The sequence below is a fragment of the Garra rufa genome, chromosome 22, assembly GCF_049309525.1.
Source record: "Garra rufa chromosome 22, GarRuf1.0, whole genome shotgun sequence".
Classification (NCBI taxonomy): domain Eukaryota; kingdom Metazoa; phylum Chordata; class Actinopteri; order Cypriniformes; family Cyprinidae; genus Garra; species Garra rufa.
The window spans coordinates 26,216,507-26,329,956 of NC_133382.1; the positions used below are offsets into that span (position 1 = coordinate 26,216,507).

At 37.6% G+C, this 113,450-nt stretch overlaps 3 protein-coding genes across 3 annotated transcripts in view; 2 read left to right on the top strand and 1 right to left on the bottom strand.

Annotated features, from left to right (window-relative positions):
- Window positions 1-4,738: 4,738 nt before the first annotated feature.
- Window positions 4,739-17,838, bottom strand: pdk2a (pyruvate dehydrogenase kinase 2a). The gene is made up of 11 exons (XM_073828219.1): window positions 17,624-17,838; window positions 16,451-16,592; window positions 15,808-15,879; window positions 13,322-13,506; window positions 13,152-13,241; window positions 11,297-11,374; window positions 11,025-11,101; window positions 10,836-10,934; window positions 8,583-8,693; window positions 8,053-8,166; window positions 4,739-6,079 (listed from the first exon to the last, which is right to left on the bottom strand). Exons 1-11 carry the CDS (start codon window positions 17,739-17,741, stop codon window positions 5,936-5,938), a joined length of 1,230 nt encoding a protein of 409 aa, XP_073684320.1. The 5' UTR covers window positions 17,742-17,838; the 3' UTR covers window positions 4,739-5,935.
- A 3,604-nt stretch (window positions 17,839-21,442) lies between these two features.
- LOC141298436 (TANK-binding kinase 1-binding protein 1-like) lies at window positions 21,443-82,639 on the top strand. The gene is made up of 10 exons (XM_073828958.1): window positions 21,443-21,634; window positions 53,496-53,737; window positions 60,407-60,532; window positions 63,463-63,567; window positions 64,179-64,323; window positions 67,261-67,460; window positions 69,151-69,212; window positions 75,824-75,939; window positions 79,009-79,799; window positions 80,274-82,639. Exons 2-10 carry the CDS (start codon window positions 53,513-53,515, stop codon window positions 80,403-80,405), a joined length of 1,902 nt encoding a protein of 633 aa, XP_073685059.1. The 5' UTR covers window positions 21,443-21,634; window positions 53,496-53,512; the 3' UTR covers window positions 80,406-82,639.
- Window positions 82,640-97,653: 15,014 nt separating this feature from the next.
- The window catches only part of tbx21 (T-box transcription factor 21), a 20,384-nt gene continuing 4,587 nt past the window's right edge, over window positions 97,654-113,450 (top strand). Inside the window, exon 1 of the mRNA XM_073827888.1 lies at window positions 97,654-97,666. Coding sequence (XP_073683989.1) covers window positions 97,654-97,666 — 13 coding nt within the window. The remainder of the gene's footprint in view (window positions 97,667-113,450) is intronic.

A 113,450-nucleotide genomic window follows, 5' to 3' on the forward strand; every position in this document is an offset into this window, starting at 1 on the left:
TCTAAATTGTAACATTAAAAGTCTAAATTGAGATAAAGTCGTTTTATGACAAAAAATATAAAAGTATAAGATAAAAATCCTTAATTATGATTAAAGTCTACATTATAAGATAAAAAGTCTAAATTATGATATAAAAAATCAAAGTTTTGGCAAAGTATGAGATAAAAGCCTTGATGCTTAAAGTCAAAATTCTAACATCAAAATTATGAAAAGTCTAAATGATGAGATAAAAAGTCATTATTATGACATAAAAGGTATGAAAGTATGAAATAAAGTCTTAATTATTAAATAAGTCAAAATTATAAGGTTAAAAAGTCAATATTACGACAAAAAATAAAAGATCATGAGCACAAAACATAATTAACAAACATTATGAGATAAAAATCAATAATTATGACAAAAAAATTGAAAAAGCAGAAAATGTGAATGTCAGTTGTAATTATTTTTTCCTTACTTATCTTTTTTTTGTCCTAATTATGATTTACCCAAGCATGTTAATTCATTCATTCATTTTGTGTGTGTGGGTGGCAGACAGGGGCTTCCATATTTAAGGATACCTAAAATATTATTATGAGGTTACTGTCCTAGTGATAAGCTGTTTTATCCCATTTTCTGTAAATTATTACTTTTTCTAAGTGTGGAAAAACACCATTCAAACAGGAATTATGGGCAGGAGCTGTTTTGATTGCTCAAAAATGAAAAGTAATTAGATAACGGAAAGGTTATCACATTAATTTAAAGTTTATCTAGGCCTGAAACTTTTCAGAGACTCCAGGACGTAAACAAGCTATCCATCTAACCTTATACGGAGTGGAGTACCACGTAACATGTGACTTATAGTGTGTGATATATTGTAAGAGGAGCACTTGTTTATCAAGCAGTTCTTGAGTAGGTTAATCCATCAAGAACACAGTCTCTATGGACACAAAATGTTCCTGAAGTTATTTTTACATTCAGCAGGAAGTAATTTTGTTCTATCACTGTAACTTAATTTACTAAGTTGCAGTTTATTGCTACGTTTATTGTTTCGTCCAGGCTTGTTGTCCCATTCATGCCTTTCATTGTTGCCCAATGACTTCACTTTCCATGCAACATTTTGACCTTAAGTGGGGTATGTTGTTTACTATGAAATGTAACCTTAGCCTTACTGGGCAAACGTTCAATGTGTAGTATCTTGATCCACACCTTTCAATTATCAATGTCCTCTATACAATCCAGCCTTGCTCTAAAAAATGTCAATAGAAAATTTCATTTGAAAATTTTCTCACCCTCAGGTCATCCAACATGTAGATCACGTTTCATGACAGATTTAAAGAAATTTAGAATTACATCACTTGCCCCTCATTGGACCCTTTGCAGTAAATGAGTGCTATCAGAACGAGAGTTCAATCAGCAGACAAAAACATCCCCATGATCCACAAAAAAATCCACATGACTCCAGTCCACCAATTAGCATCTTGAAAAGTGAAAAGCTCTGTATTTGTAAGATGTGATTTGACTTTAAACTGTCCATTTTGCCCAAAATACAAATTCATAACATCTAGTGCTGTCAAAATTATCATGTTAACGCAGACAAATAATTTTTCCAGATTAAAGGTTGGCCACCCCACTCACAAATGCTGCTTCTGTCACTTTTTTCTTGTCAGGAATTGTATTTAAATACAAAACATCTTTACAACCCCAACAAACAGGAGACTTTTCAGATGCGCACTTGTAACGTTACACTTTAAAGCTAACTCAGCTGTTCATGCCCATAATACTAGGCAGGTAATGGATCTCCATCCTCCAAATTTAGGCCAATTTTCAATAAGATTTAAAGGCACACAGATATGGAATAGATTTTCTCATGTGGCGAGACAATGCACCTCAATAGAGAGCTTTAAAAGAGTTTTAAGAGGTTTGCTGATGAACTAGCTTGTGCAATTAGTTGATTCTATATTTTTCAGTGTATTTTCATTTTACTGTGAAATGCTTGTTGTTTTATCACTAGTATTATCGTGACATATTTTTTGTTTGTTGTATGAGTTGTATTATATTGTGTTTTGCATTCTTTGGCTAAGTTTTATCTTTCTTTGGTGGAGGCTTTAGATAAGCCATACTGGCTTTTTGCCTTCTCCGGCACTTAATATGCATCAGTATGTCCTTGGTGTAGTATTTCTTTTTTGTGCAAATAAAGAATATTAATAAAAAAAAAAACTTCAAGGATTCATTTATATTCAATAGCGATGTAACTGTATTTTCTATATCGTGATATCGCGATAACAAAACTGTCTGGATATCGTGGTCACATGACCATATGAAAAAAAGTATATTTAAAGTATATTTAAAACTTCTTATTCTAACATAAAAGGTCTTTAGAGTTGTGTTCTGGACAATTATGCTGCCAAATGTGTCAAACGAACTAAAACCGAAAGCACAATATGGCTTAATCCAGATCAGATGGGTCTGCAGTCCCCCGGATCCAGTCCGTACCCAGCTTAGATCATGGATCACCACCTGGAGATGTCTTCAATAGCCGTGGAAGTCAACCAGATGAGCTCCAGAGACGGATCATCAATGAAGACCTCGCCAACCTAGACGGCCATCGGTGCCACACCACGGGATCCTGATGAGTTCTCTACAATCAGACATTGGTACAAACTGCTGGTTTCGTCTGGCCAGAGGAGAACTGGTCCCCCGACTGAGCCTGGTTTCTCCCAAGGTTTTTTTTTCTCCGTTTCTGTCACCTGTGGAGTTTTGTTTCCTTGCCAGCTGCCGCCTCTGGCTTGCTTAGTTGGGGACACTTTCCAGCGATATCGTATACTATATGAACAGAACTGGATGATATCACTGAATTCATTGAACTGCCTTTAACTGAAAATTGATTATTTACAATAATGCGTTACTTACACACTATTGTGCTGTTTAAATACTGTGCATCTGTATTGTTAAAAGCGCTATAGACCTTTTTCCTGAACACGGAAGTAAGTCCGGCTCTTAACTGAAAGAATGCTTTGCATTTCCGGTCTGCATTGTTTCTAGTCAAATTAGGGTATATTCCGAGCTAATAAACTAATGTTAAACCTATTCAAATGTTTTTAAAAAGCACATGGCTCCATAACGCCATCACTTGGCAATGTCGCAATGACCGTCATTTGTCAGTGCCTCACTTTAATGAGTGTGTAGATGACACGAAGCAGCGGACGTTAGCTACATTAAAAATAAAACACTGAAATAAGTACATTGCATAAGTATTCATACCCTTAACTCAGTACATAGTTGAAGCACCTCAAGTCTTTTTGGGTATGATGTGACAAGCTTTGCACATCTGCATTTGGCAATTATCTGCCATTCTTTGCCTCACCTTTTCACCTCTCAAGCTCTGTCAGCTTTGGCAGACATTTTCTAGAGTCCTAGTTGTTCCAATCGTCTTCCATTATGGATAATGGAGGCTACATGCTTCTGTGAACCTTCAATGCAGCAGATTTTTTTCTGAACTGTTCCCTGGATCATTGCCTTAACGCAAGTCTGTCACTGAGCTCTACAGGCAGTTATCTTGACCTCAGGACGTGGTTTTTGCTCTGATATGCATTTTCAGCTGTTAGACCTTTTCTTAGAGGTGTGTGCTTTTCTAAATCATTCTCATTCAAATGAATTTGCCACAGTTTAACTCCACTCGAAGTGTAGTAACATCTAGAAGCAATATGAATGCTCCTGAGCTAAATTTCGAGTGTCCCAGAAAAGGATATAAATACTTATGCAACGGGATCTTTTCAGTTTTTTATTTTTAATAAATTTGCATAAATGCTAAAAACCTATTTCTTGCTTTGCCATTATGGAGTAGGTAGTGTAGATTGATGTGGGGAAAAGTAATTTAAAGTAATTTAACATAAGGCAGCAACATAACAAACTGTGAAAAGATTGAAGGGGTATGAATAATTTCGCAAGGCACTGTAAAAAAAAAAAAAATTTGTTAAGAACATGGGTTGGAGCTCTTAATTTTGAACTCTCAAAGTGCATTCAATATAATAATTTTAGTTTAAAATGTACAAAATTTTCATTTTGTTTTTCCAAGTCTTTGTCTTTTCTTTTTTTTTTTTTAAACCTAATAAATATCGCATCATGGACTTCAATATCAAGATATTATCGCATTGTGAGATTTTGATATCGTTACATCCCTAATATTTAATTTGAAATTCAGTGTTAATTATTCGTGATTAATTTCAGAAAATTTTTATTAATTAGATATTTGTTTTTAAATCGATTGACAGCACTATTAACGTTTCCTAAAGTGAAAACGTCCATCTGTTGTCCAGTAAAATCCACCAACACATTTATTTAGAAATATTATGGACTGTTGTCACTTGTAAACAGTGCTTGATCTGTGCATACTTTCCTTCTCATTCTTTTTTTTACTGGAGAAATCAATATTATGGATTAAAGGACTCATATTTTAGCTGAGAGCAACAGTCTTAAGTTTTAACCATAGATAGAAACACAGCTTTTCACTTCTTAAGATGTTCATTGATGGACTGGAATTGTGAGAATTACTTGTGGATTATCAATGCTTTTGTTATCAGCTGTTCTGCACTCTCATTCCGACGGCACCCATTCACATCCATTGGTGAGCAAGTGATGTAATGGAAAAATACAAACTCATCTACATCTTGAATGGCCTGAGTGTGAGTAAATTTTCAGCAAATTTTAATTCTAAGTTAAACTATTCCTTTACCTCATAAATGACTACTTCAGTGCAAAATTTCCACAAAACTTGTGTTTATTTCCATTCTATACACATAATTTTCTTAAGATGAAAAACTTGTTACAAAAATAAAGTTTAGATTTTCAAGGGTAACACAACAAAAACAAAAATATAAATACACAAAATATGGTCCTTACATGTAAGGTTGTATGGTGCAAGTTCAAAGCAGAGGGTTGATTTAATACAGTAGGCATGCTCTCAAACGAGAAGGCTTAAAATGAGAAGCTCTGGTTGCATGCTATATAATATCACAGAGAACTAGTGGCCAAAGGCCCACAAAACTAAAAAGGGCAACAGCTGAGCAAAGGTCGTCAAGTTGACAAGCTAACTTCAGTCAAGGAGGTATCTAAAATGCTTCAGCATGTTTAAAAATAAACATGCACAAAACACTGTCTGAAATGCTCGGTGCATATAAGTTCTAAGTGTTTCAAGTTTAAATCAATAAGATTATTGGTACATTCTGGTTTTAAACACAATTACTTATATGATCCCCTTCTTTAGCTCTGGTGTAAGGAAACACCTAGGATCACATTGACATAATACAGTCAGAATCATGGCCTCCAATCTCTTTCTCTTTTGGCCATTCTGAATAGAAATACTTCAACAGTAGCAATCAAAGTCATTTAATTACAAGTGTTCCTTGATTTCAGCATTGCAACATGCTCTCCTAGTAGACTTTAACATAAATGATTCATTATGTGTTGCATATTGGTTTTTATCACCACATCTTGGCCCTTGATCTCTAAATTCATGTATTCTTGAGTTTCTTGGCACAAGCCGGTTGGTACGTGCTGGTTCCACCAGTCTAGATGGCCCTCTCCTCTAACACAGTGAGGATGACCTTCGTGAACTGTCCGTCTGGCTCACTTCACACTTAACAGTCTTCCAAAAAAGGAAGAGCAGTTCAGTGCAGATTTACTTGGCACTTTGTCCCACTTCATACAAGTTAGTATTGTTTAAGGTAACACTGTGACAAAGCCTAGTTTCTCAAACCAAAAAAAGTAATGATACAGTCATGGTGCAGAGGAAAACCAATCGCATGCGACATCTACAGTATTGCTGAGAGACTACGCGGCTTCACAGTGAGTGGTGAGTTGGGCCTCAGCCATGTGGACACTATGGCCATCTCCGTTCACTCATGTCAGTCGGTCATAGAACTGTCCTGTATCCTTCCTGGAAGCTTTATGCTTGCTTTCACTTGGCCAGTCTGAACACAGCCAAGTCCAGAGGCTCTCGACTGGGGACACACCAGTCATCTGCCCCCTGTGTGACTTCATAGTTTCGTCGAGCTGTCTTATTAAACACCGGGAGCCTCTCGACTGAGTCAGTGGATAAAGCCTGAGGGAGAAAACAGATGATGTAATCTGTTACAACACTTTGCAAAGTATCTCTCATATACAGCAAGCATTTTTAAATGTGAAAAATGTCTTCTGAAGGCTTTCAAGGAATGAACTTTAGTCAGGGTAGCAGTATATTTAAGTCTGACAGGAATGGAAACGAGGCTGTAAGGGGCAGAAGCGTTCAGTGGATTGTACTGTTGTTTAAAGCTATATGATTTCCGCTGGAAACGTGGTCACAATCATGTAAATCTAGTCATAAAAATCAAATTTTATTTTGATTGTATAATTACCAAATTTTGAATTAATAAATGCAAAGTACACTTTAATCAAAATGCAATATGGACTAGTGTCTCTGAATATTGACCTGCAAAAATGCTATATAAAAAACTGCATGTCTCTGAATGAATGGCGCAGACGTGCGGTTTTGTTTACTACACACATACCGAAGGGTGCTTTGTTTTTAGCCTCTGCAGCCTAAATATACGAGTACACAAACACATAAACAATCTCTAAAACTTCTCAGAGAGTCACTTTATAAGCATTTTACCGTTTCTTGTGATAAAAACCAAAACTTAAAGGTCTTCACAGCAATCAGTCAAAATAAAAGTTTAGTTTAACTTGAAGAAACTGGGACAGAAATGTATTACTACTACTAATAAAATTATTAAAACATTATTTTTTTTAAAGAATATTTACCAGAATTTATTGCCCAGAAAAATACATAAGCTACACAGTCTTTTGGGGGAAAAAATATATATAAATAAAATAATAATAAATTAATTATTAATTTACGGAAATATAGAATTCGGTAAAAATGAAACTGAATTCGAGAATTAAAAGAAACTTCATAGGGCTTTAAAAAATTATTTTTGTTAAACATTTAATAAATTGCTGTTAAATCCAGACAAATAATGGAATTTGGGAAAAAATAAAACAGATTTTATAGGGCCCTAGTTTTTTTGCAGCTGATGCATCCTCTTTCGGGAAAAAAAAAAAAAAAAAAAAAAGTCAGTAGACAAGAACTCGACAAAGCAGTGTTGAAAGATGTGAGTTATATATGATTGTAGACTTTCATACAGCACATGCCAGTGTAAAGACTGTAAGTTTATGCCTCTCTGCCTCGTTTTCATCTGTGTAAAGTTCAATATGACTAAGGTCTATACAGTCAAACCAAACTTATTAAAAATTATATCTTGTGTCTGAATATTTTTTTACTAGTGGGTGCAGGACACTACAGTTCATTTATATAAGTGAGGATAGCAAAATAAAGTAAACTGTGACATATTATACCCACAAATTCTTTTTACAGTGGACTACCAGTAAAATAAATAAACATTTGGGACCAAAAATTATTCAGACACTTTGACCTGACCATGTTTTGCTTAAGTATTTTTTCTTTAATTGCTAATGTGACCTTTTCACACTACAGACTGAACACAATTAAGCATTGCTTGGTAATTGGTTGACCTAAATTGGTGTTATATAATTTTGTACTTAAATTTAACAGCTGACAGCTATTCAACCTAATTCATTACATACCTTTCTATCAAAGTGACCTGACATTATCCAGATGAATTTGTCCTGACACAGTTTACCCGAGTTCTTGTCACATTTTATTACCATTTTCTAAACTACCGTGAATAACCTGTGATAGTGTGAGAAATGTTGAAGGTGTCTGAATACATTTTGGTTTGACTGTAGCTCCAAATCTGTAATAAGTGTTGTTCCAATCCTAAGATAAAACAACATTAGACCCCACTGATTTCCACTGCATGGACAAAATATATATATATATATATTTTTTTTTCTTATCTTATTTTTGTCCCACAAGAGAAAGTCAGGCAAGCAGGTTTGGAACAACCAAATGACTTAAATTATGACAGAATTTAAATTTTCTGAAGAAAAACAAAACCAGAAATTTAGATTTTCATTTTTAGGTGAAGTATCTCACGAAGTAGGGTTTAAATGTACCTTCAGGTGAATGACTGCATCAGTGCCATGGCCCTCCATAGAGTACAGCTGAAGATCACCCTGGAAGTACTTGGCATAGAGTCGAGAAATGGGCAACCCATAACCAAACCCAGCCTGTGGAGAAAAGGTGGCAAATATTATAAAGAGGCATTGTTATAACCATCATTGCGATACTATCGTAGTTTTTATTAACGTTGTTTTAATTTAAGTTAAAGTTTTAGTAATTTTGTGTTTTTGTCATTTTCATTAGTTTTTGTTTATGCCCATATAGATTTTATTTCTTATATTTTAGTTATTTTAATACATCAAAATAAGCAAAATGAAATTAAATAATGCCTTTTAGTAAAATAGTTGAACTAAACAAAAAAGCAAAAAACGTTTTTATATTTATTTCAGTTAATGCTTATTTTATTTTAAGTAACAAAAATGTTTTGTATGGTTTTAGGTAACTATAATAACCCTGTAAACTGGACACTTGCAATCCTATTTTGTATTTAATGTGCAATGCACATTAAGTGCATTCGTCTCACCAGGGGAGCCCTTTGTTTATCATCCATCTGGGGTTTTGGTGCCGTGGAGTACATGTAACTGAAGAGATTCTCCATCTTCCTGAAAGGAACTCCACCACCTTGGTCACTCATCTACAAAGAAAAAGACTACATTATTAGAATAAACTCAAACTAAAAGAGAATCAGAATATGAACAAGTGAAAAACAGACAAAAAAACTGGGTTAACTGTAAGCGGGCGAGATGCCAGACAGACACGCAGGCACTGGCCGTGACACTGACCCCTGACAACTGTCTGGTTAACATGTACAGGACTCAGATCATCATAGTCAAGGTAACCAAACAAGATCAGTCTGCTCTCATGTACTATGTTATGCAACAGCAGGTGTTTTACTGATGGGAAAAAGACCGATGGCTCTAGTTGCATAAGACTACAGTCGTGGCCAAATGTTTTGAGAATGACACAAATATTAGTTTTCACAAAGTTTGCTGCTAAACTGCTTTTAGATCTTTGTTTCAGTTGTTTCTGTGACGTACTGAAATATAATTACAAGCACTTCATACGTTTCAAAGGCTTTTATCGACAATTACATGACATTTATGCAAAGAGTCAGTATTTGCAGTGTTGGCCCTTCTTTTTCAGGACCTCTGCAATTCGACTGGGCATGCTCTCAATCAACTTCTGGGCCAAATCCTGACTGATAGCAACCCATTCTTTCATAATCACTTCTTGGAGTTTGTCAGAATTAGTGGGTTTTTGTTTGTCCACCCGCCTCTTGAGGATTGACCACAAGTTCTCAATGGGATTAAGATCTGGGGAGTTTCCCGGCCATGGACCCAAAATTTCAACATTTTGGTCCCCAAGCCACTTAGTTATCACTTTTGCCTTATGGCACGGTGCTCCATCGTGCTGGAAAATGCATTGTTCTTCACCAAACTGTTGTTGGATTGATGGAAGAAGTTGCTGTTGGAGGGAGTTTTGGTACCATTCTTTATTCATGGCTGTGTTTTTAGGCAAAATTGTGAGTGAGTCCACTCCCTTGGATGAGAAGCAGCCCCACACATGAATGGTCTCAGGATGCTTTACTGTTGGCATGACACAGGACTGATGGTAGCGCTCACCTTTTCTTCTCCAGACAAGCCTTTTTCCAGATGCCCCAAACAATCGGAAAGAAGCTTCATCGGAGAATATGACTTTGTCCCAGTCCTCAGCAGTCCATTCGCCATACTTTTTGCAGAAGATCAATCTGTCCCTGATGTTTTTTTTTTGGAGAGAAGTGGCTTCTTTGCTGCCCTTCTTGACACCAGGCCATCTTCCAAAAGTCTTGGCCTCACTGTGCGTGCAGATGCGCTCACACCTGCCTGCTGCCATTCCTGAGCAAGCTCTGCACTGGTGGCACTCCGATCCCGCAGCTGAATCCTCTTTAGGAGACGATCCTGGCGCTTGCTGGACTTTCTTGGACGCCCTGAAGCCTTCTTAACAAGAATTGAACCTCTTTCCTTGAAGTTCTTGATGATCCTATAAATTGTTGATTTAGGTGCAATCTTAGTAGCCACAATATCCTTGCCTGTGAAGCCATTTTTATGCAACGCAATGATGGCTGCATGCATTTCTTTGCAGGTCACCATGGTTAACAATGGAAGAACAATGATTTCAAGCATCACCCTCCTTTTAACATGTCAAGTTTGCCATTCTAACCCAATCAGCCTGACATAATGATCTCCAGCCTTGTGCTGGTCAACATTCTCACCTGAGTTAACAAGATGATTACTGAAATTATCTCAGCAGGTCCTTTAATGACAGCAATGAAATGCAGTGGAAAGTTTTTTTTCGGGATTAAGTTAATTTTCATGGCAAAGAAGGACTATGCAATTCATCTGATCACTTTTCATAACATTCTGGAGTATATGCAAATTGCTATTATAAAAACTTAAGCAGCAACTTTTCCAATTTCCAATATTTATGTAATTCTCAAAACTTTTGGCCACGACTGTAGAATCACTTTTTATGAGTTGAGGTAAAAAAAAAAAAAAAAGATAATTAAATTTAAAAAACAACAACAATAACATTTTCAGGGATACATCTCACCAGATTTTTTTAAATGTTTCAAAATGTAATAAACCAGGAAATTAAAATTAAAAACTCAGAATAAAACTTTGAGATAAAAATGTGCATATTTGCCTTGGAAATTTGGTTTACTCTAATAATTTGTTTACATCATACTGCAATAATGCTTCTGTGAACAAATCATTACAGTCGTTTAAATTAAAATCACCTTGATAGTGAGGTCCTCTCCTCCTATGGCCACCATAACTTGAATGGGTGGAAGATTACTGTCTTCTTTATGGTTCTCAATGGTTGCCCTCATTGCATTCTGGGAAAATAAGCATATTGTCATGACAACATTTAGCCTGCCTTAAACAGCATTGTTTCAGGACAGAATATGAGATGGGCTACAGCTCACCTTGAACAGTTCAAACAGCATATGGTACAGATGGGAAGGCACGTACACTATGTTAATAGGCTGGTTCTTGTTATCAGCTGTAAATAGGAGAACACAGTCACAGTGTCAATATTGTCAATAGCTGCTAAAACACATTATCACTGCTAAGCTCTTAACAATTATACATGGGACAAATAGAACCAATAGATGGAATAAATATAGTATCATGTATCTTAGCCTATATATTGTGATTTTTTACACTATCTAACATAATGATATTCATATGTTCTTACTGTTGAGTTCCTGAAGCACCAGGTCAGGTGAACTGAGGTAGTACTGATCACACAGCATCTTGGCACTTTCATATGCATCTGCATAAAAAAAAAAATGTGATGATGAAATATTTTTTAGAGTAATAAAAGAGTGTATATGTGTATATCTGCAGTGCCTTGCGAAAGTATTCATACCCCTTGCCTTATGTTAAACTGTTTTAAATTACTTTTTTCCACATCAGTCTACACTTTATACACCATAATGACAAAGCACAAAACAGGTTTGTAACAACTTTGTAAATTTGTTAGAAATAAAAAACTGAAATGATTCTATTGCATAAGTATTCATACCCTTATCTGGGACACTTGGAATTTAGCTCAGGAGCATTCATATCGCTTGTAGATGTTACTACACTCTGAGTGGAGTTAACCTATGCCAACTTCATTTGAATGACTATGATTTGGAAAGGCACACACCTCTCAATGAAAGGTCTAACAGCTGAAAATGCATATCAGAGCAAAAACCAAGCCCTGAGGTCAAAAGAACTGCCTGTAGAGCTCAGACACACGATTGCGTCAAGGCACAGATCTAGGGAAGAGTTCAGAAAAATAATCTGCTGCATTGAAGGTTCACAGAAGCATGTAGCCTCCATTATCCATAATGGAAGTTTGAAACTGTCATGACTCTGGGCTGTGGGTTCCCTCAGCCACCTGAGATTGTAGATTGTGAGAAACAAGATTCTCTGGTCTGATGAATCTTAATTCCAAGCATCATGTTTGAAGGAAACCAGAAACCAGAGTACCATCCCAACAGTAAAGTGTGCTGGTAGCAGCCTCATGCTGTGGGGCTGTTGAAGGAATGCTCAACACAGCAAAATATAGAGATAGCCTTAATGAAAACCTAGTCCAAGCATTTAGTACTTTAGACTGGGCAGAAGTTTCACCTTCCAACAGGACAATGATCCTAAGCACACAGCAAGAGTGGCTTATAGACAATTCTGTGAATGTCCCTGAGTGGCCCAGCCACAGCCTGGGCTTGAACCCAATCAAACATTTCTGGAGAAACCTAAAGATGTCTGTCAGCCCCATCCAAGCTGACAGAGCTTCAGAGGTGAAGAGGTGAGGAGAAGAATGGCAGATAATTGCCAAATGCAGATGTGCAAAACGTGTCACGTCATAACTAAAAAGACTTGAGGCTGTAAAGGTGCTTCAACTAAATGATGTTTTTATTAACAAAGTTCAGGAGGAGCACGTTCAGATAATTAACAATGAACGCGAGGAGCGCAATCAGCAATCAACCTAATTAACAGACGTGTATTTATACCGCAGCCTCACCTCTGTTCCTTGACAGATTTTTAGCATCCCTCCGCCACCCCTTCTCCACACTTACAACTATTTCTGTCCTAACGGGGGGGGGGGGGGGGGGTATTCTGAGTTCAGGCCAAAATTCCGAGCTCGGAGCCCTTCCATCGGACAGCTCGCCAAATACGCATAACCCATTCCCAGTTTATTATATGTAAGTGTGAACTCGTGAAGTACTGAATTAAGGGTATGAATACTTATGCAATATACTTATTTCTGTGTTTTATTTTAAATAAACTTGTAAAGTTGTTACTAATCGGTATGTGCTTTGTCATTATGGTGTATGGATTATAAATTCATGTGGGGGGAAAAAGTAATTTAAAGCAGATTAACATAAGGTTCAACATAAAGCGTGAAAAAAAATTATAGGGTATGAATACTTTCGCAATGCACAGTATATATATTGACTAAACAAATGGTTCACTGATTTTGAGTAGCACAATTGCAACAAACACCCACTATACATGTTTGTTCTTTGATCACAATGAAAGTAGATAGATTTTGCATAATATACCTTTAACAACTTCTGCCACCTGACAATGAGGGTCTATGCTGCCAATAGTATTGGGGTGAACTGGATTTGTGGCTCCATCAAATACAAGAGCTGAAAAACCCAATAAAACAACATTAATATAAGCAACTTAAGAAACGAGGATCATTATTTGGTCTGAATATTGTGCTTACTGTGCTGGTTGATGAGCATTCTGATTGATATCCGGCTTAAGTAGAAACGGTCCAGGAAATACTGAATATTCTGACTGGTGACTGGATCTTGACCAAATACTTCTTTATATTCAATCACACCTTGGGCCATAGTAGGTACAACATCATTGTGCCTGTTTCGGATGTTGACCAGAGCATTCACAAACCTGTGTGCATATTCAAGAGTGTTAAAATGTGCAGTGAACAATGAAGAACTTATCTGGGTCATATTTGACCCCAAAATCAAAGGGAAAGAACTAAAAAGAAAGAAACAACTTAAGAAGTAGTTTGACAATAAATCCTATTTGTATACAGTGGTGGCCAAAATTATTAGAACACTAGTATTTTCACCAGCTTAGGGTTAGGGTTAGGCTTTAAATCAGTTATTATGTTTTTCTGTAGTAAATACCAGTTTACATTTCCAAACATTTATTTTGCCATTAATTGTAATAATCCAGTGACAACAGCCAGTGCTCCACACAGAGATCTGATCTCATCATCATCCAGTCTGAGAATGACATGAAGAAACAGAACAAACTGAGACAGACTAAATGACAAGATGCTTCAAGGTTTCTTCTGGATTTATTCTGTCTCAGTTTCTGTTTCTTCATGTCATTCCAGACAGACTGGATGATGATGAGATCAGATCTCTGTTGTCACGTGTGAGTAATGATGGGTCTGGGTCCAAAATGCAGGAAAGTAATTTTAATGAAAATAACAAAACGAAACAAACAAAAAGCCAACACGGCACAAACTGAACGTGAACTTAAACACAAAATAACAAAATCAAGAGCACGATCAAAGTCCAGGGAATATCAAGAACACAAAATAACATAGAGGACAAAAGACAATGCAGACATGAAGCAGGAGTGAGATGTGAGTGTCTTTATACAATAGTCCAGATAGTGAACAGCTGTGAGTGAAATCAGTGTTAATGACAAAGACAGGTGAATGCAATCAAAGGTGCAGTGTGAACAGCGACCTCAGGAGGCTGAGGGGAGACCCACAGCCCTGATCATGACAGTACCCCCTCCCTAAGGAACGGCTCCCAGACGTTCCCAAAGTCTGGAGGGAGGAGGCACGGAGGAAGGCAACTCAGGGGGAGGGATGGCGGGCCAGGCCCGTGCAGCGGAGGAACGTGAGTGGACACTGCCGCCAGAGGAACGTGAGCTGGCCTCGCCGCCAGAGGAACGTGAGCTGGTCTCGCCGCCAGAGGAACGTGAGCTGGCCTCGCCACCAGTGGAACGTCCGCGGGCACAGCCGTCAGAGGAACGCGAGCTGGCCTCGCCGCTAGAGGAACATCAGCGGTCACCGCCGCGTCAGGAACAGAGAGAGCGGTCACCGCCGCGTCCGGAACAGAGAGAGCGGCCACCGCCGCGTCCGGAACAGAGAACGCGGTCACCGCCGCGTCAGGAACAGAGAGAGCGGTCACCACCGCGTCCGGAACAGAGAGAGCGGCCACCGCCGCGTCCGGAACAGAGAACGCGGTCACCGCCGCGTCAGGAACAGAGAGAGCGGTCACCGCCGCGTCAGGAGCAGTGAGAGCGGTCACCGCCGCGTCAGGAGCAGTGAGAGCGGTCACCGCCGCGTCAGGAACAGAGAGAGCGGTCACCGCCGCGTCAGGAGCAGTGAGAGCGGTCACCGCCGCGTCAGGAACAGAGAGAGCGGTCACCGCCGCGTCAGGAGCAGAGAGAGCGGTCACCGCCGCGTCCGGAGCAGAGAGAGCGGTCACCGCCGCGTCCGGAGCAGAGAGAGCGGTCAACGCCGCGTCCGGAGCAGAGAGAGCGGTCACCGCCGCGTCCGGAGCAGAGAGAGCGGTCACCTCCGCGTCAGGAGCAGAGAGAGCGGTCACCACCACCTCCTCTGCAAAGCAGGGGCGCTTCCGCGCCGTCTCGGCACTGCGGGTGTCCATCGCCGCCAGGCAGGCGTAGATGAACTCGAACCGAGCTGCCGACGCCGCCTCAAACGACATCCCCTGAGTGTCCGGAACCGAGCAGGTGGTTGCTGCCCCCTCAAAAAAAATTCTCCCCGCTGGACCCATCATCGATGTCTGCATTCTGTCACGTGTGAGTAATGATGGGTCTGGGTCCAAAATGCAGGAAAGTAATTTTAATGAAAATAACAAAACGAAACAAACAAAAAGCCAACACGGCACAAACTGAACGTGAACTTAAACACAAAATAACAAAATCAAGAGCACGATCAAAGTCCAGGGAATATCAAGAACACAAAATAACATAGAGGACAAAAGACAATGCAGACATGAAGCAGGAGTGAGATGTGAGTGTCTTTATACAATAGTCCAGATAGTGAACAGCTGTGAGTGAAATCAGTGTTAATGACAAAGACAGGTGAATGCAATCAAAGGTGCAGTGTGAACAGCGACCTCAGGAGGCTGAGGGGAGACCCACAGCCCTGATCATGACATCTGTGTGTTCATGAAATTTACCTATTTAATTTCTACTTACTCTTCTAATACACTTTGGTCATCTGGACTTTTCTCCAAGAATTCCAAGATATCCATTAAACTCTGTATATACCTTAGCAGACAAACGAAAGAAGCAGGATTGAATTTATGTAAAGAAATGTAATATTATAACAAAAATTAAACTATATTCTGTATTCATCTATAATATGTTAATCTAGTGTTTGTATTACACTAGTATTACACTAGTAAACAGATGCATTTACAAGAACACTGACCTAATATCTGTGGAAAAACAACCGTTAAACAGTTGCATATCATGCATATTAATGGAAGACTGTTTTGTTGTGCCTATGCTTAAGTTTCCAAGTTTCCACTCTTCCTAAAAGGCAACAAGGAGGGAAGTATGACGCGTTAAAACACGAGGTAGTGAAAGTAGGCCAAAGTTCACAACAAATTCCCTCCTTGAAGAAGTGTAGCTCCCACCCTGACACTGGATATAGGGCAAAGTTCACACGCTGAGCAAGTTCAGAGTTTGGCCAAGTCTCAAGTAGACCTCGGTGTTTACGTGTCATACTAAATATAAACACCACGTTTCTGACCAACTGATCGCATTTTAAACAATATGTCGTTGCTACAGCAAATCTGATCAGATTATAAATGCATTAACATGTTGTTTAACTCACCAGCTTTGAACCATTTGTACAGAAGGAGTGGCAATTAATCTTTTGGGGAGCAGGTTTATTTCTTTCATGATGTTTGACAGACGTACAGGCAGCTCTTGTCTCAGGAAAACAAAAGACGTTTTCTCACATGCATTGGTAGAACCTGGAGGAAAGCAACATGTAACATAAATAAATGGCAGCTTGGTAAACACACGAACGCGACATGTTATAAATATTGATTAGTATAATGGTATGGGTTTGGGACTAAAATGTATGCACGTTGCTCATAAATAATGCAATTAAACACATTCGAATACAGGTACAGTGATTGCAAACAAAGCCAACAGCGGTTAAAATGATGCAACACTTCACGCCTATGAACAGCAGGAAGATAATTCCGAGTCATTTCCCGCGAATCGGTTCTTTCGAACATTATTTTGTTTCTAAGAAAACCGATTGAACCACTGATTCATTACTTCGTCTCTGACCTGCTGTAATATATTATAAATGTTTAAATTAAGTGAAAGACATTGAAAAATGTCGGCTTTGTCGATTAAATTGTATTATTAAGAATGTTTAATGTAATTACTTGTGTCCTAGTTTTGTTAGTTGCAGCCCTTCAGCTCCTAAAACATTAAACAACACCAAAATGTATTTACATGAATTTTATTTCTTAATCTATTTATTAAAAACGACAAAATAACATACTAGAAAATTAGTTCCAGTAGGTTTTATTTATAGGATTTCTGCTATTTAGCTTTTTAAATAATTTGGTTGTCCTTGATTTACTACAAATTCTCCTACTATCCACTCAGTTTAAGTTTAAATTATAGATTTTTTAAAATTTATTTCGTTTAATAGTTCAGTAAGATTCGTAAACAACTTCCGACCGATTCTGTGAGCCGGTTCCCTGAAAAGATTCGAATCTAAGAACAATTTGTTCTCGAATCGGACATAGCTCTGGTAGAGCAATACCAAATATTTTTTGCATGCAGCAGATTTAAACAACACATGCAATGCAGCTACATAGTCATGCACGTGCTATAGTGCAAAATAATAAAATGAAGTTGCATTAGAATGGAACCGACCACACACGACCACGTTTATGGCCAATAAACATCGTTTATATGAAGCTATTCCTTATGCATACGATTGCATAAACGAACAATATAAAACAGTACAAAGAGCGCTCACCAAAATCCAGAAACTGTTTCATAGAAAGTGGAGAAGGTGAAAATTTGGAGAAGTGCTCAATGTGATGAGGAGCACTGGCCAAAGCAGCATTCTTCATAATAAACCTGACGAACTTCATTTTGGATTGAAACCGAAATATACCAGATATATCAGCAGAGATCCAGATTTTTCAATAGCCACGATGTTTATAATGAATGTTCTGAGACGTGGGCTATATGATAATCTCAGAGGCAGCTGTTCTTCCAAGAACACTCAACAGCCAATCAGAGCGCGAGGTTCCTATTACTAATACAGATCCGTCCTATAGCATGTAGAGGCGGGGCCATATGCTGCTCTTGGCCCTATAAAAATAAGCATTCAGTCAGAGGCGTAAACACGTGTGTGTTGACCACTGTGTGGTTCGCGACATCTGTTCATTAACACCAAATAAATATCCGAATGTCAAGTATTGAATTAATAATCTAAAACCTATTAATTTGACTTCACTATACAAAATCTCAAGTAAAATTGAAAACTTGAGTTTCAACTACACAAGTTACAACCTGTTGTAATAAATTAATAACATTTGCCAAGTCATTAAATTGAATTAGTCGACTTGAATCACATTAAATGAAGTTAAACCTTAGATAAATCTATGGAATTTTACCTCACTGATCTTTTTCAGGACACACGGGGACAAATCCATAATGTGCATAATTTCCCTGGCCAGATTCTTCTGTTGTTTAATGGTCAATTAGTGGTTCAGGACATTATGTTCTATGAAAGACAAACATGCCAAATCCATTCTTGCATAACAAGGACAGTCTCGATAACAGACAACTCAGTCATGCATATATCACTCTCTTCTTCCAGCCAGTAGTCATCTGAGTAATTCAGAGATGTGCTCATTTGTATAGGTTACGTGCTTAGATGTATGACAAATGTCTATACTTAAATGTCCATCTTAAAAAATTAATTAACTAAGATTAGTCAGCAGATTCCCATGTGCATTCAGTATAATTATAGGACTCTCATCAGATGATTTCTCACAATAGAGACCTAGATAAATCAATAAGTAGTGGCTCTTTCCATGATTAAATCATTACGAATAACGTTTCCCATATGTTCAAATATACATCTTCACGTTAGTGAACAACTGCTCCACCGTGTGGTCAGCGTTGGAGTTTTTTTTTTTTCAACCTTCCACCATCGTTAATATGGGACTAAATCTGTTATATATATAAAAAAAATGAGTGCTAAAACACTTTATGTGTTTATATTTTGTTCCTATAGTTTTGAAACATGGTTATGCTCTACTGTGTTAATTGAAAGGATCATTTGTTATTATTTACTTGCTGTAAACACTACTATCTAAACTCCAAAGTATTCTATGCAGAAGTGATTGTGCAGTCATTAAGACCTGAGGGAGGCCTGGGGAGATGAAAACATGCCCAGAGGAAATTTCCTTTGGTCAGACACGGGCCATTGATGTGCAGTTTTGTACCTTCCTTGAATAGAACAGCTTTGAGCCAAATGTCACAGGCGCTCTCAGGCCATTCCTTTTCAGCGTCTGTTTTCCTGCCAAGTATTTGACAACAGACAATCATAATAAATCCATTAAAATTGTTTATAAATCCAAAATAGCTAGAGAACGTCTATGATAATTCTAAAGATTTGAACTTTTTAAAAATTCCAAAAGTTTTTCCTTAAAAAAGTTACAATACTTTTAGCATGTACTCTCACTGACCCCTGCCATAATCCATGAATAAATGCAACAAATTCTCTGATAAGTTCTTTGCACCTTGCGGCCTGTTCTGTTTTTGGACTGACTCACACCAGAGTTATGTATGTGGTGCAGAAAAGTAGTAGTTAGGACAATTCTAAGGGCCCACGCCATTTAGGGGCCCCCAGAGATCTGCTTTTGTTTGGTGGGGGGGGCCCAACCTCATATTTTGTCATAGGGCCCAAATTTGTGAGCGGCGCCCCTGTGTATAACCACACTCTCAGTTTAGGTACTACTTAAAATGTTTTTTGGTGTAAATAAGGTACATAAATGTACCTTCTAGCTTTTATACCTCATGTTATTATCCTGGTGATAGATTTGTACCCTAAGAATGCGGAGGATATTTTGCTGGAGAGACATCAGATTTTAAAAGATGAAAATGTATTTTTATCACACACCAGCAGAGAAGCAACATCACATTCATGCTGTTATACAGAATATATGGCACAGTGAATCACAGTTATGACAGCTCATGCATGTGTGATATCATTTCTTCTGCATTTTTCAACAGTTTTCTTGTAGGCCTCAAAATGATTTTTTAACCTTTTTTGTGTGTGTAAAAAGGTTACAGCTCATGAATATAAGTATATTGGGGTTTAATTAGATAATGATAATGTTTAGGGGAAATAACAGGATAATATAATATCATAATGATTATTATTATTATTTTCACCCTTATTAAACTAAAACATATAAAATATAAAGCAATATATTAAATAATACATTTCCATATGAGAAACTAGCGCTTATAGATTTATATTATATAAATATAAAATTTTAAGATAATATACTTACCCTCTTGTCATCCAATTTGTTCATGTATTTCTTTCTTCAGTTGAAAAGAAATTATGTTTCTTTAAAAAAACATTTCAGGAATTATCTCTGTAGTGGACTTCAATGGTGCCCCCAAGTTTGAACTTCCAAAATGTAGCTTCCAAGGGCTCTAAACAATCCCAGCCAAGGAAGAAGGGTCTTATCTAGCAAAACGATCTGTCATTTTCGAAACAAACTGACAATTAATATACTTTTTAACCTCAAATGCTTGTCTTATCTAGGTCTGCGTGAACTCTTTTTTTTTCCTTCAATACAGTTAGGGTATGTCAAAAAACTCCTATCTCGTTTTTTCCCCAACTTCAAAATCGTCCTACATCGCTGCAGAAGTACCGACACAGTGTTTAAAAGGGAATGTGCAAAGAAGATGTGCAAAGAAGCAAACGAGATGGGAGTTTTTCGACCTACCCTAACTGTATTGACCCAGATTACACAGCCATTTGAGGTTAAAAAGTATATAAATAATTCCTGAAATGTTTTCCTCAAGAAACGTAATTTCTTTACGACTGAAGAAAGACAGACATTAACATCTTGAATGACAAAGGGGTGAGTAAATTATCTGTAAATTCTTGTTCCTAAAGTGAACTTCTCCTTTAATCGCCATTAATTGCATCCAAAATAAAAGTTTTGGTGTACATATTATATGTGTATGTACTGTGTTTATTTATTATGTGTATATATAAAGACACACACATACAGTATATATTTTGAAAATATTTGCATATAATATATTTAATAAATAAACTATATATTTATATATAATAAATATACACAGTACACACACATATATCGTGTACACAAAAACGTTATTTTGGATGCAATTAATCGTTGTCAAGCACTAAAAAATATATAGCTATAGCTATATGTGTGTATGTGCGCTTATGATTGTGTATATATTGCACATACATGTGTATACAAACACACACAGTATAATTTATAACTATATAAAATCACATGCATTACGATAAATAAGTAATATATTGTCACATTTTCCAGTATATGAAAAGCAGCAATTTCTTATGTATTATTCAATACATTGCAATTTATTATTCTGCATATTTTCAATATCTATTAAATAATTTAATAGCCTTTATTGATCGATAATAGATATAAATAAATACATTTTCTTTGTATGAGGGTGCCCACAGAGCACAGTAGTCTCTAGGACCCGAAACAACCAGGAAAGTAAAGCCCATCTAAGCAGGACATGAGGGTTATGTAGTGCTGTGTCGGTGATGTTTTATATTGAATCTTCAGCAGTGGCGCTCAAACTCTCTCTGATCCCTCACTGAGAGCATCTGAACCAACAACAGCAGCGGAGAGCAGCGGGCATCAGCCTCATAGAATTAACCAGCACTTCTGGGGTGCCTGGCCCTTCACTGAAGACATGTCAGCAGAGGACGGATCTATGACACACCGTGAGTGCTCTTTCCCCTTATTTTTAGTGGAATATGTGATTTGGTATGTATGGTTTGGAGTATTGCAGTGCGGGTTACATCATTACGGGCTCTACAGTGGCAAACAGCGCACAGCCATGTTTTACAGAGTGCTCTACAAATGTCCGTGTAAATACAACGCGAGGCGACAGGGGAAGCGTTGAATGTCCGATATGCATTAAGGTATTTTCATTAAGCTGTCTTTAGGAGCTCTTCGTTTGTCTATATGATATAAATAAGGCAGTTTTTGAAACAAAAGAAGGCGCTTGCGCTTTGACATCAGCATTGCTCAGCCGCTGCAAGTAGATCGTCAAATGCAACAAAAAACTGCGCTGGAATGGATTTGATTTTTAGAAAACCACAGCTGATTAGGATTAAATCACCATGGATGGAAATTATTGGCTATTTAATGTATTGTTTCAGATGAGATGCATAACCCGACTCAGTTATAGAATAGACTAAATAACCAGTCTATAGGGAGAAATAACAGTGGATGATGTGTCCCGTACACCACTATAAATAACTTTTTCCTTACTGTAGAGCGCCCATGCATTAAGGAAGATGTTTAAGATGACATTCCAACACTTGTTTTGTCATTTATCGAAGGAAAGATTAACCTTATGCTAAATTACAATTGGTATATGTCGGAAAATGTTGGAAAATATTAAACTTTAGCCAGATCATTGGCATCATCAGCAGGTTCGCTGTGTTGTGTAATGAGACAACAACAGTCCCTGCACAACCGCATTATAGTGAGCTGATGTGGGGAGTGATAGGTAGGCTAATCCCACTTAACGATGTAATTGTTTCAAACCACTGAATTGTTCAAGACTGGCAGTCTTTAATGCTTAAACGACTGTTGTTAAAGTGAAATACGGTTTTCTTTTAGTTTTCTGTTGGTCGTGTTTATTGTGGTTTAGCAGACGGTCATTTGTAATGATGCACTGGACAGCTCCAAGTGCTGAAACGGTTTTAAAGAGTGTGGTCGTTCAAACGTAGATAATAAATGTAAGATTTAACTTTAATAAACAGGAATGGCATGCACAGAACTGGTAGAGCTTTATTTTTAATGTGTACAAAAGTAATAGGATTCTAATTTATTTTCATTTTTGAATTATCTTTATTTAAATTTCAACAGACACATGCTGTAATGCCCTAGGCTGTAACAATATTAATTGTGAAAAATATATATTTGAGAGAAAGTTAGTACACGAGGGAAGGCATTTCTTATGATTATTGTCTAATTTTACTGAAAGGGTGAAATATTAATAGTACATAATCTAATGGCATACAGTAGCAGTCAAATGTTTTTTAACAGTAAGATTTTTAATTTCAGGCTCACTAAGCGTGCATGTATTCAATCTAAAGTACAGCAAAAACAGTGAATTTGTGAAATATTTTTACTATTTGAAATTTTTTGAGCATCATTACTCCAGTCTTCAGTGTCACATGATCCTTCATAAATTATTCTAATATTCTGTTTTGCTGCTCAAAAAACATTTATTATTATTATTATTATTATTATATTGAAAACAGCTGAGTAGATTTTTTACAGGTTTCTTTAATGAATACAAAGTTCAGAAGAACAGTATTTATCTTAAATCAAATTTCTTTTGTAACATTATAAATGTTGTTATCGTCATTTTGATCAATTTAAAGCATCCTTGCTAAATAAAAGTATTAATTTCTACAATTTATTTATCAGGAATAAATGACATTTTTTTATTATTTTAATACAGAAAACAGTTATTTTAAATAATACAAATATTTCAAATTTTTACTGTTTTTGCTGTACTTGGATCAAATAAATGCAGGCTTGGTGAGCAGAAGAGACTTCTTTGAAAAACATTAAAAATCTTATTGTTCAAAAACGTATGACAGTTCTAAACTGTAATACAGTCACCAAAATTTAATCTTGTAAAATCTGAAACATTATCACTGTATTTTTAAGTTCTGGAAACTAGCTGGCAGTTTAACAAAAACAAATGTACAATGTAGCCTCTGGTATTGTTTTAGTGTGGAGTGATGGTACAATCAAAAGATGCTGCCTGATGCACTGTTATGCAAGCTTTCAATGATTTCTGTAATAATAGAATCATTTTTTTATCATTTCTCTCCGATCTCTGCATAGGTCTGCTAAACTCATTTGCAATTTAACAAAACAAAACTACGCACACAGTGTTGAATATGCCAGAAAACAATGCTTCTGAACAAGCTTTGTTTTTGAAAAGCTTGATTTCCACTCCTGACAGGCATTGTGTTTTCGCAGTTGCATTGCGGGTTGAAAAGTGATGTAGGATGGCTGACTACATCATGTTTTAGAATTCCTTGAAAGGAAATATTAAAATAACTTAAAAACAAAAATAACTTTGGACTGCCCCATGTCTTTGCATTTCTGTTTGGACTCTTGACTTGATTATTGTGCACTTAATTAGCAGCACCGCCTTTTTTCCCGGTGGGAGACTGTCTGCAGGAGCTAATTTAAGGGTCTGACGTTGGGAGGTGAATCACGTTAGCCTTTCAGCTATTCCCAGTCACAAAGCACTTCTCATGTTGCTCATTGTTGCAACATGTAATTATGATTTATGCTGCTTTGAACTGGCTTTTGTCAGAGCTGTGAAAAGATACATTGTTTTGTTCTCTACACTCTGCATTTCCTTTATTTATTCACCTATAAGAAAATAGCCAATCAAGGAAAGGATCAGTTTGGCAAAGAAACAGTGATCGGCTGAATTTCTGAAGAGGGTCATTTGTAAGTGGCGAGAGACGAGCCTTGCCACCCGTGTCTCCTCTAGAAAGACTCTCAGACCGAAATGTGAAGTCCTTGACCTCTTCTTGATCATACAAGCAAGTGGCATAATTTAGTATTGAGCTAAATAACAACAAAAAGCTAGCTATAAGAACATTTCGAGCTGCATGTTTTAGACGAACTAGGAAATTTGTGGCTTTCATCTTGCATTCATTTTTAATCTTTTTTAATCTCATTGTCTTAAAGTGCAGTCACAGTCAGTCCCATAGGCAGGTCTTGATTGTCTTCTGATGTACTCCGTTGATAATAAAACAGCTTAACCTTGAGTGCTAACCAGACATGATTTGATCAAATCACTGCCATTTTAATGCGTTTTTGTCCCAGCTGACCATGACTAGCAATGAGTGACAGGACATTTTGTCATCTCTGTAGAGTGGAACATGGCCCTGGTTCTGGAAGTATTACTTATTTATTATTATGTATTTATTTTAAAAGTCTTCATTGAAAGGTTAGTTCAACTGAAAATGAAAATTCTGTCATTAATTGCTCACCCTCATGTCGTTCCAAACCTGTAAGCCCTTCACTAATCTTCAGAACACAAATTAAGATATTTTTTTTATGAAATCCGAGAGCTCTCTAACCCTGCATAGACAGCAACACAACTGAAATGTTCTCAGGTTCATAAAAGTAGCAAGGACATCTGTAAAATACTCCATGTGATATCAGGGGTTCGACCGTAATTTTACGTTTCTAGATCTAAGGACATTTCAGTTGTGTTGCTGTCTATGCAGGGTCAGAAAGCACTCAGATTTAATCAAAATATCAAACAAGGTCTTACGGAGTAATTAATGTCAGGATTTTTCATTTTTGGAAAAAGTAACACCTTAAAGCATTACAAGCCATGAACCAAACCAAACCAAGCCAGCTTTAATGAGGGAAAGAACTACAACCCATTGCAAATGACATAATCAAATGAAAAACAATGAAAAATTATTCATTTAAAGTTATTGATTGTATATATGGAAGGAATATATTTTAAGTTTATTGCAAAATATGCATAGATATATTCAAATATTTAAGTGTTTTGAGAATGTGAGACGTCATTTGTGGTGTTTCTCGGGAGTGAGCAGAGCTGAGAGCTCATTTGCCACAATTTGCTGGCTGTGACTCTCTCATTGGTGACATTTTCTTTATAGCATCATGGGTAATGTAGTTTTTTACCACTGTTAAACATGATTATTTTAAACCTAGGTTGAAATAGTATGAACTGATGACTTCAGCAAAAGCAAATACCATCAATTAGCAACCCCAGAGCTCACAGTAGGTCTGTCTTTAAAGGTTAATAGGTTATTATGAAAAATCAATTTCCCTGTGGAAAAAATTAATGCCAGTTTTTTTTACTTCTGGAACCTAACTGTTGCATTCTATATGTTGCATTCTCTTCTCCTTTACATTAAGGGATAAGTTCACTTCCGGAACAAAAATTTACAGATAATTTACTCCCTTGTCATCCAAGATGTTCATGTCTTTCTTTCTTCAGTCGCAAAGAAATTTAGTTTTTTGAGGAAAACATTTCAGGATTTCTCTCCATATAGTGGACTTCTATGGTGGCCTCGAGTTTAAACTTCCAAAATGCAGTTTAAATGCAGTTTCAAAGGGCTCTAAACAATCCCAGTCGAGGAAAAAGGGTCTTATCTAGCAAAACGATTGGTTATTTTCTAAAAAAAAAAAAAAAAAGACAATTTATATACTTTTTAACCTAAAAGTCTTGTCTAGCTTGTCTCTGCATGTACTCTGTATAATCTGGTTTAAGACAGTTAGGGTAGGCTGAAAAAATCCCACCTCATTTTCTCCTCGAATTTCAAAAGTGAACATATAAAATGCCCTTTACAAAAAAAAATCTAAAACAGAGATGTAGGACGATTTTTAAGTTGGAGGAGAAAATGAGATGGGAGTTTTTCAACATATCCTAACTGCCTTGAACTGAGTACATGCAGAGCTAGACAAGATTAGGGGAAAAAATATTTTGGGTTAAAAAATATATAAATTGTATTGTTTTTAGAAAATCACTTCGCTAGATAAGACCCTTTTTCCTCAGCTTGGATCATCTAAAGCCCTTTGAAGCTGCATTTAAACTGCATTTTGGAAGTTCAAACTCGCAGGCACCATAGAAGTCCACTATATGGAGAGAAATCCTAAACTGTTTTCCTCAAAAAACATAATTTTCTTACGACTGCAGAAAGAAAAGCCATGAACATCTTGGATGACAAGGGGGTGAGTAAATTATTTTTGGATCTGGAAGTGAACTTCTCCTTTAAAGGGATAGTTCTCCCAAAAATGAAAATTCTGTCATTAATTACTCACCCTCATGTTGTTCTAAACCTGTAAGATCTTTAGTAATCTTCAGAACACAAATGAAGGTATTTTTGATTAAATCCAAGAGCTTTCTGACCCTGCATAGACAGCAATGCAACTGACACATTCAGGGCCCAGAAAGTAGTCAAGATATCGTTAAAATAGTTAATGTGACAGAAAACAAAAATAACGAAATTCAAACAAATAACAAAATTTCGCCTCTTCCATGTCAGTCTTTGACTTATGTTCACGGGAATACCATGACACAAAGGAAACGGGCTGTTTCAAACCAAAGTTTTGAGACTGTCTTTGATACCCTGGCATTTTAAAGAAAAAGCTTTGCAGTGGTGTTGACTGATTAATTTGAACACGGCTTGTCTTTATGTATATTAAAACCACCAGACTGATTAAACATTAAATGCTTGATTTTTGAACATGAAACATCTTCTGATTGACTGTAAATGTGTCGCATCTCGTAGCAATTTTGAGTGAAATGTTGTGAGGAAAATAGCTTGTCGCTGGAAACTTGTCATGCTTTGGACTTGCAGTAATTGAAATTATTTTTATGTTATGAGTTTTGTGCTTCAAACAGGTTAATTAGTTGTCACTCACTTGACAAAAGAAATGCATTTTGATTGAAGTGATCACTTATAATTATGCTTTCAACCAAAAGGTGGTTCCGAGTCGTACCGAATTAAAGTGATTTCATTAAAAGTGGAGCGTTTCTCGTTTAAGATCTTTCCCAGTGGAATTCAGTTCACTGAGCCATGAACAATACAGAGCTAAGCACTTCGGCATGTGCACTTGTAATACACTTACAAAGTACTTCAGCACCCCGTGGACAGATAATCATGATTCATGGCCAAACTAGTATGATTTCATTACTTTCTGCAGTTTTTTCATACCTCCCATGCATAATTTAGAAAGACCTTTATGTAAGGTACTTGCAACCTCGCAAACTTTTGCTTGTGGGTTATAGCAACTCACAAAAAGCTCTCCATTAGGATGGAATATTCATGAAAGCCCGGGCAGGTCATCCAGACCGATGTGAGATCCGTCGAGATTAAAACTGAAATAGAATGAGTCGTTGAGTCCAAGGTGATGTGTTGCATTTTTTTTCTCCATCTTTTAGGCTTTTGACAGATCTCACAAAGCTGTCAGAGAATTCCCTACCTTCTTCCTGTTTTTTGTTCATGTTCCCTCTTTTTTTTAAATAGCCCGAGGTCCCTCAGTACAGAACAGATGGTAAAATGTTCCTTTTGATCTTCTTTTCAGGTTTCAGGAGTTTTTTGGCTGTCGCATGAATCACAAACATGCACTGGTTGTTTGAAGACACAGTCTGTTTATAAGTGCAGAGCATGATTTGGCAATAAGTATTCAGATGCTTTTTATAGTTATTGGGGCTTCTCTTGCTATTTTGATGGTCTGGCACTTTGCAAGATTCATAAACTGCTTGTAAATGACAAACTAAAAAGAAATGGCAAAATGTGAGAGTGTTTAAAGCCAGTTGACGGAAGTGTCACTAGGCTTATTGGGCTAGATCGTCATTGAACATACGTTTTTATGCCATACGAATGAAACGCTTAAATTGTTCTGATATATCGAACATTACTGTTAAAATAATCTTATGTACATATTTCACCAAGGTAAGTTTATCTATCTGGCTAAAAAGATGAGAATTGTTTGAAATGGCAAAAATAAGTGACCCCTGCTGATCTTTGAAGGTACTGCAGTAAAGAAGATGAACAAAAAATGTACTTTTTGAATGAGCCGTATTCACAAAATAATCTACAAGCAACAAGTTGCTCCAAATGCATAGATTTAGAAGCAACTCTTAAAAATTAGGGGTGTTTTAGGATTTAAATAAGTAATTTACTGTTTTTATTTTAATCTAAGGACTTTTACAACTTATAAAAAAGTCATTCACAATTTTTTTAAATCTAAGGACTTCTAAATCCCTAAGAAAACTCAGAAACGATACAAAGCGTGGCTGTTGTTTTCCATCAGCATTGAGAATACATCTTTGAATATCTCAAAGACATCAACCTTCTTTAAATGTATTGCCTGATTCAAAAAGGTGATTTCTTTTCTTTTTTTTAAGTTTTAAAGTTTTAAGTTTCAAGTTTTAAGCTTAATTAGTCCAGTTTGCCTTCTTTTGAATTTTATTTGGTGTTTCTGTAATATCCATGGCTATGTACCTACAGTATTTCTGAAAAATGGCCTCTGGTAAGCATGTTATGTCTGATAATATCACCGTTTATCAGTTAAAATTTAATATTATTTTGTTTAAATACATTAAAAATAAAATACTAAAAACTGACTAACAAGGCATTTCAAAAAGTATCAGTTTTTCAAATTTTACATTCAACAATGTTTTTATAATAATAGCAATTAAAATATATAAATTTTAATTCATTTCATTTTAAAAACAGGGAAATGAGCATGCACAATTAAATATTCAATTTGGCCAATACCGATAAAACAACTCACTTATATAGTATGAATATCTCATGCATCCCTCAACGTTAGTTGATGTTCCTTATGGAAAATGCAATAAATAGCATCTCTACCTTTTTTGTATATTGTGGATAATTGTACTTCTGTTGGCTGAGAGTCTGAGTGAGGTTGTCTGGGTCAGTCATACAAACAAAACCCTTGAAAAACCCTGTTAAATACCATCATTTTCCAGCATTTGGAAAGTATGTTTATAAATATATATGTGCATTATTGCTTTTTTTTTCTTATGTTGAACTGATTCTGAACTGTCCCTGTCAGGCCTGGCAGAAAAAGTGTTGTAGTCAAGAGTTAGACAGTTTTTTCTGCAGTTTGAAGGCTTTTGACAAAACTGATTGATTGCTGGATTGTCAAAGGCCCGGCTGCTTGGCAGGAAGCAGTTTTTTGTCATTTGTGAGTACCTCAACATATCAGAGTCAAGCACATGGAGCGATTTTTCAAAGATGACATCTCCATCCTGCCCCCATCCTTATGCCGTTCCAGTAGTTTGCATTCATCACCGTGTCACGATAATGCTGTGTCCACACACTCTGAATGCAGGTCAATAGCAAGGTTACAGTCATCTGATTGAAGCCTGACCAAATGTTCTGCCACCATGCAGTAGCTTTAAAGGTAGTAATTTATCACATAGGACGGTCAAAGGATATTCAGAGTACTTTAGAATGACCTCTGAATGTGGATGGGTGGACAGACAGATGCCCTTTGTATTCTCCCTTTCAAAACTTTGACGTCTGTGTGGATATTTTAACTCCCACTCTCTTTCCATTTCCTTCTCCTCGTTTTGTTATCTACGGTACCTGCCCATTTTGTCTTTTTCTGATAGGCCTCGTTTGTTGCGCTCTGTCATTTCCCCTCCACATTCCCACTGTGTATTTCTGATTATCTTACATAACTGGAATCAGAGGTGATGACCTTCATACTTCTTTATGCAGTACAGTCCCTCTCTGGGAATTGCTGGCCATAAGCAAGCCAAAGAAAACTGATGCCTACTGTTTGCTTTCTTATCTGAGTCTGGCTTAGGATGTTATAAATGACAACCACAGATAAAAACTAGATATTTATATTCAGGAAAAATACATATTTTCAGGGTTTTCTAGACATTTATAATTAGGCTGGTTTACGTTCAAATGACTGGCTGGTTTAAACAGCTTAACAGAATGGAACAAATCTGTAATATTGCAAAATATTTTTACAATATAAAATAAATTTTGTGTTGAAATATATATGTGACCCTGGACCACAAAACCAGTCATATAGGTAATTTTTTTGAAATTGAGATTTATACATCATCTGAAAATAATAAATAAGCTTTCTGTTGTTGATGTATATTGCAAGCTGTAGCTATATGCATATTGTAATATGTACATTTGCGATATTTCAATAATTCCAATATATTGCACTGCCCTACTAGACAGCCATCTTGACCCATCCCAGGCCTTTATGTGTGCTTTTGTGCTGCATCGCAGGAGGTATGGATTGTGTTGTTGCCTGCATGACCTTTAAAATGCATTCAGACAAGTTTCTACCCAATGCTTTTAAGTTTCAACAGTTCCTTTAGAAGCAGTAGCTAAGTGTTACGAAGTTGCTTAGCACTGTTGCCCTCAATAATGCCATGTTTTGGTTGTAATGTCGTACGTGCAAACCCAAGCTTCTGATTTTCCAATTATCAGCAAGAATGCCTGGCTAATGGGTTGCCTGTGTGAAAATGATATTGCTCTGTGAAGTGATGGCTTCAGAAGCCCACACAAAGCACAAGGCCTTACTACGGAGGCGTAACGTAATATATCCGTGTATCTATAAACGAGAAAGAGCGAGAAGAGTAGGTGGGGGAAAAAGAGGGAGGGCAGGTTTATGAGACACACATTAGGGTGAAAAATGAATCTAGGGAGGAAGTAACGAGATAAGAGGAGAGAGAAAATCGACAGACGTAAAATGAGGGTGGAAGAACGAGGAAAAGAAACGCGGGATGACAGCGACAGCACGTGTTTGCTAGACATCGCTCTGGAAATATTCTCATCGTGTTTCTCTCTCAAGGAAAACCAGGTTACCCACTTGCATTGCTCTTGCTGCAGGACTGCTATAATTCCCCCTGGTAGCCCTAAAAATAACAGAGTCCACTTTTCCACAGCGTTTCCTCTGTCTTTCTCACCACCCCTCTGGCGGTGCACATTGTTGACAGAGATGTTATCAGGGGAATGAAGGATATTGCAACCACCAGCACACAGAATGGCCACAAATAAACTCGCAGAGTTATTAGCAACCCAGGCTCATTGGAAAAAGGTGCATGTGGTGACATTTCTGCAAAATGATTACATTGCTTCTTGCACATTTCAAAATGAAACGTTCATGGAGTGACACTAAAAGCGTGTGCAGTTCCGTCCAAAACAGATGAATCTGGCAGTGTTTTATTATGTTGATTGTTGTATGTATCACAGTCCGGAAATGAAATGTCTGGTGAGTGGTGCTAAAAGGTTAATGCTTTATAGCATTCAAAGGCCAATTCATATTACACTGCCAGGAGCAGACCAGCTCTGACGATCACCTGAATACAGAACGTCATTATTTAAGCATTTCAAACGCCAATTCAACATGTTCAATTAGCAAAACCAAGCAGCAACCAATGCCAAAAGAAGCAGATGGAGTAAAACCCAGATCTGAAAAAACTTGACGAATGTGTCTGTTGCGTACAAAACGAAAGCAAGCGTAAAATAGAAATGCATTTGCTAAAGCAGCCATTTTAGATCATTTCTACAAGCTCTTTTATTGTGATTAGTGTTTATAGCATGTGCAATGCTGTATGAGCTGAACATCCGAGCAAGTTTACCACATCAGAAAAGTCATACATATGGAGCAGGTTATGTGATATAAATATCAAAATATATTAGTTTATAGTCATGCACTACGGTTAAAGCATATTGAGGTGTTGTGCAGTGTTGTGCAGATTATTGATTAAAAAAAGTTTTTATTAATCAATAATCTGCTCCCAATAATCATGTATGTAAAAAGGGATAAAAGTTGTTGGTGTTTTAATGCCTCTAGTGTTCATTTCAGCTGGAAACTGCAGTGGATTGTATGTGTAAAATGGAGGCGTGACAACGAGGATTCAAATGCAAAGCTTTATTTCAGAACGTATTCCAAAACAGTGGGTCGAAACACTAGCAAACAACAATGGCAGAGGCTAGGCACATAAGTAATCCATAAAACAGGCACAGGGTCAGGGCAGGCAGCAAACAATCACAAAAACAAGGTAACAGTCCAGGGTGAAAAAGTCAAAAGCAAGGAAACTACACTGTAAAAAGTTTTCACCAAATTCAACTTAAAAACCTAAGTTTAGCAGCTGCCTTAAAATTTAATTTCAAGTCATTTTAACTTGTTACAATAAAATGAGTTGATTTAACTTGAACTTTAATTTAACTTGAGTTGAAATGACTTAAGTTGATTTAACTTAAAATTTTAAGGCAGCTGCCAAACTTAAGTTTTTAAGTTGAAACTGGTGAAAACTTACAGTGTAGGAACACAGGAAAACACAGAAAAGCTAAACAAACATTCAATACTCATGCGTCTTTTAAAGTCCTCCTGATTGACAATGGGAAGAATCTGCAATTGGTTCCTATAGGCAAGGGTTTCTGGGAAATGCAGTTCGGGGTGGAGTAGTAAAGGAGTGAGATGGAGTGCCCTCTAGAGGAGTTCATGGGCACTCCAGCCAAAATGTAGAAAATGTAAAGATGCGATTTTCTGACCGATAAGATTAGGAACTACACTCCCATTCCGGTGTAATAGTCAAGGAAGTTTGCTGCCATAATATGGACACAGCAGGCGCAGTAATATCACGCAGCGCCTGAAATTAGTTCCCAGCTAGGTAACTTCCAACGAGGAATGCTCCTTGTGCATGCAGTTAGTCACGTTGTGCTACAATGTGCTGCGTGATATTACTGCGCCTGCTTCGGCCATGTTACGGCAGCAAACTTCATTGATTATTACACCGGAATGGGAGTGTAGTTCCTAATTTTAACGGCCTAGAAAATCGCATCTTTACATTTTCCGCTGGTCTTAGTACACAATATAACTGCAGAGAGTCAAGATTTAAATAGGACAAATATCGAAACTCGGTCATTTTTGAATGCGATGCTATTGGTCTATTAGGATTCAATGATCTATGCTAAGCTATGCTAAAAGTGATATAGTCAGAACAGGAGAATGGCTGAATTGTTATGAAGCAGACGGGACAAGAAGGTAAGTGTTATACAAATGGTGTTTTATTTATACAAGCAGCAGTGCCGGAGGTGAATGGTGAGTTCGTGAAGGTGAGCAAGACTTGAAGTGATGAATACTGAGCTGGATGGTAACGTGAAGAGAGTAACAGGTCCTTTCCGTTTTAGGTGGCGAGACTGGAGGATTCCAAGAACGAAAGCCAGAGGGGTTCAGAGAGTTCGTGGATCCACCACCCTCCGCTGACGCGGAAGTCAGCTTACGGCCACACACCGCTAATGACAGGATACTGAGAAGACACAGAGGACTGGCGCTTGGAAGACTGGAACGAGACAGAGATAAGGTAAGTACAATTGGGTAAGTAATCTCGATAGTGATACTCGCCAAGAGTTACTGGAAGTCCGCTTTCTCTGGAACGAGCCCGGACAATGAGTGGTGTGTGGAGAGTGTCTTTTATGTGTTGGTGATGATTACGTGCAGGTGTTCATTAATCAATACTCAGGTGACGGTGATCTGGGAGTGATTGTGGGTGCAGAACCTGACCAATCCGTGACACTACCCCCCTCCCCAGGGCCCGCTCCTGAGGGCCGAAGTCTCTTGCGCCGTGGTGGTCTACCTCGTCCTCGGGGTGCAGGGAACTCAGGATGACTAGCGTGGAACTCCTCAGTGAGCGTGGGATCTAGAATATCATCTCTTGGGACCCATGACCTCTCCTCTGGTCCATAACCCTCCCAGTCAACCAGGTACTCGAGTAGACCACCACGACGACGAGACCGGAGAATCTCCCGGACGGAGTAGACGGCTCCATCTTCCAGCATGAGGGGGGGAGGAGGTTCTTCTTCGTGGTCAGGTTCTGTGGAGAGAGTGAGAGGTGGATAAAATGGTTTCAGTAGTGAGACATGGAAGGTGGGGTGAATGCGATATTCAGGTGGGAGTTGAAGCCTGTAGGTGACGGGGTTGACCTGTTCCAGGATGTTGAAGGGACCAACAAACCTGGGACTTAATTTCTTGGAGGGCAGTCGCAGACGGATATCTCGAGTGGAAAGCCACACTTGATCGCCTGGCCTGAATTCTGGGGCTGGGGCCCTCCTCCGATCCGCGAAGGCTTTCTGTCTGCGTACTGCCCTCTGTAGGTGGTGATGTGCTTCGTCCCAGACCCTCTCGCTCTCCCGGAACCAGAGATCCACTGCGGGGACCTCAGATGGTTCACCATTCCAGGGAAATAGCGGTGGTTGGAATCCGAGAACGCACTGGAATGGTGTGAGGCCGGTGGACGGTTGCCGCAGTGAATTTTGGGCATACTCTGCCCAGCCCAGGAACTGGTTCCAGGAGTTCTGGTGGTTGTGGCAGAAGGTCCGGAGGAACCGCCCCACTTCCTGGATTTTCCTCTCCGTCTGGCCATTGGACTGCGGATGATAGCCAGAGGAGAGGCTGACGGTCACACCTAGGAGACGGAAGAAGGATTTCCATAGACGGGAGATAAACTGAGGACCGCGGTCCGATACAATATCCTCAGGTATTCCATACTGACGGAAGACGTGATTGAACAGGAGTTGGGCTGCTTCAAAGGCAGTGGGTAGTCCTTTCAGGGGCAGTAACTTGCAGAACTTGGAGAATCGATCCACGATAACAAAGATGCAGGTGTTTTCATCCGATGCTGGTAAGTCCGTCATAAAATCCACTCCCAGGTGTGACCAGGGGCGGTTCGGGATTGGCAAGGGATGGAGTTTACCTGCGGGCAAATGCCTGGGACTTTTGGACATGGCACACTCCTTGCACCCCTGGATGAACCGTTGCACATCCCTTGCCATCCCAGGCCACCAGAAGCGCTCGGATAGCAGCGAGAGGGTGTTGTTGGTCCCGGGATGTCCAGTGCCCAGGGAAGTGTGGATGGAGCGAATGAGATCTACCCGTTGTGTTCTAGGAATGTAACGTCGATCAGGAGGGCAGCCCGGCGGAGGGCGAGGAGCAGGAGTAGCGACACTAGGGGGAGCAGACCATTCGATGGGGTTGATGAAGATGTCTTGTGGGAGGATATTGCTGGGAGGTTCAGTGGAATCAGTGGAGTCGTGGATTCTAGACAGGGCATCTGCTCTTATATTTTTTGGACCGGGACGATAGGAGATGGAGAAGTGGAACCTTGAAAAGAACAGTGCCCACCTGGCCTGACGTGGGCACAGCCTTTTTGCATCACGGAGGTATTGGAGGTTTTTATGATCTGTGAGTACCAGGAAAGGATGATTGGCTCCCTCCAACCAGTGTCGCCACTCCTCCAGGGCGAGCTTGATGGCGAGAAGTTCCCGGTTGCCGATGTCATAGTTCTTCTCCGCCGGGCTGAACTTCCGGGAGAAGTAGGCACATGGATGGAGTAAACGTGGAGTTCCGTGATGTTGGGAGAGAACCGCTCCGACTCCCGAGGTTGATGCATCCACCTCCACCACGAAAGGAAGGTCTGGATCTGGATGGCGCAGAATAGGAGTCTGGGTGAAGGCGTCCTTGAGGGATTGGAAGGCTGCGGCGGCTTCGGGGTTCCAGGTAAGTTTAGTTGGTTTTCCTTTGAGTAGGTTGGTTAATGGAGTTGTGATGATACTATAACCTTGAATGAAACGGCGGTAGAAATTAGCAAAACCGAGGAATCTCTGGAGTTCTTTGACAGAAGAGGGTTTTGGCCAGGACATGACAGATGACACCTTCCTCTCGTCCATACGAATACCCTCACGGTCGATGATGTATCCCAGGAATTGAACGGATGGAAGGTGGAATGAACATTTTTCTGCTTTCAAGAAGAGTTGGTGTTCCCTGAGTTTCTGGAGGACCTCCGCAACGTGGTGGATGTGTTCAGTCTCACTCCGGGAGTAGATGAGGATATCGTCAATGTAGACAATTACTGACCGATGGAGAAACTCCCGGAGGACTTCATGCATGAAGTTTTGGAATACGGAAGGGGCGTTGACCAGGCCATAGGGCATGACGCAATACTCATAGTGGCCTGTAGGGGTCACGAAGGCCGTCTTCCACTCATCCCCCTTCCGTATTCTCACCAGATTGTAAGCGCTGCGGAGGTCCAATTTCGTGAAGATGGTGGCTGACCGGAGTTGTTCGAGGGCCGCTGGGACGAGAGGAAGGGGATATTTGAACTTGACTGTGGCTTGATTCAGGATGCGGTAGTCAATACACGGCCGCAGCCCTCCATCCTTTTTCGCCACGAAAAAGAAGCTGGATGCCGCGGGAGAAGTGGAGGGACGAATGTATCCTTGCTGGAGAGCCTCGTGAATATACTCCTCCATGGCCTTAGTCTCCGGAAGTGACAACGGGTAGATCCTTCCTCTGGGCAAAGGAGCATCAGGAATCAGGTCTATGGCGCAGTCCCATGGCCGATGGGGAGGTAGCTGGGAAGCTCTCTTGGGGCAGAAGACGTCCTGGAAAGAGGAGTAGGTATCCGGAACCTCGGTGGATCGTTGCTCCAAAGGGCTCTCGATGGATGTGGCGCAGACAGGAAAGGGTCTTGGTATAGGGCGTGGAGCTTCTGGAAAGCACTCTGGAAAACAGTCATGACCCCACCGGATTACCTCTCCATTGCCCCAAGAGATGATGGGATTGTGCTTCACCAGCCACGGGCGCCCCAAGATGATGTCCATGGTGGCCCCCTCCAGAACCAGAAGTTGGATGAGTTCTTGGTGAAGAGCTCCTATCTGAAGGTGGATGGATTGGCATTTACGATGGATACGGGGTCGTGCTGTGATGGAACGTGTTATGGGCTGAATCTGGTAGACGCTCGACGAAGCTTCGGTTCGGAGCTGTAACTGGCGACAGAGGCTCCCCGAGATGAAGTTCCCCGCTGACCCGGAGTCGATGAGAGCGTGGGCTATGACAGAAGATGTGGAGGTGGTTAACTGAACACATGTAGACAGAGGATACATCTTTTCAACTTCGGATTGGATGACACTCACCGCGGTAGGAACAGGACGAAGGGGGCATTTCATCCGAACATGCCCACTGGCTCCACAATAGAGACACAGACCCCGGGTCAGCCTTCTCTGTCGCTCAGCGGATGATAGTCTACCAGATTCAAGTATCATCGGCTCTGGTTCTGGAGGGCTGGCGGTCTCCACTGGGCGGAGGAGTGCATTAGGAGAGACATCGGAGAGAGTCTGATATGATTGCATGCGGTCAGAACATCTGATGGATTGCTGTATGAAACGCTCCAGACCCATAGCGTCATCCAACGCAGCTAGTTGGAGGCGAAGACGGGGTTCGAGCCCGAGACGATAGGTGGTCAGCAACGACCGCTCGTTCCATCCACTGGCAGCGGCTAGGGTTCGAAACCGTAAAGCATACTCATGAGTGGACATCGATCCTTGTGATAAGTGATAGAGCTGCTCACCCGCTGATACTTCCCCGTCTGTACGGTTGAACACTTCTTTGAAGTGATTGATGAATGCCTGGATGGAACGAGTGGTCGGCCCGCTTTGCTGCCACATCGATTCGGCCCACTTCAAAGCTGGTCCTGTGAGAAGAGAGGTGATAAACGCTATTTTAGACTGGTCTGTAGGATAGAGCGCTGGTTGCATAGTAAAGACAAGAGAACATTGCAGTAGAAATCCATTGCACTCCTCCGCCCCGCCAGCGTAGGGCGCTGGTCGGGCCATGGGACTGGATGGTGGTTCCGAAGAAGTGCATGGAGGTACGGGTGCCGGTGGTGCGGAAGGGGTGACAGATGGGGATGACAACAAAACCTTCCGCAGATTATCCACCAGTTCCTGGAATGGATCCTGAGCACTCATGCTGCTTACTGTTATGGTCCGGGCTTCTGTTATGAAGCAGACGGGACAAGAAGGTAAGTGTTATACAAATGGTGTTTTATTTATACAAGCAGCAGTGCCGGAGGTGAATGGTGAGTTCGTGAAGGTGAGCAAGACTTGAAGTGATGAATACTGAGCTGGATGGTAACGTGAAGAGAGTAACAGGTCCTTTCCGTTTTAGGTGGCGAGACTGGAGGATTCCAAGAACGAAAGCCAGAGGGGTTCAGAGAGTTCGTGGATCCACCACCCTCCGCTGACGCGGAAGTCAGCTTACGGCCACACACCGCTAATGACAGGATACTGAGAAGACACAGAGGACTGGCGCTTGGAAGACTGGAACGAGACAGAGATAAGGTAAGTACAATTGGGTAAGTAATCTCGATAGTGATACTCGCCAAGAGTTACTGGAAGTCCGCTTTCTCTGGAACGAGCCCGGACAATGAGTGGTGTGTGGAGAGTGTCTTTTATGTGTTGGTGATGATTACGTGCAGGTGTTCATTAATCAATACTCAGGTGACGGTGATCTGGGAGTGATTGTGGGTGCAGAACCTGACCAATCCGTGACATGAATGGATTTCAAAACGGTAAAAATCTACTTATTAACTCGGGGAGAGTTGGAGAATTAGCCTATTTCCAAAAAAAATGGAGTGTTACTTAAGAGTCATTAGCTATGTTTCCATCACTATGTTTTATGTGCATTTTGAAGTATCGCATCAGAAACAAGTGATGGAAACGTCACATTTTGCCACAATCCCTTAATTCGCAAAAAAGTTTTACGCTTACTTGAGGTGGTTTTTGACTTGTGTGAAAAAGGGTTAATGCAACTAATGGGAGATGGAAATGCATTTGCCGAATAAATTCCTCTGCACGCATTAAAAAATCATGAGACTTTGTGTTATGGGATGGCAAAACCTGAATAACCAGGCAGAAAGAATATTAGGAAACTAAGGAGTGATCGAAAAAGCACAGCTACATGAGTTTTTTTGGAACTGGAGCTTGAGTAAGTCTTAGCCTCAACCCACGTTCTGATGCATACTGCACACAAAACTGGGAAGCAAGTGGTAAGCTGTAGACTTTACACATTTTTTTCAGTTATTTTGTGTATTTTTTGTTTATTCCTTTTTTGATTGTGTGAAGTGTGAACTGTTCAATGAAGCATTGTGATGTACATCCAAGAGCGATATATTACTAATAAAATGTAGGGTGGGGACTTCCCTGTTAAAAAAAAAAACAGCATATGTTGGTTAAGTATGTTTTGAAGTATAGCAGCTAGTCATGAGCTGGTCCTAAGATGGTTAGCTCCTGCTTAGGACCAGCTTAAACCAGATCATGACCAACAAAGGACCAGCTTAAACCAGCTGCCATGCTTTAAAACATGCCTAACCAGTATATGCTGTTTTTTTCAACAGGTTTTAAATGCTAAATGACTGGAGATCCAGTTTAATTAAAGCAGATCCAGACATTTTAATAAAAAAAAAAAACATCGTTCACATAGTTCACATCTATTTTCATATCATGCCAACTTTAAATATTATAAATAATGCATGATTGCCTGAGGCTATGGCTATGCTAATGTTTTTGCCCGTTTTCTGTGACTAGCCTTCTATGCTTATGCTTGTTATGAACCCTTCGTCCTGACACTAACAGAACACACCTCTCTGAAATTTTCAAGCAATCTTGAAGACTTTAGGTATGTCCAAAATTGTATACTGTACTACATTTGACACACTAGGAACACACTTTGTGACCATTAAAAACATATGTTTTATATAGTATGAATGAGTTTGATGCATGCTGTCAGTCGCATTGCTTCAATGCCATACACAACCTCTTTCCATGGCCTCATGTGATATTAAAGTGTCTGTCAGATGTCAAATTCTGAAATCTCAGCAAAAGTAGCAGATCATCCAGGTAGGGTACAACAGAGTTAAAGGCGCCCCGTGTTATTATTTTCTTCAATATATCTTGAGACAAAGGTCTTCTTAATGATTTTCAGTTTTGTTTAAGATAATTAAAGCAACAGTTTTTAAATACTGAAAAAATTGTAAAATAATGCTATTTGGGGTGAAAAGCACCCCTGCTGTTGGGGCTAAAAGGCACAATATTTAACATGATAATTAATAGATGGCTGAGTTTTATATTTGTTGACATGACATTGTTAGATTCAGATGGCAAATATCATATATTATGTTGGGTGTCCATCTTAAAGATAATGACCATGTTTAGAATCAATTCAGTCATATTTAAAAACATGCTATTAATCATATCATATAATAAAATATAATTTGATGTTACTACAGTAAATCTATATTAAATTACTATGAAATCTCCTCCAGTGCTTTCAGAATCTTTACATTTATGAAAACAACAAAAATTATTTTGTTTCTGTATTTTAAAATGTTTTATTTTAACATATTTTAACATATTATAAACTTTGCTAAAATGATTGTATTGAACAAGTATCAACTTAGACGTTATTTAAAAAAAACATTATACAAACGTATATATTTTTCTGCAATCATACACTTTGGGCACAGTGAAATTTTTTTTATTAGGGTGTGCCTTTAGCCCCATTGTACCATACTTTTTGGTTACTGTTTTATGAATCCACCTTATTCTTGAATGCAAAAGTTCATTAGCCACTGTAGGGAAATAACGAGAAGAATAACAACGTGCAGTAAATGGTAAAACGGTTTCCATTACAAACCAGTGTGTTCATAATTAAGATAATACATAAAAAAATGGCAAAACACACTAATTTGCAATATCAAGGAGCAAAACAAGCTGTTTTGTACAGTTAAAAATAGTTAGACGTGAATGTGGACCGGAAGATAGACCCATACAATTTACAAATGGCTGCGCCCACTTATACGCAAAAAAAAGGTTGATACTGTAAGTGTTTTTTTTTCCCTAGTACTGTATATAGTAGTGAAGTAGGCATGTTTCAGACAAATCTGCCTCTAAATGCCACTTTAAAAAATTAATTGTGGTTGGTGTCTTTACATGTCAGCCAGCATTTTTATTTGTTTATTTGCTTTGTGCTCTTTAAGAATATGCAAGGTCTCAGTTGGTTTACATTTAATGAAAACTGCATAACAACAAACATTTCAGTATGTAACAGCTTGATTCGCCAAAGTGTTATTTTGCCATTTTCTTTTGATAAAATAGTGTCTGGTGTTGGCATATGCAGGTTACTATATATATCTATATATGCGTTTATGTATATGTGGGTGTTTGTTTATTTGCATGCACACGTGCGTGTATTGTGAAACGGCTGTCGCACTTATTTTTATGGCGTTTTCGGTGCGTGGGAATCAGAGTGCAACCATCATGATGCTGCCACTCACACTTCTCCAATCACTGTGTGAGTTTCATCTTCTTCACTCCTTGTTTCAGATATTCATATTTCTTGGAGTGTTGCACGACCAGCCATCCCCGGGCCCCCTCTTTCCACATTCCTCTCTCAGAGAAAAAATAAAAACGGCAGAGCAGATGCTGATCACCCCTTCTCTCCACATGCGTGCGTGTGACGTCAGAACCCGCCTGCCTGTCTCTGATTGTCTCGGAGGCATTCATTGTGATGTGTTCATCTCTGCAGGGTTCACTGGTGTGGGTGTGAGACTACAACATCCCTTTTGTAACACCCATTTTAAGGCTGTTTAATCAGAGCCTCGTTTCTTACCTCATGTACCTCTTTTTCTCTCCGTCTCTATACTCTGATTTCTAGTGTGAATGTTTTGGAGACATTCACTGGAAGTGGTAAATGTCCTTGCCAAGGACACTTCAGAGTTTTCATTTTGGTAATGCAGTAATACATCAACACATAGAGCGGAAAAACTGACACACACATATATGAAGAGAGTGCAATTCGCTAGAGCAAGCCAATGTTTTCCGATAATTCATTCCTCCGCATGCCCCTTCTCTTTGCTGAAGTTGCTATGTGACGGAACAATGAACTAGAACATCTAGTGAAAAGCGCTCAGGTTGCTGACTTCTATTATTGAATTTGTATCATCACAGAGACGCTATTAGGTGTGGAGTGGAGGCCGCTCATTTTATTTATGTGTGTCAGTACTGAATATATTACATTCGTTTTGAATAATGTATCCATGAGGTGCATGTGTTATCTGCATAACTTTCCATCGTCCACCGTCTTCATTTCTCACATCTTTTCCAGTCTTGTAGCTAAAGTCTAGATGGATGGATGGAATCAGCATTAACTAAGATTAATGAATGCTTTAGAAGTATTTTTATGTTAGTTTATCTTAATTATTGTAGTTAACTAATTTTAAGAAATGGAATTTAATTGTAAAGTGTTACCAAATAGTCTGTACTTGTAACATTTGTACTTTTTCCAAAACATTCAAACAAGGTTTTTCAAGCTAACATTCAAAGTTTGTCTTTGTTTACACTGCAAAAAATCAGTACGGAAATTTTAATACGTAAATTTTTACATTTTTTTTTAGGATGCAAGATCAAAATTATTGTAAATTAAAATTTTAGGTCATTTAATTCTATAAACATGACAGACAGGCAGACAAATAGTCTGTACTTTTATACTGGCATACAATGCCTTGCGAAAGAATTCATACCCCCTAATTTTTTCACGTTTTGTTATGTTGCTGTCTTGTGTTAAACTGTTTTAAATGGCTTTTTTTACACATCAATCTACACTCCATGCACCATAATGAATAGGAAAAACAGAATTTTCATAACTTCATAAATGTATTAAAAAAACTGAAATAAGTACATTGCATAAGTATTCATACCCTTTAATACTCAAGTCTTTTTGGGTATGATGCAACAAGATGTTAACATCAACATTTGGCAGTTATTTGCAATTCTTCGCCTCACCTCTTCACCTCTCAAGCCCTGTCAGCTTGGATGGGGTCTGGCAAATTTTACAAAAATGTTTGATTTGGTTCAAGCCCAGGCTCTGGTTGGGCCACTCAAGGACATTCACAGACTTGTCTATAAGCCATTCTTGCTGTGTGCTTAGGGTCATTTCCCTGTTGGAAGGTGAACCTTCTGCCCAGTCTAAGGCTCTGGACTAGGTTTTTATTAAGGCTATCTCAATATTTTGGTTCAGTGAGCTTTTCTTCTACTCTGACAAGTCCCTCAGTCCCTGATACTGAAAAACAGCCCCACAGCATGAGGCTGCTACCAGCACACTTTATTTTTGCGATGGAACTCTGCAGGTGATGAGCAGTGCCATGTTTCCTTCAAACATTCTGCTTGGAATTGAGGTTCCTCAGACCAGAGAACCTTGTTTCTCACAGTCAGAGGGTCCTTTAGATGCTTTTTAGAGAGGATTGAGTCTTGCCACACCACCATAAAGCCCAGATTGGTGGAGTGTTGAAGTGATGGGTTTCTTCCATCTGCATATATGATCATGGAGCTCATCTCGAGTGACCATCAGGTTCTTGGTAATCAGTCTAACCAAGGCCCTTCTCCATCAATTGCTCACTTTAGCCAGAAGGAAGGAAGAGTTATGGTTGTTTTAAACTTCTTCCATTAAGGGTAACGGAGACTACATGCTTCTGTGAAACTTCAATGTAGCAGAATTTTTTCTGAACTCTTCCCCAGATGGCTTGACGCAATCCTGTTTTTGAGCTCTACAGTCAGTTTATTTTACCTCAGGGCTTGGCTCTTCCTCTGATGTATTTTCAGCTGTTAGACCTTTTTACGTTTTAAGATGTGTGTGCCTTTCCAGATCATCCCCATTCAATTGAATTTGCCACTTAACTTCACTCGAAGTGTAGTAACATCTACAAGCAATATCAACTGTCCCAGATAAGGGTATGAATACTTATGCAGTGGAATCATTTAAGTTTTTTTTTTTTTGATAAATTTGCAAAGATGTTTTTTTTTTATGTTTTTTTTTTTTTTGCTTTGTCATTATAGTGTATGGAGTGTAGATTGATGTGAAAAAAATTAATTCAAAGCAGTTTAACATAAGGCAGCAACACAACAAAATGTGAAAAAAAATGAAGGGGTGTGAATACTTTCGCAAGGCACTGTAAATTCTGATCACAGAGTCTGTATTTTCAGTTATTTTCCTAGATTCCTTCATCTTGTGAGTGTACATGATTTTTCAAAAGCACTATTCTTGTCTTCGGGGTAAAACTTTTTAATGAGGAACAAATTACTGAGTGCTTCATTAGTGGCTTATGTAAAATTTCTTTTCGAGGTATTGCTGAACTTTTAATACCAGGGGATGGGTAGGTTTTTAGTTACATACCAAAGATGGAAGGAAGGTAGAGGCTAACTGTTAAAGAGGAAGAGCTGGAGGTAGAAAGATCAAGACGTCAGTCAATAGACAGAGTGTGAGCAAAAACTAAACCTGGGTATACGATGACGAGAAGCAGGATAGAAAAGAAAAAGGCGAGCTACTGTATATAGTGAGCTGTAAAATTTTGCTTAACCTTTTTTTTCTTTCTTCCCCACCATCCATCTTCAGTTCCACCTACAGATGCAGCACCCACACCTGCTGTGCCTCGCTTTCACACCGCTCACCTTCTTTATTCATTTCTCTGCCCTGAATGCATCACGCATGCATCCGTTTGTCTGTTTAAAAACTCAATTTAACAACTTAACTGGTTTACATTGTTTGCATACACTTTTTTTTTATGTGAGTCACATATACTGTATCATATATGTTTCTAAGTGAGATTTCCATATACTAGCATTAACATCAAAAAGCCTGTAGTTTGCAGTTGTTGAATCGATACCTTTCTTACTCCCACTGCGTGGTAAAAATACACGTGTACATGCTCTGATTTGCCCACGAGGCTCAACCACAGTCCCTCTGCAACACCCACTCAATTGTGTTGCTGCTCGTGCCAACTTGTGCCAGCCCAATCTTCACTCCAAATGGAGGCGTTTTGCTATCAACACGGTCAATACAGTAGCCCAATGCATAGTGAGTTATTTGCAGACAGCCAGTTTCTAACTTAGATGCACCAATTATATTAAGATTAAGATTCATTTCTGACTGTAAAAAAAGTAAGCCACTAAGTTACTAAAAACCGTGAGGAAAAACTAAATTATGACTAGGAGTTTTCTGAGATAGAGGGTCATAACATCACAAATGTAACTACCCTGCTGAAAAAAACAGCATATGCTGGTTAGGTAGGTTTTGGTGCTGGGATGCTGGTTTTAGCTGGTTAATGCTGGTCCTTTGCTGGTTTGTGCTAGCCATTTGCTGATTTATGCTGGTCCTTGACCAGCATAAACCAGCAAAGGACCAGCATTAACCAGCTAAAACCAGCATCCCAGCACCAAAACCTACCTAACCAGCATATGCTGTTTTTTTCAGCAGGGTAAGCTGGGCTCAACAATAAAAATGCCCCCAAAAATGCTGGCTCTATTGATTTAATGCACATTTGCGCAAATGTTTCGAAAGACTTTATCAAGCGTTTCCATTCAGGTTTCTTCTACACAAATTTGTAATTTGCATGAAAGGTGTTGAAGTACTGCATCTACCAGGGACCCGATTACCAGGAAAGTTTTTGTAAGCTTTTCTCTGCAAGCGTGTAAAAAAATGTGCCGCCATTGTGTTTTCGCAAATGATAACGGTGTACCAGTTGTAACACCATGGCAAAAGTTCGAGCAAAGCATTCTAACTGTTCTGTCTTTGGCTGTGCAAATGAGCACAGAACACAGTTTAGAGTCTCAGCCTCAGAGGAGACAAGAGAGCAGTGAATTTATTGATTTATTTACTGTATATTACATTGCTGCCACAAAGATCTAATATAAACATGTGGTTTCTTTCCCAGCTGTTTACCTTCATAAAAATAACCAACTTTTTTGTAACTCATTTGTGTTTTTAACATTAGTTTAGTACTCACATGCCATGCGACATCTATTTCTATTTCTACTTTCTATTAGAAGTTTAAACTAATATGGTTTAAAACGCATGATTTCAGTGTGCTAGACATGATAATGAAAACCAAACAGATGTTTTTTTGGCAGAGTATCGGAGTTATGAGCTGTAAAGGCACAGCCCTATTCTGGAAAAAGCGGGCGGTGAGCAGCAGCTCATTTGCATTTAACAGCATGTTTCTGCTTCCACTCAAAATAGGCATTTACAAAATGATATAATAAATGATCTGCGGGGTATTTTGAGATGAAACTTCACAGACACATTCTGGGGACACCTGAGACTTATATTACATCTTGTAAAAAGGGTCATAATAGGTCTCCTTTAAAATACTTTGATGGAAACCCATAATTTCTATGCTCGGTGACTTTATGTGGTCTTCCACTTTGTGGCTGAAATGCTTCCATTTTCCAATAATGCCATTTTACAGTTCCCTGTGGAATATCTAGCACGGATGAATTTTCAGAAACCGGCTTATTGCAAAGGTGGCATCCCAGTACCATGCTTAAATTCACTTTTTTTTCCACTGATGTTTGTAAATGCAGGCTGCATGGCTATTTTATACACTCGTGGTAATAGGTCTGATTGAAAACCCTGAATTTAAAAAATAAGAGCTGTGTCCCAATACTTTTATCCAGATTGTGCATTTACAGTTTAAGTCAAAAGTTTGCATACAAACTTTTGGGGATCAGACAAAATGCATGTTATTTTTTTATTTAATACTGACCTGAATAAGATATTTCACATAAAAAAAACGTTTATATATAGAGAAAATAACACGAGAAAATAACCCCATTCAAAAGTTTACATACACTTGATTCTTAATACCGTGTTGTGACCTGAATGATCCACAGCTGTTTTTTTGTTTAGTGATAGTTGTTCATGAGTCCCTTGTTTGTCCTGAACAGGTAAACCACCCGCTGTTCTTTAGAAAAATCAGGTCCCTCAAATTCATTCATATGCATTTTTGCATATTTGAACCTTTTCCAACAATGACTGTATGATTTTGAGATCGTTCTGAGGGACTCATATGCAACTATTACAGAAGGTTCAAACACTCACTGATGCTCTAGAAGGAAACACAACCCATTAAGAGCCGGGGGTGAAAACTTTAGGAAAATATGGGTACATTGAACTTATTTTGTCTTCTGGGAAACATGTAAGTGTCTTCTGTAGCTTCTGAAGTGCAGTACTAAATGAAAAAATATGATATTTAGGCAAAATAAGAAAAATGAACAAATTCTGTTCAAAAGTTTACACCCCTGGCTGTTATGCATCGAATTTTCTTCTGAAGCATGAGTGAGAGTTTAAACCTTCTGCAATAGTTGCATAAGAGTCCCTCTGTTGTCCTCAGTGTGAATGATGGAGATTTAAATTGGAGCTGGATCTCAAAATCATACAGCCATTGTTGGAAAGGGGTCAAATACACAAAAAGGCTGAAAAACTACATAATTTGTGGAACCTAAAGGATTTTTCTGAAGAACAGCAGGCAGTTTAACTGTTCAGGACATTTTCTCTTGTGGACTACATGTAAACATCTTTTATGTGAAATATCTTCTTCAGGTCAGTAGTAAATAAAAAAATAATTAACATTTTGCAGATTCTGAAAGGTGTAGGTAAACTTTTGACTTTAACTGTATATGAACCAAAAATATTAATTGTGGTGTAGCCAAATGTGATCTACTTTCTGGCCATTAATAGCTGTGTTTCATGGTTCCAGGGCTTTCTTTGGCACAAATATGGCACAAACAATGAAGAATGTTTAGTTTGGCACATACATTGTGTTTTGGGTGTTAAAATATGTGAATTTGCTCTTTTTACGTCAACCCATTTCTATATCAAATTATTTTTTCACGCTTGTGTTATGGCTGTTTCGCTCAGTAAAGTGTGGGATGCATAGATGTGTGTGTAGGCATATGTATTCTTGCTTGTGTGAAGACACACCTGTAGAACCGCAGTGGTCATTTTTTATATCGCGGGCAGTCACACTTCTCTTGCAGCCCTGCTAATCGTACGCCAAGTGAGGGGCCACAAACCGTGCCAGAAAGACACATACACACCCCACTGAAATAACAGGTGTGTGTGTGTTTGTTTGTGTGTGTGCGTTATGATATCTGCATTATAGCAGCCAGATTCCCCGTGACAAAATGGGCTCGAGTCCGATACGACTGTGTCCTGCTGTCTGTAATTGCATGCGGCTTGTGGTAAATGTTTAGGATGCCAGCCAATTTCATGAGCAAGTGGGACTGAAGGAAATTATGCAATAGCACTGTCTGCAGAAGAGCGTTTGATGCTGGCGTTTCGTAAATTCTGACAGATTATTAAATAACTCAAAGGTTGTATGTGCCAATCTTTCTTTCAACGAAATGTGCTGCCCACCACGTCATTAAGGCAAATGATGTTCATTTCAATCTCATAATGATTTGAGAGACATGGTGAAGAAATGTACACATCTTAACCCCAACAATTATGTATTTACATATAAATTCTGGTATTTATTAATTGCCATTACGTCTTGAATTGCAGTGGTGTGACATAATTCAGAACAGAGCTTTAATGAAATATTTTTTGTCATTTAATAATGACGAGCTGCGAATGAGTTGCTGAAAATATCTCCGTGTGAGAGAGAGAGAGTGTGTGTGTGTGTGTGTGTGTGTGTGTGTGTGTGTGTGTGTGTGTGTGTGTGTCCATGTCTGTGCCAGTGCCATCTAGGCCCCAGGTAACAAATGACTTCCTGTGGTAATTGCTCTAATGAAGCAGGGAGGAGAGCTGTGGAATTCTTAATAGGTGTGCGCAGAGTGTAAGTGTTCACAAAATTAGGTGCAGAGGAGAGCTAGACAATAGGTGAGATGGAGTGAGATGGGAAGATAAATGTGTGGTGAGCTAGCCATGGAAAGAGTGTCCCGTTTGGTTGTTTTCTCTTGTATCTTGCCAGGGTTTTGAGCCCTAACAAATTGTCAGAGCCGTGTTGTAATCCCTGTGCTTAAATGCTTGTTTTCACTGAGACTGGGATGACTGTATGTTTGTGTCAGCAGCACGCTTGTCAATAGGATGCAGGCGTGTGATGCACCTGTTTGTTTTAGAGGGGCACCAGTGGCAGGAATAAAATCATTTTAATAACATAGTAGTTTGTTTTATATGTGTAAGATGTGTTATTCCAGGGATAGTTTTAGCAAACAAAGAGACCCAGACTGAAATGCTGGTTGAGAAAATATATTATATTATATTATATTATATTATATTATATTATATTATATTATATTATATTATATTATATTATATTATATTATATTATATTATATTATATTATATAGCGCATCAGACTATACAGTTATTTAGTTGATTTGATTTGAGATGATTTGACATTATTTTTTACAGTCAATATAATTAATCAATAGCTTTTCATTAACTCACAAACCCTATTTTGGGAAACATTATATTATTCGGGGTTCCCAAACATTTTGGTCAGCCAATGTAAAATATATACATGAAGGGCCCACAAGTTTATATTTTAATAATTCAGTGACACATTTGCATGTTCACATTCTCTGATATTGATAGTAGTGGCAATAATAATTTTTAGTAGTAGTTTTAGTTTATTTTAACTAATTATAAAAATAAAGATATATTACTGTTGTAAATTACTGTAATTATTTAATATATTTGATTTGACATGATTTTATATTATTTTACAGTCAATATAAATAACTAATATCTTTTCATCAATTCAAGAACCCCAGTCTGTAAAATGATAGCTGATATTGAGAGCCAGTGAATGCTATTTTTCTTGTATAAAAAAAGAGCCGAACTGGCTTTTTTATAACAATTCACCCTTTTGAATTTCACCAGGACTGAACAGATTTACACATTTCTGGCCGCTGGGCTTTAGCCAAACATTTTTTAACTACGCTAATCATGCTACTTCATAATTAGAGTTATATATGTGCATGACCTTTCAAGATGTTTGCAATAGCATAGATGCCACATGAGATAAGTACATTGTGCTGCAGCAAAGAGAGATCCCTGGGTGAGAACACACTTGTATTAATGTAGTGGGTCGGAATGTCTCTAAAGTGATATTCTTCCACCTACACACATTCACACCTTCATCAGAACAGCAATCTCTCCCCCCATGGCCATGCTGCTTAGCCATGCCTGAGCAAATGTATCGGTGTGAGTGGGTGTTTTTCTGGATTACCCTGAAGGATGAAGAAAGAGAGAGAGAGAGTAGAATTGAGAGAACACCCAGGAAGAGGTCCAAGGCTTCTTTGTACGTTTTTTGAGCATTGATACGCAAGTGATCAAAAATAGCTCACTAAGTAAGGAGCATCTGACTCATTTTGTGTGCAGTAAAATCTCCTCACACCTCCATGCTGTATCAGATGGCCAACCTGATGCTGCACGCATATATCCATATCATCTTACGAAACACAGTTTACACTGAAGATTTTTCTGCTTACTCCATGTTATCTATCCATGTTTGTGTCCTGCAATGTTGTTGTTAAGGCAGTGCTATCTGTTGTGAATGAGTGTTGGCGAGACCAGCAAAGCGATTCGTCATGGTGTGGACAGTGGGCTCTGGGGACCGAAGGGCATGAAGGCAACACACAGGGGAGCAATAAAGCTACACCTCCACAAACATGGCTGTCTAACAGCATGCATTCAAGTGCACTTTTTATAGTGCACTTCTGTGGTTTTATTTTGATGCTAGAGCTTGATTTTCAAAATCAGGAGAACTCTGTATATCGGAACAGCTGTGATTCGACCATAGGTATATCACAGCGTGCTGATATACAGCCATCACACAGCTATGAGTGTTTGATATTGTGTTTATGCAACAGTTCGACGGATTGTGTAAATACATAAGAAACAAAAAATGAGTGTTTTTAAAAACCCTACTTCCTTCCGCCACAGATACAAATCTCAAGTTGACAGTTCAACAGTTGAGCCCAAGCTTTCTTTACTAATTCTAAAATGTCACTTTAGAAATAGTCATGAAGATATGCTGAGTTGCTTCACTGAAAGCATATTGTATTGCTGTATTAAAAGCTCACTGTATTATGTAGAGTATTATGAGAGAGAGAGATGGACAGCATTCATTCTTTAGCTCAATCTCATATTCACAAGAAAACATAGTTTGAATGTCCGCTGAGGAAGGCGATATCTTTGTCGTACTATCATTTCATCTGTTAAGGGTGGTTTTTGATGGTAACACTGCTCAGTGCATTTGTTAGCTGCGTCTTACAAGGTGTTGTTGAAAGTAAAATCACTTCCTTGTTTACAACCATGTTCCAGTCTCCTGTAACTAAAATCAATGTAACTAAAATCACCATCACGAACACATGCACACTGTTTACCAATACTAAATGCTATTATAAAATACTACAGTTATTTATATAAAATATTATTTATTGAATAATAATATTTAATAAACAACAGCCATCGTAAAAGTTGCAAGGCTATTCAGTCAAAAATACAAAGAAAACACTCTGATATACAGCTTTAAATGTACATAAAATATAACACGATAAGATTTTGCCCTCATCCAAAACTATTTGCTCTGGAACAAATAATACATTAATGAGACCAAAGATTTACCCAAAACTAATTATATGTCATGTTTAACTACTACAGAGACATCAGAGTTAGCGTCAAATTCCAGAAAATCTAGCCAAGGTATGGCTGCTTTTGGTGGGTTTATGAGTGCTGAACAGCTGCTGATGCCCTGCAGCTCACATCTCCAAAAATGTCTTTATAAACAAACCGCATATTTTCAGTCTAAACAAGTACTTTCTCACCTAAAAAAACTCTTACAACTACATTCTGTGACCCAAAAACAGTATTATTTATACAATTATAGTGGATTTGTGCATCCACCATCACACTAGCTGTGAGAAATACCACAAGTGGAGTAATACAAACGGTAAAACGTTTGGAATTCCGATATCACAAAATAATATATATATATAATGACATTTTGCCAAAACTATTTGGTCTGGAACAAATAATAGATTAATGGAACCAAATATTGCCTGTTAGATTTACCCTAAACAAATTATGTGCCATGTTTAACCACTATAGAGACATAAGAGCCAGTGGCCAGAAGATCTGGCTGAGGTAAGGCTGTTCTTGGCGGGTTCATGAGGGCTGAACGGCCGCTGATGCCCTGGAGCTCACATCTCCAAAATTGTTGCAGCCAATTTTCAAACAGACGTTATCTTTATTAACAAACCGCATATTTGAAGTCTAAACAAATACTTTTGCACCTATAAATTCTACATTCCATAACAGTATTATTTTTAAAATTTTGGGCGGAGTGATACAAACGGTAAAATGTTTGGAGTCCAATATCACTAGAATACCACACTCCTTTTAAGCCAACGAGATTCGAGGACCAGAAAGAATTGTTGTATATATATATATTCATGACCAATCAAGACCAATAAGGACCAATCACCATTTTAAGTATTTGCAATATTTGCTTAAGCTATGTATTGCATCATTAGCTTAGCAACATGCTAGCAAACTATTGCCATCAGTTATGAGTCATGTCTCCTGTGTGCTCTGTGAGGAACCCTATTTATATGACGCACAGTGTTACTGCCTATAGAGCGCTCCAAATCTGTCACTTATGAGGTTTCATTTCAGTTAGGATGCTGCCTTGGAAGAAGACAGCTAGGCAGCTCATTAGGTTTCGGAACACAGTTTCTATGTACCCTATCAATAAAAAATTTAAATGATAGCATATTTTTGAAGCGCATATTTTTCTCTCCAGCAAATTTAATGTCAACACAATGCTGTATTCAAAGAATTTGCTGACCCCGTAAGAGCTTGTTAGAAATGGCAGCTATACAGGTGATCTCAGGCGGTGTTGCTAGGCGGTGATGTCATTCTCTTAGCAGCACAGCGTGTACTTGAATCAGGTCATGCAGCTCCGCTCTTTCAAGTATCTCTAGCCTTTGTCTTCCTGAATAATTCATAATGTCTCATTGACTGTGGTCAGTCCACATTGTAACCAAAAACCAAACATGAGCAGAGAAGATAAAGGATGCGTGGGTTAAAAAAGAGAACTGGTGTTTGGTTTTTGTTTGGTGTGGTTTGGTGGTTTGTACAAATAGATAGTGGTGTGGATGTCAATACTAATGAGAAGAAACATAGTTGCGAAAGGAAACAATTATCCTGAGTGCGGTGAAGTGGAGCTCGTGCACGACAACAAAACCATTGAAGGAGTGAAAAATGATGTACAGGATGAAAGAGTGCATGTCTCAAAGCTGATTAACTTACGTTTGATTCACATTAACAACCTTCCTTTTTCTCTTTCGCATCTTACAGGTTGAGGATCAGGGATCATGGAGTCTCTCTTCGGGGGCCAGTTGGGCTTGCTGGGGGGTAATGAGGGTCTGAAAGAAGATGGCTGTGGGGTGGGCTGGACCAACTCTCCCTTATCAGAAGACATGTACTCTGCCTCCCACTTCGCCCTCATCAGCGCCTACCAGGACATTAAGACCCGACTGGCTGGCCTTGAGCGAGAAAATGCAGACATCAAAAGAAAACTCAAGATTTACGAGATAAAGGTACAAAACGCCCTAAAGATCCTTTAGCCTGTGATACTGTAACAGATAACAGCGGAGGTCACCTTAGATGTCGGTCAGCGGCGTAACTACCGGCAGTGTGGGAAGATCAGTTCACTGAAAAAAAAAAATTGGTGTAGCATTTACTTTTTCAGTCAGGAATTGCAGCAAATAGTAGCATATTTAATTGACCCTTGACTGGGAGTTTGATTGACAGGCGATTTGACCAATCAAATGCTGAATCTGCCACTTTATCTGATATTATCTGTCATTAATTACTCACCCTCAAGTCATTCCAAATCAGTAAGACCTTTGTTCATCTTCAGAACACTAATTAAGATATTTTTGATGAAATCCAAGAGTTTTCTGACCCTGCATAGACAGCAACACAACTACCAAGTTCAAGGCCCAGAAAGGTAGTAAGGACATTAAAATAGTCCATGTGACATCAGTGGTTTAACCTGAATTTTATGAAGCTACGAGAATACCTTTTGTTCACAAAAAAAAGCAAAAATAGCGACTTTATTCAACAATTTCTTCTCTTCTCTGTCAGTATTTGATGCACATTCACAAGAGTGTGTTTTTTTTTAAATAGAAAAACTGAAATATTGCTCCAGCAGTTCAACAACTTTGAATAAGTTTTTTACATGTACTATAGTACAATATGTAACCCTGGACCACAAAACCAGTCATAAGGGTACATTTTTATATTTAAAAAATGATGATTTATACATCATAAATAAGCTTCCCATTGATGTATGGTTTGTTTGGATGGACAATATTTGATCGAGATACAACTATTTGAAATTTAGAGTCTCGGAGTGCAAATAAATCTAAATATTGAGAAAATCGCCTTTAAGGTTGTCCCAATGAAGTTCTTAGCAATGCATATTACCAGTCAAAAATTAAGTTTTGATATATTTACGGTAGAAAATTTACAAAATATCTTCATTAAACATGATCTTCACTTAATATCCTAATGATTTTTGGCATCAAAGAAAAGTCAATAATTTTGACCCATACAATGTATTTTTGGCTATTGCTACAAATATACCTGTGCTACTTAAGATATCTTTATACAACCTTTATACTGTACGATATATCTTTATGTGTTCAATGATTAAAAAACTAAAAGTGTCTAACGTCTTTACAGTAGCTACTTTCTCTCATACATTCACGGAGGCCACATATTCTAAAACCATTAAATTATACATTGGGGTCCAAAGTCCACTTGTGCAATGCTATAAAATTCATCCGCAATTAGTTTATATAATTACACCACTTGATCTGCATAAACTCCACAAGTTTGTAAAGCCTGATGATCATGTTACACATCTTGATTTGAGAATGATTTACAAAGCATCTTGTGCTTCAGTGGAAGCACGAAGAACTTTTGATTAGCGGCCTAGAAATAGCGCAGAATCTAAAATTACTATTATGTAACTTTTCTTGTTTAAAACCACCAGCTTATTTCGAGGTTTAAATGAAAAACATCCCAGATTTTCAACGTGGTCTTGTTGATAAAACAGTCTGTTAAACATAATTAAGCTTATTAAAATATCAAAATGACTCATTTTCAAATGCCATGGCCTATCAAATTAACCTGTAGCTTTTACTATACCAATATAAGATTTTTTTTAGCAAGTGTCGTATATATGACATAATTATCCAGTTAAAAAATGAGGTGTAGACATCCTTGTTAGCCCCGAGTCCTTTCTCCTTACTTCCACATATCACATTAATGCAGAGACAGTGACACGGTCACAGACATACTATATAGGGCATTTAATTAGAGTAGAGCAGAGTGGACTCACACAGTAAGGAATAGTATGAATATCTAGCACACAGCAGAGAAATACACTGAAAAAGAGTATAAAGCAATAATTAAATGAACCACTTCCTATATCGAGCAACCCTAGTTTAATAGATCAGAAAGAGTAAGGCAAACTATGTTTCTGACAGGTCTTTATTATGTGGCGCTGAACCATTTTAAGAGAAAGTGTGACTCAAACATAAACATGAATCTGTAGATAAATTAATGCTATGATTAATCTGTTCAGCTAAATATAACTACAGTAAGTCAACAACTAAATCAAACTGATTAATATAGCCTGTCAGAAGAAAAGACACACTGAGAGTTGAGACAAATAACTATTGTTCGTACCATCTTACTCTATGTTTGATCTAATGAATGCAGCTTTACTGAGCATACTTTATAAAAAAAATATAAAAAAAATCTCACCAACCTCAAACGTTGAACAGTTTGTAGTCTTAGGGAGGGTGGAAATGGTGGAGGCCCATCAATTATTATTGCACCAATAGTTATGCCACTGATTCTGGTAAAGGCCAAATGTTTCATTTAACTATTATAGAGTTTCTTTGCAGTCTTTGTGTCAAAATGGTGATCTGTGAGTGTTCACCAGCTGAATACTGTCGTTAGGCAGCATTCATTAAGAGCTGTGCCTGCTTCATGTCTGCTTCATGAAAGAGCTTTATTTATAGCCCATCTGACATGTGAGTCAAGCTGTACATAAACAAGTATGCATGCTCTCTATAATTAACAAGTCACGCTCTCACATGAAAACACACAAAGCCACTTATACACACAATACAAAATGCTTCTGATGGTGTTTAGATAACCTGATTGTTAGGAAAGTAGATCACGTCTCTATCTAATCTTTAAACATGATTGAGTATCATTCATGTAAGATTAACATTTAAAATTGAGCAGATGGTAGCTTTTCTCTAAAATGATCAGTACTCAGAAATGTATGTTGGTATCATATCAGTTATCTGCCAATATTAGAAATATTTACATTTATTAAGATTAAGGCTAGTGTCGGACATGTTCATTCTCCTTTTCCCGTTTATACATTAGATTACTTTATTTGTCATCTAATGTTCAATGAAATATTTAAAAACAGTATTGTAATAACTCTGTTAAATGTCATCTTTAACAAATCTTAAAGGGAACCCCAGGTATTAAAGTGATAGTTCAGCCAAAAAAATAATAATTGATGTTTATCTGCTTTCCCCCAGAGCATCCAAGATGTAGGTGACTTTGTTTCTTCAGTAGAACACAAACTAAGATTTTTAACTCAAACTGTTGCAGTTTGTCAGTCATATAATGGCAGTCAATGGGACCCACGGCTTTGAGAGTCAACAGAACATACACAGACAAAAACAAATTAAACCCTGCAGCTCGTGATGATACATTGAGGTTTTAACACACCAAAAAATCGGTTTGTGCAAGAAACTGAACAGTATTTATATCATTTTTTTTTTACCTCTGATCCACCGCAATGTCCATATACGTCACTTATTGTTTACACAGTGCAAAGAGATTGTGGGTACGACGGCTACTCAAAATTACTTGTGCTTATACTTATACAGAACAGTTGGACATTGCGGTGGATCAGAGGTTAAAAAAATATATAAATATTGTTTATTTTCTTGCACAGATTGATTGTTTCGTGTGTTAAGACCTCAATGTATCGTCACTAGCCACAGGGTTTAATCTGTGTATGTTTTTTGACTCTCAAAGCTGTGGGGTGCCATTATTTTGATGACGTGGAATGGTTGCATACTGGCGCTAACTATTGCTATTTTTACCACAACTTTGAAAATAAAATACCGATACAATGCCACAAAAGTGCGGCTTTTGGTTGTAATTTTTAGTCGAAGGGCACCGAGAAAAGTGATAAGAAGAAGAAAAAAGAATGGGAAGATGCCTGTGGGCGAATAAAACGTCTTAAAGACCCGCGTCTTTGTTCTCTCTACTTTAGCCCTTATGAGCCCTTGAGCCCTTTGAGGCTTTTAGTAGACCATAACTACTAAAAGAGCTTACAAACGGAAACAAGAAACTCTAGATGTCATCCTGGCAGGATGTAAACATGCCTACGTTTGTCATGATGCCGCAACCACTAAAGGAGCTTCTCAGCATGGATTTCACTTGATATCCGGAGTGTTTAGACTCCTTGTGGGGAAAAATCAATAGTATGGCATTTGGTGTAAGCTTACACTTATATCTATTGCCACCTGTAAGCTTTTTCAGTAATAACTGTGGTCATCGTATCAGTATTTTATTTTCCGAGTTGTGTTGCGGTAAAAATAACAACAGGTAGCGCTAGTAGTTCACAGAATGCAACCATTTCAGGTCATCGAAATAATCTTTCATGGGTTTTCTTCTACATATTCTAGTAAGAGACATAATTTACCTATTAAACCATACAAGTCTTTATACCCAAGTTTCCCTTTAAAATGAGTATTGGATTGACATACAAAAAGTGCTTAACTGATTGCATGACTAATTACATAACTTGTAGCTGCCATATGGACATTACTTTGACACACTCATCTTTGCCTGACAGCAAAATACTTCTATTGTTGAAAACTGCATTTTCAGTAAAGCTGCTTTTGAACAATATGCATTGTGAAAAGTGCTGTACAAATAAACTTACAAAACTGCTGGTTCATTTGATGTAATCTTTGGGTACAGCTAGGTAGGTTGGGTAGCTGCCAGGTCTCTGGGGAGCTGCAGGTAGATGCTTCTCCAGATTGGATATCTTTAAAGCTTTTCGGTTTGGCCCTGCCCAAACATATGCATGTATATGCACCAGCGACGGCTAGCCTCTGAAGAGCAGCTGTTTTTGCAGAAGGCGAGAGAGAGAGCGCCTCCAGAGTTCTGCGTTCTGTGTGGCTCACTGTCTGGTAAAGGGCTAAACGTGGGGAACTAATGCACACAGCTCCTAAAGCTCGTAGGAGTATGAGTTCCTGCACATCAAAGCACACAGCATCTACTGATGCAAGTAGTGAGGTAGAAGATGATGTAGGAGCTGAACTTGGAGCCTACGAGAGCAGACCTCTATAAATGCAAAGGGCTGTTTGATAAGTGACTAATAATATCTTCAAATCACTTAGTCACCAACTTGCTTTTTATATATATTTTATGTATATATCCTGGCAGTTACCTAAAAAACAACTAATACTGATGTTTTTGAATTGTTAATCATATATTGGTGACTAACTAATCCCATCTGGAGGTCGTTCAAGGGCAAATACCTATTTTATAAGCACTTTTTCCTTTTCACTGTTGCCATACACTATCATTTAAAAATTTGAGGTTTGTAAGATTTTATTGCTTTTGGAAAATGCTCACCAAAGCTGCATTTGACCAAAAATACAGTAAAAACAGTGATACTGTGATTTTATTACTATTTAAAATAAATCTTAAAACATAATTTATTCCTGTGATGACAAAGCAGAATTTTCATGTCATTACTTCAGCCTTCAGTGTCACATGATCCTTCAGAAATCAATCTGTTATGCTGATTTGGTGCTTAAGAAACATTTTTATCATCAATTGTGGTTATATTTGTCTTGCTTTTGAAAATGTGACTTATTTGATAAATAGAAAGTTCAAAAGAACAGCCTTTATTTGAAATATGAATCTTTTGTAACATTATAATGCCTTTTATTGTCTTTTATTCAATATAATGTCTATTATGTCAATTTAATGCATCCTTGCTGAATAAAAGTTTTTTTTTTTTTTTTTTTTAAAGAAAAGACAAAAAACGTTCCCTGGAATTTTGAATGGTAGTTTTATTTTATTTTTATTTTATTTCAATTTTTTATAAAAATTTATATATAAAAAATATATATATTTTTATTTATTTTGAAGCACTCTTTAAAATGCAAAAAAAAAAAAAAAAGTCCTTTACTATACATTGCATCTTGATATGTGACCCTGGCCTGGACCACAAAACCAGTCTAAAGTAGCACGGGTATATTTGTAGCAAAATTATACTTTTTATGCCAAAATTCATTAGGATATTAAGTAAAGATCATGTTCCATTGAGATATTTTGTATATTTCCTACCGTAAATATATCAAAACTTAATTTGTTTTCATAATATGCATTGCTAAGAACTTCATTTGGTCAGCTTAAAGACATTTTCTTTTCAATATTTAGATTTATTTGCACCCTCAGATTCCAAATTTTCAAATAGTGGTATCTTGGCCAAATGTAGTCCTATCCTAACAAACCATGCATCAATGGAAAGCATTTTCATTCAGCTCAATTTCAACAAAATGAACCCTTATGACTGGTTTTGTGGTCCAGGATCACATACTGTATATATAACAATTTATAAAGCTTGATTCTGTTGCACTGTAAAAATGATTGTGAATGTTATGATTGCTGTACATTGAACAGGAAAATTGTTTCAGTTTTTTACTTCAAAATATTATATTTAATTCAGTGTGTTACTTGCCATTTCTTTGTAATTATTTGTGAAATGTAATAGCAATTGAAAACGGCAATCCTATACTATTTTTTTCCAGATTACAATTGCTAGAGATTTTTCACAAACATCTGTTTTAAAACGGCTTTCTGTACAACCTTAAATGTGCTGAATTTGGTGAATAATGTCTGGTCTATCTGTAGACCTTGTAGATTTGCATATTTGTGCTGGAAAGAATGACAATGACTTCATTTGAATACTCACAACGCAGTGTTAAACCAGTGCAGATAGTGCCCTGTTAAACCAGATTGCAGGTTGTTAGTAAATATGACATTTTGTGCTCCAAAAATGGCACAATGTTTATAATACCCATAAATGATTCTACCTCTTCTGACCCCTGTGTCACTTTTTCTTGTATGTGTGTGTGCAGTTCCCCATGATAAGCGAGTTTGGAGATGACAGAAACTCCTACTGCTCCTTTGAGCCCAAAGACACAGCACTGCTCCAGTCAGAAAATGGCAGTCTGCAACAGAGAGTCAACATGCTGACCCTCGAGGTGAGAGGACACACGCATATACTGTGTGCACAGTGCACACACCTCTTTCTGGACTGTATTTCATCTAATGTTCTGCTCATTTCGAACAACCCCTTGTTATATTATGACTTGGCTATATTGTGTTGTAAATCTGGATTAGACGTCACAAAATGGAAAGATTAAAGAGGTAATATGATTAGTTGAGAAATGAAAGACAACTTCAGATGCCCAGTCATTCATGACCAAAGGCGTTATGTAATCTAAACCACGAAGCGTTCGTTTTCGCGTGCCTAAAGCCTGCTCTCAATTGTCTCTCCCGACTGGCTGTGATGTGGAGTGTAAATGGGAAGATCATACTCTCTCTCTGCATCTCTCGGCTCATTGCCTGGCGAAGCGTCTCATTAATTAATGATGCTTGCTATGTGTTTCCATAGCCACCCAGCAGCCTTCCCTCCATCAAGGAGCCAGATTTCTCTTTGTCATCTGTTCTTTTCTCTCTCCCACACCTCCCTCGCTTTTGCTGACGTTTGGTACTTTGTGTGTACGTTCCTTATTCTTCCCCGCCCTCCTCGTTTGACTCAGGCCTTCCTTCTCGATTCGTGTCTTGTTGTGTTTTATTCTTCACTTTTTTTCCAACACCCAGAGCTTTGCAGTCATGAGTCTATTGCTGAGATCTGATGCAGCGCAATTGAAAGTAAATACCCTGTTCTGTAATTTTTTTTTTCTGAAAATAAGCTACTGTTATCTGTGGATCACCGCAGAGAGGTGCTTTATATGATAATTGAAGTAGACGCTTATGTGTGTCTGTATTAAAATGAAATTGCAGGGAACAACATGAGTGCATTTGTTTCACTTTATTATTATTTTTAGTTTTATATATCAGATAGAACACCGCCTGTGTCTATACATGTTTTTATTCTTTCTCACACCGTGTCCTGGTTTCCAGAGACAAGCAATTTGTCAAAGAACGAAACTTGTTCGCAACATGACCAGTTGACAAAACAGTCACTTGCCCTTTCGCCACTCAAGTATTACATTTTGTTGATCTTGTAATGTCTTTTTGCCTTGTAAATCTGATTTGTCACAAGGTTTTATTGAAACTGCAAAATTCTGGGTTCATACAAGGTGCTTAAATTACTTGAATTTGACTTTTTGAAATTTAAGGCCTGGAAAACCCTTGAAAGTAGTTATATCCTGGAAGAGGTATTTGAAAAGTGCTTGACTTATTGAAAGACAATGTATCTATGAAATAAGTGGGGGGGGGGGGGGGGGGGGGGGGGTTCACGCAAAATTCACGCAATTCAAAAAACATAAATTCAGATCATTCATAATTCAATATTAATTCATTAATTCATTTAATGTCAGAAAACAATCAAGCTAAGTAAGCACTATACTGGTAGTGTCGTGTAAACATTTGCTGAAGATGCGAAAAGAAGCTCCGGTTGATTCAAACTTGTGACTTTGATCATTCATTCCAGGCGAATCACTAGCAAAAACCAGGTCAAATTAAAAGAGCCATTTATTTTTTAATTTCGACATCGCTTGTAACGATTTTAAAAAGCACGTAGTGATGGGTGAAACAGAGTATTTTGAAATTGCAAATCAGTTAAACCATTGCATCGCAAAATGATTCACTATTTCAAAGCACTCCAATAGGATTGTGTATCACAAATCATTTGTTTCAGATCGGGACTTCACATCGCAAATATCACAAATCATTTGATTTAGATTGGAACAGGTTCGTTAATCATTTAGCGAATTGAATGATTCGACAGCAGGGTCCCAAATCTTTTGCTTCTGATCAGGATTTCGGAATAATTTCGCAAAAAAAGATTTTTTTTTTCTGTTTTTTCCCCGCAAACAGTAGAAAACATCAAACCAGCAATGCAGTACAGTTATAAAAACAAAAAAAGGAAAAAAGAAAGTAAGTATGCACAAATACAAATCCCTTAAGAAAATTAACAGTGGTTTTACTATATTAAATATGTAGTATACTTTGTAATACTTTAGTAGTAATACTTCACATGTGCTTCACTTTATTTTTGCCATTTTATTGAGTTTTTTTTTTTCTATTTCTCTTTTTTGAGAATTTGAAACAGAAGGCATTGTTTGATAAATGAAATATCTGATTGAAGTCCTTATAAATCAAAAAAGTAGTGCTTGAAAAGTCCTTGAAAGTCCTGGAATTTAATTTTACAGCATCTGTATGAACCCTGAAAAATGATAGCAAAAATTGAAGGGTTAGTTCACCTAAAAATGAAAGTTCTTTCATTCTGTAGTTCTGTAATTACTCACCCTCATGTCGTTCCAAATCTGTAAAACATTCATTCATCTCTGGAACACAAAATAAGATATTTTTGATGGCATCCAATAGCTTTCTGACCCTGTATAGACATTAATGGAACTACAGTAGCACATTCAAGGCCATGAAATGTAGTAAGGACATCATTAAACTAGCCAATTTCTTCAACAATTTCTTCTTTTCTATGTCAGTCTTTGACACGCATTCACAAGAGTACCATGATGCATGCATGTGGTGCTGCTGACACAAAAAAACAAGTTAATAAAGGAGTACGATTTAGGTCATGCGTCTAGAAGCAGACATCTGTCAGCAGAGCTGATATTTTTGGCCTACTGGAAAGATATAAAATCCATAACGGTAATAAACAAGACCGTAAAAAGAAATGTGACAAAAAAAACCTGACAAAATGGTAATGTTTTAATCGATTTTTATATTACACCTGCTTTATACCTAATGTTACAACAGCTTGTCATTATATAGCCCGAGGACATCCCAACTGTCATTGTAATTCAAGAGCGTATACACGCTAATGTAAAAATGCAAAAAATGTCAGTAAGAATGAAAGATTTTTAAATATCATAAGGTGTGTATAAAAGCTGTTAAGCCAAAGGAAATTCCTTTTAATGATACCAGTGTTTGTGTTCTCCAGCTTCAGAAGAGTAAAGAGCGAGAGGAGCAGCTTGAAGATGTCATTCAGGCCTATGAGAAAATCCACATGGAGAAGTCCAGTCTTCAACGAGACCTAGACAAGATGGTGAGAAATATTCATTTCACGACATCCATGCTAAGTTTGGCTGCTGAGCGGATGGGCAGTAGCGATAATTAGCCTCTCCATGTGCTTCAGGCTTTAATCCAACCAGGTGTCCACTTGATTAATCTTGTACTCTCGTACGTCCTAACGGGGCTGTGTGAATATAATTGGGCTCTTATATTACCCAGCCAAGCCCTCATATAAGTGGATGATGCTGGATATCTGTAATCATATACGCGCATTTGCATCCTCAGTTTTAAGCACGGGTCTCAGATGGATTTAGCTGGGACCAAAAGACTAAGTTTTTGAAAATTGCATGATGCAAGCGTTTGAGCATCTGTGCCGTTCGCCCCTCTGAAACACTCAGCCGGCTATCAGGTGTTACATCTACATGTTCTCATCTTTTATTGCTGACAAAAATTCCTCACGGACGCGAATGTCGGAAGAATCTGCATAGCGAAGTAATGGCCTCTTTGCCCTTGTATATCTTTTGATCAGTCTCTCATCGCCTGCCGTACTCGCTGTACTTTCTCTTGGTGTTTCATTTTTAATCTTTTATAATCTTATACTTTTGTGCCCGTCTCTTCTTTTCTCTTTCTTCTCTCTGGGCTCAGACGTCTATGGTGGAGAAACATGTTGAGCGGATCCACAGTTTAGAGGCGGCTCTGAGGCAGAGGGAGAGCTCACTACACAAACTCAACACACAGTTGCACAACAAAGACATGCAGTATCTGCAACTACACAGCCCTGACTCCCATAGTAAGTCTTGTTTTGTCTGTATGCATGCAGGTGGTAATTTATAAATCACTCAGTGGGCTAGGACCTGCGGATATGTGCCGCTACCACTGACTCATTCGGTATGCAGTAATTGTCACGTAGGTCACAATACAAGGACAAAGTGAACAAAAGTGAGTGCATTCGGACAGTATTGCATTTTGTATTAACTTACAGTTGTTTCACGTCCTGAACGACAAGAAAACTATTCAAAGTCTGTTCAGACTGAGATGAAATAAACACATCATATGACCATGGTTTAATTTCTGCTTTCAGAAATAGACCGAAATATATACAGTGCATTGTGAAAGCATTCTTTTTTTTCACATTTTGTTATGCTGCAGCCTTGTGTTAAACTGTTTTACATTACTTGTTTCCCACATCAGTCTACTCTCCATACACCATAATGAAAATCCCAAAAGAACTTTGCAACAACTTTGCAAATTTATTAGAAGTAAAAAACTGAAAGGATTCCATTGCATAAGTATTCACACCCTTTTCTGGGAAACTTGAAATTTAGCTTTGAGTGGAGTTAACCTGTGGCAAATTCATTAGAATGAGTATGATTTGGAAAGGCACACACTTCTCAAAAAAAAGTCTAACAGCTGAAAATCCATATAAAAAACCAAGCCCTGAGGTCAAAAGAGCTGCCTGTAGAGCTCAGGGACAGAATTGTGTCAAGGCACAGATCAAGTTCAGAGACAAGTTCAGAAAAATTTCTGCTGCATTGAATGCTCACAGAAGCATGTAGTCTTCATTACCCTTAAGGGAAGAAGTTTGGATCAACCAGGACTCTTCCTAGTGCTGGCCTCCTGGCCAAACTCAGCAATCAATGGAGAAGGGCCTTGGTTAGCCTGGTGACCAAGAAGCTGATGGTCACTCTAGTTGAGTTCCATGATCATATATGCAGATGAGAGAAATTTACAGAAGGACAAACATCACTGCAACACTCCACCAATCCAGTCTTTTTCCAGTCTCAATCCTCTCCTCAGTTAAGACACATGAAAACACACTTGGAATTTGCAACAGAGCACCTAAAGTACTCTCAGATTGTGAGAAACAAGATTCTCTGGTCTGATGAACCTCAGCGGCAGGGACTGAGGGACTGGAAAGATGGAAAGCTCAACACAGCAAAATATAGAGATAGCCTTAATAAAAACCTAGTCTAGAGCATTCAGAATCTCAGAATGGGCAGAAAGTTCACCTTCTAACAGCTCAATGATCCTAAGCACACAGCAAGTGTGTCTTATAAACAACTCTGTGAATGTCCTCAAGTGGCCCAGCCAGAGCCTGAGCTTGAACCCAATCAAACATTTCTGGAGAAACCTGAAAATATTTGCCTGCCCCGTCCAAGTTGACAGAGCTTCAGAGGTGAAGAAGTGAGGAAAAGAATGGCAGATAATTGCCAAATGCAGACGTTGCATCATACCAAAAAGTCTTAAGGCTGTAAAGGTGCTTCAACTAAGTACTGAGCTAAGGGTATGAATACTTATGCAATGTACTTATTTCAGTGTTTTATTTGTAATAAATTTGCAGAGTCACAAATCTGTTTTGTGCTTTGTAATTATAGTATATGGAGTGTTGATTGATGTGGGGAAAAAAGTAATTTAAAGCAGTTTAACATAAGGCTGCAACATAAAAATGTCGCAAGGCACTGCATATACACACACATCAGGTTATTTATTAGTATACAATCCTGTTCATTATTCGTCATTTTATGTGCCTGCTTCATTTGTATTCCACTCAACAACAGATTGTGTATTGGGGTCTTTGAAGTGTCCCTTTTCATTATATATGCATCACATTTTCTATCCAGTTTTCAATCTAGCCTAATTTTGTTTTTTCAAAGAGCACCTCTCCTATGAAGGACTTCAAACAGGGCCAAGCGTCGGTCCTCTCGTCCTTTCGGCCCTCTTTGTTTTTTCCCCTGATGACAGTGTTGTGTTGCATCTCTCTCATTTTACCCCATTTCCCACTTCCTTTCTCTCTTTCCTTTCACTGTCTCTGAGGCTCAGAAAAGACTCTCACCACAAAGAGACTATGTAACCAAGTGGAAAGCATATTTGCGAGAAGAAGGTCATACCTTTCCCCTGTGACCCCTTTCCGGGATCTAAAACGTTTCCAACTCAAAGGCGCTCAACAGGAGTCAAATAATCCCAGAGAACTCAAGCAAATTATGTATTTATGTAAATTACGCAACAGAGATGTTCTGTAACCCTGTCAGAAAATAATACAAGAATGATGTCAATTTTGTGTGCGCTCATGAATACAAATATTACATGCAAATATGAAGAAGAAGAAAAAAGAATACAAATCATTTCACTGCGGTTTCGGGTGCGAGATGTAGGCGTGCAGGGGTGTGTGTTTTCAGCTTGCTTATTGCTGAACTGTCACAATAGCTGCTGGCTCAAGGACGACTTTTCTATGAGCTGCTGAATCACCATGCCCACGCCGGGGGTGAGGAGCAGGACGCTCTGACAGGAAATAGTTCAGTCTTGCATTCTCCATCTTCAAGGTTTCAAAGCTACATGGAGTAAAGGACGTGTGTAGGGGGACTTTAGGTTGGATTCCAGCCCTGTTAACAATGTTGGCCCTGAGGCGGCCACCAAACCTCCTGTCCAGACATTTGTAAGTTGGCGCCGGTTTCTTCTGGCTGATGGAGGAGAGAATTACCCATTACATAACACACAGAAACACAAATGAGGTATTTGTTGGTTTGTTTTGAGTGACAGATGAGATCAGAGAGAGATCTGATGCTTCAAAGACATGCTGTTGGATCATTTGTCTGCAGCCTGAAACTTTATTAACTATAAAACGTAGTTAATTTAACCGTTTAATGTCCAATTCTGCTATCCTAGCTGGTCGGATGTTCATTTTTATTATTTGGCTTGTCTAATCATAATAACCATCCTATATCCTTAGTGCTAGACTGCCCCATGACCCTACAGAGCTCCCGAAGTCTGGACACCCTCTCTGACCTCAAACTGCAGCGCCTGGAGGCGGAGCTAGAGGGGGCGCGGCACGAGGCTCAGGGGGCGTGTCAGAGGGAGGAGGAGATAAAAGCTGAATGCGAGAGGTTACGGGAAGAGCTGAGAGAATTGCAAAGTAACCAGAGACAGAGGGTCAGTAACACAAACACACACATGTTTAAAGACTCACATTTGAACTACACATTGTCAAAATTGATTTTTGCCTGAAGTCAGATTTCTTAGACTCTGATATGTACTGTAACAAATAGTTTTGTCTGAACTATTCTCAGATTCAGTGAAAACTGAGTGTGAGAAGTAGTAAATCAATATTCTCACTTTGATGGCACAGTAACTGAATTTTGCTTTTGAATTTTGTCTCAAATCCAGCAGTGACATGAACTTTCTTGCCTTGCAGGCTTCAGATATAAGATTTCAAGCCATATATAGTACAATTTTTAAAGTTCAGCACCTGTAAGAGTTAGTTAGTTAGCTAGAAATTAATATTTTTTAGCAATGATGTGTTAAATTGCAGAAAAATATTAAGGAGGACAATTGTTTTATCTTTAATTGTCTTCTTGAGCACCAAATCAGCATTTAAAGGACAACTTTCAGAACAAAAATTTACAGATAAGGTACTCACCCCTTGTCATCCAAGATGTTCATGTCTTTCTTTCTTCAGTCGTAAAGAAATGGTGTTTTTTGAGGAAAACTTTTCAGGATTTCTCTCCATAATAATGGACTTCTATGGTGCCCATGAGTTTGAACTTCCAAAATGCATTTTAAATGCAGCTTCAAAGTGCTCTAAATGATCCCAGCCGAGGAAGAGGGGTCTTATCTAGTGAAACGATCAGTTATTTATTTTCCTTTCCTCGGCTGTGATCGTTTAGAGCCCTTTGAAGCTGCATTCTGGAAGTTCAAACTTGGGGGCACCATTATGTGGAGAGAAATCCTGAAATGTTTTCCTCAAAAAACATAATTTCCTTACGACTGTAGAAAGAAAGACATGAACATCTTGGATGACAAGAGGGTGAGTACATTATCTGTACATTTTTTGTTTTGAAAGTGAACTACTCCTTTAAGAATAATTTCTGAAGGATCTTGTGACACTGAAGACGGAAGTAATTGCTGCTGAAATTTAACTTTGCCATTACAGGAATAAATTAAAAAGTATAATATATTAAAATAAAAGACAGTTGTAATAATTTCATAATATTAAAGTTTTAACTGATTTTTTCAAACAAATGCAGCCTTGGTTAGCATAGGAGCCCTAGTAAATTATTATTATTAATATTAATTTATTAAAAATACATGCTAAGTGTACTTTAAATTGACATATCACTTAAGACTTACTGATATAAAATTATAATTTATAGTGAAATAATTATAAAGAAATAAAATTATAAATATTATAGTAGTTTTACTGCACAATGCACATTTGCTAATATTATGTCTAAAATGTGTTTTAATATAACTATTAATAAGGGTTGTATGATCTCTGTATAATATCAGTCTTTAAATGCGAGATATTTAAAGTGTACCTGAATTTAAGTGCATTAAGCACAAAATTAGTTGTTCCAGTTTAGCAGAGTTTAAGTATACCAGTTTTGTATAGCAAAAAAGTACAATGCAGGGTATTTGTGTTAAGCACATAAATATCTAAATGTACCTGTAGTGTGCTTAGCACAAAATAAATGTATTTCAACTACATTTCAGTAAATTTTTCACTAGGGAGGCATTTTAAACATATAAAACATATAATAATGTGTAGGTTCAAATATAGTTCAGATTGCACATTAGTAATATACAGAAAGTATGAAGCCTGACGTGTTGCTCTTTTGCACAGGAGGTGAGTTCCACATGTGGGCAGTGTGATGTGGAGTGGATAAAGAAAGTTGGAGATGAACAGTAAGTGTCTTTTCACTTTTTTAAAAGCCTACAGCTGTGCATATTAATATTTAAGTTACTGCTTTTGTAAATCTATTTGATTACATTTTGCTGCTATATGGTGTAGAAATGTGAGACATGGATATTTGCCAGTAGAGGGCAGTATAGCTATTGGCAAGCCTCCAGAAGCCACAGTCTGACAGAAGTGGTCTAAAGTGTTGTCTTCAACTGATGCTGAAGAGAATACAGGTGAACTGAAAGTAACCTGTCTTTAAGTGAAATGGGGATTCTTGGAAAGGAAGGTCGTAAGTAATGCCTACGTCTCTTTTGCACCTCAGTTTCACACTCTACTCCCCCTCTCAGTTTGAACTGCTGGTTCTTGTAAAAGTCGTGATTTAACAGAAAACGGCCAAAACCTTACTTGCAGTTACTCAGACATTCTTATGCTGGTAGTTTTTTTGGTGTTTTTGTCTGGTTTTCTGATGAAGGGATTTATTTGGAAAAAACTATTTTCGTTTTCATAGCACTGATTCTAAAAGAAAAGCGAAAAACAATCTGCGGATTGAAAAATTTCCACAGTGTTTACTTTAAATGAAACTGCCATTCTGAATTGTTTCATAGATTTGGATGTTATATTCTTTTTCTTAACAAGCAATGTACAGATTATGTCATTTTAATGGCAACTTTTTGATATTAACCAGGTACAGTTATTAACCAAGTATGTTGACCTAGTCATGACATTTCCATCAGCTACGTAAACATTTAGATGTGTTTTAAAATCTTTTTAAATCTTTCTATGAAAAAAAAAAATCCTTGGGTGGAAACCTATCTGTTATCCAAGTATGTTGACCTAGTCAGCCTCGATGTGTATAATCGTAATTTTAAATCATTTGAGTCATCAGAACTTGAGAAATTACATCGATACATGGCATTTCCATCAGCTATGTAAATATTTAGATGCGTTGAATCTTTCTATGCCAAAAAAAAAAAAACTCCTTGGAAAGAAACCCAACTAAAGCAGGTACAATTTTTAACCAACTATGTTGACCTAGTCAGCCTCAATGTGTAAAATGGTCATTTTAAATCATTTTTGAGTCATCAGTACTTGAGAAATGACATCGATACGTGACATTTTCATCAGCTATGTAAACATTTAGATGTCTTAAATCTTTCTATGGAAAAAAAAAACAAAAACAAAAAACTCCTTGGAAAGAAACCTAACTAAAGCAGGTACAATTTTTAACCAAGTATGTTGTCCTAGTCAGCCTCAATGTGTGAAGTCGTAATTTTAAATCATTGTTGAGTCATTGATACTTGAGAAATAGTATCGGTACATGACATTTCCATCAGCTATGTAAACATTCAAATGTGTTAAATCTTTCTATGCAAAAAAATAAATAAATAAATAAAACACCTTGGAAGGAAACCTAACTAAAGCAAGTACAATTTTTAAACAAATGTGTTGTCCTAGTCAGCGTTAATGTGTGAAGTCGTAATTTTAAATCATTGCTGAGTCATCCATACATGACATTTTCATCAGCTATGTAAACATTTAAATGTGTTTTTAAAGCTTTTTAAATCTTTCTATGAAAAAAAAAGAACCTAGCTAAAGCAGGTACAATTTTTAACCAAGTATGTTGACATGGTCAGCCTCAATGTGTAAAAATCGTCATTTTAAATCATTTGAGTCATCTGCACTTGAGAAGTTACATCGATACATGACATTTCCATCAGCTATGTAAATATTTAGATGCGTTGAATCTTTCTATGCAAAAAAAAAAAACCTCCTTGGAAGGAAACCCAGCTAAAGCAGTTACTTGTTAACCAAGTGTGTTGACCTAGTCAGCCTCAATGTGTAAAATCATCGTTTTATATCATTTGAGTCATCAGCACTTGAGAAAGCACATAGATACATGACATTTCCATCAGCTATGTAAATATTTAGATGCATTGAATCTTTCTATGCAAAAAAAAAAACTCTTTGGAAAGAAACCTAACTAAAGCAGGTACAATTTTTAACCAAGTATGTTGTCCTAGTCAGCATCAATGTGTGAAATCGTAATTTTAAATCATTGTTGAGTCATCGACACTTGAGAAATAGTATCGATACATGACATTTCCATCAGCTATGTGAACATTTAGATGCGTGAAATCTTTCTATGCAAAAAAAAAACTTCCTTGCAAGGAAACATAGCTAAAGCAGGTACTTGTTAACCAAGTATGTTGACCTAGTCAGCATCAATGGGTGAAATCGTAATTTTAAATCATTGTTGAGTCATCGACACTTGAGAAATTACATTGATACATGACATTTCTATAAGCTATGTAAACATTTATATGTGTTAAATCTTTCAATGCAAAAAAAGGTTTCCTTCCTGCAAGTTAAACTGTTTATGTGTGTAAAAAGGTGTTGTCCCAACATGTCAACCATAACCTACACACACATTATATATATATATATATATATATATATAAATATATGTGTGTGTGTGTGTGTGTGTGTGTGTGTGTGTGTGTGTGTGTGTGTGTGTGTGTGTGTGCAAAAGAGTCTTGAAATGTTAAAATAGCTATGTATTGACTGACTTTTAAAGAATTGTTTGGTTTCCCAACCATACTGATTTGAAGAGTTGAGAAGTATGTTTTGCAATTATTTTTATAATAACGCTCTCTGGAAAAGGGTACTTCTTTGTTTCTGATTACATAGTGCTTATTATCTGCAGCGTGGGCTGTGCTGATTTAGTTATTTGGCTGCTTTAGAGTGAAGTTTTGCTGAAAAATAGAAGAGAAATTCATATAGCCAACATTTGTTTACATAAAGAAGACGAATATTATAGACACTAGTTTGAGCGCAAAGGTCAGACATCGCTCAAGCAGCCCACCTATGCCTCCCACGCTAGATCATCATCAATATACAGATGAAAAACACACAAATATACACACACACACACACATAGCCACCCACTCATTTTTTTTTTTTTTTACATTTTCTTATTTGTGCACATTATAGTTCTCCAGATGCTCAACAAAAACATTTTTATCTTTTAAGAGATAGATAGATAGATAGACAGATAGACAGATAGACAGATAGACATGAAGGTGATACTACTCTTGTTTCATTTCATATTTCTTAATAGAAAGATGTTCACACATTCAGTGAACAGTCCAAAAGGTGATGCATTCATAGGCCGTGTCATAAGATTCATCCTGTAGATTTTGTGCATGCAAGTGTGTGTGTGTGAGTGTGTGTGAGAGAGCAAGCATGTGTGGAGGTGAGAAAAGAAGTGTCACACATCATCTAAATCTGCTGTAAATACCTCTTTGATAGATAGTGTCTATCAAATGAGGATGACACTTGGACAGTCAAGTTGTTGCTCAGGCGTTGATAATGATGAAGGAGAAAGATAACTCATTACTGTTGAGTACCATGGCTGCTTGAGTCTGACTGTGGATGCTCAGGAGCCCAGAGGGCCAAATGAAGGACACAATGAGCACAACGGTAAGAATATCTAATGCTATGTGCTATGTGCTTACTGGCCAGCAACAGAAGACAACTTAGCAGACATCTTAGCAGCAGTGAGCTGGCCTGTGGTTTCTTTTGAGTTGTGGTCTACGAATACAAAATATGGCTGAGCGTCCAGTACTTTGTCTATGTTGAGGTCAGTTTGTTCTTTGCTAGTCCCAATATAAGGCAAGATTATGCAACAGTGCTGCTGGTTCTCTCTTACTCAGCTAACGCAGATTTCTTTGGGCCATATGGAAATTTTCATGTGTGTGGGACTGAGAAAGTTGCAGAGAGCTAAGACTGAACTAACTGAGAGAGAAAATTGACTACATGTGACCTTGCACCAGACCGCTTTGGTAACGGATGACTCATTTAACTTGTCTTATTAAAATGAAGTGTACTACTTTATTAGCTTTGGTTCCGTCTTGTGTTTATGACCCTCTACATACGTTTTTTTTATGTTTAGTCATTACTGCCATTTGCAATTAATCAAAATGTGCAGTTTACATATTAGAGACGTTACATAGTCAAAATGATAGTTGGCTTTTCTTTTAAGTTGCAGTGAGCTGTTTTACATTTACTTAACAAATGGCACACGTTATGGTGTTGACTTGAAAAGCAAAATCAATTTTTCAGCATGATGTTTACACTGTACTTAAACCATATACTTATCTGTAGTTGTCATATTCGTGCGAATGCACGCATGTTAAAAAAGTGAGTGGTCACACGTGCCCACTGAAGTGTAAAACTGAAATGTCTCTTTTGATATATCTAACACCATCTCAAAAACTATGAGTCTTTTTATAATAAAGCGCCGAAGGTTTTTGTGAATTTGGTCTGCGCAAAATCAGATAAAGTGTATCTGATGACATGGTTTCTGTTTCTTTACATCAAAGTTAGCTGGCGTGTTTACCATAGAACTTACTTTTTGATGATTATCATAACTGTGTAAGACTTTAATTGTTGTGCATTTAAATTTTGTAACGTTTGAGTAAGCCAGATCAAATCAACACACTATCTGATCAAATCTGTTACAAATAAATTTGTGAGTTAAGTAAGAGATAATGTACTGTCATTCAGTCATTACTGCAATATGAACCATGCTGATTTATTTTATCATTGATAATGAAAGTTTAATATGAGGCTAGCAAGCATGTAAATGGAAGTTAAATACTTATTATGAGTTAAAGCTGAGAAGAAAGAGACATCAGAGTGCTGAGAGAGAACTGTAGAGACAATTTTTGTGATGACTGAGGCTTTTTAGAAATTTGGTTGCTATGGTGAGTGACTGCAGAGTCAGATGACTTGAAACTACACTGTTTTCTTCTCGGTGCCAGTCATGCGTTATGTTCTCACTGGTGAAGCAACACATCGCAGTTAAATAGTGTTACCAACTGTGTCATGAACATAATTGTCAACCATTGTTATGTGCTGAAGCATATCACCTTATTATTGCTTTTATATTCCACACAGCAATATAAAAAAGGAAATGGTGCTGATATTGTCATTGTCAGTGATAAAGTAATGTGTTAACATGTTAAATGTTGCAATTCCATCTTAGCTGATTAGCAAACAGTAACAGCATGATGTTAATTACACCTGGCACCTAGTTTCGTCAGCCCCTGTGCCAACATAATTTTTGCATAGAAAGAATATGACAATGATAAATGAGACTTAAAGGGATAGTACACCCAAAATGAAAATGAGCCCATTATTTACTCACCATCTAGGCATCCTAGGTGTATATGACTTTCTTTTTTCAGACGAATGCAAAGAGTTATATTAAAAATTATCCTGGCACTTCCAAGCTTTACAATGGCATAGGCGTGTGTTTCTCTTCATCAGTCCAAAACAAGTCCAATAAAGTGCATCCATCTATAATAAAAATTCCCTAACATGGCTCCAGGTGGTGAATAAAGGCCTACTGTAGTGAATCGATGCATTTTTGTAAAAAAAATATCCATATTTAAAACGTGAGAATCACTTTAATATAGCTTGCACCAACTGGTCATACATGGAAGCAGCTCTGGATGGGTAGCGTGCGATGTTGGCGTTGCGCATGCTCTGGTGAGTTTCGCCAAAGTCCCTTTAAGACAAGTCATTTCACTCGGCTGTCATCTTTGAAATGCCTCCCGGGCATGCAAGTGCAGCTCCTATTTCTTTGAATGGGGAAACATCAAATTCTCCAAAACTGTTCACCAAGCTTACGATTAAATTTCATATTTAAATCACCAATGAAATTGAACAAGAACTGCATTATAAATATTGTTCCTTATGCTCCAGTAGCGTTAAAAAGGGCTTGTTTTTCAGGCTAGATCAAAATCAAGATCAAAGTTACTTCTAATGGCTCTTTCATTAAAGAGGCGGGGCTTTGTGGCTATAACGCGCATTGCATTTTTTCCCTTTCAAAACTGTATGAGTGGGTATTCTGACATCTTGGGTATTCTATAGTCTTTGGTTTCGCACAAACCAGCATTTGTTTACAGGAGCAAAGGAAGCCAAGTTTCCTTACTTTGGCGAAGGAAAACCAGTCTTCTCTTGGTTTATATCGAAATCCTCCGACATGTTTCTTTACAAATCCTCATTTTGAACTTCTATTTTGTGAGCAGTCTCCATGGTGTGTTCGCGTTCGTCACTTCTGAGCGGCACATGCGCAACGCCGACATCTTACGTCATCCGCCTGGAGCTGCTTCCGTGTAGGTCCAGTTGGCGCACGCTAGATTAAAGTGATTATTATGTTTTTAAATTTTTCTTACAAAAATGCATTGATTTGCTACATGGCGCCTTTATTCATCCTCTGGAGCCATGTGAGGCACTTTTTATTATGGATGATTCGCTTTATTAGACTTGGTTTGGACCGATGAAGAGAAACTGATGAAGAGAAACACCTGCACAATATAACTGATTGTATTCGTCTGAAAGAGGAAAGTAATATACACCTAGGATGCCTTGAGGGTGAGTAAATAATGGGCTAATTTAAAATTTTGGGTGAACTTTTCTTTTAATTTAACCAGGTGAATTTAGTACTAGATTACAGGTGGTTATGGGACTTAAACGGTTTAGTTACTTGCCTCTGTTTCACTCTTTCCGATTCTCTTCTCATTCTCTTATTCTCCTGCTCTCTCTACAGAGTAAATCTGGCTTTGGCCTATACTGAACTGACAGAGGAGTTGGGCAAGTTACAGGCTTTGACCTCAAAACAGACAGAGATATTGCGGAAAGCCTCACAGGAGCCGGCAAGCCCAGGTACGAGGACAAGGGGGATCTCTTATATGTACTATATTACACTTTACAGACTCATGAACATACACTATAGACCAATTTGGAGTACAGTTATGTCACTTGAAGCTGCATGTGCATTGTGGTAGCAGAAAAACACTAGTAACAAGTAGAGTGAAATGGGTAAAATCCATGGAATAAGAGAAAACAAATGTATTGTGGTGTCTGGATGTTAAAACGGGAATGCAAATCATTTTTATAGAATACGGTCATCAAAGACACCATTTGAAGCTAAACGCAGACGTTTGAACGGACAGACTAATAGAAGAAACCTTCTATGATTATTCTACTTTTAAAGCATAAATTTGATTTAGACAATAGGTCTTCATAATATTCACATACGCAGTTCATAGGGGACATTATATTAGCCCTAGAGTTACAGCATTAAACCTATAACACTTTACATTTACCTATTTTTATCTCACAATTCTGACTTTTTTCTCGCAAATGCAATTTATATTCCATATTTTGGACTTTATAACTTTATAACAATTGCTAGTTTGTCAATTCTGAGAAAGAGAAAAGTCAGAAGTGTGGGATATAAACTTATCATTCTGAGCCCAGGGGAAAAAAAGAGAATGACGAGTTGAAATTTCTGAAAACACTGAATTGGTTTATGTCTAACAGTATGTAGACATCTTCTAATTACCATTTGTATAGTCGAAAGAGCTCAGTCACTTTTGTTAAATGTGGTATTGTCACAGGATTCAAGCAGTAAGATTATTTTAAGATTATAGTTTATGGAGTCTGCTGTAGAACGAATTAGGTAATTAGGTACCAAAAATTGGAAAAGCCCATTTCTAATGGCTTTAAAGTATGAAAATAGTATTACTTTATATTCTAATGGCTTAACTGCTGGACTCACTGCACTCAGTGAATGGGATTAATTGGAACATCCACTGCCAGCGCCCGACCTAGTGATGCTTATACTTTTGCCTTGCAGTGTAATGAAGACCTGGTTTAGGTAATAATCATATTTTCATACTTTAATGAACCTCCTTTTGTGGTAAAAACCAATTTGTCAAACTCATCAAAATTCCGCACAGTGGGTGTGTAAACAGACGCTTTTTTTCGCACTGCAGGCTTGTTTGCTGTCTTGTTAAATTCCACAAGGAATATTTTTGCTGACATGTTCTGATCACCTCTCACGTCGAGTGCCTCTTAAGAGTTTGAGAACATAAACAACTCCCCCCTTATCTTTTTAGCACCTCTGCTCTCAACCACACAACTCGTTTGATATAGGAAACCAGACCAAAAAGCAGAAGCGGAGATGGAGGGGGGGAAAAAAAACCTACTGATTCATAGATAGAAGGACTGATTTCTCTAAATAGCTGATTGCGATCTCACGATTGCAGGAAGCTCAGTATATGCACGTTAGACTTATTATTGAGAGACAAATGCATCTTCTGTACAAGATCTTGCCCGTTGCTAGTCAGAAAGCTGTGTACAAGTAGCCTACCACAGGTGCTGGGGTGAATGCACAGGAAAACAATATGAAAATATCTCAAAGAGGAAATGTGAGGGGAAAGAGGAAGTCATTACAGACGTCTATCTGTCCATTAGGGACTGTGCTCTTCAAACCGCCTTTTAAGATATTCTTCCGGTAATAAAATGAACTATGCTACCTTCAGTGAAACCAAATATTCAAACATTTTATATATCAATTTAGCCATATATATTTCACTTTATATATGTCATTGTCCATGTTCTTTTATGACTAACTCATGACTTAGTTCACTTGTGTGTAATTTTTGTGCAAATGTAAGTTGTAATATGTCGTGTTTATATGTATATTTCAATGCATGTTAATGTCTTGTGGTGGCATGTTTTTAATCAACAGTATTTTAAATGAAATTGTTCAAATATCGCCATGCTTAATTATAAAGAAAAATGTAGGGTGCGAGCCTGGTTCTATTTATCAGTTGCTGATTGGATTTTGAGATAGGTAAAAATGGAGGGAGATGAATGTGAGTTTACAGAGGCAGAGTTCATGCTGAGTAAATGAGGGAAAAGTCCAGCATACATCACCAGAGAGAAGTCTGTTGTCTGACCAGTAGCTTGAGTCATATTTTGATTAACATATACATATGAGCAATATATATCAGCAGTATATCAGCACGGCTGTGATTCGTCCATAAGTGATCACAGCATTCCCATATACAGCCATATTGCATGGTTACAAGAAAGATATTACATTTATACAACAGTTTGACGGCACGAGTGTATAAATACATAAGAAACAACAACAGCCGTAAAAAGCTGCTAGGCAGTTCAGTCAAAAGTACAAAGGATATACAGCATTACATTTACATAAAATATAACGTAATGAAAGTTTTCCCTTAGCCATTTCTGGAACAAATAATAATGATTAAGGAGACCAAAGACTGAATTATAATATAATTTATCGAATATGATCGAATAATTATATCTCATGCTTAACCACTATAGAGACATCCAAGTCAGTGACAAATTTCAGAAGAACTGGCGAGGTAAGGCTGCTCTCAGCGGGTTCTTGAGAGCTGAACGGCCACTGACGACTTGGAGCTAATTTTAAAATAGACATTATCTTTATAAACAAACTAGTTATTTGAAGACAAAACAAGTACATTCTCGTCTAAAAAAAACTCTTTCTTATTCTGTGACAACCTATTTGTATTATGTAATGTTTCTTTTGAAAGCTGTGTACATTTTCGGCCTTTATTTTAGAAAACAAAAAGGGTTCTATTTACAGAACGCAAAAACTTTGAAGCTCAATATCTCAAAAGTGCTCAGAATGCAGACAGAACCTGATAATTCCAAGGCAGCGAAATCGGCTGGAGTTCCGATATCACTAGAATATCACACTCCTCACAACCAATCAGATTTGAGGGCCAGAAAGAACTGTTGTGTAACTATGACTAATGTATGAGGCTGACTTGAAAGAGAAATATCATCAGTCATTTTGTTGACAAGATTAACACTGATCTCAAGCATTCATTCAGTGTGTCTGTTTAAACATGTCTCATATTGATTCTGCATATCCTGTTTATCTTCTAGTTCAGCGCCACTCTCCTGTCCCTCACCAGAGGCATTCACCTGTCCCACAGCGGCATTCCCCAATCCAACAGCGCCATTCCCCCATCCAGCAGCGTCATTCGCCTGTTCCCCAGCGGCGCTCCCCTGTGCTCCAACGTCTCTCTCCAGACATGCACCGTCGATCACCTCTGCCTGAAATCAGCGATGGCCCTGCATCCTATTCATGCAGGCCCACCTCCCACCACCTGAGGGCCAGTTTCCAGGGAAGACGCAGTTACTCTGAAGTAGCCGATCCGTCGGCTTATCAACGGCCCCCAAGGTTTACTCTGGACCCGGTGTCCACCCTGCCGAAACCTCGACCGTATGTCGACAGTTACCACAAGCAGCAGCAACAACAGCAGCAGCAACAACAACAACAGCAACATGGAGGAAGCCAGCACATGTTAGTTCAAAGACAGAGCTCTCAGTCCGGGGTTGGAGGCGATGGGGGATTGGGTGAACCTCCACGGCTGTCCAGGGAGCTGTCTTTCCACCACTCGGATGTGTCCCACTTGCATTTCGAGCCTCAGCCCAGCCCAGCACCTCTGCATTCATCCCCACAGCCTCCACAGTCCTCAGAGGATGAGGAGGAGTGGTCCTGCCCTCATCCCATCAGTCCTCCTCGAACACTGGGGGTGTCGAGCCCTTCGTCGAGCTCCAGAGGCCCTGCCTCGTGTTCCGCATTCCCCATTCCTTCCCGTCCCAACACCCTAAGCTGTCACCCACCTGGATACCTGCACGCAGAGCACGCCCAGTCTTGGCCGTCCATCAATGTGAGTAGCAAATCACATTCAGTGGCCAAAATAAAATAAGCTAGTGTAGGCAAATTGGAAAAAAATATGTCTGTGGTAACATTTCTGCAAAATTATGTTAATTGCTTCCAGCTCATTTTGTGACACTTTCAACAACTTTCACAGCTGGGTTTTTTTAGTGATAGTTGTTCATGAGTCCCTTGTTTGTCCTGAACAGTTAAACTGCCTGCTGTTCTTCAGAAAAACCCTTCAAGTCCCACAAATTCTTTGGTTTTTCAGCATTTTTATCTTTATTTATCATGCATTTTCTTGATTATCAGTCTTTACAGACTGTTTACATTGAAGGATAGCTACATTACAAACTGCAAAAAAAGATATTCTTTGAAAACCAATATAACCTGCTTTTTAAATTCAAGAAAATATGTTTCACTTTTATTATATCTGTGGATCTTAAACATTACGGCTGTCAAACATATATCACTGTGCTCTTTACAGCTGTGGATGGAGACGGAGGAGGAGGGTGACGTCAGGAGCTGCCCGCTGTGCCAGCTAATCTTCCCTGTTGGTTACCCTGATGATGCCTTGATCAAGCACATTGACTCGCACCTGGAGAACAGCAAGATCTGACACCCACAGCCACGCCATGACCTTCTGTTGTTCCACAGTTACATTCATTCTTTGCTCCCGGTATTTTTAGCTGGGTGCCTTCAGACAGAATGTAGGCAATGCACCTGTGGCCAGTCTCACAATTTGATAAGTGAAACAGAGACCTGTGATTACCTATGAAGCTCAAATGTGTCATGAACGCTTATATCTCTATATATTGCTTCTTTTCAACACTAACTTCTTGAAGAATGATAACTTTCTATTTTAAACACTGTTTATTAGCAATTACACACACCAAACTGACTGAGCATATTGCAATATTAAGGCTCTCATTTTAGCTTTTAACTACAGTTCCCATGATTATTTGCATTATTTACACTTTAATGTGGTCACAGAATGTGCTTTGTGGCCATTTTTTGGAGAACTGAGTAGTTATGAGGATATGAGGGAATATTACAAGGCCAATGGTTGCATCATTTGAATTTCAGCACTTTATATAAGCACTTAATATCCAGTTTACCTTTATCAATATAACTAACACTGAGGCAAAAAAGTAAAACCTTATAGATATACTTTATTTTTTAATACTCCAGGGTCTTACCCTTAAATATATCTTAGTTTGGCAGGACTTCCCTTTAACAAAACTCGATTCTTTGTAACTATCTGTAAATTCACAATCGCATCTATTTTGTTTGTCTTCCGAGGTGTTTGGCCTGTACAAATAGGGAAGATTTTTTCTTAAAGATTAAATAAAAAATACATAATGATTGCAGCTCTGTGCATTCAGTTTTAGCCAACCACTGACAAAACACCAGTTGCTGTTGTTTCTCAAGACAGTAAAACTGTGATTTCCATAGTACACTTAGACAGTGGATGTTTTTTTTTTATGTAATTACTTAAGAAAAATTGCTTTAACAAAGTATATTTGTTTTCCGATCACATCACAGAGCGCAATCCGTTTTATCAGTTCAAATGTTTTTTAATGTACTGTAAATGTATACCTGTATTTAAAGCCAATTATGTGTATTAACCTGTACATTCAGCTATATTATATAGATATGCATTTTTCAAGCTTGGATAAGAGCAAATGGATTGCTGAAGATAAAGAAAACTGCTGGAACTGCTAATTCAAGATTTGTAATGCTGTGATCTAAATGATACAGCACCCAGTTGAGTGTTTAATTATCTAAATGTTTAATTATCTTACTATTCCCTATTCTTCCAGGTGTACCTTATGCTATATGTTATAAAGTCTTCTTTCTTGCTACTTTCCCTGATTCTGCAGACTTTGTGGAAATGAGGGTACTGGATCTGTTACTAACCCAAATACAGAGGACCTAAAATGGGAAAGTAGCACAAAGAAGGCATCGTTGGTGCACATGTGCAAAATTACGAAGCCAAATATAGCAAAGTGCAAAAAAGCTGTACACTGTCTATGAAATAACTGGGTGGAGGTTTCGTTCCATTGGTAATTACTAATATTCTAAAAGAAATACATCCAAGATGTTGTAAATATATAAATCGTCTGTGATGTCGCAATTCAGTATATCATATAATACTAAAAAACAAGTTTGGATAAACTGAAATGCCATTAGTACAGCCAAAGACAGCTTGCTTGTTTTTCATTTCTTTTCACATGATGACCAAGTACCATTTAAGAATATTACACTGAAACATGGTGCAGCTGGAACATATGGAAAAACACTTTTAATGAATAGTGCGCAGACGTGGAAAGATTTCTGCATAATCACCCACAAGTTTCCATAAATAAATATATATAACTTGTCTTGCACCTTTGTCCACGAACAAAACTTCAGCCACTATTCACAAAGATTCGCTCAGGAGTTATTTAAAGAGCTATTGCTGTTACCTTGCTCCTCAAGACAGTGTTTTATTTCTCATGCAAAGGCAAATTAGCAAGCTGAATGCTTTTCTGGATGCTCTAAGTATATGGTCTCTCTTTTGCCCTGTAGTTTGGTGTGTGATTTCTTTGTGATATTCTTAAATAACTCAGGGGATAAAACTTTGTGAATATGGCTCCTTGACCATACACAACTAACCTCCACTGGGACAATGTGAGAACTTGCCAACTCTATTGAAGAGTCAAGAGGACACTAATGGAGTAGAGATATTTTGTCATACCAACAAGGTACTTTAAAGAAAGATAAAAATTGAACAAAGACACTGACAATGAATGCATATTGTGTCAAAAAATATTCTGTAAATATTATGAAATAAACTGGAACATGCACTGATTTGGTGTCTGTTTGTGGTGTCTCATGCACTACAGTGGTGGCCAAAAGTATTTGAACACTAGTATTTTCACTAGCTAAAAAATGGTTTCAAGTCAGTTATTTCTATCTTTTGCTGTAATGTATCAGTTTACATTTCCAAACATTCATTTTGCCATTAATTTTGATTTTTGTTTGCACAAGGAGTCTGACAACAGCCAGTGCTCCACACAGAGATCCGATCTCATCATCATCCAGTCCGTCTGAAATGACGTGAAGAAAGAGAACAAACTGAGACAGACTAAATCCAGAAGAACTGTGGCAACGTCTCCAAGATGCTTCAAGAAACCTACCTGCAAAGCTACAGTACTGTTAAAAGTACTGTCAAAAATGAGGATGCTGTCAAAAATAATGTCATAAATAGATTTTCTTTATCAATTAACCATCCTTTGCATTTAAAGCAGCTTTTGCCGCATAGGTGCACTTTTGGGTATCTAATTTTGTCACGCCATAATTCAGAAAAAAACTTTTTTTACCATTTTTGGGGGAATAAAATGTTGTATAAAAATCAAGTAAATCATATATGAAAAAATCCCTCTGGGTGTGTGTAAGTGCTACTGAAGTGAAGATTTATGGCTCAGTGTAGAAGAAAAAACTCATTCTAAGAAAAACGGCCTTTAAAAATATGCATTGTAATTGAAATCTATTGACACAAATAGATAAAGTGCTATAAAAGAAACACTTAACAGTGTTTTATGTATGTTTTCTTTCCACTAGTCTGAAAAAAAAAAACACTTTATGAAAAATCAAAAAGGCCAAAATCTCAAACTTGATAGGTGGATGAAAAAACAGCGTTTTTGCCTGCAGTGTCTCCCCTTAATACAATGACAGTCCAACATTTTAATGTGTGGCATACGGGAATGAATACATTTTGGGGCATAATAGATATTATTTTTGTCAAATTTGAATAATAAATATGTTATTATAGAAGATTATAACAAAACAGTACATGCATGGACCTTCAGATTTTTCTTTTTTAAATTTGATTTGACCAAAAGTATGTTTCATGACAAAATCTTGTAATAGATATCTTAGAAAGAATCTCTCTCTCTCTCTCTCTCTCTCTCTCTCTTTAATTCATTGAACTGATAGCAACAATAGAGATGATTTTGTCAAAGTGCTGTTTTAAAACTCTCATCTGTTTTCCTCTAATTCCCCCACCCCACTTCCGACCCTTTGTGTCATTTCTCTATCACATGCACACACTCTGTGAGTGAGAGATGCACTTCTCTCAAGTTCACAGGATGGCCCGCCCATCCGCTCAAAACCACATTCTCTCCGTGAAGAGCTCAGTACTCTCTCTTTCTCTCTTTTCTTTCTCTCTCTCTCTCTCTCTCTCTCTCTCTCTCTCTCTCTCTCTTTCTCTTCTTTCTTTTCTTTCTTGAAGACTCACACAAACACACATCACATAGGCAAATGCCTCCACCTCAAACGTTTCAGCAGATATGGGTCAAGTATAGGTTTTAGGGGTGTTCATTTAAAAAACTAAAGCACAAAGGGAAATTAAAGCCAAGTTGATTTATGTTTATAATAAATTTGAATTTATGGTCTAGCTTTGTATTAGGTGGCCTTAACTATGTACTTACATCAAAACATAAGTACATTGTATTGTGTTCATATTGTATTGCAAAATACTTGAGGTGGGATACGGGTAAGGTTAGGGACAGGTTTGGTGGTTTGGGTAGGTTTAAGAGTGGGTTAAGGTGTAAGTGTTGAGTCAACAGTGTAATTATGAATGTAATAACAGAAATAACTACAGATGTAATTACATGCAAGTATTTTAAAATATAAGTACAATATAAAAATGTATGTGGGTCAAAAAAGTGTTTAAGCATAAAAACAATAAGTGTAACACTGCTTTAAATTGTTGTTGTTTGTCCAAAAAAATATTTTTAAAGTTTTCTGTTGAATTCAATTGCATTTTTGCTTTTGTTTTTCTGAGCAAAAAATAAATGCCATACATGTTTCCCCTAATTTACAGAAGACCCACTAAAATGTCATTCAGTATAACAGTCTTGGCAGGCATATTTAAAACAAAAATCAATTTATGACACATTAAAAGATGAATTACCCTCACCCCAAATACTAGTTTTACATTTCTAAAATTTGCCACTATCCTAAGTTTTGCCCATTTGTCAGTAAGGCTTTTGTACTTTAAAACTTAATAAAATCTAATATGCTCCCTTATTCGTTTATATTTTTTAATATGTGCAAGTCAGAATAAGAATGTTTAAGAATTTTTACATAAATATTGTGTTACACTGAATGACAATGTAACATTATTTCGACCAAATTTTGACATTTTATTCTTATAAATGTATTTTAAACCTTAAAAGTAGACACTTTACTTACATTTAATGTGCTTTCTATGGACATAACATCACTATAGTGAATTTCTTTGGACGTTGACTTCTTAACGTATTTGACCCATGTACACAATAAGTGCGTTGTATCAAGTCCACCTTATATAAATTGGGACCAAATTTATGAACTATAATTATTTTCATAAATTTACAAACTACATTTTTTTCATTGCTTTCTAGGAAGTTGATAAGATTGTTCTAAAAAGTAAAGAATTTTGCCATTTTACGCTTAAAACTATATTTAACTGTTGAGAACATTGGAAGAAATATATATTAGCTAGGAACTTCAGTCGTTTTTCATCGTTTGTCTGAAGTTCATGAAAAAATAAAATAGAAACAACTTGATGGACCATGATAAGAGTTCAGCGTTAGTGGTTAACACAAATATTTATTTTCCGACGTGTTACTGCCGTCATCTTCACACTTTTGTGAAGGCCGTAAAAGGTCTTAAAAGTGAACAATTGGATATTTCCAAAAACGTTTTGTGAACGCAGATTGGTGCATTCATTAGTAACAGCATGGATTAAAAAAAATGTAAAATCAACATAAGCACACGTTAAAATGTGCTTTTTGAATGTTTAATTCCAAAACCACTGGCGTAAACAGTAAGTTGGCCCTATCGTTACTCCTGAGAAGACTTTCCACTAGAGGTTGGAAAACATCTGAGGTCATTTGCTCCTTTTCAGATTCAAAAGCATCGATAAAGTGCTTGAGTCACAGTCAGCATCTCAATTCATCTCAAATGTTTTCAGTGGTGTTCACATTTGGGCTTTTTGCTGACAAGTCAACCAGTAAAGTAGGAAAGGAGCACTAAAAAGTGTGCATGCTGCACGATTGATTGTATGCACATGCTAGTAATGGGTGCACTGAAACCTGTTGATTAAAAGGGTGTGTGTTTTATTTCTCGCTCATGATATTGATCTCAACTGAGAAATTATTTAATAAAAGAGACAAAAAAGAAGTGTAAATGTTACATTTGTAGGTTTAGGTTCAGGTTTTGGGCTCAAATATTGATATGCTTGCTTGATATCTAATTCTAGTGTGGTAAAAAAAAAGTGCATTGGTACATCTTTAAATCATATTTACCCCTAAATGCTACATATTAATAACTTAAATGTACATATTAGTACCTAAAACCTATATACTAGCTTTTGAAAGTGTACTGCCCCAGTTACAATTTTGTACCTTTTTCCGAGAGTGTACTGTTTTATCTCAGGACAAAAAAGTACAAAAGCTATCACTGAGGCAGCATTTCTTTGAAAGGTACTAAAACATACACTTTAGGTATAAATATGTGACCATGGACCACAAAACCAGTCATAAGGGTCAGTTTTTTTTTTTTAAATTGAGATGTATACATAATCTGAAAGCTGAATATGCCGAGATACAACTATTTGAAAATCTGGAATCTGAATGTGCAAAAAATCTAAATTTTGAGAAAATCGCCTTTAAAATTCCAAATGAAGTTCTTAGCAATAAATATTACTAATCAAAAATTATTGATATATTTACAGTAGGAAATTTACAAAATATCTTCATGGAACATAATATAATTATTTTTGACATAAACGGAATATTGATAATTTTGACCCATACAATGTATTTTTGGCTATTGCTACAAATATACCTGTGCTACTTAAGACTGGATTTGTGGTCCAGGGTCACATATGTACCTTTAAGGTATTAAAATGTACCCTTTAGTGGTAAATAATGTAAGATTTTGTACCTTTTTCTGAAAATGTTCTGTTTCGTCTCAGGACTTAACAGAAAAAAAGGTAAAGCTGTCACTGGGGCGGCATCTTTTTAGAAGGTATTAATACGTACACTTTAGGTACAAATATGTATCTTCGAGATACTAAAATGTAAAATGTAAAATTTTTGGTGTACTGTTTGTTTCATTTCAGGACTTCACCGAAAAAAGGTACAAAAGCCATCACTGGGGCGGCACCTTTTCAATACGTACACTTTAGGTATAAATATGTGACCCTGGACCACAAAACAAGTCATAAGGGTAAATTTGAAATAGATTTATACAAATGCTAAAAGCTAAATACATACACTTTCCATTGATGTATGGAATGTTGGTATAGGACAATATTTGGCCGAGATACCACTATTTGAAAATCTGGACTCTAAGGGTGCAAAAAAATTTTTTTTTGAGAAAATCGCTCTTAAAGATGTCCAAATGAAGGTCTCAGCAATGCGTATTACTAATCAAACATTAAGTTTTGGCATATTTACAGTATGAAATTGACAAAATAACTTCATGAAACATGATCTTTACTTAATATCCTAATGATTTTTGGCATAAAAGAAAAATCTATAATTTGGACCCATACAATGTATTGTTGGCTATTGCTACAGATATATCCCTCCTACTTACGGCTGGTTTTGTGGTCCAGGGTCACATATATACCTTTGAAGTACTAAAATGCACAGTTTAATGGTAAATAGGGTACAAAGGTGTACTTTTTTAAAGGTTACCAGTGGCAGATGTTGTACCTTTTTTCTGAGAGTGTTAAAAAAGCTCTTCTTTCGAGCTTTTTGAGGTCCTCTTTTAAAGCAAATGTTCAGTGCTGCTACTTACACTATACAATAGGCCTAAAAATAAAAGCATTTGAAAATACATAACTACAGCATTAAACTACAATATTCAGAGCTATAAAATATGTTGCATGGTTTGTGTTTTGCCTCAACCCCGGTCAAAAATAAACTGACTGCTTGCTGTCTAACAATATCAATGTGCGTTTATCTGTTTCCTTAATATCATGCAGTTTATCTAGCCAGTTTAAGATGGCAACATAATATCACATCTCACATTTAATCACGTTTGCTTCTGTATCCCTGTGTATCCCACATTTTCCACTAGATGGCCAGGAAGATCACAAGAACAAGCTCTTTCACCATCCATCTGCAACATAGATAACATTCAGTGTAGAGAATAACACAGAGATAGACAGACAGACAGACAGACAGATAGACATTTTATAATCCGGACTTCAATATGCACTGAAAATATCTTGCAGTTTTACCATTACCATCACAAACACACATGGCCCACCTGAAAAATACAATGCTTTGGATTTCCCCTGAAAGTGCCCATATATCCTGCATGTAAAACAAAATGAGTTTGATAGCACGCTAGAGGATCAAACAGAGCTGGGATCAAACAGCGGGAAGCAGAAGTGAATCTGTTTGCGCAATGAGCCAATCAGAGCAGAGCGAGGCATCGACACGGAGCATGAGGCTGTGACCTGCGTTTGAACTGCTGACCTGTGTAACTCACTCCTATTGATGACGGGACACGCACTACCACATTTACAACATAACGCTTCAGAAAGCACAGCGAGGCCTTGGGCGAGAGGGACGGAAAGGGGCAAGAGGGGGGAAAATGGGAAAGGGCAACAGGGTAGTGGTTGTCAGGATATAAGTTTATGTTGTAGATTTTACACTGAAATGAAGAAAGTTGAAATATGTAGTCCAGTGACAGAGAAATGAGACCTATGTGGTCAGAAATGTCAGCAAAAGTATAAAGGAAATGATAATGTGTGCCATTGGATGACGAGTCATCTGTTATTGATAAGCAAGTCAATTATTTTCAGGATGTTATTCATCCATGAGTGATGTTCCCTTGACCTCAATTACACAACTAAACACAACAGTGATTGTTTTTGGCCATTTCCTGATTTGCTCAGAATAAATGATGCAAAATATTCTGTGTACAGCTTGTATTGCATTTAATAATGCTTTGTTTTGTTTTTCGAAACAAGCGTCATTTTGCTTCTCAAGTAAATGCTTGATTTGTACTGGAAAACCAGACAAAAACAATGAATGCGAAAATCTCTGTTTGCAGTGTTACATATTGTGCAGCCGGAAATATTGCACAATGCACTTGTATGAAAGAAGCCTCCTCATGCTCGAACCTTTGCCCAGGTGACCCCGTTTTTCTGGCAACAATATGACCTCATCAAAGGGATTTTATATTGCAGTACACGTGCATCTTATTTGCAAAATCCGCAAAACACATTACAAGAAAAAACATTCTATTACCTTAATATGTCAACTGCACAATTTCTTAATCTAAATCGCTGGTTTCTAAAACAGATTAGAGGTCTAGTCCACAGATGAAATCAATATCTCTGGAAACCATAGTGTTTTCATTAGGCTTTGCGGTGACACCTTGCAAGCTCTGTGGTTTTTGCACAAACCCCCTTTCCTTGTAGAGAAGAGGTAGTGTGACCATGAGTACGTTTCCACTGACAGGAAGAGTGACTCACAGGCCCCAGTCATGACTGCTTTAAACAATATTACAAGCTAAAGCGATAAACATTTTGAATAAATCTGGCCATTTAATATAATTTTTCTTTCATTTCAAAAACTTTTAGCATCAGCTATCAGGTGTCTTTGTATGTTGGCTTCATTTGCTCTTGTGACTGGTATCGCGGCGATATCTGTCAGGATGCATTTGAGCTTCGTTTTTGGCGGACATGTAGCGCAACTTAGCAGCGCTCATCATTAGCTGTTGCCGCATGGCAAACGGGTGGCGCAGCCCTTTTTTTCCATGCGGCAGTATCACAGCTCCGATCTGTCACCCTTTGCTCGCCTTAATGTGTGAAAGTAAGACGTGTTGCGCCTATTAGCACTTTCTGGCAAGGCTGGCATGCTGATCTGTCCTCCCTGGGGAGTCAGGCAATATGGTGGCCCGCACTCTGGGCCTGCCAGACAGGGCGCCCACTGTCACTCCACATCAGCTTGACATCAACTGCCCAGTCAGGCGGCTATAAACACACACACACGCATACAAACAAACATAAAAATCAAAACGGGATTTCTAATGATATATACATGGGGTTACACTTGTGTATTTTATATTTTTACATAAAAGCATGCATTATGTTACATAGCTATTTTTTTTGTTTGTTTTTATCATCAAATACAATTTTTCCCCAAACCACAAATTATGTGAATATATATGATATTTAATAGATATTTTAAAGGAATAGTTCACCCAAAAATGAAAATTCTGCCATTAATTACTTACCCTCATGTCATTCTAAACCTGTACGTCCTTCGTCCATCTTCAGAACACAAATTAAGATATTTTTGATGAAGTCCAAGAGATTTCTGACCCTGCATAGACAGTTCAAGGGCCAGAAAGGTAGTAAGGACTTCAATAAAATAGTAACATCAGTGGTTCAACTTTATGTTATGATACGAGAATACATTCTGTGTGCAAAGAACAGAACGTAGAATGTTCTGACGTAGAACCCGGATGCACTGGGCCTTGTTAACAAGCAGAGGAAGACACACACTGTACATAAAACAGTCTTCGTAAACATGTCGGAAGGCATCGACAGAGAAGATGACTTGCAAATTTTGCCCAGCCTTACTTATTCAAACCAGAATATACAGACAATGAACTAAGAGAGATGAATGTTCAACAGCAAAACACCGGCTCCTGCGTCAGCAGCACCACAAGTTTGCGTTGTGGTATTCTCGTGAATGCGTGGTAGAGACTGACATAAAATAAAGTTAAAGTTCAAACACTGATGTCACATGGACTATTTTAACAATGTCCTTACTACTTTTCTGGGTCTTGAACGTGTCAATTGCATTGCTGTCTATGCAGGATCAGAAAGCTCTCGGATTTCATTAAAAATATCTTAATTTGTGTTTCAGAAATGAACCATGGTCTTATGGGTTTGAAACGACACAAGGGTGAGTAATTAATGACAGAATTTTCATTTTTAGGTGAACTACCCTTTGAAATATGTCTTAAACAATATGTTTAAGATCATTTACATTCACATGAGATGAATAACTGCTACTTTAGTCTACATGGAATTGGGCGCTTTGTGGTTTGAGATCACATGACCAGCAAAACACTGCTCAGATACATGTTTGTAACACCCTATTAGTGAACACCTTCATTTGTTGAATAAATTAATCATGCCTGACTACTAAACAGATGATTTCTATTAAAAAAAAAAATGCATTACAATTCATCCACACCTCTAGGTGTCAGTAGTTGTAGTTTTTTTTAACATTAGAAATTCAACATACGGACATCACAACTATATATCTCGAAATAATCTTTTGTTTTAAAAAAAAAAAAAAATAAATAAATAACAAATGTAAAAAAAAATTATCTACTCTACCTTCTTGTTTTGAAGTTTATTCATTGAATTTAGTCAAGAGGTCAAAAGGATGTGATCCCATGCAAATTCCAGCTCTTGTAGCCACAAATTAAGAATTGATTCCCATTACTTATTAACTTGTGGCCATGTTTTATAATTCTGTTCCTTAAGTTTAGTTAAATCGTGGCCATGTTGTACTAATTCACTCTGTAGTTTTAATTTAGTTAAATGACCCTGCTGAAAAAAACAGCAAATATGCTGGTTAGGTAGGTTTTGGTGCTGGGATGCTGGTTTATGCTGGTCATGTTGCTGGTCAAGAACCAGCATAAACCAGCAAAGGACCAGCATAAACCAGCAAATGGCCAGCATAAACCAGCAAAGGACCAGCAAAGGACCAGCATACACCAGCAAAGGACCAGCATAAACCAGCTAAAACCAGCATCTCAGCACCAAAACCTACCTAACCAGCATATGCTGGTTTTTTCAGCAGGGGACCATGATTTAACTAAAACAAAAGTACAAATTTATCCAACATGGCCACAATTCAAATAAACACAGCCTTGAGTTAGAGATAGTTCACCAAAAAATTAAAATTCTGTCATTAATTACTCACCCTCATGTTGTTCCAAACCTGTAAGACCTTCGTTCATCTTCAGAACACTAATTAAGATATTTTTGATGAAATCTGAGAGCTTTCTGACCCTGCATAGACAGCACGATCAAGGCCTAGAAAGGTAGTAAAGAAACTGTTCAAATAGTCCATGTGACTTCAGTGGTTCAACTCTAATTTTATGAAGCTAGAGAAAACTTTTTGGGAGCAAAGAAACCAAAAATAACAACTTTATTCAACAATTTCTTCTCTTCTGTGTCAGTCTCCACCACAGATGAACGAAGGTCTTATGGGTTTGGAACGACATGAGGGTGAGTGGTTAATAACAGAATTTTTATTTTTGGGTGAACTAACCCTTTAATAGGTAATGCATAACCCACAAATCCATCTACTCCAAATCAGAGTTCATGGTGTTTGAATCAGTGGTGTGAAAAGGTTAAGTACCTGCCAGTGAGGTTAGCGACCCTGATCTCAGCATGCCAGACCTGATGGTGAACTACTACTGAGCAGAAACACTCCACGGATCTCCTGTAACATTAGTGGAAAGGTCAAGAGTGGAAAAACGTCAAATAACATCATCTTCCAACACCATTTGACCTAACGCATCGGGAGTCACTTTTAAAGGCCACAAATATTTTGCATTCGCTGTCAGCGCCGCACATCCGATTCACAGGTTGGTTTATTAATCACATCGTGGCACACGCAGACTCGCTAAAAGATCGAAAAATGGAGTCGGTATGTGGCGACAAAGCGACTCACAGTTGTAAATAATCCAGAATGTGCTATCTTGTTAATCTGACATTACACTTCCTTCCAGTGATCCCCACTGGGCAGGTGAGGTATCATAGCCTGGTGGCAGGGATCGGTTCGTTTTTGACCTGAAATTAATTTAAGATTAAGTGAGCTAGAGGTAGCAAGGATGAAGTGATGCTGGAAGCAGAGGCGTGAGGGGGCAGGGCTGTCTGCCGATCTGTCACAGCTCCACGCCTGGATGCTCAAGTTCATATTAGCAGTGACGAGACAAAGGGGTGACACGTCCCAGCCCGCAGGGTCCGGTGCAAACACATACGCATGGAAAACCTCGCACACACACACAATCCACATAAATCCACCTAAATATCCCTATCGGGTTGAGAGGGTCAATTTCAGTTCATTTCAGCTGGCTAAGGCTGCAATTGTGATTCATGATTCATTGTGATGAACTGAATCAATTCAACTGACCTGTACTGGACACATTCAGTGTTTTGAAATCATTCACACAGAAATGCAAGTAAAAAAAAAAACAGGTGGGTGAAGCAGCTGGGATGATGTGTGCGCATAAACGTGCTTACACACAGACACACACATATCATAATGGCTCACAAACAGCTCGGTTGATGGATAGAGGGTGGCAGAAAGCGATGCCTGAGCATGACAAGATTGAACTTTGGGACATCTCAGCACTCGACAGCTTCAACAAGAAGAGGGCAGCAGGCGGTCACCAGGGGCATTGCTGCGGTCACCAGGGAATGACACGGTATAGGAGAGGGATCTGGAGGAGGAGTGGAGAAACGGAGGGAGGGAAGATAGGAGGCATCACAATGTCACTCTACCGCCAGGCCATGTCACTTGCAATCAGCATTGGATGTAATTTTCTGAGCAATTAGAGCACTTATATTCAGAGATCTGGCTGGCATTCAGCCATTCAGGCAGCAACACAGGCCACACACACACTTAGCTATCTATTTGGAAAAAAAAAAAATAATATATATATATATATATATATATATATATATATACACACATTATTTAAGCAAAAGAAAATAATGATAGATAGATAGATAGATAGATAGATAGATCAACCATGTAACATATTTTTAGCTCTTCGTATTTCTTACTTATCTATCAATCCATCATGCATTTCCTTCCATTTTTCACACCCTCTTTACACACGTCTGTGTGAAAGCTAATATTTTCATCTGATTTATTTCTCAACTGTCAGTCACTGACATGTATGCGAAGGCTTATTATGCACTTCAGCTGAATTTATAAAACTTCAATTCAATCTACTGGTTATTTAAACGGACCTAGAGGTGGTGCTGGTCAGTTAATAGTGGTAAGTGTAGGTGCGATGCCTGGAAACACTGAGTAAGGGGGAGATTGATGTGTTTTTGTGGGGGTTACTGGTTCTCTCACCACAAAAGGTGGTTTTTCTCCACCTCCACTTAAGCAGGGTCTCTACATTTGTACCCCCTATGTGCCTACCTCCACTTTCCATAGTTGTTTATTGTCAGAGGAAATTTCAAAATGACTGAATGAACAGGGGATGTTTCATCTCTGCCATTACCCATTACATACAACTGATCAGCCTTGGCAAAGGCAACATATTACTAATCGTTTTTTAATATGTACAATAATTGTTAATCATAACTATAGAGGGTTTGCACTTACATCATGGTTTGGTCAGTTACCTGGATGCGAGGCCATATTGGAGATAGTCGAATGTAAACAACAGCATGGATTAAATGGTTGATGTACTACTGAATACATTTTTCTGCTAATTTATGCTGTCTAAACCACAGAAAAAAAAATGTGTGGAAGCTGCTAAATCATATAAAGATTAATTAATTAAGATAGTAGACTAATATTTCACCTACCTGCCTGGAAATTATAAGAACAAACACGAATGTTGTCAAGATTCTTGCCCTGGAAATCCTGGTTTAACGTTAGTTTGGCCAAACACAAATGCCTTCTTTCCTCAGTCTTTCCTGGTCCAACCGATTACTACAACCACAAACATGACAATAACTGACCATTTTCATTTGCAGCCTACTCGGCCAAACATGCCAGTTTCCTTCGGTTTATTTACATTCAGTACCGTCAGTTTGTAAGGAAGAGAGAGCGGAAGAAATTTAGTATGCTTTCCGTACCTAAAAACACGTACTTTTGTGGCAAAAACGTGGAACTAATTAGGCGTTTTTATCATATTGTTTACTATATTTATTTGCTTGGTCAGTGTTGTTGTGGAGTTTGGTTCTTTTGCTGTTGTAAGCTGTTAGGACCTTTGAAATAGCTGCAGTGATACGAACATGTAATTCGGTCAAAACATGCCTGGAACTACTTTTGCCGTGCGTTTCCCTGAAAATAATCGCCTTAGAACGTTCCTCAGCCAATCAGATTCAAGCATTCAACGGCCGCAGAATGTATGAACAAAGGAATAAATGAAGATTATAAAACGTTTAAAAAGAAAATACAATTTTAATCTTTCTATTTCAAGATTTCACGTTTTTTAAAAAAGGTAATTGCAATTCTTTATCTCACAACTAGGATATAAAATTGCAATTATGAGAAGATAAGTCTAAATCGTGAGATCTAAATAAGAATTGTGAAATAAAAGTTGCAGTTTTATTTCGTGGTTGGAAACAAACAAAAAAACATGCAAGATGTAAACTCAGAATTGCGAGAAAAGTCCCAATAACCTTTTTTCTTATTGCTTGTGAAATTTACTAGCAATAAATTGCTGAATTACTGTAGAACAATTCAGCAGCATGTGAGAATGATCACTAAAATATCTATTTACATTGGTCATTATGTTACTGTAATAGTACATATTTTGACTTTAATTGTTATGCAAAACATTTAAATCATACCGAACATTGTGTTTAATTAGAAAATAACGTAAACTACCAGCGTAAAATTCATTAAACACGACAGAATGAGTCACAATGGGTGTCAGAGCGAGGACAGGAAGGAGTGGTATGAAATGAAACAGGAAAGACAATTAAAGTGTACCAAAAAAGAGACTGTTGGTGAAGGGTGCGAGAGTTCATAAGAAATTGGGTGATTAAAACGTCAGCTTTCCTTCCTCTGAATATTGTTTCAATGCTTCCACACCAAACCCTGCCACGTCTGTGCTTCCTGCATGCCTGATTGAGTCAGAAGACACCAGCAGGGCAGATCTGGAGATGTCTTCTGCTATCAACTGCAATGTCTAAAGATCTTTCAGCCTTGATCCAGCCGCATTCATTCAGGTTGAGACTTTCAAAGAGGTTTAACATCTACTGGACCAGAGGGTGTCGGACCATGTCAGCCCCTGTGTTACTGACACATGTCTTTTCAGGTCCTGGGCTCATATTCCACGCTCTATCTGGCCCGTCTACTCCTGTTGGAAAAACCCACATCACCAGCTCTCTATTGCCTGGACCGAGAGTCGCTCAGCTGGGGCAAAAGGATTTGTCACATTCAGAGTTAACACTCACCTGCGCATATAAAAAGATGAAATGACAAGAACATTAAAGGCCTCAGTCACAATCACAGACAAGAATACACAGAGAAACTAGGTGCTGCTGAAGCAAAAAATTAACTGCAAACAAGAAATAAAAAATATATTTATTTATGTTTAATTATTATTATAAAATCACAAAAAACAATGAAAAATCTAAAAATAATCGTAAAAAATAAATACACTAGTCAAAAGTTTTTGGACGGTAAGATTTTTAATGATTTTTTTAAAGACGTCTCTTCTGCTCACCAAGCCTGCGTTTATTTGATCCAAAATACCACAAAAACAGTAATATTGTGAAATATTTACTATTTAAAATAAATATATTTAAAAATGTAAAATATAAAGAATATAAAGAAATCATAGAAATTAAAAGTTTTATTTAGCAAGGATGCTTTAAATTTATCAAAAGTAATGATAATGAGATTTTTAATGTTACAAAAGATTTCTATTTCAGATAAGTGCTGTTCTTCTGAACTTTCTATTCATGAAAGAAACCTGGAAAAATTCCACTTATCAGTTTTCAACATATTAATAATAATAAATGTTTTTTGAGCAGCAAATCAGAATATCATGTGACTATAGTAATGATGCTAAAAATTCAGCTTTGAAATCACAGGAATAAACATTTTATAATATATTTAAATCGAAAAGTTATTGTAAATAATTTTAAGTTATTTTTAAAATATTACTTAATTTTACTGTTTTTGCTGTACTTTGGATCATATAACTGCAGTCTTGGTGAACAGAAGAGACTTCTTTAAAAAACATTAAAAATCTTACTGTTCAAAAACTTTTGACTGGTAGTGTACATACATATTCAAAATGTTTTTGGGTTCAGTATAATTTTTACTTTTTTCAAAGAAATGTATAGTTTTATTCAGCAACAACACATTAAATTAATCAAAAGTTCTTGACAACTAAAAAAACTAATAAGTGCTGTTCTTTCGATCTTTCTATTCATCAAATAATTATGAATTTTTTTAAAATATTTAACAGCACTGTTTTCAATATTGATTAGATTTTTGAAGAATCACGTCACGCTGAATACTGGAAAATTTAGCTTTGCAATCACAGGAATAACAAAAAAAATACATTTTAAAATATGCTAAAACATTTATTCATAACATTATTTTTATAATATCACTATAAACTATAATCACTATAATTACAGTTTAGTATTTTTTAATGCAGTCTTGGTAAGAATTAGAAACATCTTTTAAATGCAGTAAAACAAAATTAAGGGTAATATTAATTAATAATAAATTATAACGCATATAAATGCATGAACACGCCACAAATAAGGGAAGGAACTAAAAGTTTGTTTCCTTCGTCTAGCCACGCTGATATCAATAGACATTCTATTCTATTCCACACTAGCCACCGTTAGTCTATTTCTTCACTTTGTCTATTTCTCACTCGATTTTTCTCTCACTTCCTCTCTGTCCCCAGTGTTTCTCTTTGGTTCTCATTTTATATGTTCTCTCCCCCTCTCGCTTTCTCTCTTGTCCTCCCTCTCCGTCCTCCCATCTGGACTGATAGTGGTTGTGATGGCTGGGGTGTGAGGCGCTGCCTGGGTCCAGTTCCATTCTGGTCTCACCCACACCATGTGTACCATAGGTGAGTGAAGTATAAATACCGCGAGCCCCGTGGCAACGCTCATCCCAGCAGGACCCTCTCTGGCCCTCTGCCCCCCTCCCCGCTCCCCTTCAGTTCTTCTGTGCCTAATTAGGATCTTGGGCTCGTTAGGGCCTGAGACCCTCAGGCCTGCTGACACAAAGTTGATTCTATCTGACGTAACAAGTCAATGCTAAGGGGATGGATGCTAATTTTAATTAATAGAATGTAAGGGTCAGTTTGTGCTAAAATGCTAGTGGAGAGTGTAGGGAACAAATTACCAAGAGGTAAACCACAAAAACAATCACCGTCAAAATAAAATGCCCAGCACAGGAACCAAAAGGCCTCAGTTCTGGAGTTTGTGTGCTCAATAGAAGTCTTGGAAGAACCAAGACCATGAAAATTCACAGAACAAAAGTTAATTTGACCACACCTCAAGAATGGGTCCTTAACGCAAACTGATGATATTCACAGGGTTAAACCACTTTTCACAAGCTGACTGGTTCATGTTGCATATGCATATAACCTTAATGCTTTACATTTAAATGGTTGGTTAGCATTCTTTTTTTTTTTGACCGGAAATTACACAGGCTTCTCCCAAAAGATAATAAGACGATGTACAAGAGGTATCATTGTGGAAAAAAAATATTTCTCAGCTTTTATTTACATTTGAACAAAAAGTGGCATGTCCAAAATTATTCATACCCTTTGCAAACTGTCACAGTCTATGGGAAAATCCAAAGTTCTATACCATTCCAAATAGTCCAAGCTGATCTAAAGCATCCTAATTACCCTGATTCATTGGGAACAGCTGTTTTAATCAACTCAACAGGTGAAAAACAGAAGCTCTCTATTGTTGGATTGTGGACAGAAAGACAAAAGAGCTCACTGAGGACCTGCGGCTGCGCATTGTGGCTGTTCACAGGTCAGGAATAGGGTATAAGACCATATCTAAATTGTTTATATCTAAAAGTTCCAGTGGCTGCAGTGCAAAGTATTATTAAAAAATACAAGATGTTCTGCACTGTGAAAAATCTCAGAGGACATGGTCGGAAGCCAAAAGTGACACCTGTGCTGGCCAGGAGGATAGTGAGAGAGGTAAAAAAGAATCCAAGAATCACCACCAAGGCCATCCTGATGAATCTGGGCTCTGCTGGTGGCAACATCTCAAGGCAGACAGTCCAACGGACACTGCACACCGCTGCACACCACTTCTCCAGATAAGGCAAATCTCATTAAGTACATTTAAAATTTTGTTTAAATTGTAATTGTTATTGATTTCTGCAGCAATTTGAATAAAATAATGTATTAACAATGTAGATGTAAGCAAATTCTTAATAGGTCAGTATAACCCTGCTAATTAAATTATTATTTCTGTGTTTCGGTATTGACAAATTTGGGGAGAGGACAAATATTCCAAAACTTTCTAAAATACAATATGAGAATTAACTGCACAATTACTAGAAATGTGTACCTTGGATAATTATATAATTTGCATACATACTAATTTTTTGGAAAAAGACATTTTTTTCAAGAAGTTTCTAACTCTGACTTTGGACCAATTCTGTAGAATGGCCGATATATGGTGTTTGTGCACCAGCACCATGTCTTAAATACTCACAGCACCGTATCAGCGTATCTATTGGCAGTAGCAAGTTCCTGTACTTGCTTTGCAGCAATAATCTAAAACAACAGCAATATACAACAGCAGCATAGCATATCTATTCCAAGATTAAATACATTAACATTGTCATATCCATTACCATGCTAAAATCTTCAGAGTTGTCATGATAGAACTAATGTCATTCCAAAACTTGCAGTTATTTTTTATGTGCTACACAAAATGTCAATTTTTTAAGAACATGCAGACATTTTTGAGTGAACCATTATTATAAGCATAGTGGTTTAGTTCATTTTCCCCTTCATATCCCCAGCTCATGATACCTCCACGATGAATGTGAGAAAACTGTACGTGTTCCTATCAGAGCCAGTGTAATGGAGCAGCGAGAGCCAGATGACTGTCTCTGCGGGTGTAGGAACCCAGCTGTGGCTTCCTCTAGTGTTCTGCCGTAACTTCAATCTGAATGATGCCAAATAGAGCCCTTAAACTAATAGTGGTATTGTTTTGTCTTCTGCCTCATGTGTTTTCTCAGTATGAGCCAGGGTGCTTTATAGGCTACAGCGGAGCTGCAATGGATATAATGGGTGCTACACACCCACTGCGAAGTAATTTAGGCTTTAGAGTTTTAGCGATATTAATTATGTATATTTAGTCTGTTAGTAAATAAAGGTGTCATTAAGGGTAAAGGTCAACCCCTCTTCCATCGACTGACCTTTAGCATCACCTCCCCCTGCACCTCACACCCTACCTGTGTCTTTTTTTAAAGTAACCCAAATGCTCCGCTCTCATCTTAATCACTGTTTCCTTAACACGTCCTTCTGTGCTCTCCACTGTCCCTGTAACACACCCTCCCCCTTTTTTTTTCTGACCTAGATTTAGCAGTTGATCCGGACTGGAAGGTTAACCCCTAGAGGGAGCACCTTGTCAGCCCTCCACCCCATCAGTTCACACACAAAGGGCACCCTTTGTCACTTCACATTTCCAGGCTTTTCATTGCCTTACTGTCGGTTCCATTGTAATGGTCACTCTGCCATCAGGCCCCAGTCTCACCTTTGGCCAAGCACAGGTACTAAAATCCTCTCAAAATCGTTATAAAATCTTGAAATTCAAGAATTGAAATTACAGCCTGCTGTTAAAATGACAGTTCACCAAAAAATGAAAACTCTGTCATTAATTACTCACCCTCGTATCGTTCCAAACCCGTAAGACTTTCATCCTTCTTTGGAACACAAATTAACGTATTTTTCTCGGGAATCCGAGAGCTTTCTGACTCTGTGTAGACACCAACGTAACTACCACGTTCAAGGCTCAGAAAGGTAGTAAGGACATCGATAAAATAGTCCATGTGATATCAGTGGTTCAACCTTAATTTTCTGAAGCTACGGGAATACTTTTTGTGCTTGAAGAATACCAAAAAATTTCTTCTCTTCCATGTCAGTCTTTGCCGCACGTTCTGGTTAGTACCACGACGCATGCGTGTGGTGCAGTGTTAATAATTTTCATCAAAAACATTTTTTTCACAGACGAAAACGAGATGATAACGAACTAAAACTGGTTTTGAATTACAAAAACTGTGACGAAAATATATTGACATTTTACGAACAAAAACGAGGCGAAATGTTAGGGAGGGACGATTTGGGAAGAGATTAATTTATAAGGAATCTGCAGCGTGGTTTAGGAGATAAGATGCGTACATATGAACACATGGGCATAAGCTAACATACTCTTGCTGCACGTCTTATAAAGCGTTCAAAAATGTCAATATTTGGGGGTAAGAGAAGAACCAACATATGGATAAAACTGACAACAATTTGGTCCATTTTCCTCATCTCACACAGAACACGAATATCCTTTCATGTCACATTAACAGGGAAATCAGGGGTGCTGCTACGGTTTCTGGGCCCCTTGGACAGCATATTCACTCATGGTCCCCCTCAGTAGAAATCGCGTTCCACGTTCCACTCGGTAGATATAGTGTTCCCCCCTCAGGGGCCCCCCTCCATCATCAGGCCCTTGGAATCGCCCTAACCACCCCCCCCCCCCCCCATTACGGCGCCCCTGCGGGAATACACAGAAAATTATGTTGAATTGTCCTTTTGACGAGTATTCATATAAACACAGTCAATTATACCTTAAGTGAACGTAAACGGTAGGGAGAATGTCAGACGTGTATCAGTACATTGCATCCATGCATTCGGTTTTTAAAGGGACAACAGCCTAATTTAGTGGCTATTGTCTGTGGCATTGATGTTAAAGGTTGTATCAGCGATTTCTAGCCTGAAACATAAAGTGTCAAATTCAGCTGAGCTTTCTTCACGATCCGCTCGCTGCCTGCCCCATAAATTGTCTGTGAAAAAAACGCGTCTCTCTGGTCTAAAAAAACACGTCTCTATATGCCAAAAAAACAATCGGCACTACCAACCTTTCCACAGATAAACAAACAGTGTTCCAACCAATCAGCGTCAGGGGTTTGGTGTGGACTTTCGCTCCGCCTCCCTCACATCCCTGCACCATTAAGAAAGTCCACAACACCAAACCCCTGACGCTGATTGGTTGGAACACTGTTTGTTTATCTGTGGAAAGGTTGGTAGTGCCGATTGTTTTTTTGGCATATCTCGGACCCTAGGCTGACCAGAGAGACGCGTTTTTTTTTCACAGACAATTTATGTCATGACTCTGGGCTGCGGGTTTTCCCTCAGCCACCTGAGGTCGCTGTTTCCCTTCATCTTGCACTGCACTTCCCTGATTGTCTACACCTGTCTTGTTGTCTTTGATTATGACACTCGTTTCCTCCACAGCTGTTCACTATCACCACAGACTTTATAATCTCCACTCTCCCACCACTCTTGTGAGTCTGCATTGTTTCCTGTAACCTGTCTTCTGTCTTGTGTGTATTTTGTGTTCCTGATTCTGGCTCTTGATCGTGTTCCTGTTCAGTTTATGTTTCAGTTTATGTTTAGTCTGCCGTGTTGGCTTTTTGGTTTGGTTTTTGTTTGTTTATTTGTGTTTTTGTTAATAAATTTCCCTTCCCTGCATTTGGACCCTGACCTCCATCACTCTACCGTGACAATTTATGGGGCAGGCAGCGAGCAGATCGTGAAGAAAGCTCAGCTGAATTTGACACTTTATGTTTCAGGCTAGAAATCGCTGATACAACCTTTAATCAAGCAACAAAAGACTCAAAAGAAAAATCACTCACTGCTCTTGACTGAATCACTTTAGTAGCACTAATAAAGCTAAATCTACATTTATTTATAGAAATAAATATGTGACCCTGGACCACAAAACCAGTCATAAGGTTAAATTTTACAAGACTGAGATGTATGCAAGCTTTCTATTGATATATGGTTTGTTAGGATAGGACAATATTTGGCAGAGATACATCTATTTGAAGATCTGGAATCTGAGGGTGCAAAAAAATCAAAATACTGAGAAAATCACCTTTAAAGTTCTCCAAATTAAGTTCTTAACAATGCATATTACTAATCAAAAATTACATTTTGATATATTTATAGTAGGAATTTTGCAAAAAAATCTTCATGGAACATGATCTTTACTCAATTTCCTAATGATTTTTGGCATAAAAGAAAAATCAATAATTTTGACCCATACAATGTATTTTTGTCTATTGCTACAAATATACCCCAGCGACTTCAGGCTGGTTTTGTGGTCCAGGGTCACATATGTCTGCTTGAAAGAATGAAGACTATGGTAAACGAGTTGTTATAAATAATGCGTGATAAGCATATATAACCATTGGTATTTCATTGAAAAGAAGGCCATGTTCTTGTTCTTTATGAGTTATAAAGGCATGTTGTGTGTCACAGCAATGAATTAAATCAGTGTCTATCATGAAGCCTTAAAAATCAAACCTACATAATGAGTTTGGAAATTTTAGAGAAATGCTTAATAAATGCATTACACTGTACCTATTTCAATTTTAGCTTAATCTACTGTAGATTTAGTCGTCTAAAATCTTATCATATTTAGCTGACTAAAGCTAAAATAATTCAGAACACTAAAACTAAATGCCATTTTAGTCAAAAGACTATGACTAAAACTAAATCAAAATTTGCATGTTCAGATAATTAACCTGGATAAACACGAGGAGCACAATCAGTAATTAACCTAATTAACAGATGTGTATTTATACACCGCAGCCTTACCTCTGTTCCCTGACAGTTTTTTAGCATCCCTCTGCCACTCCTTCTCCACACTTACAACTATTTCTGTCCTAACCTATGGGGGGGTACTCTGAGTTTGGGCCAAAATTCCAAGCTCTGAGCCCTTCCCTCGGACAGCACGCCAAATACACATAACCCCTTCTCAGTTTATTATATGTAAGTGTGAACTCGTAAAACACTGGTGTGGTGCTTCTGACGCAGAAGCCGGTGTTCTGGATGCACTGCGCCTTGTTTACAAGTAGAAGACAAATGTACATAAAACAGTCTTCGTAAACATGCCTGAAGATTTTGGCAGAGAGGATGACCTGCAATTTTATCCCCAGCCTTACTTATTTGAACTAGAAAATACAGACGATGAACTAAGACATTTGGATGTCAGAACGCCGGTTCCTGTGCCAGCAACACCACACACATCAGTCATAGTACTCTTGTGAACGCACATATTCATGAGCTTCATAAAATTACAGTTGAACAACTGATGTCACATGGACTTTCTGGGCCTTGAATGTGGTAGTTGCTTTGCTGTCTATGCAGGGTCAAAAAGAAAATTACCTCAGAAATCAACCTCAATCAGGGCAATTTCACAATGCATAGTGACTAACAGGTGTATAGGAAAGTATAGCAGTGGTTTTTGTTGCTATTCGATAGAAGAAAAAAAATCAAAAGAGCCCTTTACCCATGATACCCATCATAGATGTGGCTATACAAATGTTATGAAATCACTAAAACATCTCTCTTCACTTTTCACCTCTACTGAACTAGCGTATGGAGCCAGTTTCAGAACAGCTTTAAAAAGACCCTTCTTGCGTGTATGTAACACACAGCATGAGTGAGTGCTGCCAGGGTGTGAGCGCTAGTGACAGGAGGAGAGCTTAGGTTGGTTATGGCCCTCCCAGGGGTCAGCACCCATCATGCACCGGACCCTAATGCTGCTGATGAGAGAAAGACCGCCCTGCAGGCCTGCGGTCCCTCAAGGAGTGGGCATTCAGCATCAACATAACCTGAGCCGACAGACACAAACACACACAATGTACACACATGTACACTCACATACACACGGATGGGAATCTGACACATACAGACACACAAGAACAAAGACACACACATATCAAAACACACACTGCATAAGTACAACATTACACCACACAGACATAAACAGGTTTCTCACTAAAGAAAAACTCAAGCATGCACAGGAGCACAACTGAATTAATGTGGCACACATTGAAAAGTACACCGCATTGTCAAAATGACATCCCTACTCTTTTTTTACTATTTTCCACATTTTAGAATAACATTAAAGTCATTTAAAACTATAGAATGACACACATAAGAAATTAAGATAATGTAGTGACTAAAAATGTTAATTTAACATGCAATGTCTACATTATATTTTAGATATAAGAAGTATAAGAAGAAATATGTATTTTTGTCATTATTACTACTACCACTACCACTATAAATGTCATTTTTGCAAAGGAAAGTGTTCACATAATAATAATAAACATTGACTAAAATTAATTATTTTATTATTACTATAAATTCAGTTTTGTAAATACATGTATATAAGAAGAAATACAGATTTAAATTAATCAGCAATATTTTATATTAACAATATTACTATAACCTTACTTTTTTAGGTTGGAAAGAAATTTTTACACTTAATAACAGATTTTAAAATATAATTATTCTACCAGTCAAGTTTTTAAAGTCTCTTCTGCTTACCAAGCCTGCATTATTTTGATCAGCAAAAACAGCACAATTTTGAAATATTTTTTACTAATTAAATAACTGTTTTCTATTTAAATATATTTTAAAATGTAATTTATTCCTGATTTTAAATCTGAATTCTTAGCGTTAATACTCCATTCACACGATCCTTCAGAAATCATTCTAATATTCTGATTTGCTGCTCAATAAACATTCATTTTTATTATGTTGAAAACAGCAGAGTATAATTTTGTCAGGTTTCTTTAAAGAATAATAGAAAGTTCAGAAGAACAGCATTTATCTGAAATTTATCTTCTAACATTATAAATGTCTTTATCATCAATTTTTCGTCAATTTAAAGCATCCTTGCTAAATAAAATTATTGATTTCTATAACAAATTTCTATGATAATAATAAAATCAGCATATTAGAATGATTTCTGAAGGATCAGGTGACAGTGAAGACTGAAGTAATGATGCTGAAAATTCAGCTTTGAAATCACAGGAATTAAATGAATTTTAAAATATATTCAAATAGAAAGCAGTTATTTTAAATAATAAAAATATTTCACAATATTACTATTCTTGCTGTATTTCGGATCAAATAAATGCAGGCCTGGTGAACAGAAGAGAATTCTTTGACTGATAGTGTATACATTCAGCAAGACTTATTACAGAATTAGTGAGAAAATTCAACCAAGTTTGCCCTAACTTTTGACTGTTACTGTACATACAAAAAGTTTGTCGCTAAGGCACAAACTGAAAGATCATACTCATCATAAGCAAGACATCAGATTCACTGATGCACTTGTCAGCACTGTCTGTGAACATGCCCATGGAGCTTGCAGTCTGGTCTCAAGCAAACTAACAGCCCTCAAATTAGCACAGTCTTTCCTCACCTTCCGTCAGCACAGCTGCCGTGTGTTAAGCAGAAGGATGCAAACTCCCTGCCAGCGCCTTCTTCAGGTGTGCTGTACATCTGAGGTGCTGCAAAACACACCTCCGTCGGAATTCCCATGAGGATCTGTAAATATGTCACGTCAAAGCAGAAACAGAACACTTAATTAGACTGACAAGCTCATCAAGTGTGATTAGGCTTCATACACATGGCTGACATTGACTTAACAATCCATTTGTTTTTGTTTGTTTTACATCTTGATAACCTCCAGTGGGCCTTTTAAATGCTAATGAACTGATTTCTCCAGAAATTTCTGACCTGAGATTATGAATGGTTAAATACTGCTCAAATAGGGTGAACCAGCTCCAGGGTAAGGCTAAGTAGCCTAATGCTAATGTAATCTATTAACAACGCACATCATAAACCCAACTTCTTGGGAAAGTACCAGATGTCATAAAACATTTTAATATGACTGGATTTGTAGTTAACATCGTAAGTTACTGATTATAACACTTTCACTTTCACGGTTATTCAAACAGCGAATAAATTATACAGAGAATGTGGGCAAAGAACATTTACATTATCAAAAAACAGTATGGCTACAGTCACACTGCAGGCAAATGTGGCCCAAATCAGATTTTTATTGCTCACATGTGACTCAGATCTGTTCAGTGTAAACAGCACAAACCACATGGAATCTGATTTTCAATTCTGATCTTTGCCACTTCCATATGAAGTACTAAATCTGGTACAGAGCAGATGTTCTGCAGTGCGACCACAGTCTGAACAGTCATATCGACTTTTACATCACAAGATCAACATTTTCATGATTCTGCACACATGGGAGTCACTTTTACATAGAGATTTCACATACCCAAAGTTATCAAGAAGAATGTGTCAGAAGCATTACAGTGACAACTATATATACAAGCAAAATGAGAGCTTGTATCATAAGGGTTTCAAATCTCTGCTCTCTTCTGTCACATTTTTTAATTTTTTTTACATTGCGCATAATTTCGCTGGCTTCTGCTTCAGATCACATGAAAACTAAACATATAATCCCTTACTTTATATCCTTTGTGTTTAGTTATGTATGACAGCATGCCGTGAATGCATTGCCTTGTCCACAGTTTTCTCGCAGAATTTGGGTACTTTTTCACTTTTGCCGTGGGTTGTTTTTTAAATCTATGGGTTAAAGCGACCCCAACTGACGCTGTATTTGCCGTGGTGCATGATTGGGCTAGTTTTGGACTAGTTTTGAGAAGTAACTGGGTGGATTTTTATGTGAAAACCTGGCAACCCTGTTCGTATTTTTCTTTTGCGCATGCGGGTCAGTTCAGAAACATGATCTGTTCACAAAAATGTGAACAGCTATACAAAAAAACTGATCTAAGGAACTGAGCACCAAAGCTTGCAGTGTAAACAGCCTAGACTGACTTAGTTTAAAGGAGTAGTTCACTTTCAGAACAAGAATTTACAGATAATGTACTCACCCCCTTGTCATCCAAGATGTTCATGTCTTTCTTTCTTCGGGCGTAAAAAAAAAGGTGTTTTTTGAGGAAAACATTTCAGGATTTCTCTCCATACAATAGACTTCTATGGTGCCCCTGAGTTTGAACTTCCAAAATGCAGTTTAAATGCAGCTTCAAAGGGCTCTAAATGATTCCAGCTGAGGAAGAAGGGTCTTATCTAGCGAAATGATCGGTTATTTTCAAAAACGTTTACAACTTATATACTTTTTAATCTCAAATGCTCATCTTGCCGAGCTAGACAAGATGAGCATTTGAGGTTAAAAAGCATTTAAATGTAAATAAATGTGTTTTTTTTTTTTTTAGAAAACTACCCATCATTTTGCAAGATAAGACCCTTTTTTCCTCGGCTGTGATCGTTTAGAGTACATTATCTGTAAATTTTTGTTCTGGAAGTGAACTACTCCTTTAAGTAAAAAAAAAAAACTAAAACTTTATAATCAGTAAAAGCTGTCTTTGAAATAACCTTGTTGTTTATGAGTGAAGAGTGAAGAATTGCACTGATCAAAACTCCAGCGTTTTAACATTGACTCGTGGATGATTTTGATTGGCCGTTGCACTCATAAACTCAACGGGGTTGTGTGTTATTGCTCATAATGCGTAGTGCTGTAAAAACGCATAAAAATAATTATGATGCAACATGAACAGATTTTAAATTTAATGCTATAATCAACACTTTTCAATTCATTTTTTTTTATTCACGTCAGCCGTAATGGATTTAGTTTAACTGGCTGTGCAGTGGCATTTTGTCGCAAGTGCCTGTTAATTTCCGACCCATGGCCAGGGAAAGGCTAACTGAAAGTGGACTGAAGAATTGTTGTATAAAGTCATTATTTATATATTTTGTGCACAAAAAGTATTCTCGTAGCTTCAAAAAACCCTTGTCGTCTATGAAGAGTCAGAAAGCTCTCAGATTTCTTAAGAAAATCTTAATTTGTGTTCCGAAGATGAACAAACGACTTAAGGGTTTGGAACGACATGAGGGTGAGTAATTAATGACAGAATTTTTATTTTTGGACATTTGTGAAATTTCCCTTTAAGTATTTTTATGATTTGTGCAGTTTTTTCTACAAAAACTGCAAGTCTCTACCTCAGAATTTCATGTTTACTTCAATACTTGCTGTTACTTTTATTTGTGAAATTTCCTAGCAATTTCTGAATCTGTTTCTACTCCAACATTTGTTTAGTATTATGTTGTTCATAATCCTTCATCAGACAAAAAAATTAAGTGTATTTATGATTTTCAAATATTTTATTCAAATAAAAATTTGTAATATGATTTGTTTGATTTGTCTAATTTGTTTGGTTTATCGCTTAAAAGTATTTTATTCTGAATGCCTATATGAAAAAAAAGGAAAATACTGACAAATTAATTTTGTGAATTTACAATTATTATTATTATTGTAGCACACAGAGGAAAGTGCACATCTTATGACCACATACAGTCAAAACACAGCAACTCTTTATTATTATTATTTGACCAAAATGTTAAACAAATAAAGTTACTCTATCAAATCTAAGAGATCATTCTCAAGTAAAGAAGAATGTTCCATTACTATTATTATTAACATTATAATTACCACTTTTTTTTTGTTTTGCAAACGAATTTGTATGTATAATTGTATAATTTTAATAATCATAATAATGATGATTATAATAATATTATTATATCATAAAATTGTAATATTATTAATATCAATACACTAATTTGACAGTATTATGATTAATGGTCAAACCTGCAATACATGTGACATTAAAGGTCATTCTGTCTGATGTTACTTCTCAGTATTCTATTCACCAGCAATACACTGCAATGCTAATTCCATGATGGTATCAGCTTTATTCTCATGAACGACAATGGAGTTCTTGGGAAAGACTGCTCTATAGCGTAATTCAAAAGTAAAACCAAACTAGTTGACCTGACAAGTCAGGCTTTAGGATTGAATATTGACCCAACATGCCTGTACTTATCACTACCCCGTAGGATCCCTTAACAGGGTCTTGACCCTCTTAATTTACACCCGCTGCCAAACAGTCTGCCAGCAGCAAGCATTTTAACCTCCTGAACCCTGCATTGCAAGAAAGAGCTTTATCCTAGCCATGATCGTGTAAAAATAAACAAAGGTATGAAAATAACCTAAAATACCAAATTTGACCAATATACCTCAGCTATTTTGTTTCTTACTTTAATTTCATTCATTTTGTAAGGACACTATAAAAATAACCCTCAGGAAATCTGGTAAATGTGCGTACGTGGCAGTTTTCGATCATAACACGTAGTAAGGCTTCCATGGAAAATTGGCTGCAGCACTATTACAACCCTAATTAGGCTTACGAGACAAGAAAGGCAAGCGTGTGTGTGTTTGTGTGTGAGAGTGTGTTGTAAAGAAGAGTAGCTGAAGGGGTTAGCAGGCAGGGGAGCTGAAAGGAAACACCGTTGTGTTGATCTTTAGGAATGCAGCATGCCAGAGGCCTGGCTCGGCTGGCACCAAACCCAAATACCTTGCCCACCCCTCTTCCTGTGCCTGTTCCCCTTCTTCCTCGTCCCTCCAGAGAGACACTGCTACACTCCTTCTCCCCAAACTGCTGCCCCCCACCCCCTGTGAAATGGGAGAGCCCTCGTCTCCACTTCCTCTGACAAGATCAGCAGGCACCCTCCCCCCAGCAGCATTCCTGCCCTGGCGTTGCTGTTGCTGGCCGGCTGTCACAACTGGCCGGCCAGAATAGCTCTGTGACGTCTGCTGAGTTACTAGAAAACTGAACACTCCCAAGAACCCCGGGAACAAGGATACGTAAACGGACAAACTGTATCTGTCCACTTGTGGCCGCACAGTCTCTGACACAGACACAGCTGTCCAGGTGCACTAGGGTCAAAATACACACATGCACAGTGTTACTTGATGATTCAGTGGCGTTTCTAGACTACTTTAATTAGGGGAGAAGGTTGTGCTTTCAGTGGTGCCAACCTTAAGTACAAAATACATGCAATGCCATTTTTTAACAAGAGGATAATAAAAATACCAAATTATAAAACAACATTTGATGTTGTGCTTTAGAATAACAAATAATGAAAAGCACTATAAGCAAAATGGATCTGGTTTTATCAGCCACGCTTTTCTATTAAATTAATGACAGTGAATTTTAATAATCATACATATACAATAAAACATTTACATACACAAACACATGTACAAAACTTTTTATTTTAATGTGAATGAATGTTCATGTACAGTTGAGGTCAAAAGTTTACATGAACCTTGCAGAATCTGCAAAATGTTAATTATTTTACCAAAATAAGAGGAATTATACAAAATGCATGTTATTTTTTATTTAGTACTTACCTGAATAAGATATTTCACATAAAAGATGTTTACATATAGTCCACAAAAAAAAATAAAAAAAAAAATAGTTGAATTTATAAAAGTGACCTCATTAAAAAGTTTATACACTTGATTCTTAATACTGTGTTGTTACCTGAATGATTCACAGTTGTTTTTTATTTTATTTTTAGTGATAGTTGTTCATGAGGCCCTTGTTTGTCCTGAACAGTTAAACTGCCAGCTGGTCTTCAGAAAAATTATTTTAGATCACACAAATTCTTTGTTTTTTGTTTTTTTAGCATTTTTGTGTATTTGAACCCTTTCCAAAAATGACTGTATAATTTTAAAATCTATCTTTTCACACTGAGCACAACTGAGGGACTAATATGCAACTATTACAGAAGGTTGTAAACCTTTAAACAGAATGTGTACATTTTACTTATTTGCCTAAATATCATATTTTTTTCATTTAGTATTGCTCTTTAGAAGCTACAGATATACTTACATGTTTTCCAGAAGACAAAATAATGTAAATTTAATCTTGAAATTCAAATTCAAAAAAGGTTTAATGTATCGTTTTTCCTTCTGGAGCATCAGTGACATTTAAACTTTCTATAATAGTTGCATAGAAGTCCCTCAGTTGTCCTCAGTGTGAAAATATGGATCTCAAAATCATACAGTCATTGTTGAAAAGGGTTCAAATACACAAAAATGCTGAAAAAGCAAATAATTTGTGGGACCTGAAAGATTTTTCTGAAGAACAGTTTAACTGTTCAGGACAAACAAGGGACTCATGAACAACTACAACTAAACAAAAAAACACATCTTTTGATCATTCAGGTAACATCACACTATTAGGAATCAAGCGTACCGGTATGTTAACTTTTGAACGGGGTCATTTTTATAAATTCAACTCTTATTTTCTCTTGTGGGCTATAAATAAACGTTTTATATGACATATCTTATTCAAGTCAGTACTAAATAAAATATAACATGCATTTTGTACCTTTTCTTGCTTAAATAATTAACATTTTGCACAATCTGCAAGGTACATGTAAACATTTGACCTCAACTATGTATGGAGAGAGAGATTATTATGATCACTTTTTAAATATACAATGTAATGCATACAATTGGAGTACGTTTATAATAAAATATTACATCAGTCTTTCTACTTAAGAATTTTACGTTTAATTCAGTGTGTAAATTGCTTTTCTTTGTAATTAATTGTGAAATTTCTTAGTGACAACTGTTTCTACACCATATTTTTTTAGTGTAGTCTATGTTGCCTGTCAAGAACTAACCAGGGACTGCAGATTTACAGCTAAACGCAACATCGCGATATCAAAGCGTTTAATATCTTGCGAATTTAGGCTATGCATAACAGCATGTAACGTTAGACAGGCCACGCAGACAAGTAATCGCCAGCTGTTTGTTCGATATATCGGGAAAATAAAGGTCTGCGAGTGAACACACGTAGATGAAGAGGTGCAGCCTGCCACAAGCGTCATGTTTGCCTTACCGGTGAGGAAAGCCACCACTGTCACCTGCGAAAAGGTATCTTTCTATCTGTCTATTTAGAAGAATCATAAACAGAATTGCAGCTGACCTCTTCAAGATGGCGGTGCTGATCAGCTAACTTTTCGCTAGTTACTCATTTGCACTTAAAGGAGAAGTGTGTCCATTTTTAATATTAAAATACGTTCTCCTAACTACTAACTTAAATTTTTTATATACATCTATAGGCTAGTTATAAATATCCTAATCCTAAAGTTGTATGCATTTGTACAAACCATTTTACTAATGAGCGCATTTCCAAAATTAGGTTTTGGGACGTTTTGTCAGATTTATCTCACTTCTGGGTACATTTTGTTCTGAAAATATGGTTTAGTAGGTTCAAAGACACACCAAACTATCTGTAATCATTTTATGTGCGCCTTAAAACACAGTTACAAACCAAATAACTTACAGTATGATTCTTACCATCTTTATAAGGTACTGATAAATCTCAAGGCCTTATGACCTAGAATATGTGACTGAGTTTTATAGAACATAATGTTGCTCTCTACAAAACACTTCAACAGACCATCTGATAAACATTCACTTTCAACTTTGAAAGTACATTCTAACACAAGGAATCCAAAAGATGCTCTGACCTCGACGCGCTTCGCATAAACATCCTCACAACAAAAGCGAAGCGCTCTTTTAGAGCATCTGAGGGAGCGTGACACGGCAGCTCAGCTCTGTGTCAAAAGGAATGATGCATGTTGACTGTAGCCCTGCGTTTGTCAGACGAGGTGTCTGTCGTAAAATTGGCAAAGCCAGCAGATTGACACTCATTAGCAAGCCGCTGAGAGCCATTGCCTGGGGAAGCAGCACAGAGAGACCATATCCCACTAAAAATAAATGATTCAAATGATTGGTACTGATAAAACCGGATGAATTAGAAATAGAAGAGAGCTCAGGCAAGACCTCTGGTTGGAAAGCTGTTGTCACATGGAAGGCCGCTTAAAGCCTCCATGACACCCT

Excerpts from the sequence above, each read along its gene's own strand:
- pdk2a (XM_073828219.1), bottom strand. The coding sequence starts at position 17,741 with ATGAAGTTCGTCAGGTTTATTATGAAGAATGCTGCTTTGGCCAGTGCT. Across the intron at positions 8,694-10,835 it reads GAGAGGACCTCACTATCAAG|ATGAGTGACCAAGGTGGTGG; the intron begins GTGATTTTAATT and ends TTTTCTTTGTAG. Across the intron at positions 6,080-8,052 it reads ATGCAGTCATTCACCTGAAG|GCTTTATCCACTGACTCAGT; the intron begins GTACATTTAAAC and ends TTTCTCCCTCAG.
- LOC141298436 (XM_073828958.1), top strand. The coding sequence starts at position 53,513 with ATGGAGTCTCTCTTCGGGGGCCAGTTGGGCTTGCTGGGGGGTAATGAG. Across the intron at positions 64,324-67,260 it reads ACACAGCCCTGACTCCCATA|TGCTAGACTGCCCCATGACC; the intron begins GTAAGTCTTGTT and ends CTATATCCTTAG. Across the intron at positions 67,461-69,150 it reads AAAGTAACCAGAGACAGAGG|GAGGTGAGTTCCACATGTGG; the intron begins GTCAGTAACACA and ends TCTTTTGCACAG.